This window comes from Rhineura floridana, chromosome 1 (genome assembly GCF_030035675.1).
Source record: "Rhineura floridana isolate rRhiFlo1 chromosome 1, rRhiFlo1.hap2, whole genome shotgun sequence".
NCBI classification, from domain to species: domain Eukaryota; kingdom Metazoa; phylum Chordata; class Lepidosauria; order Squamata; family Rhineuridae; genus Rhineura; species Rhineura floridana.
This window is the reverse complement of record NC_084480.1, coordinates 64,114,531-64,258,709: the sequence shown is the minus strand read 5'-3', so window position 1 is coordinate 64,258,709 and position 144,179 is coordinate 64,114,531. Positions and strand designations below refer to the sequence as shown.

At 41.1% G+C, this 144,179-nt stretch overlaps 1 pseudogene; it reads right to left on the bottom strand.

Moving 5' to 3' along the window:
* Positions 1-85,765: 85,765 nt before the first annotated feature.
* Positions 85,766-87,453, bottom strand: LOC133376533 (keratinocyte-associated protein 3-like; annotated as a pseudogene).
* Between the last annotated feature and the right edge of the window lie 56,726 nt (positions 87,454-144,179).

Genomic DNA, 144,179 nt, shown 5'->3' with positions numbered 1-144,179 from the left:
AATGCCCTGGCTAGCAAAGCATGAACCCAAAATAAGTTGGAAGGAGGCGGTGGTGTGGTTCACCTCACAGTATTGCCAGGAGAACTGTCAACCTGAAGGAATCAAGAACACCTTAGCGGGGGCAGTGCAAGAGATCGAGCAAGTGACCCTGCCGCCAAAGTATGAAGAATTCAAAGATGTGTTTGATGAAAAAGAGGCAGAGACTTTACCACCCCACCGCCCTTACGACTGTGCGATTGACCTAGTGCCAGGAGCCAGCATCCCATCAGGGAGAATCTACTCTCTCACAGAGAATGAGAGGGAGGCCCTGAAGGAATTCCTGGATAAAAACCTGAGGCGAGTATTCATACGCCCCTCACAATCCCCTGCTGGAGCGCCACTATTGTTTGTGAAAAAGAAGGGGGGGGACTCAGACCCTGTAACGACTATCGCGCATTGAACCAGATCACCATCCCCAACAGCTACCCACTGCCCCTGATCTCAGAGTTGCTGGACCGACTGCGCTCTGCAAAAATCTTCACGAAGTTGGATTTGAGAGGAGCGTACAATCTGATCAGAATGAAGGAGGGAGATGAATGGAAAACAGGATTCTTGACCGCTTACGGACAGTATGAATACCTGGTCATGCCGTTTGGGCTTTGTGGAAGGCCAGGAATTTTTCAAAAATTCATGAACGACGTGTTTAGAGACTTGTTGGACACGTATGTAATCTGTTACTTAGATGATATCCTGGTGTTCTCAAAGAACCAGGAAGACCATGACCAGCATGTGAAGACGGTGTTGAAGAGACTGAGAGAAAATCACCTGTATGCTAAATTAGAGAAATGTGGATTTGACCTCAAGTCTCTAGACTTCCTTGGATATTGAATCTCAGCGGAAGGCGTGGAGATGGACCCAGGGAAAGTAAGCTGCATATTGGACTGGGGCCAACCTGTCACCAAAAAGGATGTACAACGGTTTTTGGGGTTTGCCAATTATTACAGAAAGTTCATTCCAGGGTTTTCCAAATTAACAGCTCCTCTGACTGACTGTTTAAGGGGGAAGAAGAAGTTTCAATGGACAGAGAACGCCACCGAGGCCTTTGAGGAGCTGAAGAGAAGGTTTGCTACTGAGCCCATTCTGCGCTTTGCTGATCCGAACCGCCCTTTCGTAGTGGAAGCAGATGCTTCAGATTTTGCCATTGGGGGGGTCCTGCTACAATTAGACCAAGAAGGGAAGGAGCTGCACCCCTGTGCGTACTTCTCTCGGAAGTTAAAGCCTGCAGAGAAGAACTACACAGTTTGGGAGAAGGAGCTGCTGGCCATCAAGGACTCTTTTGAAAACTGGAGACAATACCTAGAGGGGACCTCTCATCGAATTGAAGTGCGCTCCGACCACAAGAATCTTGAAAGCCTCCAAACCGCCAGAAAGCTGAACCAGAGACAGATAAGATGGTCCCAGTTCTTCACTAGGTTTAACTTCCAGATTACTTACCATGCCCAAGCCAAAAACCAGAGAGCGGATGCCTTATCCAGACAGCCACAATACAAAGAAAGTGAATCCGAGGACCAGCCTCAGTACGTAATCCCACCAGAGAAATTAACGTTGGGAGTATGCCAGCCTTCATGGGAAGAGGAACTCAAAAAGGCACAACAAGAAGATGCAGACATGCTAAAATATCAGCAGGAGACGGGACAAGGTCAAGACTCAGAAGTAACCTTTCACTGGAGAAATGGACTGTTATGGTTCAAAACTGCCAGATATGTGCCAGAAGGGGAATTAAGGCTCAGAATCCTACGCCAGTGTCATGATTCCATCACAGCGGGACACTTTGGGATTTACAAGACCATTCAGAACGTGGCCAAGGACTTCTGGTGGCCTAAAATGCGTCGGGATATTGAGAGTTATGTAAAGTCCTGCTCTGTCTGTCTGCGGACAAAAACACAAACAGGGACACCAGCAGGACTGTTACAACCGTTGCCTGTCCCACACGAACCCTGGAAGGACCTCTCCATGGATTTTATAACTGATCTACACAAGTCCCAAGGAATGACAGCCATCTTAGTAGTGGTGGATCTACTTACCAAAATGGCACACTTTCTTCCTTCTGCAGGGGCCTTAGAGGCTAAAGAAACGGCCAAGTTATTCATAAAAGAAGTCTACCGGCTGCATGGATTGCCAAACAGCGTAGTCTCAGACCGAGGAACTCAGTTCACAGCCAAATTTTGGAGAGCAATGTGGAAACAGTTGCAGACGGAATTAAAACTCTCCTCCGCCCATCACCCCCAGACAGATGGGCAGACGGAACGCTTGAACGCCGTTTTGGAAAGATATTTACGAAGTTATGTGTCCTATCAACAGACTGACTGGGTATCATATTTGCATTTTGCAGAGTTCGCCTACAACAATTCTCTGCACTCCAGCACTCAATAAACCCCGTTCTTTGCTAATTATGGATTCCATCCTAAAGTCTTTCCAAGCAGCTCAGAAGGAATGCTGGTACCGGCAGCTGAGAACTTCCTTAAGGAATTGCAAGCGGCGCAACAGACACTGAAACAGCAGTTAAACGAAGCCAAAACGGAGTACAAGCGAGTTGCTGACCTGCACAGGAAGGAGCCCCCCCCCCTTCAACTGGGAGACCAGGTATGGCTGTCCACCCGCTCCCTCCAGATGCCGGGCAAATGTAGAAAATTACAAGACAAGAGGGTGGGTCCTTTCAAAATAGAAACTCAAATCAATCCCGTGGCGTACCGACTGAAGCTGCCTGACACATTTAAAATACATCCTGTGTTCCATCGATCCCTCTTAACGAAAGCCGCCCCTCCCAGTGAGTTACGACCGGAGGAACCTCCCGGAGCACCACTCCTGGTAAATGAGCAGCTTGAGTTTGAAGTTGAGGAGATCTTAGATTCCAGGATCAGATGCCACAAGCTGCAGTACTTGATTCACTGGAAAGGCTATGGGGTGGCTGACAGATCATGGGAAGATGAAGCTGATGTGCATGCTCCAGAATTGGTAAAACTTTTCCATCAACGTTTTCCCCACCGTCCCAAGCCAGACAAGGGGAGGGGGGCACAGCCTGGGAGGGGGGATGGTGTCGGAAGGCAGAGCTGGGGTCCCAATCTCGGGGAGCTGGATCCCGGAGAGTTAGGAGAAGAGTATTCAGATGGATGGCAGGGGGAAGGGGGAGGAACTTCCCCCCTTTGGAGCGAAGACGAAACAGAGGAACTGCCAGTGATAAGGTCGCTTAGCAACGGGGAGCCTGAGCCTTCCCTGGACATTCTCACGCCTCCCCCTCTTTCAGGCTCAGAGCAAGAGGGGAAAGAGGGAGGGCTGCTCACAGCCGAAAAGTGGGGAGGCAGTTTACCATCAGCCCCTCCCCTATGCCCCATCCTGGAATCGGAAACTTCAGAAGAGGAGGGGGTGATGCTTCCCCTCTCACCGCGCACACGCAGACAGCTGAAAAGACAGGAGAGAAGGGGGGGAAGGCGGGCAGTACCTGAGGGGCAGTTAAGGAGGAGCGAAAGATTGCGTGCCCGTTTGGCCCCTTCTTAAAGAACAGGCGGGAAGAAGTCCCTTGCTCTGTCAACTTTCTCCCAATGCCGCAGGACCTGTATCCCTGTATTGCTTCATGAGAAAACGCAGTCTTTGTTTGGACATTACCCTAATAAAACACGAATTAACTACAGCCGTTGGTCTGGTTCCTGAGTCACATCCTGGGCCTGACACAGCGTTTTCCCAAGTTAGTCGGAACCACTCTTTCTGTCTCCTAAGAGAAGGTAGTGGTCCGAATCGATGAGTAGGAACGCTGAATACTTGTGTTAACATTCTGAATGTGACAGGAGATCAATCAGGCAATTATTCTCGTCTGAAGGTGGCTCGGGCAGACTTATTTTGGTACTGTGGAGAAGGAACGTTGAGAACTGTCCTATCTAAAAATTGGACGGGAATATGTACTGTTGTGCAATTGGCAATACCATTCACCCTTGCATTTAAAAAGGAAGGAAACCCTAGTAAAAGGTTTAAGAGAGAAGTTATAAGTACCTCCTTTGACCAAAACATATATATGGATTCTATTGGAGTCCCACGAGGAGTTCCTAATGAATTTAAGGCTAGGAACCAAATTGCAGCAGGATTTGAGTCAGTTCTGTTTTGGTGGGCAACTATAAATAAGAATGTGGACTGGATCAATTATATATATTATAACCAACAGCGGTTCATTAATTACACTAGAGATGCTGTGAAAGGAATCGCAGAGCAACTCGATGCCACAAGTAGGATGACTTGGGAAAACAGGATGATACTGGATATGATCCTGGCAGAAAAAGGAGGGGTCTGCATAATGTTAGGGGGTAGTTGTTGTACATTCATCCCAAATAATACTGCCCCAGATGGGACCATCACTAAGGCATTACAGGGCCTTACCACACTAGCTGAAGAACTAGCAGAAAACTCAGGAATAGACGATCCACTCACTGGATGGTTGGAATCCACGTTTGGAAAATGGAAGGGATGGATTGTATCGATATTTACCTCGCTAATAGCAGTAGCAGGGATATTGACGGCTGTGGGGTGTTGCATTATACCATGTGTACGAGGGTTAGCACAGAAATTAATAGAGACAGCTGTAACTAAAAAAATGCCTTTGGAAGCTCCTCCCTATAATGAAAATATGTTACTTTTAGCAGAACCAGAAGGAGATTCTCAATCCTCCCAGGAAGCCCGATGTGAAACCATGTTAGAAGAATTCAACAGAAGCATGAGAACTTAATGAAAAAGACAACAACAACAAAAAATTATAAAATAAAAAGAGGAGGGATTGAGAGAAATGTATATAAAATGTTGCTTTTTCAGAATATTCTAAGGATAAATAAAATATGTGATTTTATTGTTCAAAATAAATAATTACTCAATTGATAGGTTGCAGTAGATATTTTATAGAAGCTGAAGCTAAGACAAGTAAACAAAAAGGGGATTTTTCTCTGAACAGGATATGATTAACCACAAGCTATGAGGCTGCAGCTGCTTTGTTTGCTTTGTAGACAAACTTAATTTTAAAATAGATGAAGGATTCATGCTTGGCTAATTTAGAGGTTTTATTTCTTTGCTTGATGTAGAGGGGAGTAGTTAAATAATAGATTGTTTTAAATGACTGTTTCATAGATTGACCTTAGGCAAGACGTTGCTAGGTAGAAGGGGGTTTTTCACCCATAAAGATAGAAGAAGATAAGATGGCCATCTGGAACACAGACAGATGAAACCTGTTTGCGGTCAAAGTCTGTTTTAATAATAAAATGGGGATTTTTCGCTTGACAGAATTATAGGGAAATTTTACTTTGCTTGACGTAATGGGAGTGTTTTGAAGATATTCTGCTTAATTAATATTTACATAATAAATATTGGTATGGGGCAATGTAGAATTAAGTAATAAGAAATCTAAATAGGGATGGGACTTCATTAAGGCGTTCTTCGGATAAGATTGTAAACCCTGTCGATGGGCAATCAGGAGGCAGGGGAGGGAATCATAGTGTCGGGTTAGGGGATAAAAGTTTGTATCAATGTCATGTTGGGTGTGTCTGCCTTCTGGTAGGACACCCGTCCTTGCAAGTACGAAATAAAAGCTTTTAAAATTGATTTACACTTGTCTCTGTCGTGGGTCTTCCACAGGAGACCATTTTTGGGGTCTCATAGGGGGTTTTTCCCTTAAGGAAAACCACGTTAAAACTACGTTTCTTACGCTGGGGCCTTGACGCTTCGTCAGCTGGGGCCTTGACGCTTCGTCAGCTGGGACCTTGACGCTTCATCAGCTGGGGCTCCCTCTAGCTCGTGGAGCAGGCTCCCTCGCTAGGTGCTCTGACGTTATATGTGTGGCTGGTTCCTCCCAGCTACTGCTGCCAGCCAATGATGTGTTACTTGAGGCTGATGGCTCAACTATCAGCTGGGGCTTAACTCTTTAGTATTATCTCAGGCTTCCTTCCTTTGAAGGCAGGAAGGCAGGCTTCCTTCCTGAGCGAGGGGCAGGGCTGTTTAAGCTTTTGGCTGCTTTTAATCTCAGCAAGGGGATGCGACTTCCAGGCAAGTCTTTTGTGTTTGTTGTTTTCCCACCTAGAACAGCCTGACCTTTCTTTAACCTAGGGAAACAGAGCTTGTGGTTGTGTTTCAGGAAGGCTGAAGCTGCCCTTTTTAGCAAGGACTGAGCTGACTCTCTCCCTGTATGTATCGGTGGAGTTTCCTTTTTTCCCTTCTCTCCGACTGGAATTTAGCCTTATTTACAGTGTCCCCTGAAGCTTTCCTGCTAGGGTGGTGTTGAACACTAGCTTTCTATAGGCTTCCTTCTCCTAGGATCTGTCTCCTAAGATATAGGTTCTTTCACAATTTGGTTCCTAGCTCAGGGTGACCTTAGGCTGCCCTTATTGCTTATTTCTCTGAGCTGTTTTAATTCAATTAAATAATGGAATAAATGGGAGCTACTTACCCTCTTTTCGCTCTGCTGCTTAACTCACCTTGACGCTTTGTCAGCTGGGGCCTTGATGCTTCGTCAGCTGGGGCTCCCTCTAGCTCGTGGATAAAAGATGTGGAAGGAGAGAAATGACCTGCCTATTTTGTCCTCTGCACTGCATAACAATCACCCTCTCTAATCATGCTACCTACTTGTACAGTAGAGTCCCGCTTTTCGGCAGCCCACTTTTTGGCATTCCGCTAATATGGCAGCTTTCAGTTAGAGTAATTAGAGTAAGGCCCCACTCATACGGCGCTTGTTCCACTTTTATGGCATTTTTTGGGCATCAGGCGCCATTTTATTGACGGAGTTCCACTTTTCGGTGGGTTTCACTTTTAGGCGGGGGTCTAGAATGTAACCCGCCATATGAGTGGGGCCCTACTGTACTAGGAAGCCTCTCAGTTAAGTGGAAATGTATTAATATTACTGTGGGTGTCAGTGAAAGACTGGCCTATGGCTTTGCAGGTTTGGGGAGGTACAGAATCTTGGGAGGGTTATGCCCTACTTTGTCCTTCAGAGCAGTCTCCTCTGGTACATATCCCACCTTTATATACAAAGCCCAAAACCCCAGGTTGAATCCCTGGTTCCCTGAATAAGGCTGGGAAAGACTTCTGTCTAAAACCCTGGAGAGCCACTGCCAGGCAACGTAGGTAACACTGAGCTAGATGAATCAATAGTTTGACTCAGTATCAGGCAGCTTCCTATGAGTTAAACATGGAGACCTTCCATGCACTGGGTACAATATCTGAAAAACCCTAACTTTCATTGGGTCTGAGGTGAAATGTGATCCTGAATAGATAGGCAATGCCTTATACACAGCTTTAGAGTGCTCATAGATTTAGATTTGTCATTGAGGATCAAATCATCTTGGTGGCTAAGATCACCTTTCATGGGCTTTGGCTGGCTGCCATCTTTCTGGCCTGGGACAGCTTGACCAAAGTAGTACAGGCACTGATAACTTCAAGGCTGTACTACTGGAATGCATTCTACATGGGGCTTTCCTTGTGCTTGGTCCAGGAACTACAGTTAACGCAAAATGCTGCAACATGGTTGCTGACAGGAGTGAGTCTATCAGCATATTACAGCTATGCTCAAAGATCTGCACTGGCTGCCAGTTCATTAGTGAACTGAGTTCAAAATGTTAGTAGTAGTATATAAAAAAGTCCTTAACAGCTTGGGACCAGTTAAGGGATCATCTTACCCCTATATGTGCCAACTTGATCATGCTGGTCTGCAGAACTGACACTTCTATAAGTACCCCACGATGCCAGTTCTGTGTTTGTAAGGGATCATAGTGTGGCAACACCCATACTTTGGAACTTCCTGTCCATTGACATTAAGCAGCTGCCATCACTGCACTCCTTTAGATGCCTGCTGAAAACCTTTCTGTTTCAACAGGCCTATCCAGACACATGAACTAGTCACATCTGTTCTTAAATTTGCTTCAGCTGTTGTATTGTTTTTAGATGTTTTTAACAGATTTTAAATGTTTTAAGTATGTTATTTTATTTTAAAATGTATTTTTATTAGTGAAGTGTTTGCTGCCATTTTGGAGGAAGGAAAGGATATAAATGAAATAAATAAATAAATGAAGTATGGTATGGTATGTAAAGTGGAACTAGAATTAGGACTAAAGTACAAGTTTGGTCTGCATTAGTGAGGTTGTTAGGACTGTTGTATAGTCGCTTTTAGACAATAAAAGCGTTACTTTTATTCTACTGCAATATCTGGCATTCATTAAACAGGCAATGCATGTGCAGAATCTGCAGATTAATGCCACACATCTCAGCTGGCACAGGAACAAGCATGGAAGAGTTGCAATTACATGCAGTAAAGGATTTTCAAGCATTATACCAACCAGTGCAAATGCCACCATTACTAAGCACTGCAGCATAGTACATATTTGTGTATATGACATTTTAATTATATAAATTAAAACTAGTAAAATTACTAAAAACTACTAAAGCAAAGCCACAAATTGCCATAATATATTATCTTGCCATATAAAATCATACATCGGAAGCTATATCTGAAAAACCACAATATATTAAAGATTGCAGGACAGTCTACAGTATGTGCCACTTGGCTTCCCGGAAGTGAGTGCTCAGCTGGTGACTGTCTCTGAGAGATCTCTGCCTCAGAGGAAGCTTTTTTCAGGTTAAAAGCCAGCCAGAGGAAACTTTGACTGGCTTAAATGTTCTCCAAGGTATAGGAGAACCGATCAGATTTTCCACAAGACTTCGTTGAGCTGTCGGCGGCTGGAATTGATCAGGAAATCCCTGAGATAAGAAGGCATGCCGATCAGCTGAAGACGGAATCAGGATTTCCATGCAAGCTGTACTGAAAAAAAGCGAAGCGTTTTTTTTTCTTCTTAAAAAAACATCCTTAACCTGCGAGCCTACTTCTGTCTAAATCTTATCATTTGGCTTAAATTACTACAATAAAAGGGATTTGTTTACGAATCAGCAACTGAGAAACCTGGGTGAGTCATACTTTTTCTCTTTTAAATATGATTAAGGAAGAAAGAAAATGTAAACAACTTATATACTTTTTTTACGACAAAAGGCTGGCCTGAATTTGGAGTTTTAAAGCTTAAAAACGGATGAGAGGTAATTATTATTTGATGGAAATATATTTTGGACTATTTTTCTCCTTGGACTATTTCTTTTTGGACGAATCTGCTGCTCGTACATGTTACTAATCGTTTGGTGTTGGGAACCAGAATTGTTTTGCATTCTTGGACGTAGATAAGAACTGTGTTGTGCTGACTGGATTACAATAACAGGCCTGGAATATTAACTTTTTTGTTGGTGGAGGAAAAAAAAAAGAAATAGACTGCCTCTAGGTTTTGGAACAGTGATTAATATCAGAAATTAAAGGCTTCTCTTGAAAATGACAACTAAAAGAGCAACTAAGGCCCAGGAGCGAAGAGGTTCTACTGATCCACAGGAAGGGGCTATACCCCCAGATATGTTTCAAAAAATAATGGAAGGGATTAATGATATAAAACAGGAAATGAAAACTGAACTGACAGATATAAAAGACTATATTAAAACACAAGTGGATGAGATTAAAGGGACAATTGGGCAAATAAAGGAGGATGCAAAAAATACTAAAGAAAAGGTACAAATCTTGGAGAATAGAACAGATATATTAAATCTGGAATTAGAAAAAAACTTGGACTATATGGCTGTGACTGAAATGAAAAACAAAGAACATTGTTTGAGATTCCGTGCAATCCCTGAGGAAACAGGTGAAGACATCAGAGATAAAATTGTTAATGCTTTAGTAAAATTTCTGGATTTGAATGAAGATCGGATGGAATTTGAAATAGACAAAGTGTATAGAATTAATTCCAGATATGCAACAATGAATAAAATTCCAAGAGATGTGCTTGTTCATTTTATAAAGAAGACGACCAGAGATATGGTATTACAGCAACACTTTAAAAATACCTTTAAAATTGATGGTAAGGAAATACTGGTGATGAAAGAAATTCCTATTAGACTTTTACGTAAGAGAAAAGAATATGCTTTCCTTACAGAGAAACTCAAGCAACGCAAAATTCAATTTAGATGGGATGTTCCAGAAGGAGTGATTTTTACATTCAGACAACAGAAATATAGATTGAATACTGTTCAAAAAGCAAGGGACTTCTTGAGAAAAGCTTCAAAAGACATGGATGAAGATAAACTCAAAGGGAAGGAAGATGATGGATTAAAAGGAGCATCAGGCACATTTTAAAATACACGCTTAAAGATGGATTACAAATATCTAACTTGGAATATAAATGGAGCCAACACGGCGCAGAAGAGAAAGAAAGTGTTTCATTATTTGAAAAAACTAAAATTGGATACAATTTGTTTACAAGAAACTCATATTAAGAAGAAAGATTCCAAATATTTGATTTGTAAAAATTTGGGTGAAGAATTTATTTCGGCTGGACCAAAAAAAAAAATGGAGTTGTTCTCTACATTAACCCACAATTGCTTCCTAAATTGGTATTACTGGATGATAGTGGTAGATTTGTGGGGGTTGAAATTACTCTACAGGGTACAAACATTTTGATAGTGGGTATCTATGCCCCCAATGAAGATAAAACAAGGTTTTACACAGGACTTATGGAAAAATTGTCAGAGTTTTCATATGATCATTGGTGTGTCATGGGTGATTGGAATGGGGTAATCTCACCAAAAATTGATAGGCTTTCTGAAAAAAATATCAAAGAGACACAGGGTAAATTACCGAAGATTTGCTTTGAACTGATGGAACATTTAGAATTGGAGGATACCTGGAGATATATAAATGATAATGCAAAGGAATTTACTTATTTTTCAGAAAGACACAAAACATTCTCGAGGATTGATATGATTTGGATGTCTAAAATTTTAGCGAAGGATACTTTTAAAATGGATATATTACCAAAAACTTTTTTGGATCATAATCCTGTGATATTGATTTAAAAAAAAAAATCTTGGATTTAGATGGAGACTAAATGAATCTTTATTACAGAATGACAAAGTAGTACAAAAATGTAAGAAGAAATTAAAAGAGTTTTTTGAACATAATTTACATAAAGGAACAAGTGAAAATATCGTTTGGGATACAAGTAAGGCATTTATGAGGGGATATTTTATTAAATGTAACTCTGAATTAAAAAAAAAGAAACAACAGAAAATGCAATTAATTTTGGAAGAAATAAAACAAAAAGTGGAAGAATTGAAAAAGAATCCAACTAAAGTTTCTATTGTAAATCAAATTAAAATGTTACAGAAGCAAGTATCAATGCTGACAGAGAAATTGAAAGAAAACTAAATTTTGCTAAACAAAGGACTTTTGAATTTGCAAATAAACCTGGGAAATGGTTAGCATATAAATTAAGAAAAGAACGTCAAAAAAATATTATTTTAAAGATACAAGAAGGAGAAGAGACGTTGATAGATAATGTAAAAATCAAAAAGATTTTTCATCAATATTACTCAACATTGTACAAATGTCAGGAAATTCCATCTGAAAAAATAGAAGAGTATATATCTAAACAGAATTTGCCTAAAATTACAGATTTTCAGAGACAAGCTATTAATGGCCCTATTACGTCAAGAGAGATATCTGAAGCTATAAACAAAATTAAATTACGAAAGGCACCAGGACCAGATGGGTTATCTGCAATGTATTATAAATGTTTGGAGGAAGAACTCTTACTACCTTTACAGTCTACAATGAATCTTATTCTGCAAGAGGGAAAGATACCGGATAGTTGGAAAAATGCTAATATAACATTAATACCTAAAGAGGAGCAAGATTTAACTAAAACAAAAAATTATCGACCGATATCTCTATTGAATAATGACTATAAAATTTTTACAACGATCTTGGTAGAAAGATTGAAAATAATATTGCAACAATTTATTCAGGAAGATCAATCAGGGTTTTTACCTAAAAGACAATTACGTGACAACATCAGGAATGTCTTGAATGTCTTGGAATATTTAGAACAACGAAATGATAAACAAGCAGCTTTGATTTTTTTAGATGCTGAAAAAGCATTTGATAATTTGAATTGGAAATTTATGTTTCAGGTTTTGGAGCAAATGGATTTTGGAGATAATTTTATAAAATGGATTAGATCGATTTATACATCTCAGAAGGCTCAGATAATTGTTAATGGAGATTTAACGGATTCATGTGAAATACAAAAGGGTACAAGACAGGGATGTCCTTTATCTCCCCTTTTATTTATTCTGGTCTTAGAAGTGCTGCTTAGAGATATAAGGCAAGATAAAAGAATTTCGGGATTAAAGATAAAAAAAGAAGAATATAAATTGAGAGCATTTGCTGATGATTTGATAATTGTACTAGAAAACCCTTTGGAAGGAATTAATGTATTGATGGACAAATTAAAAGAATTTGGATCGTTAGCAGGATTTAAGATCAACAATCAAAAAACAAAGATGTTGGTGAAAAATTTAACTTTAAGGGAACAGAAAGAGTTAATGGACAAGACAGATTTTACAATAGAGAAAAAGTTGAAATATTTAGGTATCATTATGACAAATAAAAATTCAAAGTTGTTTCATAATAATTATGAAAAATTATGGACAGAGATTAAGAAAGACTTGCTAAAATGGGATAAACTACAACTGTCATTAATGGGTAGAATATCTGTGATAAAAATGAATGTATTACCGAGAATGATGTTTCTGTTTCAAACAATACCTGTAATATCCTCTGATTTACCTTTTAAACAATGGCAAAAAGATATCTCTAAATTTGTATGGCAAGGAAAAAAACCAAGAGTTAAATTTAAACTACTACAAGATGCCAAAGAAAGAGGAGGACTGGGATTACCAAATCTGAGACTTTATTTTGCTGCCTGCTGTCTAGTCTGGATAAAGGAATGGATCTTATTGAGGAATAAAAGACTATTGGATTTGGAGGGCCATAATTTGAAGTGGGGATGGCATGGATACCTATGGTATGACAAAGCAAAAGTAAATGTAGACTTTAACAATCATTTTATAAGACGTCCTCTGTTGAAAATATGGAATAGATATAAACCAAGGTTTTATTCGAAAATACCATTATGTGTCTCAAGTCAAGAAGCGTTTTACAGACGAGAAATGGCTGGAAAAGAGAAATGGTTAACTTATCAAGAACTATTAGAAAATGTACATGGAGAATATATAATGAAAGAGAGAGAACAACTGACAAAGGAAGGATATAGTTTTCAATGGTTTGCCTATTTACAATTGTTAGAAAGATATAAAATAGATAAGAAAATGTATGGGTTTGAAATAAGTAAATCTGATTTTGAAATAGGATTGTGTACAAATGATGAAAATATAATTGCGAAAATGTATAAACTCTTATTGAAAATGGATATGGAGGAAGAACAAGTAAAAGAGTGTATGGTAAAGTGGGCAAAAAATTTTGGTTATAACATACAAATGGATCAATGGGAAAATATGTGGAAAAAAGGCTTGAAATTTACACTATGCTATAATCTTAAAGAAAATTTTTATAAAATGATGTACCGTTGGTATATGACTCCAGAAAAGTTGTCAAAAATGTATAGTAATGTTTCTAATGTTTGTTGGAAATGTAAACAACAAGAAGGATCATTTTATCATATGTGGTGGCTGTGTAAAAAGGCAAAATCATTTTGGGCACAGATAGGTAGGAAGATGCAAAAAATTCTAAAGATAAATATTCAATCAAAACCAGAATTTTTTTTATTGGGTTTTATGGATAAACAAATAGAAAAGAAATATGGAAGAATAATATTATATATGATTACGGCAGCAAGATTATTATATGCACAAAAGTGGAAAATGGAATCAACACCAACAATGGAAGAATGGCTATTGAAATTAATGGACTTAGTAGAAATGGATAAATTGACATGTTTACTTAGAGAAAAATCGACAGATACATTTCTTAAGGAATGGAAGCCTCTCTTAGACTTTTTGTTGAAAGATCAAAATAAAATGATGATATTGGGATTTGACGATTAATTAAGACAGCCTATGGAGAAAAGGGATTCTGTATGTATATATTAAGGGACAGGTTTGATGTATATTGTATACTTATAGCTGATCTGCGACAAATCGGAAGTCAACTATTTTATTTTTTATTTTTTGTTGTGGTATTGTTATGTTTTTTTGACTTTGTTTTGTTTGTTTTTTGAAAAATTTGAATAAAAATTATTAATAATACAGTATGTGCCACTTGAGTTGATGAATGTGGCTTGCTTTTCTAAAGCTCAACAAGTATTGACCAATTTTGTTCCAAGCTGTTATATTTTGGTCTTCCTTCATTTATGCTGATGTACATTTCAACATTACAACAGACTCATAAATCTTCCTTTTTCATTCAGACAACTGAAGGATGGTGCAGGCAGCCTCTAGTCTCTTGAATAACATATCTGTGCTGCTATAATCATTTCAAAATATTTATGTGCCTGTATGGAAAGCTTTGGATCTAATGGATCTACTGTGCCCACCTATTAAATATCTGTCATCTTACTTAGCTTATCATCGAACTAGAGAATGGGTGAGGTTGAGTATGCACATACACACGCCTTCCCTACCCCTAGCTATTTTTGATTGATTGTACCCAATTTTGGCTGTATAGAAGATCCTCACACTCCTGAAAAGTGCTATATATAATTGTAGCAAAATTATTTACTATTACTTTTATTAGTATTATTATGCCGCCCTGGGCTTTTGCTGGGAGGAAGGGTGGGATATAAATCAAATAATAAATAAATAAGATATTATCTGCTGTTCAGTTTTATTTTTTCTATATGCATGTTTTGTCATCTAATGCTGTTACAAAATGCTAAGAAAAAATACCGTATTTAAGAATAAAAGTAAGTCTCTTTTTGACTCAAAATCCAAAGCAGCTAACAATTAAATGATACATTTTAAAAGTACAGTTTTTCCATCCGGCTGGTGGGGAGGGAATTGATTCAGGATGATTTAGGAATCTCTAGGTCCTTGGCATGGGTTTTCCTAGTAGGCTCTTGAGGAGGACATGCTTATTTAAAATTCTTGATGGTAAGATACTGATTTATTAAAACTGAGATGAAATTTAGCAAACATTTGAGTTTACACACATTTAAAATATGAATAAATCAGAACTTGGATCCAAATTCAAATTTCTTACATCTTGAAGTCATAGTCAATTCAATCTGCATACTGCATTTTCCACAAAGACATTGTGCTTAAAGTGGTTAACAGGATGGATTATTTCAGTACAGTCAACATCATTATAATACATCACAATGTTATAATGTGCCATTTCAGCAAATATAGTTCATTTAAATATATATCAAAAAGTTAACTTAGCACAAAACATACCAATAGATCAGTGAATAATATCAAATGCCGGTAAGCAGTTTTACGCCCATATTAAATAATTCATTCAACAGGTCATAATTAATAATGTGATCCTAAACTCCCAAATGCGGATGGCACTGGACCACTGTGTGTGGCAGGCAGGTCCAGCTGCACTCAGGCATGGGGCAGGGGGAGCTAATGGTGGTGGTTCTCCCATGGATGATAGCAGGCAGAAATGGAACATTTCAGGAGAAGGGGAGGGGTAGGGCAGACACTGGTGACTTTGGACCCACTATGTTCATGGATCCTCTAAGAGGGCCAATCCTTGAGCCCCATAGCAATGCCAGTCTGGAGCTAATTGTATCTCTTTTGAGTACATCAAGGAGATTGTTTTTTATATATGACATAATGATATTAACGCTTATTGATTTATTCTATATAAATAAAAATGATCTAAACCAATACATTCCTGCCCCAATAAAGAGTTATACAAACAAAAACTGGCAGACAGGGGAAGAAAGTGCCTTGTCTATCTTTGGTAGACCATCCTCTCAGTTTCAGGATCCAGATACTGAAATAATACATAAACTAAATTTCTCACTGCATCTTGGCAGAAAAAGTAGTCCTAGCTTGCAACACTGTTTCCCAACAAGCACGTTGGCTCAGCTCTTTGTTTTTGTTCTGCTCATCTGTCTGTACGTGGGGCAAGTAATATATCCAATATCTTTCCATCTGAGGCAGCACAATTGTAAATACTCACTAGACTGCTTACTGATGGTGGTACTACATGCAAACTTGATACCAGATTTAAAACCCTGGCTCCATTCAACATATGGAAGTAATTCCAAATGTCATTTTAGGAGATAGATTACACTGCTTTTCCAAATCCTATTAAACAATATCATGTTGATGATGTGTGGGATGTTTGATAGACCTTAAGGACAGACAGTGTTGTTTTAGCACCCCTTCCCATAACTTGGGCCATTTTCCTACTCTTCAGGAATCTGATTTAGTAAGCAGAGTATTTCATGGCAACTTAACTGTAAAATTTACAGTAAATGCAAATGATCTGGAATTTGTATTCAAGATTGTTCTGATGGTTGCATTTTTATCTATACATGTAAAATACTTTACATGCACACCTTAAAAATGTAAATTGTGGAGCACAATACCGGTCAGCATTAGTTGAATCCTGGTCCCTCAGATTTAAGTTTTCCTCTGTCCTGTCCCTACTCCCATAATCACTTCAGGACATGATGGCCATGGCGGGGGGCAGCTTGTGCTGACTACCATCATAATCTGACCAGGTTTTGTGCATAGCTGTGCATAGCTGTGGTGTGTGTGGTACCCTGAGTAGTGTCTTCTGTTTGCAAATGTACCCATAGGCCCCAAAATGTTGACAATCTCTAGTTCTGAAGATTGAGAATGAGTCTTATGTTTGTGCTCCCTTTGCAACCATCCACAATTATATACTCAGTGTAGTTAACATCTGAGCAGGCAAACTATCATTTCTGCAACTATGGTTTATCCTGGCCCTCAAAACAAGGATTGGAAAACTTCTCCGTGGTTTCTAATCCTCATTTAGAGACCAAACCTGAGTTTGCCATTTGTGATGTAACAGCATACATATATTATTTATTTATTGCACTTGTATACCGCCCCATAGCCGAAGCTCTCTGGGCGGTATGTTTGGAGAATAAGTGAGTCCCCCCCAACATTGTATGTACTGATAGCCCCATACTACATACATGTTCAATGTGACATTGGCATAGACATTTTCATGTGATTGAACTTTTCATTGTAACAATTTTCAGAGAGGGAGCCATGTTAATCTGTTGCAGCAAAACAATAGTCTTGTGGCATCTTAAAGGCTAACAAACCTATAATGGTATAAGCTTTCATGGACTACATCCACTTCATTAGATACACAATATGTTATTCTGCATACACTTGGTAAACAAAGTGTAAACAGTAAGGTCAGAGGGAAATGAAATACAGACCGTACAAAGATAGTGATTATTGTGCATGTAATTAACAGTGGTCATTCAAAAAACAGCTGTTGTTAAATAGAGACATCCTGAACTAGTAAGCCAATTAACCCATGTAGGGTAATTAAAAACAACAACACCTTTGCCCTGATTCAATCCACAAATGATTGTAGGCATATTCAGGCATTTGAATATGCAAATGCTCAAGGTGTAAATGGGCACAGGGACACACAAGCCCCACCCCCAATATCCTTGAGTGCATTTTTACCAGGATCTCCAAATGCATGTAGAAGTTCTGGGCAGATCTTTCTCACACAACGCAGGGAAGGTTGGGAACTAACCAGGTGGAGAGGATGCACATGAGGATGTAGAGTACAAACCACCACTCCTATCCACAGTTGGAGCATTTACACATTTAGCCAATTGCTTGAACATGCCTAGCATTGCAGCTCCATTGTAGATGTGCTGAACATGACGCCATTCCTAAAACATCTGCACTGGCCACCCATCTACTACCGAGCCAGGTTCAAGGTCCTTGTATTAATTTACAGAACCTTGAACAACTTAGGTTGAGGGTACCTTAGGGAACACATTGAACTCTTTTACCCCAGCTCAGTCACTGAGATAATCTGCAAGAGCATCGCGGGTCATCCCCCAAGTTGGCGAGGTTCATTTCACAACAAGAAGAAACTGAGCCTCTAGTGTCATCATCCCAGTGCTGCGGAATGCTCTGCTAATAGAGATTAAGCAGGCATCTTCAGTTCTGACTTGTGAACACCTGCTGAAAACATTTCTATGCTGCCAGGCTTATGCAGACAATTGAGATCTCTTTCTACAATAGTTAGCCAATGATTTCTGATTTTAAATTTTTTCATGGTTTTATTTTGTGTGTGTGCACAAATATTTTTATAAATAAGTAAATGTGCATAAGGGGGAAGGTGCGAATGGCATTGGAGTAGGACTACCAGGCAGCCCTACTCCCTGCTAATCTAAACAGAAATATCTAAAGAGGGCTTATGTTGTGTCTGAACTAGGAAGTAATCAACTGTGAGGGGAAGACAAGAAAGTGCATAAGCACAAGCTGCTTCTAGCACTTTTCACCTCTGCAGCCCTTTGCTCTCATGAGCAGATGACCGTTCTTACTGCCATCTCATCTAGTTTGGCACTTGGTATTTGTAACCTCTGTTTTCAGAGTTGGGGAAGGGGATACGTCTCTATGCAAACAAGGAAGCTCTCATAGCAAAAGTGATTCAGGGGCTGCCAGGAAAGTCCAAAAAGAGGGAACGATGAACAAATGTTGTAATCATAACTTCTTGGGAGGTTACAGCAACTTGTGCTGTAAAATATTAGTGAACCGAAGTTGCGGTTTTCTAACCGTCTGTCCCGTCTGTCTGACTTCATTTAATCTTAATTTCTGTCTCTTACAGTGTGATTGAAGCCAGCAGCAATTGTGAACGGCATGTACACATGCACTTTAATATTTGTGGTGAATCTTGCCTCTGCCAAGTTAAAATAAGACAAACATGAATAAGGGAGGCCTGGCAAGGGAATAGCAAACAAAAAATTAACAAGAATAATTACAAATTGCAAGCCACATGCTATGGAGGCTACACAGGAGGGAATCTGGAGAGCACCGAGACACATCACCGAACTCAAAATCTCTTTTCGGTATTTTGCAGTATGTGTGACAGAAAAATAGGAAACAGTCTGTCTCTCATCGTAATTCTATAGCAAGCCTGAAGTATTCAAGAAGAATACTTTAGGAAAAGCCCCCACCCCCAAAAAAAGTCTTATCGTCTAGTTCAAACTCACTCACTTATTTCATTCATGAATCACTTCCTACAAAATATCTCAAAGCAATGTAACAATAAAAACACCAAAAATAAAAACGTATCTAAAACAATTTCAAGTCCAATGCAGATTCGGAGTGGGATAAAAATCTGCACCTAAAAGGCTTGTCGGAAAGTAAGGTCTTCAGCAGGTGTTGAAAAGACAACAGAAACAATGCCTTCTGATAGATAATTGCAGGGTGCAGTGATCAGTTGGATGTATAAGACGAGAGACAATATTTATCATACATTACCAATGGGGCATGGGCACCAGCAAAAAGCCTTTACCTCCACAATCAGGCTCCACATCACGTTGAAAATGTACTCATACACAGATTACAAACCCTCTTCACACATCCATACCATGCTATTTCCCACCCCCAACCCACCAGTGTAACCCCATGCTGCTGTGAAGGAGAGTGAATGTGATGTAGTGGTTAGAATGTCAGACTAATGCTAGAGACTCAAGTTCAAATCCCAACTCAGCTATAAAGTTCACTCACTATGTGCTCTTGATTCAGTCACTATCTCTCAGCCTAGCCTACCTCACAAGTTTGTTGTGAGGATAAAATGTGGGACGGGGGAAGAACCATGAATGTTGCCTTGGGCCCCTTGGAGGAAAAATGAGAAATAAATGTTGTTTGTTTATTTATTACATTTCTTACCTCGCCCTTCACCATGAGGTTCCGGGGTGGGTTACAACAATTTAAAAATACAAAACATCAGTTAAAACAAGGTACAGTCAAAAGAATAAAAAATAATCTGCATGATCTTTTCCACACAATCATCAACTTCTCTTCCCATATAGTGTTAAGCAGGTTGCAAACGTTATGTGCAACCGGCTCCATCCATGGCATTGCAGTACTCATGTACCTTGCCAGTGGTAGCAGCACCATGAGATCATCACATGGGAAGTGACTCCCACATCATGCTGAGGGGTATGTGTGAAGGGACAATTACTTGGATCATTACCCCCTACACCAGTGCCAATGGGATCCTGAAGGAGACATGTGGGTGGTGTGGGAATCTGTGCATGCATATTTTACCAAAAGGGTAGTAAATAATGGGGAAGAGGCTGGGTCTCAGGCCTGCCTGGAAGCTATTTCTTTTGAGCTAGAAATCCTGTTTCCTGAGGTGCATAATTCCAAGATTTCTGAAATCTAACTATGAGGAAAAGGCACGAGGAATATGGCCAGAGGAATCTTTTGCTTTTGGACTGATCTCAGAAAATATGTTCTAGAACTGCACCATGGTAAACCTCTACCCACATTAAATTCCACTAATAATACCCATTTGAAGCGGGGGAGGAAAGAACAGGTATATCAGCAACTTCAGCAGCAACTACTACTGGGGTCTCAGAATAGCAGCCACAGAACTTTTAAACAGCAGCAGAACAGCATTTCTAGATGAGTCTTTCATGGTAAACAGATTTCTTCTGCCTGTTCTTTCTGGTATCCTGGCAACAAAGTATAGGCCTTTATTGTTTTTCTGTACAGGTGACTATTTCTGTGAGGTCTGGAGAACAACTGCCTTTCCTGAGACAGTACAGCTTAATAAATGCCTCAAAACTACTTCTGTGTTTTGTCTCTCACTCACAGATTCTGTGTTATGTTTTTGATGCAACCTACCTCTCTGAGTCATGAATGCCCTTAGGCCAAGGTACCTGCTGTTGACAGTACAGCTTTTGTTTGAAAAGGAGGAAGAAAGGCAGCAGTGTTTCCTGAGGTGCATAATTCCTTTCCAAACAGGCAATCAACGCATTGGTTTTGTGGTCATGATTCTTATTTGCTGTTTGCTGATTAGCTTGCTCTTCCCGCCCTGGAGATTCAGATTATGGTAGGGACAGGAATGGTGGTAAGGAATCTCCCTTAAGGCACTTCAGAGTCCTGATCTACACATGTAAAAGAATGAGGAGAGAATGAGATGGGTGAGCAAATCCTGAGGCATAAGAACGGGCTGTACCACTACAGACGGATACGTGTGTATGTGTGTGACATTTTTAATGATGTCCTATGTGAAAGATCTTCCTACATGTGAAAACTAGCACAGAAGGGAGCAGGCTAGGCAGGGCAGGCTCCAGGCATGCCGGGGCCCTTGGGCATCAGCCTGCCTCGGGCCCCTCCACTCCCCTTCTGTGCAGGACAGGAGCTTCTGAGCTGCCCACCATCCCCCAGTTTCACCTACCTTTCTCTGCTGCTTTTTGCAGCTGCGCACACTGCGCACACAGGGTTGCCATCAATCAAGATGGCGGCTGAGGTTTCCATAAGGGGCTGAAGCCTCTGCCACCATCTTGGTTGATGGCACGCACACACGCGCATTGCTGCCATCAACCAAGATGGTGGCAGAGGCTTCAACCCCTTACGGAAATCTTGGCCACCATCTTGATTGATGGCAACCCTAATCGCACTGCAAAAAAACAGCAGAGAGAAAGGTAGGTGAAGCGGGGGGATGGCGGGCAGCTCAGAAGCTCCTCCTGCTGCATATCGTGGAAGAGGGGCCCCTCAGGGGCCTCTGTAGCTCCAGGGGCCCTTGGGCCAGTGCCCCACCTGGCTGCCCTATAAAACCGACCCTGAGGCTAGGTTAGAACCTTTTCCATGATGTGCTATTTATATTTGTTTTTACTTGTAAAGAGGTTTTTTTTAAAAAAAAAAATGAGAGGATTAAAATGTATCCTGAAATGGTTTAGTCCATGTTTCCATCTCAGAATTCTCCTACCTGCATTCTGTTGCAAACATCAGGTCTGAGACTTAAGTAAAGAATATGGTACTGTGGGTATAAGAACTTAAGAGCCGTTTGATCAGGCTAATGACCCATCTAGTCCAGCATCCAGTTCTCACAGTGGCCAAAGAGATGCCCATGGGAAGCCCACAAGCAGAACCTGAGTGTGACAGTGGTCTCCCCCTGTGATTCTCAGCAACTGGAATTCAGAGGCATACTGCCCCCAAGAGGGTTTAGAGGCCCAGGGAAAAAAATGACTGTGAAAATTCAATATAAATTTTTCTTTCTCTGGGTGCTTCCAGATGGGTGTTTATTGTGGAATGGATGTTTCTTGTGTATGCAGAGTTGTTTTTGTTTTTGCAGCATCAACACAACACTTCTGACCACAAAATGGCAGCTTCTATTACACACACACACACATACACGCACACTGCCGTCTTTAATCTGGATTTACCCTTTCCAGAAAAAAACCAATAATAGTTTTAAAAAATCCTGTTGTCAATTACCTGTTCGCAATATCTCAATGACCCATTTGCAAATTAAGCTGGAATGGAAAAATTAGGGTTTGGGGAGAAGACGGAAGCAACAACAACAAAGTATTTTAAGAATTTTTTTCTGTTTCAGAATGAGTGAAATATTTTTTAAAAATATTGTCATGTTAAAATAATATGATTGCATTAGGTATATGCACAAAAAACCTCATCTCATTGGCTCAGATTAGGAAACTATGTTCCTTTGAAGCCTCAGAATGTCATTGTACTTTGACTCAGATCCAAGGCAGAGAATTGCCTCATTTTTCAAAATGATGATTTGGATGACTACCCCATTGTCTATAATAGAAAAAATTAACAAACATGTGTACCTTTAAAAAAATTATCTCTTAGAAGAATTGGATGAAACTTATATGTGTGCTTTCTGAGAGAATGGAGGCTACTTAAGTTCAGACAAATAGGTGCAGGATTATTTATATTAGGTGCTTGAACATCTGGGGCTTTTTAAAAGGAGAAATGTTGCTTTTGTGGGAGAGGAACAGGTGGTGCCACTGGAGAGAATGGTCTGTGAGTAAGAGCTGGAGCACAGTAGTGCACGTTGGATCAACACAAAATGAAAAGAGAGGTTGCAATGAAGAAGGTTCTCATTTGCTGCCTACTAGACTCAATGTTCCCCAGCCTAGCCTCCCATATTTCACTTACTACGGGCAAGCCCTGCTTTTCACTTACTACGTAGGGAGTAAACCCCAATCAATGTATTATTATTGTTGTTGTTGTTGTTGTTGTTGTTGTTGTTATTATTATTATTTACATTTGTATACCGCCCCATAGCTGAAGCTCTCTGGGTGGTTTACAACAATTAAAAATATTAAAAACAAATATACAAATATACAAATTTAAAAACACTTAAAAAAAACCAAACAATTTAAAAACACATGCTAAAATGCCTGGGAGAAGAGGAAAGTCTGGACCTGGTGCCGAAAGGATAACAGTGTTGGCTCCAGGCGCACCTCGTCAGTTTGACTTATTTCAGAGAAGACTGACTATGAAAAAAGGTTGTGTGCATTGCAATTTTATTTTCAGTAAGAGTCAAAAGGAAAGAGTTAACACATTCAGTGCTAGGCTGTAACACAAACCCCTCCGAAGTACCACCCCAAAAAACCACAAAGATACACTCCAAACCTTTTCTTGCAGTGCATTTATCCTGTGCTAAAATGAGATATTACATTGGAGCTATGTTGCTGCAAAATTAATAGTAAAAACCTAGAGATGTTTACTCAGAAGTATGTTCTATTTTTGTACTTCATGGTTTTACTTTTTGGCAGGGAACCATCCAGAGAATGTTTTGTTAATAGGTGGCACAGAATTGTTAATACAGTCAACTATCATGTAAGTAGTGAAGGCTGCAATGCAATACATGTCTACTCAGAAGCAGATATGTTTTCCTGGGGAGATGCTCCGGGATGCAGCCTGTTGCTTATTTTGCAGCCAGCCACTTGCCAGCCCCCTCCTGGAATCCCTGTATCTGTTTCTACAGCCAATCAAGCCACCACAGTTCCCTAATGCCAGCCCAGTGTATGTGTTCTCTTGCCTTAAAATGAAATGGACTGCCTTCAAGTCGATCCCAACTTATGGCAACCCTTTGAGTAGGGCTTTCACGGTAAGCGGTATTCAGAGGGGGTTTACCATTGCCTTCCTCTGAGGATGAGAGGCAGTGACTGGCCGAAGGTCACCCAGTGAGCTTCATGGCTGTGTGGGGATTCAAACCCTGGTCTCCCAGGTTGTAGTCCAACACTCTAACCACTTAGGAGAGCCAAAGAACCCAGCAAGGTCAGGATTCACTACAGCTAATCAGTAGTCAGTATTTTTAATTTCTTTCAGTCAGTCAATTGCTTTATTGCTTGACCATAGGCCATTGCATAACGAACATCCACAGATATTGAGCAAATAAATTTAAAACAGTAAGGTATTAAAATTGCAATACATGCATATACAGTGAATTTACAATAAAATCTAGCAACTGGTAGAGATGTTCCTCTATTCGCGGTAACTTACATGGCCGACATTCCCCATAAGTAAGTTACCAAAGGTTGTCTCCTCGACAATCAATCCCCTGGTCTGAAACAATTCTGGCACGAATTTTTTGAGCTGCCAATGCGAAAAGGGAAACCCTGTATATTATTGAAAAATCTAGATCAGACATGAGGTAAAAAAAATTTTGGTTGACAGTGATTAAGGACGTATTTGCCAGTAAGTTCTTCAAGAACTTATCCCGGGGGTGGGAGTACAAAGAGCAAACCAGAAGATAATGGGGCAGATAAGTGGGTTGGATAATAATATCATGTGATTGACAGGTGTGTGCCCCCAATCACCTGTTAGATTTGGGCTGTGAGGGTGATCCTGATGACTCATGAAGGAACCCTGGACCTCTAAATTTGCCACTACAACAACTCTCAGAAGTAAACTCCATTGGATTCAATGGGACTCACTACCAGTTAAGTGTGTATTAGATTGCAGCCTTAGTAAATCACACTGTGTTCATTGGGGCTTGCTCCCTAGTAAGTATGTTTAAGATTACAGCCTTAAAAGTCCTCTTTCTCTTTTGAACCATACCTTCCCCTGAAAAAGATGTGGATTTCCAATTCTACTTCTATTATCGGGATTTTAAGACAAGTGAAGAGTCCATACCCCAATCCCAATGACAGGGTTGGCTCAAGGTCTAAGGGGGCCCTGGCCAAAGTGCACAAAGGTATGCCCTCTCTTACACCGATATGTTCCCTCAGGCTTACTTGGCAGTGGTGGCAACAGCAATGCTCCAGTGGTGACTGGGAGCTGGCATATTATTTACTCACACTTAGAATACCCAACATAGCGTCATTCCAGAGCATTCTGGGAAGTTAAATAGTGACTCATAGGTTGGTCATGTGTCCTATTTACAGAGGATAGTCCTCTGAGGGCTGTTCTGTCCAAATCTGGTTTAAAGATAAGGAACCATAAAATGGTGAACAACAGACTTGAAGGTGCTCATCAACAGGAGAGTCTCATCAGTCAGCAGACGGAGCAGACACAGAAGTCACCTGATGTCTTCCCCACTATGATGAGATGTGTTTTATTTCTATTTAAATTATGGCAATTATTTGTGCCTATACATCTAAATCGCTGTATGCAAATTGTTGTCCTCTTTGGCTCTTGTTTTTGGCACTGCATAACTGGCTACCCTGCTGATGTGGGGAGCAGGTATTGATGCTGGTGGACCTTAGAGTTTTGGGCATCTGCCTTCAGATGCCAGGTGGTGACACCGGTGCTGCCCAATTTAAACCAAACTGACCAAATTAATAGGCTTCTTTATCTGTCCCATCAGTTTTGAAAATACAGTGCCTGAAGGTTATTAGGAGACTGAAGAGCTGTGGATGCAATGAAAGCAAAGTACTGATTGCATTTTTACCATTCTTCATTATGTATTTATTTTCTGCATATATATAAAACCACCCCATAATAAGAGTTCTCTGGGTAGCAAAGAAATACGTACTTTGTGGAAATGCTAATGAAATAAGTTATTGATCCAACAGTGCCTGGAGCAAGTTGAAAGGTATATCCATTTGTGCATAATGCCCCCTGATTTCCCCCCTGCACATACACATACTCTCATACTGTTTTTTGTGGTCCCCAACCCTGAAGAGGAGCTTTTCAGGGAGAAGTGGTTGAGAAAGTAAGTTGTGAAGATTGTATGTCTTAGGATCCCAAAAAATTGAAAAGTGATTCCAGTAACTGTGTCAACAGCTGTGTATCACAGACACCAGAAATCTGTATTTGAACCATCACCAAGCAAAAGCGTATGCTGAAATTAAGCTCCATGTCAATCAATAAATGAACCAAAACACAGCCATCCTTCAAACTTCTCTGAATTTTGCAATGCAGTTCTCCAGCCAAGAAATCTGTACAAAAATACTGTACTAGGGTAAAAGTATGCATAACAACACATACATTAGTGAAAATAACATACAAATGTGCATTTTATTAGGGGAAAGTGCTGTGCACCAATGTGTATCTTAGGCAAAATTGCATGCAAGCGTGTGCATAGTAGGAGAAATTCACACTACAATACTGATGAATTTTCATGAGAACCTTATTTTTAAAAATTCAGAAACTAATATAGAAATGTGGAAACCTAAACTTAAGAATGGAAAAATGAGAAAGTAACAGAAACTGAAATTGGCCAATCCCTATCTACAGCCTAGCCCACCCTTTCTAAGATTAAACAATGGATGATTTCTCCCCTGAAGCACTTAAGCTGTTTATCATATGGATAGGTAAGATTGTTTCCCTTATTTAGCGCATTAGTTACAACCTTCTATAAACTACATATGCGTTAATGTGACACTCTATTGCCAGTCTTTAGTGAGCCCGTGTTGCCATTTCTGCATTGGACTTAGACCTTGATTAATGCCCTTTCTCTTCCATGGGCTCACTTTATGGACTTGAGCGAGTCACTATAATTCATCCTCAGCTCGCCATCTAATGAGACTAATTTGAGTCCACCTGGCAGGGCTATAATGGGGGCAAAAACAATAGAGATTGTAAACTGCAAATTAAAAGTGCCAAAGACATGATTAGTTGTAGTAATTATTTAAATGCAAGACATCTGCCATGTTTTAAATATGAGCTCCATAACTATTATGGTTGAATTAATGGCCAGTGTAAGAACACTATGCTTGTACTTTGTGGCATGTTCAGTTTATAGATAACACTATAGTGGTGATAAATACAGTCCAATCATCAACGTCAGTAGTAAAGGTAATATTGTCTCCCCTTAGCTCAAGTGTGATGGATTGAATCAGAAACGAAAAACCCTATAATGGTTCTGTAATAGGATTCATAGGAAGCCTCTGTCCAATATTGTTTTCTGATTACAGTGCTGATTTTCTCATGCATCATTGTACTGGAGGCTGAGATGATCTTTTATTGCCTAGAAGGATATGAGCCCTCCCACCCCAAAACCACTCTTATACACTTGAACCTCAATTTTATAACAATCTACACATGGAAACAGGTTTCTGCTAACAGGTGTGCTTTTTACATATCTGCAGACTAAGCCCTAGTGCACCTATTGCAGAAGTCTCAAAGCCTTTACAGTTTCTCTCCATGCTCGATGTTTTGGCTTTCACCATTAACCACTCCTCTTCTTTCTAGTTAGAACAGGGGTGGCAATATTTTCCTATCAAGGGCTTCATTCCCTCAGGTGTAATGGAGGGGGGGTTGTATACTGCTAGTGGGAAGAGTAGAAGATGAAATTGGGCAGGATCAGAGCCAAAAAGGTATAGAAATACAGCCAAATGGAAGTGAAGTCTCTCTTTCTGCCAGCCCTCCCCCCATCCCCCTTTCTTTCAACCCACATGAAATTAGGCCAAGGACAGCATGGAACTGGGTTGACAGCTACATGCAACCCTAGAGCCACAGGTTACTCACCTGTGAGTTAGAAGAACAATCCTTTATGCAGAAGAGTGTACTGCAAATCAAAGCTTTGTATGAGTATTTAGATTGTAAGCTCTTGTGTGCAGGGAACTTGCTTTTATTTTATTTTATTTCTTTGCTTCTGTTACCTTTGAAGTACCATGTACAATGGTGGGGCTATACAAGTAAATATTAATAATAAAAACTAACCAATCTCTGGTATTTCATAGGTCACAATATCCTGGCAAATTAGTACCTTCACCCCCCCATCATGTTTCTTTGAAGGGTCAATGATCCATTGATTGAACCATAAATAACTAATCACTTTCATGTTATGCATATTCTGTGTACCCAATGAAACACAATTATCCTGTGGTTCTTTCTACACTTTTAATGGAAATATTTCCTACTGCTATAAATACAGTCTATTTTGTTTTCTAAATACATTAAATCTCAAATAGAAAGTGTCTCTCTACTTGTCAGTTGTTTGTCTGGATCTTGTGCCCACGTTTTCTATCCATCTGATTGCCCTCCACAATGCTTCTCAATTCATCATGGGCTACAATGGTCTTCTGGAGTTCTGGGTGGCTGTGTGCATAAGATGGAGTTTAGAATAGTAATTTGTTACAGCAACCACTTGTGTGGCAGCTGCTATAAACTTTGTTTAAACAAGTGTTTCAGAATATTTCAATTTCCTGAAGTTTCAAAAAGCTAACATATTGGGTTTCAGACTCTTCTACCACACAAGTGAACATCTGTTGGCCCTGCAAGAAAAGTCTAGGCTTCTTGAAATAGCTTGGACTGGGATGGTCAAGAGCTGGGAATCCCTTGGTACCAGCTCAGAGAATATGTGCCCTAGATGGCTCTAGAGCCCAGAAGGCTCATGGGAATGCCAAGAGGAGTTATCCATAAAAATCCATACTGTGAGGTAGCCTATGGTGAGATGACAAAGAGACTTGCTCCTCTCATCCTTGCAGCCAATTAGTGTTGCTTCTGCCTGTCAGTACCCACAGTAGGGGTTGTTCCATTAGGGAAAGTGGGGCACTGCCCATCAAACTCAGATTGTCCTCAACCAGCATCACTGGCCTGCCTTCCTACTTGCATCCAGTCCAGGGGGTAGGACTGCTTCAGTCTCCTTCTTATTCTCAGGTAGAATATTCCCTCGTAGAACTCAGCAGACAGGAAGATTGAGACAAAACTAAAATTAGTTGACTCTGCCTGTCGTTGGTTCTGGCTCCACCTACTATTGGGCTCCCTGCCTTCTGCCCCACCGGTTCCAATGGGTCAATGTACCTACATGTATCAAACAGAATCAGGGTTTATCTAGGGAATGACTCACTCTAAATTGTATACCATATGCATGTTGAGAACAAAACAGGAGAAAAAAAATAACTTCCTGGGTGTTTGCTTCTGCATCTCCACAATAGCTACTTAAACATATTTAACAATTTGTTTCTATTTATGCAAACACACCCCTTACATCCCCCTGGTTCATCCAATGAAATTTATGACAGTAAGCTCAGGAATACCCCCCAAAAGGTAGCAATGTATAATAAACCTAGAGAATTGAAAAGGGATAAGACATGAGTCTTCTTCATGCATTCAATAGAACCTTAGTTGTGCCTGTATATCAAAGTAATGTCGGAGAGACTAAAAACATAAGAACAGCCTGCTGGATCAGGCCAGAGGTCCATCTTCTTCAGCATCCTGTTCACCCAGTGGCCAACCAGATTCTCTCAGCTTCAGTCTTGTTTCTGTCTTTACTTTGTTCTGTTCTTTACTCTCCATTGCTCCCTGTTCTCTGTCCCTCTGTTTATAGTCCACTTGTTCCATTTGTCTCTCATTTTGCCCCATTGGCTGGCAGGTGAGAGAGCAGAACTCTGAGGTGACATCACCGCTGGGCACCACTTCTCACTGATATCCTAGATTGACATCAGAGCCTGGGAGTAGGAAAGTTGGGCGAGTCCCAGTGGCATTTCACAGAGGACAATAGCCCTCTCCTGTTTGACACAACATTTTGCAATTGCAAATTCCATTATTGTACTCTGTGTTATGGGAAGAGAGAGATTCCTAGTAATATCAGTGCAGTCTCTTTTTAAAGAAGAAAGAAATTTTAAGCAGAAAAATGTCACCCAATTCTTTTGGCAAATATAACTGCCAGAGCAGTCAAAGTTGTTTTCCAGCCCTCACTCTTGACTAGGGACAAGGGAGAAATGCAATTCAATTCACATTTAAAGGTGAACCTACCTAATTCCCACTTTCTGAGACATATGTGAAGCCATTCTTCAAAATTCACACATCTGAATTTTGCAGTGCAGTTCTCCAGCCAAGTAATGTGTGCAAAAATGCATACACTAGAGTAAAATGTGCATGAGAATACACATATTAATGAGAATAACATACAAAAAATATACCATAGTAGGGAAATTGCTTTGCAAAAATGTGTACTGTATATTTGGTAAAATTGCATACAAAAATGTGCATATTAGGAGAAATTCAAACTAAAATGCTGACTAATTTTCATGAGGATTTTTTTAAAAAAAATAATTGCAAACTGATATTGAAATGTGGAGAATTAAGACTGGAAAAATAAGAAGCTAAGAGAAACTGAAATTGACAGATTTGTCTATTCCTTCTCTTGACAGATAGGTGTGGTTCACCTTTCAAATACTTGCAATAGCCGACAGACCACTGTCATCCTTAGGTGTCCTGTATGAATTGCTTCCTGTCCTATATACTAATAGAGAACTCATTCTCCAAATGCCAATTCTTATGTAGCCAAAATGACATCATTCACATACAAGGGGAAAGTATCAGGAGGCTTGTTTGTAGAACTACCAAAAAAGAAACACACTTAAGAAAAAACCCTAAGGGGGAGGGAGCCTTAAAGAGACTCTTCAGACAGTTTACTTTTTGAACAGTAAGAAGAAAATATGCTACACACAGATGTTGGCGTACTTTCATCTCTTTTTAGTGTACTGCTACTTTACAGAGCAATCCCACTCAAGGAAAGCTGGCAGAAGGGCTGCTGGCGGGAAGCTCTGGGGCTTCTATGTGCTGTTTGGGAGCCGCTGGGCCTGCAGAATGTTGGCTCAGATGGGAGCTGCATGCATGAACGGGGGGGAAAAGACAGCTCTCACGAATACCCCTACCAGCGAGTAAGTATGACCCACTGACTTCCATTATGTTTTCTTAAGATCAACCTTTTTCTCAGCATAAGTTTGGCCCAGATTGGAACTCATAGGAGTGCTCCGAATGAGAATCGGATGTTGTGTAAGTCCCCCACCCCTCAGCCCCTCCTCTGACATGCCACTGCAACACCCCTTTTGGGGGGGCCTTCCATCAGCACCCCTTCCATCAGACTGGGCTTTCCTGGAGGATCCTTGGCTGAGCCAGCAAGGGCAAGAGGCTTCTGCCAGCAGAGCCCAGCAGAGCTGGGACCCTATCAGCTCAGCCAGGGGTCTGCCACATCCAACTCCCCTCAGCCTGGCATAAATATGAGTTGGACTGCACCCTTAATCATTTTAAAAAATATTTAAATTACTTCTTTTTAACTGTGTTTATCAATCATCTTAATGTTTCTTGTAAAGTACTTAGAGGTTTTTAAAAAAAACAATCAAATGGTCTATAAATTTAAATAAATAAATAGATTTCAATAAATAAATAGGGATAAGTTACACAGAAGGATCCATGTTTGCTTTAGTAGCTCAGTGGATCAAACAAGAATGTATTGAACAATATAGGGTTTAACGTGGAAGGGATCATCTGTGTTAAAATGTAGCTCTCGGCTTGATTGTTTGTAGTTTTGTGAGGACCAAGGGTTTTAGCAAACAAATTTGATTGAGATGAGAGTAGGGGGAAAAATGACAGGTGGAAGGGAAAGTTGGGTTAGTAAAGAGACGAGAGAGAAAGGGTAGAGGGAAGGCAGGAAGGCCTGTCCACAGGCCATTCCACAAAATCTTGCAGATTAAAGTACTATTATGGATGGAAGGATCTGTCAGTTTTGGCTCTCTCAGTTTCTCATTTTTCTAATCTTAAATTCTTAAATCTCCACATTTTGCAGCAATTTGCATTATTTTTAAAAAAAATTCTCCTGAGAAATAATCAGCATTTTAGTGTGATAATAAATAAACACATTTTTATAAGCACTTTTGACAAATATACACATTTTTGCAAGCAATTTTCCCTAACAGAATGCTTTTTGTGTGTGTTATTTTCACTACTATATTCAATTTTATGCATTCTTTGATCTTATATAAGAATTTTTATAAACATTATTGGGTTGGATGCATAGCAAAATTCAGGGAAGCCTGAATTTTGAAGCATAGCTGTTTTGATAGATTTGGCTTTAAATGCAACCTGAATCAAATTTCTCTTCCATCCCTAAGTACAATGCAACTAAATCCTATGCAACCCTAAGCAAGCAAGTGAAGGCAAAAGAAAGCAGAGGTTGTGTTTCACTCACTCCGACTCCCTTCCCATTTTCAGCTCATCTTTCATTCATTCGGTGTGGTTCTCGTAGATATTGTCATGCAGTAGCAGTAATTCTGGGAAGCATTAATAAGAGAGTATTATGTTTACTCCAGTTAAATATTGTAAAATTCCATGTTTGGGCAAAAAAGAAGAATACAAGATGGCTTAGCTATTTTAGGAAGGTCACATTATCCACCTGTTTATTTTGTTTTTATCTGTCACTGGATTTCCAAGAAAGACTTTGTTTCTTGAGCTATCGAGACACAGCAGGCAATCCTTCCTCTCTTTCAGGAGTAATATTTAGATTATCTTCCTCTATAGGATACACTATAAAAAACAATTTCCCAAGAGTAAAATTTTTCCGTATGAAGGAATGAAAGATAATGTTTTTATGAGCCCATGTGAAATAATATTTGGGGTTTTTTTTATCTTAGGGAGACCCTGTGGGAACATTTTCAACAGGTGAAGAAGACAACTTCAGTCCTGGGCTTTACATTAATCTATTTCATCTATTGAGATTTAGATTGCTGAGCTGTGTCCCATATATAATGGCTTGAATATAATTTAGAGGTATATTAGAAGCAAATTGTTACAACCACAACATGAATTCTTCCCTCTCAAAAGATAATAAAAGTTAATTGGTAGTGTTGAAAAATAGCAAGACATCTGAATGCATTTGAGCTGTAGAACAGTTTTAAGAACTGTCCCATCTGCATTCTTCTCATTCATTCCATAAAAAGGGAAAGCACATTTGATTTAAAACCATACTACAATATGCCTTTGCCCAATTCACATGTAATACTACAGCAGAGGTGGGGAACCTCAAGTCTGAGGGCCAGTTGATGCTCTCTGCTTAATTTCTTCCTGCCCCGGGCATTTCCAGGGGCTGTACACCTCTGGACTGGATGGTAGAGCAGAAGCTGAGGTCCAAGGCCAGTGTAAAGGGGAAGATTCCTGCTCTGGTGGTATTAAGTAGGTGAGTTGGTGCCTGGCTGAAGAAGGGGACTCTGAACTAGGTCTGTTCCACCAACAGAGGAGCAAAATGGGGAAATGGGCAGATATGGAACAGCAGATAGTCAAGCAGCAACAGCTTCTGTGGGGTTGAAAGAGCAGGGCCTAGGATGCTCCTCTCCGAGTCTGCAGAGCTGGCAAGATTACATGTTGCTGCATCAGACAGCAACTTAAGGATCCTGTTCCCTCCCTCTTGGTGCTGGTGATGACAACTGTCACAGGCTGAAGTTCAGCTGTTTTTCCCATCATGAGGTGCAGTTACATCAGGCCAGAGGCCCATTTAGTCCAACATTCTACTCTCACAGTGGCCAACCAGATGCCTATAGGAAGCCCACAAACAGGACCTGAGTACAATCAACCATGATGAATTGTTGCTTCTCTTTCTCAATTCAGAATCCTGCATTCTCAGTGTTGATTTCATCACTACAGAAGAAAAACACATAAGAGAATGGGGGGTTGGGAAGACTCACTTTGTATTAGTAACAAAGGTTTCCATCCCTATCTTAAAAGAGACTACCTTTCCCATTCCTTGCATCTGTAATAAGAACATAGGAACCAAACTTTTGCCATCTTATGCACATTTATTTGGGAGCAAGTACCATTCAAATGCAATATAATGCACAGGCTTATACCACTGAACAGTAATCCTAAACCCTACAGAAAAAGGCAACAACTTGCTTGCTTAGAACCCAGTGACTAACACAACCTACCAGAAAGTTGAAAAACTTAAATATTATTTTAAAATCCCAGATGGAAGGAGCAGGTATGTGTTTATGCCTTCCTCTTTCTCCAATGATAGTTATAGCATTGCTCTTGTTAGTCAATGGATCCTAACCTGAATAGCCAGAGGTTCAGAAATGGTAATAGCCCAGTGCTGTCTTCCTAGGGATTACAATTTTAATAGTATTCAATGCAATTAATGAATATGTCTGATTTTCCCCTGAATGATTTGTGTGTGTGGCCCCTGATATAAAAAGTGTTTCTCATCCCTACCATAAACTATGGCTTAGCATATCAAGCATGAGCCAAGATCACCCCTGGGTTTATATAAACTGGAAGCTTCTGTGATGTTCCTGTAAATTAGCATCTGTAAATATGGTAAGTGCGGATCTATTAGGTGATGTATGGTAAATGACTGAGAGAGAAAGGGGGAATACATGGGTTAGAAGCTGAAGTATGCTGGATGATGATTGGCTGAGTGGCCGGCTGGCTGAAGGTATAAATGTGAGGATGAGAGTTGTGTGGTGAGGGAGAAGTTGAGTTGGTTGGAGTGAGGTTGTTTGGTGAGGGTTGGTTGGCAGAGTTCTGAGGGAGGTTTGGATTATATTTGGTTGATATTTAGAAAGTATATAAATGAACAGAAACATAAAGAGTGACACTAAATGAAACCATATGCTTGTTAAACAATCCTAAGAAATCTTGTTATTTCCTGGTATTATTGAATAAATACTTACTTGGTTTACTAAAGGCCTGATCCTTGTCTGGGGAATATACGTACCAGAAGGGAGGGCAAGGTAATTACCAAGGCTGAACAGAAACAGTATCTAATGGTGGCAGCGGTTAAGGGAGATTTTGTAACAAAGACAAGTATCCAGAGCAACCCAGAGTTGTATGCTTTATAGAGACAAATACAAGGGGGTTGGGAACAGCATGAGCACTCAGTCACAAAGTAACCAGCTATAGAGAGACTCAGGCAAAGTCTCTGGGAGTATCGGTAACAGGATGTGACTGGTGGTGTTGCCTAGCAGTGGGATCTAGTGAGATATGTGCTAGAGCAGAGTGGAGAAAACATAAAAACGATGATCCTGACTGGCGGTGTCCCTGGTGGTGCCTAGGGAAAGGCAGTAGCCACAAGCAGGTGGGAACCTGACAGGGAGAGCCAGGGAAGGACGCCACAGCTTCCACTTTCATTTTAGATTAAACACAGGTTAGTCTTGAACCCTAAAAGAAATGCCAAATAAACCAATCACCCAAATTCAGCTCTATCCCACTATAAGCCAATCAAAGTCAGAGTAGTGTGAAGTAGGAGCACTCCAAAATTAGGTGCTCTCAAAAAATTCCTACTCAGTCCTAATGTTGGCAACTAGCAAAACCCACACTGTTTAAGGGTGGGACAGTGCAAGAAAAGAAGGGAGACTTATGTGAGGGACAATGTGGTGAGGAGCAAGTGCCCCCTCCCTCAGAGGAAGCTACACAAGACTTCATTCCTTATTGGGGTGGAGCAAAGCCAATCCCTGACTAATGGCTTGGAGTGACTTTGCACCATCCCTAGAATGAAGATTCGAGATAGGGATTGTTTAAAGGTTATATTTATTAAAATGTAACACAAGGAAGACTTGCACCAAACCAAACAGAAGTGCAGGCAGGCAGGCATAACCTGTGCTATCAGGCAGAAATTCTCCTGTCTGCTGTTAAGGCCAAACCATCCCAGAGCAACTCCTCCACCCAAGCTGTTGTGGAAGGAGACCAAACCATTTTTCATAAAGGAAGTCATAGGTGTGTGGCCTGACAGGTGCCAGCCACCCCCACTGCTCAGCATTCAGCAACGTGCTGCAGTGTGGAGATTATATGTGTTCCAAGGATCTATCCCAACTTTTTCTTCACTAGTGAAAAGAAAAATCCTAAAACCTAATTATTTCAACATGAAACAGTAGTACTCTGAAGAAAGGTGGCCAGCGATATTTACAAAGAACCCGTATCATTCTAGTTTACAGAGAAGCCATATAGTAAGAGTGCTCTGGACGGGTGTTGTGACCATTCCACATATGAAAAGGTCTTCACTTAACTTGAGTGGAGCATATGCAACCGTATGCATATTACTAATCTAAAACCACATAAGAGAATACTGATGTGTACAGCTGTAGACTATACATGGATTTTCTCTTAATGAGATCTGCATGTGTTCTGATCTCCAAGATGTGATTGATTTTACACAGGGGACCTTGCCAAAAGAAAGGCCAATCACTGCTAGCAGCTGGGGTTTGCCAGCAAACTGACATCATATGTTTCCAGCTAGAATATACAACCATATACAAAAGATTCCCCACAGTAACATTTGAGAAACAAACCTTATTGGGACATGTTGCACTTCTTCAGATTCAGCCCATATTGCCAAATGTTCATTTACTGCCTTTCCTTAAAGTTCCAGGAGATAGTATTTGCAATGTCATATCTGAAAAACTGGCTCTGGAAATTCAAGTGTAGGCATATCCAGGGAATGAACAAGTTTTGTCTAGAACTAAAATTGGAAACAGAATAGCATGGGAGACCTCAAGCTAACATCCTAAATAAGCATCTCAACTATATCTTGCCTAGTATTAAGCAGGGGTTTAATTGTTCAGGCTTAAAGAAAGGATGCTGACAGGAAAGAACTTTTGAGAATGGACTAGAGTCTAGAGAAAAGCTTTCTCACCTCAGTGTGTGAAAATCTAAAGTTGCAATCCTCTACACACTTAGGAGAAACTTACTTCTGAGTATGCACACTTAGAATCAGAAGCAAATTGGTTCGTTAACCAGGCTTGGGGAAAGTGATGGTGTGGAACTGAGTTGGGTGTTAAAATTGTATGTCCATAGGGTGGTCTGGGTATACTCTCATAGCGCATAACTCAGAGGCTGGAGGCCATGTACACTGTCTTGAAGGTTGCTGTACCCACAAGGAGAGAGCCCAAATGGTGGCAGCAGTTCTTGAGGGGTTTGGAAATAAGCAACCACTCAACCCTGCCAACTGCTAACGCTAGCCAGGAGGACCAGCTTGCAACTCCTCCCATTTCATCCATGGAGGCAATGAGGCAATTATCTTCCTCCTCCAACAACTAAGGCTGCAATCCAATACACACTTACCTGGGAGTAAGTACCATTGAACCCAGTGGAGCTTACTTCTGAGTAGACATGTATTGGATTGCAGCCTAAGCCTACAAAGCAGGTGACCCAGAATTCATAGATTTAGTGCTAATATAGGTGGCAATCCTAAATTAGGTAGGTTCCCTTCACTAGCAGCTATTAAAGGCAAAGATGCTATTGGGCATGTAGATTGCAAACCTCAGTTTTCAACCCATGAAGGCAATGAAGTTAATGGTCTGATAGTTGCTATGACAGTGGGGAAACAAATCACCATTTAGAGGAATAGATGTCTTAAGAATGGATAGTCTGGGTCTTTGTTCTCCAGATGACTCATTGAGAGACTTGGCATGGATGTATACACATATCTGTGCATATCTGTCTACCGACAAATGGTTGTCACTGTCTGATCTGATTCAAGTTTGGAGAAAATGGAGTCTTCTTTTCTCCCTTCTCTGTTAGCTAACTGATATGCCTGGGTTTCCAATACAATATGTCCGCATGACAGCTTTTTTCGGGCCATATATCACCACTGCTCAACAGGCAAAATGAAACAAAGTATAAGCAGAAGCCCTCGTTCTCAGTTGACTCCCTTGTCCCTGCTTTATGTTATTCACCAAACACCAAGCAAAACCCGTATTTATTTTTATTATTTATTTATTTATTAAATTTATTAGTCACTCATCTGGCTGGTTCTCCAGCCACTCTGGGTGACACACATCATAAAACATACAATTCACATTAAAACCTTAAAATTCCAACAGTAACACTAAAACCTAACCCACCCCAAAGGCCTGCCTGAAGAGCCAGGTTTTCAAGGTCCGGCAGAAACTCATTATTTCCCTATTTCCCTTCCCTATTTGCAATGCATTCTTGAAACAATTTAATCACACACACACACACACAAAACACTTTTTAATTAAGTGGTTGGGTTGTTCCAGGATCTTTCTGCCTAATTTCCAAGAATTATGAACAAAAATATTTCCACTGAGGATTATTAGGGAACCTCAGTGGTGTAGAGGAAATGAATAGAAATATAGCAAAGGCCCTGCAAAAGGGGGGGGGAAGCTAAGGAAACAATGTCAACTGATATTATTTTGAATCAAGGATAATTTTGCAAGGGCTTTGCATTTTTAATAATAATAAAAAATCAACTGCACTGCTGAAAGTGTTTTTGTTCCATGTCATAGCCCTTCTTCATTCCTGTGTTTCAATACAGCCTCACAAGGCCTGCAATTCAGTCATGTGAAAGGTGGATGGCTCGCAGTCAGGGAGGCTTTTGCCAGCCATCTATACTGAGGAAACACATTGCAATGGGATGATTTGCAAGTGATTACACACTGAGGAGAGGCTTTCATTTGCAATGTGCCTCTTCAGATACTTTTCTTAAGATGTATGGTGTTAGTCACCTTCACCTGTCCTTCCCCTAATTGCATATAACATCAACTCTCTTGACTTACGAGAACCACAGATGAGACACAAATTTTAAAACCTGGCTCATTTTGTTATTAAACAGAGAAACACTGACAGGAAAACAATCAGGAATATATCTCTCTATATAGCATATTTTTAAAAAGTCATTCAGCATTCATATTGTAAAGTATTATGGGACATAAGAATGAAAGTCATACATGCAGTTTATGTTGACTGTGTGCTGAGAGTGATCCCCATTATGAGTTTTTAATACAATTCAATAGCACCCTGAGGAGTATTGAAAAAGCTGCAAAGATAGGATACTTCCCCTACACCAAACCTATGTTCATTGATTAGAGAAAGAAAAGGCATTTCCCCCCTTAATTAATTTAATTAAAAAGCAAATCTCTTTCTGCAGGCAAGTCAGATAGACAAAGGAAGAACATCACCAAGCCTTCATCTTCCAAGGACAGTTCTAATTTCACCTACACTTAGGCCCCATATGCACTATGCTTCTAAAGCAGTATCATACCACTTTAAACAGGTATGGCTTCTTCCAAAGAATCCTGGAAACTGTACTTAGTTAAGGGTGAAAGTTGAAAGTTGTTAGGAGACCCTTTTCCCCCTCACAGAGCTACAATTCTCAATTCTAATGATACAAAGATCATCTACATTAAATCATTGATTATGACACCAAAAGCTAAGAAAACATTTTAGTCAATAGATTAACCTTGGTTGGGATAAAAAGCTGTTCCACCTCTATTATGTGTAATAATAACAAAGATGCCAAACATGTTTTTTTCAGATTGTCATGAAAAAATATTGCTGTTCCAATAATAACTCATATTAGTGTTATTAAATCACTGAAAGCATATGCTTGTAATTCCCTAATGGCTAACACTTCATTTCCAAACACCACATAAATTTGACCACCAAACAAATTTGACTACACCAAACTGTAAAACCGCTGGTACTACATCAAATTGCTTAGTGTTTCAGGAATCTGTCCCTGGAGAAGGATGTTCTTCAAGACCCTTAGAAATGGAATCCTATAGGGAGATTAATATCCCTACTATCTAGACATTCTAAGCAGTGAATTCATAAGGTGTCCTTGTTTTTTCCCCTCCTTGCTAATGGAGACATCCCATTTTTTGTGTGATCTAGCAAAATCTGTTTCCTCACCCTCCATTTAGACCAATGTGTTTATGGCAGGAAGTAGATAAAGCTTTTACATAAAGAATCACCTGGATATTCATCATAAAGGCAACTGGGATGTCATAGATGAGCTTTCCCCAACCTGGTGCTCTTGAGACCTTTTGGATCACAACTCCCATCATCTCTACCCAACATGGCCAATGGTCAGGGATGATGGCAGCTGGACACCAAAGGGTTGTATCCAACAGTCATCCCTTTAGCACAAGGGCATCCACCTGCACAACAGGACTTCCCCTTATCTCCCCACACAGGCCATATGCCCCCACCAAATCTGAGAAACCCTCAGTACAGATTTCAGGAGAAGCAGGAGACACATGGGGAGAGGAGAGGAAGTCCCATTGTGCAGTTGGAAGTTGCTGTGCTAATAGGATGAATTCATTGGATACAACCCAAAATATCTGGACAATGCCTTTGAACAACAGCATTCCCTTGAAAACTCTGATACTGTCATGGGCTCAATTTACACTTGAATGGATCTCACCATGCCCAGGTGAGACTTTTAATCTAGAAAGAATGACATCTGCTTGTTGTAAGGGATAAGGGCTCCTGCTGGGAGGAAGGGTAGGATATAAATTTAATAAATAACTAATAATAAATAATAAGGGAACTAGCAGTGCGGGCATAAAGTCTACCTATGAGTGCATCTTCATCCTTAGTTGCAGTTGACACCTTTATTCCTGATAGAGACACATGGAAGACCAGAATTTGATGTGTGCCGCTTTCCTCATCATGATAGGAAAGTCTGCAGCTGCTGAATTTGTGTCTGTCAAAGGCACAGATTGCTTCTTAAGAAAAAAGGTAGCAATCCTAATCACAGCAAAACTGGGATAAGAGAACATTGAAGTCCACTCACTTTAATAATTGGTTCTGTCTCTAGTGTACCATCTACAACTAATCTCTACCTTTGCTAGTATATGAATGACTATGTTTCTCCTCACTTCTGCTCCCAAGGGGCGTGTGTTCTGCAAAAAGATCCAGGAAATTCCAAGTATTTGATGGAATTTATATCCCCCCCTCCAAAAAATGGGGGAAATAGCCGCTGCTGATTCACCGAGCTACTGGGGAAGAACAAAGCACGAGTAGTGCTGTGACTAATGATGCAGCTGGGTCAAAGCCGAAAGGAAGCCCAGAAGCTGATGCGCACAGATGTGAAAGGAGAGTCCGGAGTTGTACGATGCACACAATAGGAACATGGAATGTGAGAAGCATGAACCAGGGAAAGTTAGAAATTGTCAAGCAAGAAATGGAACGCATCAACATTACAATACTTGGTGTGAGCGAACTAAAATGGACAGGAATGGGACATTTTCAATCAGGCAACTACAAAATATTTGATGCAGGAAATGAGAAATTAAGAAGAAATGGGGTTGCTTTAATAGTGAGAAGCGATGTAGCCAGAGCAATTAGGATCTACAACGCAAGGTCTGAGCGAGTGATATCAATGAGATTAAATGGGAAACCTATCAACATAACCATCATCCAAATCTATGCTCCGACGGTAAACACAGAAGAAGAGGAATTTGAGAGATTTTATACAGAAGTACAGGAAGAAATTGATCACACACCAAAACAAGATGTGCCGATAATCATGGGGGATTGGAATGCAAAAGCAGGGAACAGAGAAGAATTAGGAATTGTGGGGAAATGGGACTTAGAGACATAAACAAAGCAGGAGAAAGACTTATTGAATTCTGTGAAGCCAATAATTTGTTTCTTGCGAACACATTTTTTGAACAACCAAAAAGACGACTATACACGTGGACATCACCAAATGGTCAATATAGGAATCAAATTGATTATATAATTCGTAGCAGAAGGTGGAGAAGTTCCATACTTTCTGCAAAAATAAGACCAGGAGCAGACTGCGGTACAGATCATGAACTGGTCGTATCGAAAATCAGAGTAAAGCTAAAGAAGACCAACAAAGCAATCATAACGCCAAAATACAATTTAAATAACATCCCAGAAGCATATAAAGATCAAATAAGGAACAGGTTTGAGGCTTTAAACTTAGTTGACAGACAACCAGAAGGACTATGGAATGAAGTCAGAGACGTTATCAGGGAAGAATGCAAAAAGACAATACCTCTAGTTAAAAAGAGAGAAAGACCCCAATGGATGACTGAAGAAACTCTTCAAATGGTTAAAGAGAGAAGGAAAGCAAAAGCAAAAGGAGATAGAAACACAGTTAGAACCCTAAATGCAACAATGCAGCTACTAGTACGTAGGGACAAAGAGAACTATTACAATAGTTACTGTATAGAAATAGAAGAGGACAACAAAAAGGGTAGAACAAGAGCCCTGTTCCAAAAGATTAGAGAAATGAAAGGGAAATTTAATCCAAGAGTAGGGTTGTTGAATAATCAACAGGGGAACACACTGAATGACCGAGATGAGATAAAAGGAAGATGGAAGCAATACACTGAAGAACTTTATAAAAAAGATGCCAGGATGACAGATTCATTCACGGAGGAACCATATGATGAAGAACCAGAAATTTTAGAACGCGAGGTGAAAGCTGCTCTTAAAATAATTGGAAGAAACAAATCACCAGGAATAGATGGCATACCAATAGAGTTGCTACAAGCTACTGAGACTGAATCAGTCCAAATTTTGACTAAAATCTGTCAAGAAATATGGAAAACTAAACAATGGCCCACAGACTGGAAGCATTCCATATACATCCCAATTTCAAAGAAAGGGGATCCCAGGGAATGCAGTAATTATCGAACTATTGCCTTAATATCCCATGCAAGTAAAGTAATGCTCAAGATTCTACAACAAAGGCTCTTGCCATATATGGAGCGAGAAATGCCAGACGTCCAAGCTGGATTTAGAAAGGGAAGAGGCACCAGAGATCATATCGCAAACATACATTGGATAATGGAACGGACCAAGGAATTTTAGAAGAAAATCACCCTGTGCTTTATAGATTACAGCAAAGCCTTTGACTGCATAGATCATGAAAAACTATGGAATGCTTTAAAAGAAATGGGAGTGCCACAGCATCTGATTGTCCTGATGCGCAGCCTATACTCTGGACAAGAGGCTACTGTAAGAACAGAATATGGAGAAACCGATTGGTTCCCCATCGGAAAGGGTGTGAGACAGGGGTGTATTTTATCACCCTATTTCTTTAATCTGTACGCAGAACATATCATATGGAAAGCAGGATTGGACCAAGAAGAAGGAGGTGTGAAAATTGGAGGGAGAAATATCAATAATTTCAGATATGCAGACGATACCATACTACTAGCAGAAACCAGTCATGATTTGAAACGAATGCTGATGAAAGTTAAAGAGGAAAGCACAAAAGCAGGACTACAGTTGAACGTCAAAAAGACTATAGTAATGACAACAGAAGATTTATGCAACTTTAAAGTTGACAATGAGGACATTGAACTTGTCAAGGATTATCAATATCTTGCCACTATCATTAACCAAAATGGAGACAATAGTCAAGAACTCAGAAGAAGGCTAGGACTGGGGAGGGCAGCTGTGAGAGTTCTAGAAAAGGTCCTCAAATGTAAAGATGTATCACTGAACACTAAAGTCAGGATCATTCAGACCATGGTATTTCCTATCTCTATGTATGGATGTGAAAGTTGGACAGTGAAAAAAGCTGATAAGAGAAAAATCAACGCATTTGAAATGTGGTGTTGGAGAAGAGCTTTGCGGATACCATGGACTGCAAAAAAGACAAATACTTGGGTGTTAGAACAAATTAAACCAGAACTATCACTAGAAGCTAAAATGATGAAACTGAGGTTATCATACTTTGGACACATCATGAGAAGACATGATTCATTAGAAAAGATAACAATGCTTGGAAAAACAGAAGGGATTAGAAAAAGAGGAAGGCCAAACAAGAGATGGATTGATTCCATAAAGAAAGCCACAGCCCTGAACTTATAAGACATGACAGATGCTTTTGGAGGTCACTGATTCATAGGGTCGCCATAAGTCGTAGTCAACCTGGAGGAACATAACAACAACAACAATCCAATTAAGGCACCATTTGTCCTATACATTTAAAGCAACATCATACCACTTTAAATAGTAACGGCTTTTCCCAAAGAATCCTGGGAACTGTAGTTTGTTATGAGTGTTCCAGGGAACTCTGGGAATTGTAGCTCGGTGAGGGGAATAAGGGTTTCCCAACAACTCTCAGCTAGGGTTGTCAGGTTCAATCCCTGAGACTGATCCTGTATCTTTAGGAGAAGAGAAAGTCAGCCAAGTGCAGGTTTTGTTGCAACCCTGTAATGAGAAAAACGACAAGATGGAATTCTCCCTTCCCCCTGCACAATGTCTAATGATACAAAAGACCTCTTGGAGGCTGGGCCTGGCAACCAAGAGATCTTTTGTATCTTTAAAAGTTGTGCAGGGGGAAGGAAGAATTCCACCTTGTGGTTTTTCCTATTACAGGGTTGCAAGAACACCTGCAGTTGGCTGACTTTCTCTTCTCCTAAAGATACAGGATCAGTCTCAGGGATTGAACCTGGCAACCCTACTCTTAGCACCCTTAACTAACTACATTTCCCAAGATTCTTTGCGGGAAGCCATGACAGTTTAAAGTGGCATGATGCTGCTTTAAATGTATAGCACAGTTGGGGCCCCAGCCTGTATGCACTTTCTGCACTCCATCTAAATACTCTTGTAAACTGCAGAGTTTGGGGCTTTTCTGTCATGTCCACACACACATGCACCAATTATTGCATTGCTTAATATCCAATCTGAAGAAGTGTTCTAAAGAACATAAAAACTTGCTCATTGTTTTGTGAAATTGTAGGTCCTAAAGGGTGTGCACCAACTACAAAATTTGCTTTGAAAAACAGCCTGCCTTGATTCAAAGCAGGAGCTGCCCAACTGAGCTTGGAGTCAAAGTCCATTTTAGCAAAAAGGTGGCTTCATCCTCCCCCTCCCCCCAATAAACAACTGGGAAATTTAAAAATAGCCATTACTCCCCCATTTTTACCTAAGTGGATGAAATTTGCAGACATAGTAGCCCCTGCAGACATAGTAGCCCCTGCAGGTTTTGCACTGGGCACCTTTAAAGTTTGATCTTTTAAAAAAAGAAAAAGGAAACATCTATCACTTTTGCAGAAAACTAATGGACCCACACAACTGTGAACATTTTTTTCACTTTAATGGGCAGCTTTGACCTCTTTCCTGCTTCCTCAGTCAACTCGATGTAATAAACCTATGCATGTTATGAATCTGAAACCTCTGCACATATATGAATCTGACACTCATGCATTAATGTCTTTTTGCTCTGTTCAAATACATTTGAAGTAAAGAACTTACGTAGTTGCTGAGCTGCATGTTATTTTACTTGTCTAACAAACTTCTAGGATCAACCTAAAAATTATATCACACTCTGGGGAGTCTTTGGTTTTCTGCAAAAATTAAGCAGAGAAACATTGTTAAAACCAGTGAATCATCTTTATAATTGCACATCTGCTAGGAAAGAACCATTCATCTCAGATTGGAACTTCTAAAACTATTCTTATGGCACATAAAACCATCCAGTGGTTGTTATGCTGCAGACTCCCTCGGACCATTCTGATGTTGGGAGTGTATCTTTTTTTCATAGCTTGAACGTTTTAGTGACCTCTCTTTAGGAAGAAAAGCAATCTCATCTACCAGAGAAAAATCTTCAGGCAATTTACTATAGTGAAGCAGAAATGGAGAAGAAATCTGTCTGGTTTGAATTTTAAAGCAAACCAACATAATTTTCCTGATCCTAATGTTTGGATCAGAACACAACTATCAGTAGGATTATGCACTTCTCCAAATTTTGTGGTGTAGTTTTGGTTCAAAAATGTGCACTATAATGTGTATTTTATATAAAAATGCATTTTTAGGGAAATGCACACACAAATGCATGCAAAAGGTGTTTTAAAGTTATTCACACATTTGAAAATAACATGGACTCTTTTTGTTTATGTTTTACATTCTGAGTGGGAATGTAACAAGATTTTGGTTTCTTTGTTACATGCATTTCCATCTATTTTCTCTCACAGAAGACAGAAAGACCTTTTGGGGGGGGAGAGGATAGTGCCCTATTTGCCAGGAGGGGTGGGGAACTTTCAGCATTTTTCTTGAGGAATTGATTTTTTAGTCTCTGCTTAGAAAATCACCTTAGAGTCTCATCCATAATAGATAATTCTCTACTGCCCTTGATTTTGATAAATGGTTCTAAGTATTTTTTTAACAAATTACTTTGAATTTCAACATGGTCTTTCCACATTTCCAGTGGCAAGTGACAGTAAAAAAACAGTGCAAGTATTCTTTATGTCCCCTTGCCTTCCTCATAATGAAGCAAAGGCAAGAGACCGTGAAACTGGAGATTTCATAATTACAAACTATTTAGAAGATTCTGGTCTAGTTTGGATCCTTGAAATAAGAAATTTCCATGGGATTGTTGCCAATACTTGCACAGAAAAACTTGATGTAGTTCTTGTGTAGAACTGTTCAACCCTCACTGTTCTCTGAAATGCTTGATAATTACAAAAATAGATGAGGATTTGAGAAAGTTGATAAATATGGGCATCAAAGAAATATTAATTTCATATGCCCCCTACAGTACACTACCATTCAGGGCTGTACTGAAAATCCAGCCCATTTTATTCTTTTCATAAGATAGTGCAGAGCTTTCTCTTTCTTACTTACTTTCTTGCTGCTGCTGCTGCTGGTGGTGGTGGTGGTGGTATTTTCACTCACTAATGCAAATTTGTATCATTTAATTATAGTATCTAGCAACCTGGAAAACTATACCATATATTTGCTCTCAACCTGCAAAAATATGCACCAGATCTGCCATAAATTAAGCCAAGTTCTCAGACTGTACAAGATCAAAAACTGATACAGAAAATAATATACAACAATTCATGGATTTCACTGGGAGAAATAAACACATGCTTCAATTCCCCCCAGTAAAACCAATGGGTCTGGAAAGTGTTTAATTTTGGCTGGATTATGCCCCATAAGACTGTACTGAAGAAAAAAAGAGTTAGGATTGCAGCAAACTATTCTGATGCTCCACAGAGTAACATTTGCTTTTTCTCTTCTTTTCTTTTTGGTAATAAGTTACCAAAGCTTTGCATGAGCAACATTTTGGGGATGTTAACATTTACTGAGCAAAGGAAATTAACAAATAAATGAAAAACCAGGAAGACAATGAGCATATCTTCAAATGTGTGCTGTTCTGAGTACAGTTTTCAAGACATAATAGTGAAAAAATATCTGTCTATTACCCAAGGGAAATTTGCTCAGCATATGTACTCAGCTGGGTAGATTTACAGTGTCCGTGGCATCTCTAATAGGGAAAAATATTTATTCAGAGCTCCATACTGCAAAAGGACTATTATGTGTAATGAGGTCTTCTTTGAGTGATTGCACTTGGTGACTAATGTTGCCCCGCGATTTCCATTATCAATTTAGGTGTGGCTGCTCAAACACTTTAGATACTCAGAGTGAATATTACTTAATGTATTGCGACACATTTGCCATTCATGCAGAGCCTACACAATAATTTTCATGATCATTTTCAGCATTCGTCAAATGTTAATAAGTAAAAAGTCAAGTTCTACATAATTTAGCCACAGAATAGGCATGCTTATCTGGTTGCTCTTAAAACACACTGCTTTTTTGCAATTCAATTCTGAAGATAGGCAGATGCAGGCTTTGAAACTTGCTGTGAATCTATGCCTCCACACAATGTTTTGGCTAGGAATGGGGGAGAAATTCAGTTCAGTTCACATGTAAAGCTGAATCTATCAAATCAGCATTTTGTGAAACATAAGAGAACCAAAACACAGCCATCCTCTGAAATTCGCTCTTATCCAAATTTTGTGATCCACTTCTCCAACCAATGTTTACAAAAACGAATTTATTGGGTGAAAGTGTGCATAAAATGAATATATTAGTGAAAATAATATACCAAAATGAACTATATTAAGAGAAATCATTTACAAAAATGTATATTGGGAGAAAATTGCACTAAAATGCTGAAAAATTTTCATGAGGATATTTTTTTTAAAAAAAAAACTTCACAAACTGCTGTGGAAATGTGGAAAACTGTACTTAAAACTGAAAAATGAGGAACTGTGAGAACTAAAATTGACAGATCCTTCTGTTCTTAGTCTTGGCCCATCCACCACCCTCCTTGAAACCAGAAATGGTGCCCCCCAAACTTGACTATACCATAAGAGAGTTATATATGCCTAGTTTCATGTTCCATAAGATAAAATTGATTTGAATAACTTTCCTGAAGTCCTCAGTTTTGTAGAAATTGGGGATTTTGTGAGTCCCCACATGGGACTATGCCAATCCCTATGCCAATAACCTAACACAGTAAGTGCTAGTGGGGCACAACAACTGTGGTGTAAATGCAGTAATGTTACTGCCAAATCTTGAGGAACATTTTCTCCCACTTCCGGTTTAGCACTACCACTGCTGACTGGTAGAAGGAAGGCTCCACTTTAAAGCATCTTAAGAAAAAAAGATTATATTAAAAAGAAAATACAGTTTCAGCTGGACATAGGTCACAACAGGGGATTTAGCTAGTGATGGATGATCTTTTCCCAACCCAACCTCATGTTCATGTCAGATTGATTTGGAAATAAGATGAAGCATTTCCCAAAAAGTTCATTTCTGGGCCAATCCAAATTTTACCTCACTTGACCCCATTTACTTGTTTATTTTTTTAAAAGCCACTTGATGCAATAAAAATCTATAAGCGATTTACAAACATAAAAATACAACAGTCAATAAAATATCCTTAAAAATGAGATAAAAATAAAACAAAGCTATATAGCAGAAATTGTTTTAAACCTTTTTTTAAAAAAAGATGCTTTTAAAGCTTTTTAAAATGTTTTTAAAGAAGTTTTGTTTTTAACATATTTTAAACTTTGTTTTTATGATGTTTTAAAGTGTTTTTAGTGCTTTCGTTTGCCTCCCTGGTCTCGTACTGGGAGGAAGAGCGGGATATAAATCAAATAAATAAATAAATAAAAACTGAGCAGTGAACCCCTGGTTGTTGTTTTTAGGACCCATCCTATTCTTGTTACTATAAACTGATTTTATTCATGTAATTTTAGGAAAAGACAATGCTTATGTTGTTACATGCAGGGCTGCCAAGAGATGGATGCTGAGGGTACAGATCACCAGTCCCCGTTATCCAACAAGGGTCGCAGACTGTCAGCCTTTTTTTTCTTTTCCTTTTTTTAAAGTATGTCTCTAGTCCTCTTAGAAAGGAAGTAATGAAGCACAACCTGCCCCCATGATTTCTGTGAGATGAGCCAGCCTGGCTGGTCCGGCCTTTCAGTGTTTTTAGACAATGAGTGAAGTCACACCTGTGATTTATGAGTGAGTTGTTCAGACACCAGGAATCCCTAAGGTCCTAAAGAGCTGCTGTTTCCCTCTCCCTTGAATGTTTCTTTCTGGCTTGTAATCTCTGTTTGAGCTCAGGGACTCCTTATAAGTTATTTTCTGAAGATTCTCCTACACAGAAAGTGTGGGTGGCTGTTAAATAATCCCATGGTATATAATCTGCTCAGAAGTAAGTCTCTTTCTGTTTAATGGGGCTTAAGTGGGTATAGGACTGTAGCCTAGGGGGTTTTTGAGGAAGGAGCAGGGAAGGGTTCATGGTGAGAGGGTCCGTTTAGCCACCAGGGGTGGCATGTAGGGGACAGGCCATGTAGATGTGGAAAGAATAAAATTTCTCTTGACTACTTTGTCAAGCTAGTTCTTGAGTTGGTTAGTGTTGAGTTCCTGAGGCTGTTAGGAATAAAGTGTTTTTGAATTTTAAAAAGTGGCAAGTTATTGAAGCTCCTGAAGAAGTCATGTCTTAGGGCTTCTTTACATGGGACCCCAGATCCACATTAAAAATGCTGCTTTTCCCATCGCGATTGATTTTGACAGTTCACATACTTCCATCCTCGCTACAAATAAATTGGCTGTTTTTCTTTGTAGCATTCACACGCATTTATTGCTATCAGCATTTCCTTGTTGCCACGCCCTCACATTAGCATGTTAACTGCAGAGGCGGGGAAGAGGCAGTGTTTCCCTAAATGAAGGAATAGGCACTTGAAAGAAAGGGAATCGCTACCACCCATGGCTGTTAGGCTGTCCCTGCGCGAGATTGGTGTGCCTTTGGCACCCCGGGACAAGCCTCAGCATGCATTCTGGGAAACATAAAAAACCCCACAAACAATTATCTTTAGAGAGACATTAAAAGCAGCTACTAAAGGAAGCATTGACCGTTTAATATTATCGCTCTCCGTGAGTGGAGCAGATGCTGTGATGAGACATCAACACAGCTCTCCTTTCCCCTGCGCTTTTGGGCGCTTATAAATTACCCCAGCGGTGCCTTTGCCAACCTCCTCTCACCGTGGCTGTGATAAGGACGCATGCATCAGCCCGAGGGGGGAGAGATCCAGCTTTGGGAGGGAGCGGAGGGATGCGACGAGGCAGAAGAGGTCCTCCACACACACACTTTCTCAGTCTCTCTCTCTCTCACACACACACACGCTAGACGTAAACAACAGCGCCAAAACCACAGCTCCAAGGAAGGAATTTTACGAGTTCCAGCCCTGCTACCCTCGATGAAGGGGTTGGGAATGTGATTTTGTTTAAAGGAGCGGGGGAGGAAATGTATTGGGGGGGAAGCGGGAGTAAACGGGAGAAAGGAAGGCGAGAGCAACTGGAAGTTGCTTCGTCAACCGCAGGAAACAAAATGACGCCCAGAGACAGTTAAAGGGGTGGAGAAAAGGGAGGATCTAGTGGCGAAGAAACTGCACAGCCAGAAAAGGTGCTGAAAAGGTGCTTAAAAGGTAATACACGGTAGAAACAGGTGTGGATTTTAAAAGCAAATGCTAGTTTTTGTCACATCCATTTAATCCAGAGTTAAAGGTAAAAGCAGTAGAATGCACACACATTGGGTAAAACGTCAAGTAAATGGTCCAAATTAAAAGTATCTGCAAAAAGGATCAGATGCAAATTTTTTGGCCATGCAAACAGGCTCTTACTCCTAAACATGTTGAGCTACAGTAAAGAGTTTTGTATCACTAAGCACCAGAGTCTGTTCTCCTTCTTTTTTCTTCATTTGAGGTGCTTTCTCCCCCTTTTTTTCTTTTAAAGCCATCCAAGTTGGTGGCTTTCACTACATGTAGTTGGAGTAAATTTCATAGTTTAATGATGCACAAGTGAATACAATGCAGAAGTGGACCGTTTTATGGCCAAACTACACGTTACACTGGGACAATTGTAGCCTAATACCCTTGCAGGTTCCTTTGAAGTGAACAACTGAGAACAGAGAGAAATCAGGGGAAGGAAGTGCTTAACATTTCCCACAGCCCAACCCTTGTTACTCCTAAACAGCTTTTCCCTCTTTCAGATGTGTGTTTCCTCTTGTATTTACATGAAACGTGTGGTTTTACCTAATATATCGGTCTATTTTTATCCTTGTAATTGACAGTGAATAGTTGAATAACTTTACCCTTTCCTCCTCCTGTTTGCTTTTCTAGGTCTTTTGTCCTCCATGAGACCTGCCTTATCTTGTTGAGTTTTGCTTGGATGGGTAAGTGGAAGGTTTATAAGGTCCTTTTGTACTAGCGCAGTTGTCTTTCAGATTTTCAGACCAAGGACCCACTTTCAACCCTAACATGCAATATTGTACCCAGTTTTTCATCCTATATGGCCTGTTGCTTGTGTAACCAAATGCAGAAAGGGCTGAACTCCTAGATAAGGGGAACCTATTTATTTATTAAATTTAATTTAATTGATTTTTTTGTCTCATCCCTTCCTCTCAAAGGAGCCCAGAGTGGCAAACATCAAAAAGCTAAAACAATACCATTTAAAAGAAAAGAAAAAACTATTTAAAACCTTTCAAAACAATTTAAAAAACAACTAAAACATGTAAAAACATTTACAGCATCTAAAAATATTTCAAAGTTTCCAGGAACAGTATCTTTCAGTCATCACATGCCAGGGTGAACAGGAACGTTTTATATTGTTCCTGAAAGTTAGTAATGAGGGAGACAGACATGCTTCACCAAGGAGGACATTCTAAAGCTAGGGCACTGCTACTGAGAATGCCCTGTCACAGGTCAATGCCAACCCAGAACAGCAGCCAGGGGTCCTCACCAATAGCATCTCTCCTCCCAATTGTAGAGTTTGAGATGGATAATTAGGGCAAATGTAACTTTTCTTATCCTTCTGTAACAAGTTGCAGTTGCCACAATCCCCTCTTCTATAATAACTATGAAGGATAGACGAATCCATCCTCTTGCATGTATGGTCTCTACTTGTCTTACTGTTGCTCTTTTTAAAAAAGAGATCCAACACACACACACACACACAAATGGCAGTGATGGCTCTGGCATCCTCTTCCTTAAGTTCAGGGTGGGTACCCCGACCCTCCCCCCCCTCCGGATGGATTAATGTTCTAGCAGGCTTTTATTAAAGTCTAGCCTGATCAGATCCAAGAAGAATTTGTTTTGCAAAAACAGCAAAAACTTCACCTGGCCCAGGAAGGGTAAGTGCTTACCTTTTTGAAATGAGATGTGCTGGAGAGTCAAAGCCTCACACCCTCTGACTTTGATTGTTGAGGCTGAATGTTCATCAAGCAGGTTATCTGGAAGCAACATTTATTCCCCTAATCCCAAATGTTGCGGACTGGTTAAACTTACTCAAAGGAAGGGAAGGAGCACTCTGAACATGCCCAAAGTGTTATGGATATGCAAAGTAACACAGTGGTCTGAGCTGTGTGTGTGTGTTTACCTAAGAAGCAGGATTTTACCCTGCATTTAAATCGTTGAGACTTAAGACAGTAAAATAAGAAAAAACTACTTTATTTATAGAAATACATAGTAGATAGGAAAAGGCATATCTAGTTCTATCTAAGTTGGAGGCACAATGCCCAGACTTGGGTATTGCCCTCATGGCTCAGGAGAGAGAGCAAAGACAGAGATGTCTCCTCTCTCCTGGGACAGTCAAAGAAGAAGACAGAGGGAGGAGGGGCAGGTCAGCTTCCCTGAGCATATCAGTTTACAACAGAAGGAAGTTAGTTAGAGAACAGCACAGGTAAAGGTAGGCAAGCCTAGCTAGCTGGAGGACCCTCTCTCTATCTTCCTTTTGGAATACAAACAAAAGAACCCAAATGGGAGCTGTTCTTGCCCCACTTCCAACACAAAGGCACTCTTTCAGTTATTTTATCACATCTCAAAAGGCCCCTGCATTGAAAAAGGGGGATTCTACTAAGCCCCAGTGACCCGTTTCAGATTAAGCCGCTCTAAACAGAAAATGACAAATAAGATGAGAACTGTGAGAAAACAACAAAGCATTTTGTACAATTAGTGCTTTAGAAATTATCATGAATCTGAATAAGAACAAAAGACTGGAGTACTCCTCTCTGCAGATTAGAATTGCATACCTTGGCATAGCGTCTCGTCAGTTCAGCATCAACAATTACAAAAGCCATATTCTGCCTATGTTGTCAGAGGAATATAACGTTTACCAGCAGAGCTGTAGGGACATTGCACTTTTAATTGATTGTAATAAAATTCAGACGTTTAGTGTTTGCAAGTGAGAAAGGCAGATTACCACAGGACTGTGAGACTTCCAGAGGCAACAATGAAATACCCAGGACAGAAATGCTGGAATGAGTTATTGCAGTCATCTGCCCTAAGAAATGATATCATACAGGGTGGCAAAGATACACAGCTGTCTGACAGCAGATGGTGTTTTGGGGTTCTTTTCTGTTTTTTTGTTTTTTTGTGTGAATACATGCTGAAGTGCACAACAAGCAAATGACTGTGTTGAAGACTTTGCCACATGCCCGCTCTTAAGACATCATCAGGATTTCAGAAGTTCAGTTCAAGAGGATGTTCATTAGCATAATTTCCTTAGCAAGAAGTCAATGGGAGCAAGGAAAGCCTGAAAGAGGATGACAATATTAGATAGTTTTAAGTATGTATGTGCTGAATTAGAAGAGAGCGATAAATGAAAGACACATGGACACATCTTTCCAGCAATTATACTTTTTGTGTTGAAATCTGTTTTTCTAGAACTGTAGTACATTTTTTATTTCTTTCTCTTTTAGCAGTCTTGCTCCTTTTTTAAAGAAAAAACCTCTATAAACATTCAGGCAAAGATTTTCTGCGTGTTAGTGTGCAGCATTTCTCAGTTACAAATTGTTCTTCATGACCAACCTCAGTCAGATAGTTTTTCCAGCCAAAGTTCAACAAGCCAACTTTCAAGCTCCATCTGCCCAACAGATGATTTCCTGCCTGTTTCCTGCCCTACAGCAGGATTTCTACTGGATTCCATTCTTGTGAAGAACTCATTTCCTCCCTAAAGGACAGGTGGCTTTTTTAGACTCCAGAACTACACGAGCAGATGTAAAAAACCTTCTCTAGCTTGGATTTTTCATGGTAATTTTTCTAATCACATTTGCAAGTCTGGAATTTTCATTTGCATCAGGTGTCCTTGATGCAAGAGAAATAAAGGGAAAAAGATTAAACTTTTGTAAAAAAAATGCAAATTGACACAATTCATAATTACTTCTTCTTATGAGATTTTGCTTCATTTTGAACAGCATCCTTACTACATTCTTTTTCTGTTTCAGGAATAGTTGCTACTGGTAATGCAGTGTTTAGCATATCAGTTGCGTCGCTCCTGAGAATATGAGATTGAAGTAGCTACCTTTTAATGAAGCATTAGCTTTGTTTGCACATCACATTAAGTCATTGTTAAGCTAAACTTAGAGCTTGGAAAAGTTACTTTTTTGAACTACAACTCCCATCAGCCCAATCCAGTGGCCATGCTGGCTGGGGCTGATGGTAGTTCAAAAAAGTAACTTTTCCAAGCTCTGGCTAAACTATGGCTTACATGTGAATATGCAGCTCCTTCCTCCACTCCTGCTGCACTGCTGGGAACTAGGCCATATTTTGGCCTAGTGTTATCTCTGAACCTAGGCTCGTGGTTTGTCTCCCCTAAATAAACTATAAGAAGAAACATCAGTTATAGCTCAAGCTTTGTTTGGAGAGAGACACCTTATGAGCAAGGGTTTGGAAGTAACACTAAACCAAACCATGGGCCATTTCCTGGCAGTGCAGCAGCAGCAGCAGGAGGGAGGGATGGAGAGAAGAACAAATAAAGCAACCATGATTTTCTCCCCATGTACCAGCACGCTGTATGTTCACCATAGTTACCATTGTTAAGTGATATGCAAACCTGGCCACTCTATTTGCAAATGTGTGAGTACTTTCTGAGTGTGTTTCTTTGCCTTAACTATTCTTAGATGGAAGCATGTTGTGACTTTCATCCAGAGCTTGGAAAAGTTATTTTTTTGCACTATAACTCCCATCAGCCCAATCCAGTGACCTTGCTGGCTGGGGCTGATGGAAGTTGTAGTTCAAAAAAGTAACATTTCCAAGCTTTGCTTTCATCACAACAGTGTCTTACAAGACGACTCTCCTGATAACAGTGTAATGTTTAGCAGTGACCTTAATGGAGACTGGACAGGATCCAGTTTGAGAATCTGTGTATTCAAAGAACAGGGCTTAATAATAGAATTAGATGAAGTGGTGACTGGTTACCACTGTGAAATTCCTTCATCAAGCAACCAAGGATTTGTTATAGCATTTGAGTTTTCAATGTTGAGAAGAAAAGCCTCTTCAGAAACAGCTTTTTTAAAGTATCAATCTGTGTGAAGCATTTTCCCTAATACTTCAGCAGTTTTTAAATAGCAAATTAGTTTACTTACCTCTACAATTAGCTCATTAAGAAAACAGATCAAAGGCAAAATTCTTTATTTGAATGTCTTATTCTGTTTTTTTAAACCTACATTTTCTCCTTCACAGCAAATATATAACTTGATCCATTTCATTGGCTATGGCACTGCCGGTGGCATGGCGGAGGTGAGGGGCAAGTGGATTCCTTCAAAGCATGCCTTTAAAAAAGAGGTACAGCAAACTTGTTTAATTTTATTTTCATACAAGCTCCAGACAAGGATTTTATGATTGAAAGAACATGGAGGCCATGCTGCCAAGGGCACTTAAGAGAAATGGGTTTGTTTTTTTTCAAAAGGACTAATATTTTTGTTCTGGGAGTTGCTGGTTCTCTGTTATTGCACTGGTCTCAGATGCAAAAGGCCACAGGGAAGTAAGGAGGGAGTGACTCATCAGGAATGGTTCATCTGAATCATCCATTAAATTCCTGCAGAAATATGTTTCAAAAATATTTATTTTTTCCTCCACCAGATGATTTCCATCCGAAAAGAACAATTCAAAGGGCAGTGAAGTGACCAAAGACTATTCAAAGATCTAAATGTAAGCAGAGGCATTCTAAGACATTATGGTGTCTTTATGGCTGCCTTCCATTAAGGCAGAAAATCCAAAATAGTGTCTGTCTCCATGGTGCAAAAAATATCATAGTTGTTACCTAGAGGCAAAACAGACTACACATTACACCAAATGGATTTTTTTTAATTTAAAAAGCCTGCATGTAAATGTTTTAAATTAATATTTATTTATTATTATTTATTATTTGATTTAATTCCCGCCCTTCCTCCCAGCAGGAGCCCAGGGCGGCAAACAAAAGCATTAAAAACACTTTAAAACATCAAAAACAGACCTTAAAATACATTAAAACAAAAAAACTTTAAAAACATTTTTTAAAAAAGCTTTAAAAACATTTTTTAAAAAAGCTTTAAAGACATCTTTTAAAAAGTTTTAAAAAACCACTGTTTTTAAAAAACATATTAAAAAGCAATTCCAACACAGACACAGACTGTGAATATGTAGTATGAGCTACTTCTCCCTTTTAAAATTACAGGAACATGGGTTGTGGAGGGGAATCTTGCTAGCAGTGCCGGCGCCAGGCGTGACTGGGCCCTTGGGTGCCAGCCTATCCTGGGCCCTGGGACCCCTGCTCCCAGCACCCCCTACAGACCAAGCGGGACCACTCCACTTACCTCCTGTCTCTTTCTGTGAATGCCCTGTGTACTGGGTGTGCAGGTTGCCACCATCAAAAAAGATGGTGGCAGAGGCTTCTCTAAGGGGATGATACCTCAGCTGCCATCTTCGTTGATGGCACACATGCATGCTACACTGTGTGCACGCACATACCTGCCATCGATCAAGATGGTGGTAGAGGCATTAGCCCCTTAGAGAAGCCTCTGCTACCATCTTGGTTGATGGCAGCTGTGCACACAGCATGCAGGGCATTCACAGAAAGGGAGAGGTAGGTGGAGCAGGCAGGCACCATGGGCCTGCACGGTCTGTGGGGGGGCTGGGAGCTCCATTTCTGCAATCTGTGGCAGGGTTGGGAGTCAACCCTCACACCCTAAGAGTGCTACCCTCACACCCTACGGAGGGGCCCTTCGGGGGCCCCTCTGGGCCACAGGGGTCCTTGGCCAGGACCAAACCTGGCCACCCTTTGGCACCAGCCCTCCTTGCCAAGAATGCATTATGTGGGGAGGGGAGTTTACCTCTTGCATAGGGTTGCCATATTGCCCGGTTAGCCGGGTTTTACCCGGATTCTTTGCATGCCACCCAGTGCCCGGCTAGCCCCTTAGGTGGCCCGGATTCTCACCTTTAATTTTTAAAAAAATTAAGTTTCTAGGTGGTCCGGTTCTGGAGATATACAGAAAAACATCAGCCGTCCCCCCGACTGTTAAATCTTTCTTTAAACAGTACTGTATACAGTACTATAGCACTTCGTAGCTTTAACCCCGCCCGTTCAGCATTGCAGCCAATCAGAGAAGCCAGGATTGTTTCAGTTTCATTGACCTGAGGCAGTGTCTAGAAAACAAAATGGTGGTTCCCCCCCCCCTGTTTATCTGAAAATCTCATAAATTGGGTAAGTATATACATTTCAGTTTCTTTTCCTCTTGTGTGCAGGAGTCAGATCTTGGGCAGTGTTTTGAAAACCTTCCCAATACTTGCTTTTTGTAAAAGCAATGCTAATCCCATATGTTGCTTATCACTTGAGGTTGCATTTCTGTCCCTGTTTGAGTAGGCCCCACTGAATACACTGGGACTTGCTTCTGAATAAATAAACCTAGGATTGCACTATAAATATCTTTACAGTTTGTGTAAATAATAAATATATTTGATAGTCATGCTTATATAAATATTTCTTCATTTATCATATTTTTGGTTTTTGGTTAGGAATCCTGACTGGTTGTGAGATGCTTAGTTTTCTGCCTTACTCATAGGAATCTTGTGGTTGGTATGGTATTACATTTAGGAAAGTGATACTGCCTTTTGCGTTGTTTTTTTCCTATTTGCATTTCACTTATCTTTAACCTCACTCCGTTACAGCCATAGAAGCAACAGCACCATATGCCAGATAATTAACTCCCATTAGTGATAAGAGCAAGAATTTATAATTATTATTTCAATTTAAACAAGAGGCTTATCAATACTTTGAAGAGGACCAGATATTTATTTTCTTTCTGAACCCAGGACTGGGTCTTTCATGATGCCTGGTGGGGGGGCGGAGCAGGAGAGTAGTCGAAAAGACAGACATCCTGGCATTGGCAATCTAATTAGCAAGGTATGTGTGGGGTTGTTGCACACTTCCAGGCCCAGTTTCATTTTGAGTATGGAGGTGGAACCTGTGTAGATGTGGTTGATCAAAGGGAGAAGAAATTTTGAGTTAAGCAAAGCTCTGCTTTTATAAAACCTAAGAAACATACAGATACTTTGAATGTCTGAGTGCCTGCACCAGTGGAATACTGGAGGAACTTGTAAAACTTGCTGCAACAGTATTTAGAACTGAGCATGTGGTGTGAAAGACTCCTTTTCCTAACATTTTGGCTTCTTGTTTTTCTCCACCCACCACATCTTTGAAATATATCGTATATGGTTAACCGTACTGCTGCCCTGACTTACTTTATGTTTGTGTTTTTATTATGTTTTTATATTGATTGTGTATGTTTATTGTTTTTATTATATTTGTAAGCTGTGCTGAGCTCTGTTTTTAACAGCAGAAGGGCAGGATATAAATCCTCTTAATCAATCAATAAATACTCCATAGTGTTAGAAACTAGAGTCTAGGCATTTAAGGCTGAAAATGTTGCTTTTAAAAAAAAGATTTCTCACATCTTTCCCCAGTTTTTGGTGGTAATTCCTAGGCACAAAAACAAAACAACTGGACAATCCAAATATTAATATGCAAATAATATGCACAATATGCAAATAATATGCAAATAATTTGCCTAATATGCAAATAATTTACATAATATGCAAATTAGCCTGCCCGGATTTGTGGAACTGGAATATGGCAACCCTACTCTTGCATTCTCAGTTTGATCAGAACTAAAATTACCCTCCACACACTAGAATACTTAGAAGGGGAAAAAACCCTTTATATTGGCACCACTGAGGGTTCTAGCTGTTCAGGAAGTGGGGGGGAAGAGGTTTTAATTCTGATCACACAGTAGAGGAAAGAGATAGACCACCTTTCCATGCATCCTACATTCTAAATAAGGATGCCCCCATGCAGCTGCAATTAAAGTAAAAAATGGAGATGTAGCTACATGTTACACTTTAGACATGGGGTGGGGGAAGGGCTGTAGCAGTGGAAGAGCAACTGCTTTGCATGCAGAACATCTGTGTTGGGTTCTTTTTATGCTCCAGTGTCTATATTGTGGCAAGCAAGTGAGCAGTCGCAGCACATGATGAATTCAGCAAGGGGCGTGTCAGCAGTGCACAAGCAAAACATGTCTGCACAGAGAATAGTTGGAGAACTGGATGAGTTTGCCCAGTGCATCTTAACCCTTCTGTGTAGTATGTATGGCTTTTGATGGACTATGATACTGTTGTTGTTCACTGTGCTGCCAAAGCTTTCTGTTGCTCTGATTGGGGGTTGCTTTGTGGATTTGTTTTTTATGAATTGCATGTGTTTTTGTGTAAATGTGTTTTTATTTAATGTATTTTTACTTGCATTTATGCTCTTAAAAATGCTAACCCCATGGAGACATTTTTTGTTTAACAAGTAACTAACTAGCTATCATCATCATCATCATTATCATCATCATCATCCTAAATTCAATCCCTGACATCTCCAGCCAGGGCTGGGAGAGACCCCTGTCTGAAATCCTGGAGAACTGCTACCAGTCACTGTAAACAATATTGTGCTAGATGGACCAATGGTCTGAGAATAAGGTATATTCCTAGCAGGGATGGAATGATCTGTCAATTCCAGTTCTTTCAGTGTCTCATTTTTCTAATCTTAAATTTGGTTCTCCACATTTCTGCAGCAATTTGCATTTTTTTAAAAAAAAATCCTCATGAAATTATTCAGCATTTTAGTGCATGTTTCTCCTAATAAATACATTTTTGTATGCAGTTTTTGACTAATGTACATATTTTTGCAAATAATTTATATTATTATAATGCATTTTTGATGTTATTTTCACCAATATATTCATTTTGTGGACACTTTCCCCTAATATATGCATTTTTGTAAACATTGCTTGGTTGGAAAACTGCATCACAAAACTTTTAAACTTTTAATTATTTTTAATCATATTCTTTTATTTTGTTATTTCAATATTACAATTCGTAATAAATTAAATTTTAAAAAAAGGAAAAGAAAACATTTTTAAAAGAAAAAGAAAAGAACAAACAGAACTAAATTAAATTAATCTGCAATTTATAAGTTACAATCAGGAGCGGGTAAAAACATAATTTCATGTACATAATCAAAATGTTTGTCTTATTCATTTAGAATATTACAGGTATGCTAAACGACCTTACCAATTTATTCCATGTATTCAGGGAACCAGACTTTACAATTTATTATCTGATCTCATTTCTTTTTTCCCCTTTTCTATTTACCCAGTTACCACAAAGTTCTATTCATCTGTGCCATATTTCTATGTAGACCGAGGGTAATGGGTACCTGTGTGTATCATCATTTGAATAAGAAATAAAGTCCTGCCATATTGCTAAAAATTGATCTTGTGTACTTTGCCCCTTAGATGCTGTCAACTTGTGTGATATTTTCTCCAGGAGGGCTATTTGCCAGATTTTATGCCAGCAGTCTAAACTATGCAAGTTGAATACCTTCCAGTGCTTCACTATCAATGCCCTTGAAGCTGTCAGTAAATGTGTGACCAGCTCTTTATTTTTTATCTCTCTATTAGCACTGATGAACAGATTCAAAAGAGCTAAATATGGAGAGGGAGAAATGCTTTGTTTAATTATTAATGAAATTTCTGAAAAGATCTTCTCCCAAAAGGCTTTTTCTTTTAAACATTGCCACCACATGTGGTTCCGGGTGCCAATCCTTTGGCATCCTTGCCAACACAAGAGGGAGGATTATGGATGTATAAATGAGAGCTGTAGAGGAGTCAAATGCCAGCCATGTGATAATTTTAGTGAGAGTTCCCTTGCTTGTGACAAAAGAGATTTTTATGGTGGTTTCGTCCAGTTTGATCTAATCTTCATTTTTTATTTCCATTTCCCAATTAGATTCCCACCATTCTTTCTGGTGATCATTTTGACCCTAGTCCTGATATAATGTTTATAAAATCTAAAAATAAATCCTGAATTTTGAAGAATGCCCATGTTTCAGTTCTCATATTTTCAGAAAGTGCAAATTTGATATATTTGGCTTTAAATGAGAACTGAATCAAATTTCTCCCCCATCCCTAATTCCTAGGCATAATGTGTAGTTTGGCCCTAAATAATTAGCAATTTGCTGCTATTTGACTGTACACCAAAGGCTGATTTCATACATGGAGCTCATTGTGCTACTTTGCGGATTAAAATGGTAGCACTTTTGTCCTGATTTGTAACATTCCTTTCACACGGTTGCATTAAGGAACTAGTTTTTCAGCTGATATACCAGCATTTTGCACAAAACATTTTTCACACTGCTGCAATGAACTATGTCTGGTTTTTGTCCCCCACCCATTATACACATGAGCACTGTAGTTCTCCCATAATTCACTGTGCGAGTTAGTGTGGGCTTTTCCCTCCTATTCATTTCTGCTAGTGTATGCTGATATACTGGTAGTTCCTCAGCTACAGTGTGACTGAGCTTCTAAAAAAAAAGGAGTTTATAGTTCATTCAGCTCTATCCTCAGGCTTTATTGTTTTAAAAACAATCTGCAAATCTGGATGGGGAGACCACCTTGAAACAGAGACAAGTTGTGAGATGATTTTTAGAGCTGGAAGAAGAGTCCACACAGCACTCACATGCCTCTCCTGACGAGAGACCTGCGGAGAGTACCCACGACCTTCCTTGGGTTCAAGACCCACTGAGGGAGGAAAAGAAGCTTTTTTTAGAGAAAAGGATCCAAATACCGAACATGGGGAGGCCACACATAAACAATAACAACAGCAACATCCAGCCTACTTGGCTTTTATACTGTGTTTATGTATATGGATATTGTTCATGTATTTTGCTTTGTAAATTAATTTGATGTGTTTTTTAATTGTACCTTGTGTATTCTATTGTAAACCACTTTGAGATAGTAAGCGGTCTATAAATGGAAATATAAATAAATAAATAAATAAATATTTTTTTAAAAAAACAGCCCAAAATATATTAATCCACCTGAGGAGGCAGAGGCAGAAATAGAGGAAGAGGAAGCTGCTACCCCTGCCTATGCCAGAATACAAGTATAATTTTCATCAGGCAAAACAAAAATGATGCACACTTAAAGGGCAGGAATGCATTGCATGCTGGGATGCCTGTTCCATGAGCAGCTGCAGTTAGCTCAAACCTCCCATGATTTTCTGGGTTCCCAAGCTTGCAAACAGATTCTTTCTGGAATCATTTATCACAGAAATGAGCTCTAACTTCCACTATATTCCACTAGATTTCTGGAACTAGCTATTATATCATGTGAAAGATCAAATAAAATGTGCAAATTACCAGGTAAGAAATTGTCAGAAAAATGGAAAGCAGCCCAAATATCTACAAGATGCTTCACTAGAAGCTACAGAAGATTCCAAGTCCTCCAAGGCTAACCCTTAGCTGGCAAGGCTTAAACACCATTTGGTGATTTCATATATGGATTCCCTTGCTAACTGCAGATACTGGCAGATGGAATATGTCTTTTCTTTTCTGGAGTTTATGGCTTGATGTTAACCAGTATTGTAACTTTTGGTGTTTCTCAAAAGCTGGGACCTTTTTAAGGACTTACATATGATGAAAGAGACCAACATAGCTGATTGTTCTGAAAGACAAATACAAGCTTATTAACATTATATAATTGTCTGGGGAACCACAAGTAGTCATTAAACCATCAGTGGAGTCTTCATTACCATGGAGCACTTAATATATGGAAAAAATGGCCCAATGCTCTTGTGATATCCAGTTAATCCAAGCACTTTGGGGAGTCTTTTGAAACTGTCATGAAATAAATGAAGAGGAATTTAACCACATATTCCTGGGGGAGGCTCCTTATCTATCCATCCCATTGTATGTCTTTTTTATAATGTATATAAGAATTTGTTTGTGAAAAATAATAGATTAACCCAATTTCAACACAAAGTGATATTTTATGTATATATCTTTCATTGATTTTAGAAGATTTTGAGGTATTAGACTTATTCTGTCAGTTTAATCTTTCTACAATCTCTCTGGTTGTGTATGGGTCATGGTAGAAGAACAGAGGGATATACTATTTGAAAATAGGATGGAATAATACGAGTGGACCTGACTTTCATCCTTAAGGGTATTTTCTATTCCTAGATTTTATTCATTTATTTGTTTATTTAAATATTTAAATATTTATACCTCGCCTTTTGGCCAAAGGCCCCCAAGGCGGCTTACAAGAAAAATAAACACAGGTATAAAAATACAATAAAAATATAATAAAAGCAATACAATTTACAAAAATTAATTTAAATAACAAATAACACTATCGTTATTGGCACTGCCAAGAAAGAGGAGGTGGTGTTAGCGGGGGCGGCAGTTCCCGAGAGGCAGAAGGCGCTTCTACACGGTGCGACCCTAGATGAATTCTGTAGAGAAGCAATGAGTTTTGGATATTTTGGAACTGCTAGATTAAAAAGTTTAAAAGTTGAATTCGTCAAGGTGATGATAACAAAAACAGTACACGTGACATAGGAACATTAAAATAAGTTCTGCAAGGGCAGTATTGACATAAACAACCCCACCTCTAAATTTAAAGGTCTTAGTCCAGCAATTTCATTTGAAGACTGGAATTCTATTGTCAGAATTCCTGAACTGGAAAAGTTTCCCCTTAGGGAAGGCCTGTAGCTCTGTGGCAGAGCACATGCTTTACGTGCAAATTGTCCCAGGCGGGCCCAGTCCCTAGTATCTTCAGAAAGGAAGGTACCCAAGAATGGTTGGGAATGACTCCTTTTTGAAACCCTGGAGAGCTGCTGCCAGTCAGTGTAGGCAATCATAATACTGAGCTCGATGGAACAATTGTCTGACAATTGCTTTGTGGACTCTGTTGGTGCTGTTGGAGGAGGAGATTAAATAGAGTGGCATGGTCTGCAGTATAAACAGAACAGGCTTAGAGCTATTTCTTATAAAACATTTTGTACTTGATTTCTGGAAACTTAGTAAATAAGGCAATGGTTTTTAATGTGTGTGTGTGTGTGTGTGTGTGTGTGTGTGTGTGTGTGACAGAGAGAGAGACAGAGAGAGAGAGAGAGACTTTTCTCTCCAAAATACCCAAGTACTAGTCCCTCACTGGTGTTTTTTTTTTTTAAGGAAAGCAATAATTTTTACCCTTCGTAATTGATGGCATTATAATGCATATTTGAACTTGCTATCAAAATCTATGTGTGTATAACTGCTTAACGTAGGGATGGGGAAGAAATTTAAGTTTGTATCTAAAGCCAAATATCTCAAACTCACACTTTCCAAAACAATATCAGAACTGAAAGACATCCTTTGACATTCACACTTATCTGAATTTTGTGATGCAGTTCCCCAACCAAGCAATGTTGACAAAAGGGCATATCTTAGGGAAAGTGTGCATAAAAATGTATATGATCGGGGGGGGGGAATTAAAAATGCACTGTATGAGGAAACATTGCTTGCAAAAATGTTACATTAATCAAAACTGCTTGCAAAGATGTGTTTATTAGGAGAATAACTGAAGAACACTGAAGAATTTACATGAGTATTTTTTTTAAAAAACTGAAAATTGCTGCAGAAATGTGGAGAACTAAATTTAAGATTAGAAAAATCAGAAACTGAAAGAACCAAACACATCCTTCCATCCCAAGTTTAAAGCAAGAGCAAATTTTACATCCTTCACAGGGATGCTGTCAAACAGAACCTCTTTCCATCTGTATCCTTTCAAAACACCAACTATATAATTTGCCATCATGCATTTCCCTACTTCCCATTCTATGTCTTTGATTAAATCTGGTGGAGATGATGAAATGAATAATAAGATAACATGGTGAGTCCTGAATGTTAACAACGGGGGTGGGGTGGGACAAGAAGAAGTTGAGCCATTTTCTGTGGCATTCCCTTGGCAGGTTCAATATCTCCTCCCGTTCTTAACAGACCATGTAAAGGGCCATTCTATGTTACCATCTTCTTTTGTTTCCTACTTTGGTGAATTTGGAGCGATAAGGCTGGGTGTTTCTGGCACTTCACAACCCCCAGAATTGCTTTCACTCTTTGGCAGTCACTCCTAAAGAGTGGGAGAATGAATCACCCTTCAGCAGCAAAGAGTGGGAGAGTGAAGACAAGGCTATCAAGTGCTTGGAAAAGCTTCTTGGCTGTATTTGCTGTCATCTGATTTTTCCTACTTGGGTGCATAACAGGGAAAATGGATCCCATGGGGTAACTCCCACACTTGTTACCCTACATTTCCTCAGTCTGACTGAGTGTAAGTAATGGAACATCTTTTTAATGGCCCACTATCCCAAATGCCCTTATAACCCTGCAGTAGAGCTGGTTTGTAGCTGACAAATATGACAGGCAAAGCTAGTGAACCCTTAGGCCAGCAATATTCTCATCTCTAATCCATCATAGACATCAAAAAATAATGAGATCTCTTGAAACAGTGCCAGGAGTGAGCTCATGTGACACTGAGATGATGAATTAACTCTACCACTTAAAAGACAGTACCCAGTATCCTGAGAAGTGTCGATACCTTCATGGTTTATGACAGCTTCTTATTGTGGAAAAATACTGGTGTGGCCACCTTATCTGTGCTATCTTGGCCACTAAATCCAATCTGTTTCCTTTTTTAAAGAATCCTAGATGTAAAGATGCAATAGCTGGTTTGCCTACAAGGAGTGTGCAAATATAATTCACACTTCAGCACACTATGAAGGCTGATTATAAAGTGTGTAGCTGACTCAGTGTACATTGGAGAAATGCTGTTGTAATACCATGTGAGTTCATAGACAGAAATGTATCTGACATGACAAGTTGCCGCAAGGCATTATCTCCCCTTCAACACAGTCAGGATAGTGTGTATTAATCTGGGCATCTACGACCACACTGTGCAAGCAAAAAATTTGGCACAAATGTCAGCATCCTGAGAAGCTCGCTCCCTTCCTCCTTTTATCTCTATATGACTATAGAGATAAGCCATAAAAGCTGTAGACACTGCTGGCTAAAATCCCTTAAGCTAGATGGAGTGTGGTGAAATAAAGCTGCATAAGACCTTCAGTGGCTTAATGATACATAGGGCAGGAGTGGGTAGCCTGTGGCTCTCCAGATGTTGCTGAACCACAACTCTCACCAATCCTGATCATTGGCCATGCTGGCTTGGGGTGATGGGAGGTGTAGTTTAGCATATCTGAGGGCCTACAAGTTAGCCACCCCTAACTTAGGGTAAGCCTTCCCTGTTTCCTGTTGCATTCATTCATGCATGGTTGAAAAGCCAATGTGATTGTTCTGGGGTCTACTACAAGTTTCTGGCCCCTGGAGGTTACTTGGTCAGTCACTCAGCTGGTCTAAGTCTAGACTTCCCTTAATATTTCCCAAAATAACCTGTTGCCACCACCTACTGATTTGTAGAGATCCGTAAGACTCCTCTTTCATATGCTTAATTCATATTTCATATATCAAAGTTAGCATGTGGGGTGAGACATGCCATTTATCGAACGCATCCATCAATTTAAGAAACTATATTTACTTATGGGAAGCAACAATGGTGGCACAGGCTCAAAATGGCTAGTATAGGCAGCAAAAAAAGAGGTGCTGATACACCATACTGGTGAATACTATCACAAAAAGAAGGCCTAACTTAACTTAACCTAAAAACACTGACTACTCTCTTCAGCAGCTAAGCACTGGCCTTTCACTTTGGTCTTTCCCCCTCCTCTGATCTCACTCATTTCACCACCAGTTTCAAGTCCTCTTAACTGCCCGCCTAACTCCCTAACTGTCCTTCTCAACACTGTCACTCTCCACCTGCCACTCACTCTGACTCCACCCACCATGCTATCACACACCCCTGCTGTCAGTTATCCTTCCACTCATTCTCCTGTTACAATCCTTGGCTGCATTCAGACATGGGGCTTATTACATTAGTTTAATGGATTAAAATGGTATCGCTTCTGTCCCAATTTCTAAAATTCCTTCACATTGCAATACCTCTTGCGTTAAGGAACCACGGCTTTTTCAGCATTTCGTGCAAATGTCTTTCGCACTGCTACAATGAACAGCATCTTGTTTTCATCCCTCACCTGTTATACACATGTGCACTGTATTTCCCCCATAATTCAGCTTGAGTTAGTGTCTGGACCCAGGGGTGTGTGTAGAAAAGGAGGAAGGGAATGCTGCTACCAGCCCCTACACTAGCATACTGGTACAATTTTTGGTCAGACAAGATAAATTGGTGCTCTCTTAAAGGGCAGAAACACATTTCATGCTGGGATGCCTGTCACTGAGTGGCTGCAGCCAGCACAAAGCTCCTGCAATCTTCTGGGTTCCCAGGCTTGCAAACAGATTATTTCTAGTATTATTTACCACAAAATTAGTGCTAAACTTCCACTATATTCCACTAGATTTCCAGAACCAGCTTTTATGCCATGTGAAAGGACAAATACAATGTGCAAATTACCAGGTAAGAAATCTTCAGAATAACGGAATAAAGTGTCGTGTAAAAGCTGCCCATGTGATCAAGAGCGGAGGGGGGCAATGTACCTTAAATGCTGTTTCTGCTAAGGATAGAGGGCAAAAGAGACTATCCTATCTAGTTGCTCTTCAACAGATATAGTAACATGACTGGTGGCAACCCTGGATAAGAGGAATGAAGGTTAGAACCTATCTGGCTCTCCAACATCTCAATCAGAAGTATTTCCTTGCCCTGCTACCCAAGAACATTTTAAGTAGAAAATCCAGGGACTGAAACCAGATGCTCTTCATGCAAAATGAGCATGCCATCACAGAGACATTAGGAGCATATGAAGCTGCCTTTTGTTGAGTATCTCAGTACTGTCTACACTGACCAGCAACCGGTCTCCAGTGTTTCAAGAGGAGTCTTTTCTACCCCTACCTGGAGAAACTGGGCAATGAACTGGGATCTTTTGCATGTCATCTACCATTTCCAGATTTAAAAAGCCACACTTGACTGTCCAGGGATGGCCATCTCGCATGAAGTCCCCCTTTCATCTGTGATGCTATAGCCATTAACACTTGGTTGAGCCAAGGGGGTAAGCCACCTCTTTCATCAGCTCAGTCTCCCTCACAAAACCCATTTAGTTTTTACTAGTTTATAATAAATAGGGTCATGATTACTGCCATTCATCTTCCAAAGGAATTGAGTTTTGAACTAAGAGTCACTACACAACCCTATTTCTACCTTTAAAAAACACGCAGAATAAATGCAAATTTCACAACTCCAATTTTTAGGATAGTCTTAAATTAAAAATGTACAATATTTGGGAATGTTAGATCCTGGAACTAAACTCAGGGGCTCATGCCAATCTTTAATTTAGGTTGAAGCATCTTGGTTTCTGAAGTGCAAATGCAAAGCTTAGGAGGCTTCAATTCCCAGGAATCAAAACCCAAGTGCAGGTTCTCCTGGGGAAAAAGATAATGCTGAAAGTTGAGACAACTGGGCTTCCCAAAACTCTAATTTAACGCTTGTCAAATACTGGAGATCCTCGAGGCATGCCACATTAAAAGCCGTGTGATACCAGAAATAAAACAGCTGGGGTCTTGCTCTAACAACATGGGCTCAGTCCTGCTCCATTTCTTCAAGTGATTGTTTACTATTGTAATGAAATTGTTCACATAAGTAAGAGGAAGAAGCGACTTAGATCCCTTAACATCCAATTTTGAATTTGAGTTTTAAACACAGTTATGCCATGGAATGTTTGGCAAAGTTTCTTTCGAAGGGTTTTATTATTCTTATTCTTAACTATTTCAGCACTCAGGAATCTCACATTTTCACACACCGGGGAAAGCGTCAATAGCCTGAGCAGGGGATTACCTTGTTCATGCTGGGCTATTTCAAAAATAATGGTGTGGCTTTCAAAGTCCATTTGCTCCGTCCTTTGTCCCAGACAACCTAATTGCAAATGCCTGACTTTACCCTCACCAGCTGTTTCGCACATATTGAACAATGCTTTTTGCTTTCCCTGGTATGAAGGGAACAGTCTGGGACCACCAAACCAATAAATACAGACATGAAATAAGATAAAATTACACTTTAATGGGTAAGGTTTCAGTGCTTTTTTTTTGTTTCATTTGGTTTGTGCGGGGGAAGGTGGAAATGTGAATGATTTACCACCCTCGGGTGGAAATTGCTTTAGCCTTCCAGTTATTATTGCTGTTCAGTAAAGTGCTCCATTTATATATCCCCAACTGGGAACTAAGATATTTTCCTCTGTCTAAACCCAAGAAGATCGCATTAGTTCATGAACAAGCCATATCCTCCATTGCTGAGAAGGGTGGAGAGCTGCACTTTCAGGCAGATAAAATGCCACTGATTGCCTTGCAGTTACCATTACATGGTAGATTATTTTGAATGTAATGTCCATTGTTTGGTTAGGTTCATTGTTTTCTTTGTACTATGTCTTCTAAGAAACACTGAAGATGTTAATGCAGTTAGCTGTATAGCAGGCCCTTTAAGATTATGCTGCATAATGAAATGGCTTGATGTATGTCTGAGGATCAAGAATCTCAATCCTAGATATTGCTTTTGGCTGTACCGTATTTTTCAACAAGAACTTACCCTCCAGCTGTCCTGATTCAACTAGGACAGCTATTACTTTGCGTGTTCCATTCCACAGAGAAAGCCATTTGCCAATCATCCTGATTTAGTAGCAATATTTTTATCACTATAGATGCCACCCTTAGTTAACAGAGAAGCACTGGGAGTAGGCAGTACATTATAACAAGCCTACTTATTCTTGATGTTCTTTACCTTATGGTAATACAAAGAACTATAATTGTTGATCACATAATTGCAATTTCTCACTGAAGCAAACAAAGAAGCTGGCATAGTTCCTTGAAAAAATAAAGGCAAGCACTGATTTATTAAAAATGCAAATGCTGATTTTTTTAAAATCTGACCTTTCCTTCCAAAAGCCTTAGTGCTAAATGCAAATTAGATTTTTTAAAGTTATTATCGGCAGTTCTCTATGCTTCTGCCAATCCACAGAAAAACAGAGCACAGGTGTGGTTTAGTCAATAGAAATGTTTGCTCAGCCATCCATCCACTCTTCTAAGTTATTGATGTATGACATCAGTCAAGCACTGATGTTAAAAAGGAAAAGATACCTTTTTCTCCTGTGCTGGTAATTTTTTTTAAAGGAGGGGAAAGCTTTATTTTGTGTAATGTGCTGGAGGTAAAGAAATCCTCAAATACCTTAATTCAAAGAATTCAACTATCTTGAAGGTTCATAACAGGGACACCATTTGGGAAGAGCAACGGGAGCAATTTCGTCAATCCAAATGTGAATATTCTTCAGGAGCACCTGTGTTTTGGATAGCACAGATGCAAAACAGTTGCTCTATTGAGAATTTAATGATTATTCTATCCAATGGCAGGCTTTTGAACCTTGCTGTAAATATCACCATCAGTTGAGATCCATCCCTTCGTCTGCCGTAAGAAAACTCCTAAGATGGCACATTGCTTAGTGAGTTCCCAGAAATAAAGGCAGGGAAGGGGGTGGGGGGAGAGAAAGGCAGAAAAAAACAAATGTAACACAAACAAATGTACTTTAAATGAATGAATAATAGGAACAAATGGTTTTTTTAAAATTAGCTTCATGAGCAGCATCACACAGAGCACCTTAAAGTAGTCAAGCCTGGAGGTTACAAAAGCACAGATTACTGCTGCAAGATCCTCTCTGGCTAAGAATGGGTGGTGCTCATGGAGACAATTAGTACTCTTCAGCTTGGGTAAAATGCTGCCAAGCATCTCCTTATGGATGTGAGATGTCACAAATGTATTAATTTGGACCAATCAGTTTTGATTTGGACTGATCAAAATGTCACAAAATAGTGAGAAAGCTTCTGAGTTCTCTCGAAGTCTTCACACAAAGGGGAGGTAGCTAGGAAAAAACCTAAGTTAATTAGGCTGGATAATTATTATGAAAATTAGGCTGGATATTGTATCCCAGAGGTTGCCAGCATAGCACTCACAAATAGCAATGTGCTCACCAGTACCTCCTATGGCACTTGCAAAAGGTCCCAGTAAATATCCCCTCCCCTCCAAAAAAAAAAAAAGAATCAGTGCCTGAGACCTTTTAATATGCCCACATTTCACTGAATGCCAAGACTGGACACTCACCCTCTCTTCTGTTCTGAACAGAGAAGAAGTACAAAGAACTTTTCTCTGTGAGTGAGTGTGGTGGTGGATGATGTAGGTGACTTTTCTCCCATTGATGGGAGGGCGGCTGTGGGGATATGCCTAAAAATATGAAAGCCTGAAAAAAAACCAGAAAAAATAGGGAGGAACTGTCCCCTTCCGAGCCTCATTTTGGGGGATAAAAGTATTTTCCCCAAATTTTTATGGGTTTTTTTTCTGGGGCTTTCCTATCTCTAGGTATGCCCACACTATTTTGTGGTCCTGTCTCTTTTTCTGCTCTTTTATATGTGGCAGCCATGTTATGTTATGCCATGTCCCACAGCAGCCATTTTGTGTTATACTACATCCCAACACAGCCATTTGTAAATGGCACCCATAGCACTTTCTCAAAGTTCCTGATGTACCCATTGGCCCCAAAATATTGTAGCCAGCAGGTCTGCATACAGACTCAATCTCATAATTGAAATGTTCAGAGATTGAATTTGTATATACTAGGTCCTGCAGATACTAGAGCCCTTCTGGCCATTCAGTCTCCTTGTGTGCAAGCACTGACCTTTCCTTCCACTTACAACCAGTCCAGGGAGTGGCACTGGCTGTCAACCTCCTTTGCCTCCTTTGCCTCAATGTTGCTCCCTTGTAGAACTCAGGAGGGAGGAGTTGATTGGGACAACCCTAGAATTAGTTGGCTCTGCCTGATATTGGCTCTGGCTCCACATACTGTTTGGGCTCCCTGCCTTCCACCTCACCAGCCCCAATGGGCACCAGCCACCGCTGTGTGTATGCAAACATGTAAGGAGAAGCAGGCTGCACTGTCAAGCACCATCCTCCCTGGTACATCATCTGAACACAGTTTACAGCCCTCCATGAGTTTGAGGATCAAGGTCTGCAGCATGGAGCCTTCTACGTGTGGAGGCTCACCATATGATTCAGAATCCAGATTGTGCAGTGTTCTTAATCATGCAGGAAACCTCCACAAACATGGGTCTTCCCACTGCAGATCTTCATCCATCAACCCATGGAGGGCTGTAAACTGCCATGTTGAAACCTGACCTGCAATTTCTTGACAGATTCCTTCCCTGTGAAAGGGGCTTTTATTCTTTCCCCTCATTCTTCAGGCACTTCAGAATTTCTTTAGAGCTTCTGAATATCTTCAGAATTTTGATAAGTGCAGGGTGGAGTTTCATAATGACATGGTAGATGCCCATGGGTGGTGTGCCTGTTTTCTTTTCATTAAAACATTTCTCCAGCACTCTGCAGCCTCCCTCACTGCCTGAGCTTCCTGATATGAGAAAACCCTATGGGAGGAGATTTATATATATATGAACGTAATTGTGATTAACCAAACAGAGGTTTTTATTATATTAACAAAACGTTTCAGCTTCCGCCTTCATCAGCTGCTAACATACAAATGCTGTTACCAAGGTGGCAGTTATAGAGCTTTGAGGATGGAATGCTCAGAGGGGCTTCATTTGCAGAAGCTAATTAGTGGTGGTACTGTCCTCCAGGTTGAGGCCATGTGGGGCCAATTCTCCCTTTTAGTCAATGCTGCTGGATCTGCTGGCATCTCTATCGCTGTAATGGAAAAGTCCAACAGGCTGTGACCCTCAATGTTAAAATGCTTTGCAACTGGTTACTCCACTTTTTTTGTCAAGATTGCCGACTTGTGGTTCCTGAAGCGCGTGCATAGGTCAGTTGTGGTCTTTCCTACATATTGGATATGACGTCCTGGTCTTTTGCACTCGATGATGTAAACTATATCGCAGGACCTGCAGGTGATGTTCTGTTTAATGTAATATGTCCTGCCTGTCCTAGTGCTTGTAAAAGTGGCTGTCTCCCTGAGGTACACACAGGTGATACAGCGTTTGGAGTGACAAGGATGAGACCCTGGATTGGTGATAGGTGGCTTAAGCACAGCTCTCACCAACAGTCTGTGCAAATTAGGAGGTTGGCGAAATGCTATAACAGGAGGCCTGCTGATGGCTCTAGTAAGATGTTCAGAGTTTGCCAGCAATGGGTAGCTCTCCCTGATTGCTTGGTGATAGGAGATGCTGGATGGAAATCTACCACAAACGGAATCCGTTGCTCTCTGCTCTTTGATACCTCAGTATGATGGAGGAGGTTTTCTCTGGACAGAATGGAGGCTTGGTGGATGTTGCAATCGATAATATGTGGAGAATATCCTCTTAGAAGAAGGTGTTCTTTAAGTTCACTGATCCTTCTCTGGTATTTATCTTCAGTGTTGCAAATAAGTTTGATTCTCAGAGCTAAGCTATACACAATGTTCTTCTTATATGCCTAGGATGGCAGGATTTCCAGTTTAAATGGGTGTGGGCATCAGTGGGTTTGCTGTAGAGATCAGTAGCTATTTTGTTGTTTTCAATGGTGAGAAGGACATCCAGAAAAGGGATGTGTGGATTGTTATTTGTACTATTAAATGTAAACTTAATAGAGGGATGGATAGAGTTGATGTAATTTTTAAATTGTTCCAAACTCTCTTTACCATTCGTCCAGACCATAAAGATGTCGTCAATGTATCGCCACCATATAAGTGGTTTGTTGAATGCCTTTTTGAGGATCTCCTGTTCCAGTTTACCCATAAAGAGATTCACATATGATGGAGCCATGCGAGTCCCCATAGCTGTGCCTTGTAGTTGCAGGTAGTGTTCTCCATTGAATGTAAAGTTGTTACAAGTCAGGACTAGCGTAGCTAAAGTTGTGAGAACCTCTGTTGGAGGATTGTTCATATCTCTGGTGTTAAGGAACTCATCTAAAGCCTGAATCCCATCATTATGTGGTATATTGGTGTAAAGAGATGTGACATCTAAAGTAGCTAGTATAGTATTGTTGTGGAATTGATACTGCTTGTTTAAAGACTCAATTTTAAGCAAGAAGTCCTTGGTGTCGTTGATATATGATGGGAGGTTTTGCACCATGTTTTGTAAATTTAAGTCAATGTACAGAGAAATCCTTTCAGTAGCTGTGTTGTTACCTGAGACAATTGGGCGACCAGGATTGTTGGCCTTGTGGATTTTATATATATATATATATATATATATAAAACACTGTTTTCTTTAAAAGTACATTTGCAAATACCCCTTGGTTCCGTTGAAAGTAAGGTAAATGCAACAAAATTCTACACCCCATCTTTTCCGTGATAAGAATTTGATAATTTTCACATGAATTTATTTTCTCATGAAATGATGGAGAATCGCTGAAAAAAATACATGGGACAATTTTTTGGCACAGCACTAGTGCTACAGTATATGATTTGGTCTTGTGCAATTTAAAGTCTGTGCACTTGTTCAGGATGGTTGCACACTTCTTTGATAGTTTTTACATTTTTTTAAAAAAAAGGTGGGAGTGTGGCAGTCCCAAATGCTAATTGAACAAATATTTTCAGCGATGATCAGTCAATAGTTCAGTGTTAAACTTTTGATCGCATAATCTATGCCAAAAGGTCAGAATGAGTAAGCCTTTCAAAAGAAAGTTTCTCTCCCCTCCAAAGTTTAAAGCCACATATTTTTCTTTAAGCTGCTACACATCAATATCTCATCAGCTACATTAAACAGCTTTCTCAAAGTCAATAGGACCAAGGAATACTGACAGAAGAAACTAACTCTCTTCACTCATTATAGCAGCTTAACCAACACGCTGCTTTAGGGTAATACAGCTGAAAGGAAATCCCCCCCTATTATTCTAAATATTTATTTTGTCCTTGTGAAAATAATAAACTTGAGATTCTGAAATATTTTGTGTCAATATCATTCTTTCCAATGGGCTGAAATCCTTGAAAGGAATGAATAACAGATACTTTGGCACATATGTGTAATTTAATGAAAATTACTTCAGAACATAAGAAGAGCCAGCTGGATCAGGCCCATGGCCCATCCTGTTCTCACAATGGCCCACCAGATGCCTATGGGATGTGAGCAAGCAAGACCTGAGCACAAGAGCACTCTCTCCTCCTGTGATTTCCAGAAGCTGGTATTTGGAAGCATACTGCTTCCACCCATGGAGGCAGAGCATAGCCATCACGGCTAGTATCCACTGATCCTCATATCCTCCCTGAATTTCTCTAATCCACTTTTATTAAGAAAATTGCTAAACAATGTTTCTAGATGAGCTTATTTTGGCCCAAAGTCCCTCCATTACTTTTGTTCTGCCCCATCCTATCAAATCAAGGATTCTGGTTCATGGATTTGTTGGTTTTTCCACAAAGCTTCAATCACATCATCTCTGCCAAATTTTAAGGTGGCATCTTAACACACAGGTGGCCAAGTGACCATTTTAGTGAAGAGTTTTAGAATATGAAATATGCGAACTCATATGTGTATTGTGGGAAGCCAGGAGAAAGCTATTCCTGTGAAATACTAAATTACAGATGTAAAACCTGTGGCCCTCCAGATGTTGTTGGACTCCCATCAGCCCAGCCAGCATGGCCAATAATCAGGAATAATGGGAGCTGGAATCCTGCACAATCTGTAGGCTTCCCTATGTGTGTACTAAACCAATAACTTCCCACTATATTCAAACATGAAAATGATCTGAAGTGATATTGAGGAATGGGGGATTTAGAACAATTTGCAACACATGCATTTATCGGTTACCTATTTATTTGGAAGATTTAGAACCCGCCTTTCAATAAAATGATTCTCAAAGTAGCTTACAGCAGTTTGCCGTAATATAAATCCTTCCAAAAAAGCTCATGCATATACCCCAAATCCCACAGGCTTCAGGCCTCTGACTGATGGGACTAGAGTGTGCTTCCTTTCTCCTTCCCAGTCCCAGGACAGCAGGCAGCTGGAGTTGAATGTTCTTTCTGGCAGAGAGAGGGGAAAACTCCCTGCAGCTGGTCTTCCTCCAGCCATGGGATGGGGCCAGACTGGTCTTCCCCTTGCCATGATGTTCTTCCTGAGAGAACATATACTTTTTTTTGCCTCACAGACTAAAATATACAGCATTATTTTTAGTACCATAATAATTAATATTCACTAACAGGTTAAAAAAAACACTTGCGGTTTAAGAACATATCTATAGCCCACAGATATTTCTATCAAACGTTTAAAAGCAGGGAAATTGGGCAGCTATAGTGAATGCACCAGGGGAGCAGGAGACCTGACCTTCTCTCTGAGATATTGGACTGCCCTACAAACTGGTCAAAATGCAAACATCATTTGGGTTGGTCTTTCACAGTCCAATCCACTTGCTGTGTAGCTTGGAAGAATTTGGTAACATGTGCCTCTGAGCATATGGTGAGTGGTGGCAACACCTGCCATCTCCAAAGATAGAGAATGATATTTGTGTATGTTTGTTGGTGTTCTTCTTACTTTGCTTCTTTCCTGTGTTACTAATGTTTCTACAGAGAATCTAAACTGGAAAAGTTTATTGCATAGAATCATAGAATAGTAGATTTGGAAGGGGCCTAAAAGGCCATCAAGTCCAATCCCCTGCTCAATGCAGGAATCCAAATCAAAGCATTCCTGACAGATGGCTGTCCAGCTGCCTCTTGAATGCCTCCAGTGTTGGAGAGCCCACTACCTCTCTAGGTAATTGGTTCCATTGTCGTATGGCTCTATTTCCCTCATTATTCATCCTAGAAATCTGTGTCAAATTTATTTTTACTAATTTCAAAGCCTTTCTATTGGGCAGTGTCATATGATGGTGAAGACAGCATTTTTTTGTGTATCAAATTGTTGGTTATGTTCTATTTCTATTTTGGGCGCAGTAACAGTTGAATCTGAAACTGCAGTTTGATGTAAAATCAGACTTATTCCAATATGTTGCTACTTCAGCAATGACTCTAGCTGTAGGAAAAAAGAGGATGCATGTTTTCAGCCTGCTATGTTTAAACCACTTTATTTAAGGCAAGGTCGGTGTGGTCAATTAAAAACATAGACACACCTAGCATTTTGCTAGAATATATTTCACCTTCCACTGTTTTATCTTGTGAAAATTGAGACACTCCTGAGGTCCACTAGAGACTATTCTGCAGAAGTCAGTGCCATCATTCCACAATTATGTTTGGAGATTTTTTAGTGTAAATTTTGCAAAATGTTGCTTTACTTCACATATTCACAGAAATAGAAAAAAAGAAAATGGAAACTTCACTAAAATTGCAAAGGAAATCGGACATATTCAAAGTGACCATCTGAACGATATCAACTGTCTTAATAATGTTTCTTCCTCCCTGCTAAAACGAGATCAGCACAGCACACGTCTTCTTTCTATTATTTGGGCTGATTACAGGTGTCGCCACCACTCACCATATGCTCAGAGGCACATGTTACCAAATTCTTCCAAGCTACACAGCAAGTGGATTGGACTGTGAAAGACCAACCCAAATGGTGTTTGCATTTTGACCAATTTGTAGGGCAGTCCAATATCTCAGAGAGGAGGTCAGGTCTCCTGCTCCCCTGGTGCATTCACTACAGCCCAATTTCCCTGCTTTTAATAAGTACATTCTTAAACCACAAGGTTTTTGACTATTAGTGAAATTATCTGCTTTTTAATGTGGGAGGTAGGAATTGGGATCCTGTGCAAGTTTGCTGAGAATGGATTGATCATTTGCATGCTTATTGAGTTCAGTGGGATTTACTCCCCTGCAATCATGCTTTGATTAGGTGAAACTGACCACAGGGGATGGGGAGGGGAGGAGTTGGAGGAGGGAGGGGAGGAAATGCAGAGGGGAAGACTGGGAGGGGAGCAGGCAGGAGGGGGAGGGGTGGAGGACAGGTTTGATCATTTGCATGTTTATTGAGTTCAGTGTGATTTACTCCCGTGCAATCATGCTTAGGATAGGTAAAACTGACCAGGGCTGGAGGGAGGGAGGGCTGGAGTGGACAGGGGAGGAGGAAGAAGGAACAGGGGAGGGGAGGAGGAAGGGAGAGGAGAGGGGAAGGAGGGGGAAAACAGTTCTGATCATTTGCATGCTTTTTGAGTTCAATGGGATTTACTCCTATGCAATCTTGGTTAGGATAGGAAAAACTGATCATGGGGGAGGAGGAGGGAGAATGGGAAGGGGAAGGAGAGTATTGGAATGCGGCAAAGGATGGGAGGGCAGGTTTGATTATTTGCATACTTATAGAGTTGAATGGTATTTACTTCCATGCAATCATGCTTAACATAGGTAAAACTGACCATGGGGAGGAGGAACGGGAGGGGGAAGGGGAAGGAGGGGATTGGAAGGGGATGGAGAGGGAGAGGGAGGGGCAAAGGAAGGGGGAGGGAAGGGGCAAGAGAGAGGGGATAGGAGTGAGAAGGGTGGGTTTGATCATTTGCATACTTTTTGAGTTCAATGGGATTTATTTCTATGCAATCATGTTTGAAAATGGAAATGGACTTTTTTCAAGTCGATCCCCACCTATGGTGACCCTATGAATAGGGTTTTCATGGTAAACGGTATTCAGAGGTGGTTTCACTATTGCCTCCCTCTGAGGCTGAGAGGCATTGACTGACCCAAGGTCACCCAGTCAGCTTCATGGCTTTGTGGGGATTTGAACCCTGGTCTCCCAGGTCATAGTCCAACACTGACCCAGGGAAGGGGCAGGGAGGGGAGGGGAGGAGATTGGGTGGGTGGGCACTTGGCAGAAGGGAAGCCCCTTTCCTTTCCAAAAGGAAAACATTGTGAACAGTATCATTCTTTTTCAGGCTTTCCCCCACCTTTTTATTTGACAGCAGGCACATGTAGCCTCCCACCCAAATATAAACCAAAGCTGTTCCTGGCCACATCCATGCCAGATATTTATTCCACTTGAGACAGTCATGGCTTCTCTCAAAGAATCCTGGGAAGTGTAGCTAGTGAAGGGTGCTGAGAGTTGCTAGGAGACGCCCTGTTCCCCTCACAGAGCTTCGATCAGAGTGGCTGACTGTTAAACCAGTCTGGCCACTGGAGCTCTCTCAGTGGAACAGGAGTCTCCACTCAGCACCCTTCACAAACTACACTTCCCAGGATTCTCTGAGGGAAGCCATAACTGTCTCAAGTGAAATAAAGGTCTGGAGTGGGTGTGGCCCCCTGATTAGGCAAGCCCAGCAGCTGTGAGCCTGACTTTTAGAACACTGACAGTTGGTTCTTACTGAGCATGCCCAGCATTTTCATAGGCTGCCAGCCAAAATTGATTAAATTAATTAAAAATCAGCCAGGCATTTTTTAAACTTTTAAACTGCAGAAGATGAAGGTCAGAGTATGGGGCAAGGTCAGTATTAGGATTGTAGGTACTCTGTGAACATGGCAGATTTTTAATGAATTTCAACAGATTATGAGAGCTCTCAGAGAAAAAAGCCCAAAAGGGCTCTGGAGTTTTTTTCTCTCTTTACACTTTGAACTGTCTATTCTCTCTGACTGTTTTGTGTATCACCATGAAAATTGAGAGTGTTGTTAAGCAAGCATTTCTGAGTTCAGAACTATAAGTTTTGTAAGGTTTAGTTTTCAAATGAGCTTACAGGAAGCATCAGAATGGCATGGGGGTATTTTCAATTTAACATTGCGGAATGTGAAAAACCCATGCTGGCTATAGTATACAGCCACACTTGTGGCTGTATAAAGAATGATAATTGCTAGAAGGTTTTTAAATCCCTTCTATGCTTGTAATTAATCAAGTGCTTCTCTGCATACCTTCAACAGTGCTAGGAAGTGTGAGAGGAAATCATCTGCAGTCGCATCCAAATTCTCCAGTCATTTCATCTAACACTTTCTCTAATAATGAGGAAAGCAAAAAAAAAAAAGAGTGCGCATTTGTAAAACATTAATGACCTAACACCTCAAGCTAAGCATGCTTGCTTGGAAATAAATTCTAAGTTAGGCTTACACCTAGGCAGCCCCTATTTTTTGTTCATATTATCCTTGATTAATATTAATATTCCTCTTGTTCTCCATAACTTTCCAAGAAAGGGTACTGGGCAGCAGTAGTCCTGGAGACTAAAACTGCAAGCCTATGCATGCTTACTTGGAAATAACTCCTATAGTGTTATAGTAGGCTTATTCTTAGGTAAATGTGCACATGATTGCAGCCTATTCATCCTTAATTATTTGTGGACAGCCAAACGACAACAATTTCCAATAATGTATGAATGATCCTGTTTCAGACCTTGGTAGCAAGTTGAGGGACCCAGAATAACTGTTCTTATTTATTGTCTTACATTTATATCCTTTCTTTCTTTCATCATGGAGGCCACAGCTGTATCCACATGGTTCCCATTCTGATAGAGAAGAGACCCAGACCTGCTTAGCTTCAGCAACATTTATTTATTTATTTATTTATTTAATTCATTTATTATTTGATTTATATCCCGCCCTTCCTTCCAGCAGGAGCCCAGGGTGGCAAACAGAAATACTAAAAACACTTTAAAACATCATTACAAGACCTTAAAATACATTAAAATACAACAACGTTAAAAACATTTTAAGAAAGCTTTAAAAATATCTTTAAAAACAAACAAACAAAAGGGTTAAAACATATTGTTAAAGAAAACATATTAAAAGCAATTCTAACACAGAAGCAGACTGGGATAGGTCGCAACTTAAAAGGTTTGTTGAAAGAGGAAAGTCTTCAAAAGGCGCCGAAAAGATAGCAGAGATGGCGCTTGCCTAATGTTTAAGGGGAGGGAATTCCACAGGGTAGGTGCCACCACACTAAAGGTCTATTTCCTATATTGTGCAGAACAAACCTCCTGATATGATATCTTCAGGAGGCCCTCACCTGCAGAGCGCAGTGATAGACTGGGTATATAAGGGGTAAGACGGTCTTTCAGGTATCCTGGTCCCAAGCTGTATAGGGCTTTGTACACCAAAACTAGAACCTTGAACTTGGCCCAGTAGCAAATGGGCAGCCAGTGCAATTCTTGCCTCATGTGGCCTCATGTGCCTTCAGACCATATCCTTGGATGAAGGTCCACCTCGAGACATTTTTCAGCCTGAGACAAAGGACTAGATGATGCCCCTTTCCCATTTTATGTACAGATGCAGACTGGACTGGCACTGGTGATGGGATAGTATCCTCCACTGCAACTGAGGCATCAGGGTAGACCCAAATCACATATTGTGTATCCATTCACAGAAGCTGTTAATGACAGAAAATTCTGTACACGCAGACAATCAACGTCCTTAGGAATTTGCCATGAATGGATGCTCCCTTGTTTCAGTATCTGTTACAAACTGACAATAAATGATGTAGAAGACAATAAGCAGACATCTCCCTCTCTCTTATGGTTCTTTTGACAAAAATATCCTGATCAGCCAAAGGATGCTAAGGGTTTTAAATGTGATAAGGAGATAATGAAGGGCAAACCTTCCAATCCATCTCAATCATGGGAGAAAGACGGTATTTGAATGTGTTTGCGTGTTTTTCCATTCAACTCACTTGCCATTCTTTTTCCGCATCTGTCTTGTGTGTCAATAATGGGAAAGCAGATAATATGGCCTTTTAATGGACTAGTGTATTTTTCTCATTGCACTGAATGAAAATAAATTGCTGCACTGTGACCTCTTAGTACATAATAAAATGACACGTCAGTTGCTGAATCTGATATGACTTGGCAGCTGATGTAAAATGAAATGCCCTTGAAAGCCAACCAGTAGGTACAAAGTAGTGGTGGCTGAACTGAACTGACTTTGAGTTTTGACTCTTAAGAAACTTGAAGTTGCCTTGAAGGCTGCAAAGGAAAAGGCAGATAAATTCAGTAAACCAGATGTAAGCCACATCCCCCTGTTTGCTCATATTCAGCTTGTGATCAACAACAATCCCAAGATCCTTCTTGCATGCAGTATTGCTGAGCCAAGTATCCCCCCCATCATATAACTGTGCATTTGGTTTCTTTTTTCTATGTGTAGAATTTTGCACTTATCCCTGTTACATTTCATTCTGTTGCTTTCAGCCCAATGCTCCAGTCTATCAAGATTCCTTTGAATTTTGTTTCTCTCTTCCAGGATATCAGCTATTCCTCCCAATTTTGTATCATCTGCAGATCTGGTAAACATTCCCTGCACCTTCTCATCCAAGCCATTAATAAAAATGTTGAAGAGCACTGGGCCCAGGACTGAGCTCTGTGGTACCCAGCTTGTTACCTCCCCCCAGTTTGAGAAGGAACCATTGATAAGCACCCTTTGAGTATGATTCTGTAGCCAACTGTGGATCCACCTGATAATTGTTCCATGCAGCCCACATTTAGCTAGCTTGCTAATCAAAATATCATGGGGCACTTTGTCAAAAGTTTTGTTGAAGTCGAGATATATTATGTCCACAGCATTCCCACAGTCTACCAGGGAGGTCACTCACCCGTTAATGGTGGGAGATTCAGGACAGGCAAAAGGAAATGATTTTTCACACAGCCTGTAGTTAAACTATGGAATTTGCTACCACAAAATGTGGTGGCAGTCACCCATTTAGATGCATTTAAAAGGAGATTAGATACATTCATGGAGGATAAAGCTCTCAGTATGGCTCTGAATACCAATTGCTGGAAACAATAGCTGGATAAGGCTTTCATGTCCTATTTGTAGGCTTCCCATAGGCATCTGGTTGGCAACCATAGTAAACAGGGTGCTGCACTAGATAGGCATTTGGTCTGATTCAGAATGGCTCTTCTTATGTGAGAATTAGTAGCCTCTAAAGCAGGGTGGGCCATATTCACTCATGGGCAAGATTCCAAGGGCCACATACTAACAGTGGACGGAGCCAGAGGCAAGAGTGGGTGGAGCCATGGATGTGACTTTTAGCTTTATACCCTGGGCTACCTTTCAGCCATGCAAGGGCCAGAGGTTTCTACACATTCCCCAACATATACACACTTTCCCATCCTCCATCCAGGTGAACAAGAGGCAGTATCACAATTCAAGGACATGTTCCATGAGGCAAACACATTCAAGAAGTGTGTGAAGCAGCCCTGCAGATGGGCATGGTCTGGGGAGGGTCCCAAGGGCAAGAGAAAGATGTCTTGGGGTCACATTTGGCCCCTGAGGCTCCACACTCCCACTTTAAACATAGAATAGCTTAGAAGGGCCCTCAAAGTCATCAGGTTAGTCTATCCACAAGCATTGCCCTCCTTGATCAGCAAGTACTATCTATTTATGCATCCCACATCAGAATCAGAGAAACAGGACCAATCTATCAATTTTGGATAGATCATTACAATAATTATTAATCAAAGTCACAAAAAGGCTAGCATGTATGCCGTACTTTAATGCCAGAAACATGTTTATTCAGCTCTGACTTCTTCCCTCATTGTAAGTCATTGGACATGGTACTTACTAGAAGATGTTACCAGGTTAAAAATCTAGCTTTTTCTATCTCTTTTTGACAGGAAAATGCTTTCAAACATGCATTTTTGGGTTAGTATAGTTGTGCAGAGGGCTGTATCATATAACCCCCACAAGTATGTGAATCATCTCTATTATGTTTCTGAAAATCTGAAAAGCAACCCTTTCAAGAAAAGAGTGATTACTTCTGATTACTATTTTGCAAAGTAAGGGCAGTGCTACACATTACAGCTGCTCTGTGGCAGCCAGCAGGCACCGCAAACATTCACCACAAACATCTCCTGAACCATAACGTTTAACAAAGCAAAACATGTGACATCATAACAAAATAACAACAATAATTTCAGGGGAGATAAGAAGAAGATAGGCTGAGCTACTGCCGATTTTCAAGGTTGCTATATGTAAGCTATGAAGATCTTATCTACAGGAACAGCTCACTGGGGGAGGAGCTGCTATGCTAGCTTCCAATCCAGCACTCCTGCCCATGCATCTGCACTGTACCAACCTCCCAACCACCCCACCCCTTCCTCTCTCCCTCCCAGTAAGCAACAGTGACCCGCTTGCCAGGAAGCTAGTATAGCTGCTCTGCCCTACCCAGCAAACCACTTCTGCTTATCTAACCTTAAACACACCAGTTCTCACATAATACAACCCTATGCACACTTGCCGGGTAATATGGCCCTTTAACTCACTAGGGCTTACTTTTGAATAATCATGCATAGGCTCAGAGTGGGAAGCTTTTTTAAAAAGAATGTGGCACAAGTACCAAAATTTAATTCTTTTCTGTACTTGCATTGTGAAATTGTCTTATGCTGCTTGGAAACATTGAAACTCGATATCTTGAAATAAAAGCTCTCATGTACTGGAGTGCGCCAGGATGTGGTGAGATGTGGAATATTCACAAGGCTATTTCACCAGACCAAAATTGCAATAACACCGCCTAAACATGCAGGATCTTCTCTTTTCAATTAATTCGTAGGAATAGGACTTTGGTGAGTAATTTTATGAGGCAGCCTTATCTGGCTTTCACTTTGTATCAGTTTATGCTGTCTGAGACTGCAACGATTAAAATGCTTTTTTAAAAACCGGAGCACATGTTTCCTTCAGTTTTCCTTATCTGCGCTTCCGCTGCAGTATTGCATTATCTTCAAAGAACTGCAGCAGGTAAATTAAGTCTGTGTTCCCCTGCTAGAATCTATGATGGCTGGTCTTAGCCAAATTGGCTTCCTCTGGGCACCCTGTAACTCATAAGGTAGTTTCCAAGCAATGTTGATATAACTCTATTACAGTTTTCTGGGTTGTCTCTTGACCTTTTTTTTAAAATATCAGAGAAAAGATTTTTTTTCCTTCTCCTTTTCCAGGAATCCATCGCACTCTGAATAAACTTCCTAATGTCAGTTAAAGCTTTGCTTATTTCTTTGTTTATGTCCTTTTCAGCCTCATGGATTCTTGCCACCTGGAAATGTCCACAATGTACAAATCAACTAAGTTGTTCCTACTTATGGCTGTGATGAATTTGGCTCCCTTCTCTTACCTGCAGCAAATGCAGTATCCTATCTATACGCAGCCCTTGGCAAGTGTTTCTCAAACATGTTTTTCCCCATTGAAGAAGACTGTAAAATCTGATGTTTGTTACAGACCTAAAGTAAATTATTGTTATTATTTATTATTATTATTTATTACACTTGTATACTGCCCCATAGCCGAAGCTCTCTGGGCGGTTTACAACAATTAAAAACATTAAAAACAAATATACAAATTTAAAAACACTTTTTTAAAAAAACAATTTGGGGGAGATTCCTGCCTGGCTAGCTCTGCACCTTGAACACAAGCCCATCTGTCCATTCAAGAACATGAAGGACAGTCTAGCAGCAAAAGTGGGTAGCTCTCTTCCCTCAAAGACAGCACTCTTCCTCGTCCATTTCAACCAGAAGCTGGTGGTGAGGCTCCCCTTCAGAGCCTTTCTCTGCAGCCACCTCCTGTGGGGCAGCTGCCTGAAGCAGGGCCACTTTGTAGGAGGCTGAAGAGGGGCCAATTCCACAGAGAGAGAGGGAGGCTATGCAACACCAGGCAGACAAACTGTCTTCCACTGCTGCCATCAACAAGGAAGGAAGCCAGAGGACCAGTGCTGTGTCATAGATGCGGGTAGTGTCAAAAGGGCACTCATTTGTTATCACAGTGCAGGCATCAGCTGGAAGGGCAGAACTGTTGCAACCGGTAAAGAGATGACGGCCACCGTTGACAACAGTGAGGGAGATGGCAAGTGCCAGCCCCACGCAGCTGGCTCCTGAGATCAGGACATTTGCCAGGGAGATAACAACCAAGATCCAAGGCAGGCAATGGTGGGAGAAGCTCTGGGACACCAGGATTGCCAGGACGCCCGCAGCAATGCTCAAAGTCCAGAAGCCACTGCAACGACATTAGCTACGGCATACTCCGAGGTGATGGTGTGCGCGGGCCGGGCCACATGGAGCAGGAGGGAGCCATGGACGATGGCCCCCAGCACCAAGGTCAAGTGGCCCAGGAACACCAGCGAGATGCTGCTGCGAGCTAGCCACTGGGCTCTGCTGCCCGCTTCTGCAGGGAGGGAGGGAGGCTAGTGAGGACTGCCACGCTATGGGAGGCAAATTGTTTGCCTTTAAACAGTTTCAGCAGAGATGGGGAACCTATGGCTCTGCAGATGTTGCTGGACTCCAAGCCGCATTATCCCTGACCATTGGCCATGCTGGCTGGGGCTGAGGGTTGTAGTCCAACAACAGGGCTGGTACCAGGCATGACTGGACACTTGGGCACCAGACTGCCCTGGGTCCAGATCCTCATAGTCAACAACACCCCCTCCTGTTGCAGTTGGTGTGGGTTTAAATAGGCCCTCCTGCCCCCCTCCTACGTTGCTGTGCCAGCACACTTTGCATGCATGACTGCCATCACCCAAGATCCAGAAGTGTTAACTGGGAGGGTGGCGCTCCCACTCTGCAATCTGCAGTAGTGTTGGGTTGCTGGGTGTGATTTGGAGCATGACCTGATGCTGGTACGGATCGCAGAGCAGGACCTCCACCCTCCCAGCCTAAGAAGGGGCACTTCTGGGACTAAGGGGCCCTTGGCCAGTGCCCAACTGGTTGCTCAGTGGTGACAGGCCTGTCCAACAACTTCTGAAAGACCACAGGTCCTCCACTGCTGGATTACACTTTGCTCACTATCAAAAAGTAGACAACACTAATTCAGAAAGAGTACCTAGGCTGCAACATGACCATTTTACTGGCAGAAAAGAGCCCCAAACTGCAGGTTAACTGCTTAGTAGTCCAAAACTGCTAATGCAAACTTCTGACTGGTTTAAACATGCAAAATGTGTCCACATGGGGTTTTATACAGCCAGTGTACTTTTAACCAAGTTGCACACACAGGACATTCAGCATCCTTGAGCAGCTGTCAAGACCAAGTACTACAGTGGATCCCTTTACTAATGCTGGCCCCACAGACTCCATTCTACCTTGTCTGTTTCTTAAATGGTAGGATCAATGGTGGCAAAAGCAATGAGAGACAAAAGGAAAGTCTTTCACCTTTTCCTCTTCCCTCCCCTCCACTGTCATCCACAATCAGAAACACTGAACATGGTAGACTCATTTAAAGGTTCCATTAACTGGAGCCCTTGAACAAACTACACAGTTGAACAACCACACTGTGTCATACCTTTAGCCAAGGTTTCACAGGTTTCAAGGCTCATGTCCCATTTGGATGGGTCCTCTAAATTCTGTGGCTTCACTTCTGAGTCAGGCTCAGGTGAACTCGTGCACCATCCCTAATTGTGTGCATTATAGATTGTAAACCAAACACTTCAAGCTTTGCGGGTTTTCCTCTGATAACTAAATGGCTATTGCCAGCTATGATTAATTAATTAATGGTGGAAGTTATGAAATGTACATTAAATAGATATCAAAATCAGGGATATTCAAACCTGTCAATTTCAGTTGTCTCCGTGTCTCATTTTTCCAGTCTTAAATTTATTTCTCCACATTTTCAGCAGTTTGCATTTTTTTAAAAAGTTATGAAAATTTGTAAGCATTTTAGTGCAAATTTCTTGTAATAAACACATTTTTGTAAGCAGTTTTGACAAATATACACATTTCACAAGCAAACTCTCATAATATACTGCATTTTTGTATATCTTCACTAATATATGCATTTTATGCACACTTTCCCCTAATATGATGTGTTAGAGAACTTCAGCACAAAATTCAGACAAGTATGAATTTTGAAGGATAGCTGTGTTTAGATTTGCATATTGTGGGGTCCCCATTTGGCCTGCAGGTCATTTTCCCCAAACCATGACTGCCAGCACTACATGTGACATCATGTGACATCAGGTGTGGAGCAGGTAGAGACATGGCTAGATCAACTGCTCGCAGAGTCAATCTCTGAAAAAAGCAGGACTGAACTTACAATTGATCAGCTGATGAGGGAGTGCAATCTTGTTTTGTTCAGGTGTGTGTCATCTCCCCATGGGGAACTCACTCATGCACCCAAACCATGCAGAAAACAGGACTGAACTCCCTGCTCATCAAGTGATGGTCAGGGAATCCAGTTCTGCTTGGTCACTATCTCCTCCCAGCCCCATGGGCTACTTTGACAGGTGGGCAGAACCACCCACCTGTCAATCAGCTGATATCATAATAACATCATGTGACTGACAGATGGGTGGCTCTGCCCACCTGTCAATGTTGAGCTACAGGGATGGGGGAAGATAAAGATCTGGCCTGTCAGGAGTATTGATTCAAGATGTGTGAATAACAGTTTCTCATTAAAATGCAAATATGACTGAATTTCTGCTCCATCCCTACAATGGGACACCACTGCAAACACACCCATGGACAGAAAGAGAGGCATTTGGGCCCTTGAGCTTCAGTTCTGAAAGAGCATGCACACCACCGACAAAGCAGGCTGCAGAAGCATTTTATGAAGACAAATGAGAATGCCAGAATCAGCCCTTGCTGTGAGATCATAGAGGTAAGTCATGGAAATCCATGTACTATGTACAGTATATAAAACTATAGTTCATAAAAATTGTAGTAGAGGCGTAAGATCATTAAAAATAATTAATCTTCTTAATTGCATTTGGAGATCTTTGTGTCATTATCCCATATTTTTACTGAATTCTTTTGACACATCACAAAAATATTAACAATTAACACATACACAGCAATAGTGCATTCACCAGACAAGTTAGGTAAATAAAGACACAGCTTTCAAATGTTGTGCAACTAACTCCAACCTCTTTAGATGACAGCTAATTAGGAGGGAGAGAGAGGAAAGAGAAGTGCTATTATTTATTTAATGTAGTTTGGAAGGGAACTCGGTAACCTCCATGCAGTTAGGCTCTTACCCAGAGTCTTATCTGCATCATGCATCATATGAGTAATACATCAAGGTTAATGTTTTTAATATATGGTTTTATGTTTTATTTTTATTAGAATCAGTGGATTTTCAGCTCAGGGCTGTGAAACTCATTCAAAGTAAAAATTGCAGCAAATCACTCATTAATCGCAGCAATCCCTCATTATTCATTCATTATTTAGAAGACTGAGGGTACAATCCTATGCACAGGAAGGACCAAAGTAGATGTTAATTGTGTGAATGCAATGTAGTTAAGCTGCAGAGGTTTTTAAATGCAAAGAACAGTCACCAGGAAGAGGGTTAACCCTTTCCAATCCTACCACATACTAACAAAAAACACTTCTCAAGGCTGCGATTTGTATTAGGAAGAAAGCCTTCACTGGCAGAGAGGAAGGGTTCATTGGGACACCCGCAGGAGGGAAAGGGGTTAAATCCTGTTTCTGGAGGCATGGATGCTGTTTGCAATTTAAAAAAAAGAAAAAATGCACATTGATTACATTCATGCAATTAATATCACATCTAGTTTGGTTCTTATTGGAAGTAAGTCCCATTGAATACTGTGGGATTCAGTTCTGAGTAAACCTGCTTAGGATTACATTGAATATGCAAATATGGAAAATTTACTTGTTTTAGAAAGTCACACCATGCATCTGTTTGAACTATTAAATAAAACAACCCGCTACCATGTCTACAACATTAAGATCTATAAAGAGATCACAAACCTGCTGGACAGGCCCTATTGAAATGATTTATTTATTTAATAAATCACTTGTTCTTAAGGCAAGTTCAAATGCACACAGGCAAAATAAAATCACACAACACTCTAAAGTACGTGAAATAAAATGACAAAAGAACCTAAGCAAATCCAGAACAATTGTGATAAAACATTAATATCAATCAGAAATTGGGACAGCTGGCAAAAAAGTGGGTTCTACCTGTCCACAGAAATAAATCAAGGGTGTCCTTTTCAGATCTCCCTGTGAAGAATATTCTACAAAGCAGATGCCACTGCAGAGAAGGTCTTGCTCTCTACTTTTGTTCAATATTTCAGAGAGGATTGTGCTCAATTCTTAGCAAAGCCTTTTCTGTTCTACCCTGGTATCGTGCTTTTTTGCTGACACCTAATTAAGTCAGCCATTTGGAGAAGGGCCATAGCTCAGTGGTAGACCATCTGCCTTGCATGCAGAACCTCGCAAGTTCAATCCTCAGAATCTCCAGGTAGGGCTGGGAGAACCTCTTGCCTGAAACCCTGGAGAGCCTGTGCCAGTCAGTGTAGATGGCACTGAGCTAGATGGACCAATGGTCTGAGTCAGTATAAGGCAGCTTTCTATGTTCCTATGTTCCATCTCTCTAACCTTCTCTCCCACCTCTTTCTTGGAAGCCAGACTTCAACAGAACATCAGGAAAAACATCCTAACTTGTGCGCGGTACGACAATGAAGCCAATTACGTAGGGAAGTGGTGGGCTCTCCAACACTGAAGGCATTCAAGAGGCAGTTGGACAGCCACCCGTAGGATATGCTTTAAGTTGGATTTCTGCATTGAGCAGGGGGTTGGACTTGATGGCCTTATGGGCCCCTTCCAACTCTACTATTCTGTGATTCTACACTGAGAGCACTTTGAATAGGAACCCTGTCACCTCTGCGTCCTGCACAGCAACTAGCACAATGGTGGTACTATGCAAAATATAGGCAGTGGTGGTTATAGGAGCAGATCAAAGACCAGACAGTTGGATGTCTATATAGGGCTCTGTGCAGCATCAGTCAGAGGGGTGGCACAGGCATGGTGGCATTGTGTGCCTGGCTTCCCAATACCGGGCATCACTGCAGTTTACCAAGGGAGAGGTTGTGGTGCATGGAGCTCAGTGCAGCGCAGGTGCGGCAGCTCTGTTTCAGAGAGATTAAAACTTCCTACACTAGGAATGTAGGAACGCTCCAGATGTTGTTGAACTGCAGTTCCTATCATTTCTGCCCATTGACAATTCTAGCTAGGGATGATGGGAGCTAGAGTCCAACAACATCTGGAGGGCCACAGGTCCCCACTGCCGCTACCTGCGTTATATGTTTGAGAACTGAAGAAAAGTGGTTTACATGCTTACTGGAAAGGGGGAGGCACCGTATGCATTTCAGGACAGTTACAGCAATGTATAAACATGCACAGAAATGGTTCAGCATTGGACTCTGTCCAAATCAGCTTAAACAACATCACCCTGCCCTTTGTAACATATGGGCACTGCCCGTAGTTTCTTTCCCCTTGGCTGTTCCAGGTAGATCTGACAATCCCTGAGAATCAGCCAAAGTGTTCTCTCTACAGAATCTCATTTGGCTAGTGGCCATGGCCAATTCATTTGCAAACAGTCTGTGCAGAAATGGTTATGTGCATATTTGCATGAATGCTGCAGCATAGTAAACCATTACTATACCATTACTTACCTTTGCATTGAAAGAGATGTGGTGTGAACGCTGCAAGGGGGGAGAGGGCTTGATTAGGACTCTTGCTTGGCATTACCTGCTTGAGAAAAATAGCCCTTGCAATCAAGTTTGAAACAGACTCCAGACTGATGAATATCCTGGAATCAAAGACATTGAAGCCAATCATAGTTCATTACATGCTGAGCTTCAAATTCGCATTTTTACATTTATACAAAGGGGAACATTAAAGGATGTATCTAGCAACCATATTTCCCCACTCCTGAATTTTTATCCTTTCCTCCTTTTGTTTGCTGATGGTGAGTGAATTGAGGCGTGCTGAGCTTCCATGATAGATGTCACCATGTTCTGTACAATTGTACATATTGACATTATGTTACCACATTAGGCAAGCTCAGCATAATGTAGTGTGTACCTGGCAGCATTTACAGCTGTAGAAGCCAAGGAGACGGCCACTACAGTAGAGTCAGAAGCCGCTCTGCCACTGCACAAACAGCTGCGACGGTGGTGGTGGTACAGCTGGCTGCAGCAACCTCAGTGGAGGCACGGCATTAAATAGTCTGAGGTCTTCCAGTGCCTTTTTGCGATGGCCAGGAAATGAGAAAGGACAAATACAGATAACAGGAATTGCAGCTTTTAATTGCAGATTTTGCCATAAGCACTCAGGTACAGAAATATGGTAAATTGACAAAATGGCTAGAATTTTGAGAAACTTGATCAAATTATTGCCATCATGTTGTTGCGTGGGGAAAGGGGGAGCAACAGCTCACTCCTAAAGCTTAGCATGGGGAGTAGGATGGATGAATCTGTCAGTTTCAGTTTCTCTCCATTTCTCATTTTTGCAGTCTGAAGTTCAGTTTGTATTTTCTTTATTTAAAAAGCTCACAAAAACTCATTGGCACATTTCTCCTAGTGTATATATTTGTACAAGCAATTGTGCCCAATATGACCATTCTTGCAAGCAATTTCCCCTCATATAATACATTTTGCATGTTGTTTTCACTAATATATGCAGTTTTATGCACCCATTCTCCTAATATGTGTTTTTGTACACAGTTTCTGGTTGGAGAACTCCATCACAATATTCAGAAAAGTGCAAAGCTGCGTTTTGGGTTGTGTATTGTTTTGGGAAGTGTGAATTTGGTACATGAGCATGAAAATCAAACACAAATCAAACTAAATTTGTCTCCTATCTGTAGTGTAGACATATCACTTATGGGGCACAGTGGGCATGAATAAGAAATTGGCCCTTCCAAGTATTAGGAATGTTAGCCATACCCATCTATCAGTTTGAGGGATGAAACTAGTTTTGCCAAGTTTGTCAAAGCTGCTAACAGTTGCCTGTGGGGGATGAGGGGAGGCTTTCAGGATGGTGATATTGCTTTGGAACCACCCATGTCTGCTCATATGCTGGTCTCCTTAGGTTGCTTGTTACATGTATTATAAATAGATATTAGGAAAATGGCAGTAGTTTCCAGTGCTTTTTCCTCCACTTTGAAAATGGTCATGTAAAGGATGCTCTGAACCTCCCACTGCTCAGGGAAGATGGTACACAAACAATATATATTTCTTGAACCCCTTCCCCCCTCTACAATGCAAATCTAAGAAAACAGAATCAGCTCTTCTACTGGGTAACTTACTGTTGTGGCAGTTCTGACAATAATATTGGAACTCCACAAAAAGCAAACAAATCCAATATTGCAAAGCCTGAACAGAGCTTCGGAACTTAGGAAACTAAAACCTGCAGCTCTTGTTTATATAACCAAAGATTCCCTGTCTAAACTGGCTTAGTGTGTTCAGGATCTCCTCACAGTACAGTGGAATCTGCCCAGTATGTAATTCCCCCATCAAAGCAAGTTGCCATTTAGCCCAGGAAAGGGTATTGAACTGGACTATAGACCTGAAAGATAAGGAGTTCAGACTATCTTCCTTCTGTCCTATCAGTGCACCCCACAAGTCTCATTACTGAGCACAGTGATCAATGCAAGCCTTCTCCATTACTCTTATCTTCAGATGCAAAAAAGTATCAGATCTCCCATTTTACAAGTGACTTTCACTTCTGGCAAGGCTGAGAAAGAAGCTCAGTTTTGGCATTGGCTTTGCTTGCCAAAATCAAAAGGCTGTATCTGTGTGCTTGCCTCTGCTGTCTGCTCTGCTCCAAAATTAACACTTTCATCCTAGTGCCAGGAAGTGCAGTCTAGGCAGCCTGCTCCTGTGTATCTTTTGAGAGGTATTGATGGGTGAACTCCCCTTTGTTTGCCTCTATTTCCACTCACTTTTCTCTTGCAAGCATTTGGTGGTGGGGGGGGATTCAAGCTGTTCCCACAAAATGTAGTGATGGCCTCCAACTTGGCTGGCTTTAAAAGAGGATTTGACAAATTTGTGGAAGATAAGGTTATCAGTGGCTGCTAGCCACAATGGCTATGTTCTACCTCCACTGTTGGAGGCAGCATGCCTCTGAATGCCAGTTGCTAAGAATCACAAGTGGGCAGAGTGCTGTTGCACTCAAGTTCTGCTTGCGGACTACCAATGGGCATCTGGATGGCCATTGTGAGAACAGGATGCTGGACTAGATGTGCCACTGACCTGATCCAGCAGGGTTCTTCTTATATTCTTATGTAATTTTTTAGTGCTCAAAAGGGATTGCAAAAATGAGGGATTACCCCTCCTCTCTACAACCTCTTTGAACCCTTAAACCCAAACTAACTATGTATTTATTTATGTTTAAGCATTTATATACCACAGTTATGGTATACAACCACTCAAAGAGGTTTACATAACTGGTGAGAGGAGGATGAAGAGCAGCCTACCTGATAGTGTACCAGGGTGCGCTCCCTTGTTTCTGGTGCCTAGAATGCTGCAACAGCAGTGTACCAGCCACACGTAACCTTGGGGTTTTTAGTTCTCCAGGGTTCTTGGTTCCATGATATGGAATGAGGAGCTCTAAAGAATTATATCCCCCAGGACACCAACTACTGTTTTTTCCAGCATTCAAGGCAGCAGAAAGCAGGAGGGAAAAAAGAGGGGAAAGAGAAGATCTTGCTGCAATTGCTACATTTGTCAGAGGGAAGGATTGAAGGAGGGCTGTCTGGCAGCAGTGGTGATGGTTGGTGAACCCCAGTACAAAGCAGTGCAAGTCCAAGCCCGAGTACTTAGGGACCTGTGCTCACCTGATATTGAGTGAATTGTTACATACTCTAACCCCCACCCCCGTTTGAATTTTGCCTCCATTACTAACCAGAGATGCCAGTAAGGAGTCAGAATGATAGAAAGACAACTAGGGCCAGCTCCCCCATTAGACAGGATGGAAAAATAGAAAATGTGTGGGTGCCATTAGTATTTGATTTAGTTATACTTTTATCACCAGCAGGGCACCATTTGGCTTTTCTGTCTCGGACACCAAAACATCCTCAGCTACCTCTGAGTTCCACTTGACTGCAAGTACATGCATTGTTTTTCCCATGGCTCAATTTCTTTGCAACATTTTGCTCTTTATATTGAAAATATATTTAGCATATGCCTTGTTGGTTACTGTTTTCTTCAAATGTACCTTCCCTGTTACTTTGCAATGAGATTACACTATAATGGGTGGGAATGAAAAATTAACTTAGTTATCTAACACACTGTTATCTATCTGTTCTGACATAAAACAGGGAGCAGGTGTCCTGCTTATGCATCATTTGTCAGGCATTTCAATAATTTTGCATTATGCCTTGGCAGGAATAACTGTAAATTCCTCTAGGTATATTGGCAAAGGCAACAGTGCAATCTCTTCTTTTTTTTCTGAGCTCTGCTCAAACCACCCAGGAGTCCCTCATAATGATAGACACTCAGGAGCTTAATTACATTTTTTTTAAAATACCTTGCTGCTTTTTATCATCAGTGTTGTTGCAGCCCACCTGTTGATACCACTGATCTTCCTTAGCCTGCTGAAACTGGTACAGCCAAATGAAGACAGTGGCATGCCTCTGTTTTAGATGCCATTCTACACAGGAAGAAATTCCTGCCTACTACATTGTCTCCCTTGTGAGCCTCGTGGTCCACTTCAAGCATCTCTTGGCTCCTTCTGGAACATTTTCTACATCAGTTATGTCACGGATGGGGAACCTCTGGTCCGCAAACGAAACTTGGCCTAGGAAGGGTCCCATTTTGGCTCGCGATGCTAGTTTCCCTTAACCACACCCACCTACCCCACACCTGACATCATATGCGGCTTCGGAAGAAGAACTGCTACCTTAAAGTGAGCTCCTGATTGGTCCTTTTCTACAGCAAGTTGTGCTGTGACTGCCTATTTATTTTATTTATTTATTTTTTAAAACTTATATACCGCCTGACTAGCAATAGCTCTCTGGGCGGTGAACATAGATACAATAAAATACAACATAATACAAAAACATCAGTCTAAAATCAAATTTCACAATCTAAAAACAGCAAAGGCTAAAATCAAATTACAAACATTACAATCATTAACAAAAAAATTAAAATGCCTCGGAGTAGAGAAAGGTTTTAACCTGGCGCCGAAAGAATGATAGTGTCGGCGCCAGGCGAACCTCCTCGGGGAGACTATTCCATAGTTCGGGGGCCACCACTGAGAAGGCCCTTGATCTTGTCACTGCCCTCCGGGCCTCCCTATGAGTCGGGACCCGGAGGAGGGCCTTCGTAGCAGACCGTAGTGTACGAGCCGGTTCATAGCGGGAGAGGCATTCCGACAGATATTGAGGTCCCGCGCCTTATAAGGCTTTATAGGTTAATACCAACACTTTGAATTTGGCCCGGAAGCGTATTGGAAGCCAGTGCAAGCGGGCGAAAACAGGTGTTATATGGTCAGACCGCTTCGTTCTTGTTAGCAGTCTGGCCGCCGCATTTTGCACCAGCTGTAGCTTCCGAACCGTCTTCAGAGGTAGCCCTACGTAGAGCGCATTACAGTAATCCAAACGTGAGGTTACCAGAGCATGTACTACTGATGTAAGATCCTCCTTACTCAGGTAGGGATGTAGCTGGGCTACCAATCGAAGTTGGTAGAACGCATTCCGTGCCACCGAGGCTACATGAGCCTCAAGTGACAGGGAAGAGTCTAGAACGACTCCCAGACTACGAACCTGTTCCTTTAGGGGGAGTGTAACCCCATCCAGGACAGGATATGTATCCACCATCTGATTGGAAAAACCATCCACCAACAGCATCTCTGTCTTATCAGGATTGAGTCTCAGTTTGTTAGTTCTCATCCAGTCCATTGTCACGTCCAGGCAACGGTTCAGCACATTGACCGCCTCACCTGAGGAAGATGAAAAGGAGAAGTAGAGCTGCATGTCATCAGCGTACTGATGACAACGCACTCCAAAACTCCTGATGACCGCACCCAACGGCTTCATATAGATGTTAAAAAGCATGGGAGACAAAACCGAACCCTGCGGGACCCCACATTGGAGTACCCACGGTGTCGAGCAATGTTCCCCAAGCACTATCTTCTGGAGACGGCCCGCCAAATAGGAGCGGAACCACTGCCACGCAGTGCCTCCAACTCCCAACTCCGCAAGCCTCTCCAGAAGGATACCATGGTCGATGGTATCAAAAGCCGCTGAGAGATCAAGGAGAATCAACAGAGTTACACTCCCTCTGTCTCTCTCCCGACATAGATCATCAAACAGGGCGACCAAGGCCGTCTCAGTGCCGAAACCGGGCCTGAAACCCGATTGAAATGGATCTAGATAATCGGTTTCATCCAATAGCGCCTGGAGCTGGTCAGCAACCACTCGTTCCAAGATCTTGCCGAGATATGGAACATTTGCCACTGGTCTGTAGCTGCTGAAATCCTCTGGGTCCAGGGAAGGCTTTTTCAGGAGTGGTCTCACTGCTGCCTCCTTCAGACAGCCAGGGACCACTCCCTCTCGCAAGGAGGTATTTATCACTTCCCTGGCCCAGCCAACTGTTCCCTCCTTGCCAGTTTTTATTAGCCAAGAGGGGCAAGGATCTAGTACCGAAGTGGTCGCACGTACCTGTCCAAGCACCTTGTCCACGTCCTCGAACTGAACCGACTGAAACTCATCCAACAAAACATGATAAGACTGTGCACCAGACACCTCACGAGGGTTAACTGCTATAAAATGAGAGTCTAGGTCCCAACGAATGCATAAGATCTTATGCTGGAAGTGCTCAGCAAACTCATTGCAGCGGGCCACCGAAGTATCTACAGTGTCCTGAAGGCCTAGATGGAGTAGCCCTCGGACAACTCTAAAAAGCTCCGCTGGGCGGGAGAGAGATGCCTTAATAGTGGCGGCGAAATATTGTTTTTTCGCCGCCCTCACCACTCCTATATACCACTTGGTGAAAGCACAAACCAGCGTATAGTTGCATTCATCAGGAGTTCGTCTCCATCTCTGCTCAAGCCGCCTCCTATCTTGCTTCATCGCCCTCAACTCTGGAGTATACCAAGGAGCTGAATGAGCTCTGCAAAGGAGAGGGTGCGCAGGAGCGATCGTGTCGACAGCCCGGGCCATCTCCGCATTCCACAGATTAACCAGGGCTTCAACAGGAGCGCCGGTCCTATCAGCCGGAAAATCCCCCAGAGCCCTTTGAAAACCTTCAGGATTCATTAGTCTCCGGGGGCGGACCAATTTAATAGGTCCCCCACCCTTGCGGAGGGAAAAGGTCGCTGAAAGTCTAAACTTCAGCAAGCAGTGATCTGTCCATGACAAAGGGAGAGATGTAAAACTCCCCACATCCAGATCACTATCCCCATGTCCAGTAACAAAAATAAGGTCGAGTGTATGCCCCGATATATGTGTTGGACCACTAACATATTGGGACAGCCCCATGGTTGTCATGGAGTCCATGAAGTCCTGAGCTGCCCCAGACAAAGTAGCCTCGGCATGAATGTTGACATCCCCCAGTACTAATAGTCTAGGGGATCTCAACAATACCTCCGAGACCACTTCCGTCAACTCAGTTAAGGAAGCCACTGGGCAGCAAGCTGGGCGGTACACCAAAAGGATTCCTAGTCTGTCCCTCTGGCCCAACACAAGGTGCAAACATTCCAGACCAGTAGTTGTATGGACATGGTGCTTGGTGAGTGAGATGGAACTCTTATAGACCACAGCAACCCCACCTCCCCGACCCTCAGATCTACCATGATGCTGAACCAAATACCCCGGTGGGCAAATCTGGGAGAGACTAACTCCTCCCTGTTCACTATCAAGTGATGAGCAGTGAGGGTATGCCTTCCTTCAGGAGGGGGAAGCGGTAGATCTTATGCACAAAGTCCCATGCTGATTATTGAACTTCCAGTTCATGGAGATTTAAAGAGCAGCATGGGGCTATGTACAAAAGGGCTTTCAAACAGTCCTGCACTGTTCTTTGAATCTCTGAAAACTGGAGTTTCAAAGAGCAGTGCAGAACTGTCTGCAAAAGGGCTTTCAAACAGCTCTGGGCTGCATCTTAAAGTCCCAGCAACTGGGGCTTGAAAGCGCAGTGTCACCTGATGTCATGATGTCAAGGTGTCTCCCCCTGCCTGTCAAATTTGGGTCAGCAGGAGTCAGGGAGATAAAGATCTGGCCCACCAGCCAGAAAAGGTTCCCCAACCCTGAAATTATGTCATGGCAAAGGCAGTATTCCATTCCCTCTGTATCAAGTCCTTCCCTCTCATGGCAGTGCATGTAGCAAGGCAGCCCTGAGCAGGGATGGAGGAGGACTCTGTCCTACTTGTATTTCAAAGCAGACTCACCTAATCCAGTCCAGGTGGATCATGACCCAGATTGGATCAATGGTTCAGAATCCACAGTCTGGTAGATTCCATTACGAGGTGGTTCCATTATGAGGGTTGCATGCTGCCTCCCCCCCTCCTCCCCCAAATCCTTTAAAGCTTCTAAATAGGGTATTCAGCCACCCATGGCCTGAGAGGGTAGCATGCAGAGCTCCTTGCCCCCTCACACATTGAATGCACATACAGCAAATGCACTTTTTAAAACGTGTTTCTTTGGGCAGATTTTTTTTAAGGATTTTCAGTTAAAAATCCACCCATAAATGGGATGGTACAGACTTAGTCTGGTCCCTTCTGAGAAATGGGACGAATGTTAATGAAAGTTAAAGAGGAAAGCACAAAAGCAGGACTACAGCTGAATGTCAAGAAGACTAAAGTAATAACAGAAGATTTATGTAACTTTAAAGTTGACAACAAGGACATTGAACTTTCTTTCTTTCTTTCTTTCTTTCTTTCTTTCTTTCTTTCTTTCTTTCTTTCTTTCTTTCTTTCTTTCTTTCTTTCTTTCTTTCTTTCTTTCTTTCTTTCTTTCTTTCTTTGATTTATATCCCACCCTTCCTTCCAGCAGGAGCTCAAGGATTATAAGTACACCTTGGCACAGTCATTAAACAAACTGGTGACAATAGTCAAGAATTCAGAAGAAGACTAGGACTGGGAAGGGCAGCTGTGAGAGAACTAGAAAAGGTCCTCAAATGCAAAGATGTATCACTGAACACCAAAGTCAGGATCATTCAAGACCATGGTATTTCTGATTTCTATGTATGGATGCGAAAGTTGGACAGTGAAAAAAGCAGATAAGAGAAAAATCAACTCATTTGAAATGTGGTGTTGGTGGAGAGCTTTGAGGATACCATGGACAGCAAAAAAGACAAATAATTGGGTGTTAGAACAAATTAAACCAGAACTACCATTAGAAACTAAAATGATGAAACTGAGGTTATCATACTTTGGACACATCATGAGAAGACATGATTCACTAGAAAAGACAAAAATGCTGGGAAAAACAGAAGGGAGTAGAAAAAGAGGAAGGCCAAACAAGAGATGGATAGATTCCATAAAGGAAGTCACAGACCTGAACTTACAAAATCTGAACCAGGTGGTTTACAACAGATGCCATCTGAAGTCACTAAGTCATATGGTTGCCATAAGCCGTAATTGACTTGAAGGCACATAACACACAGGATTTCAACAAGTCTTGTGCTGAGATCTGTCTTCCAATGTCTTGTAAGATTTTTCTTCTGTGAAGGAAGTGTGTAGAGATGTCAAGGCCCAGAAAAAAAATGTTTTTATGTCCCCCCGCCCCCCCCCCGGCCTTCTATGGGAAGCTGGGGAGGCTGGCTACCAAGTTCTTGAAACTGGCATGCTCCCTAATTTTATTTTTAAAGGAAGCCCCTCCTTGTACTTTTATAAAAAAAGTTCTGCACTCATTTCTTCAAAAAAGTACATACAGACTCCACTTTAAAAAACGAACAGCTCTCAGCAGCATAGTGGGCAGCCGCTGCAGCTTCCCATACTTCCCATACTTGCAGGAAAGTCCCCTGGGGTTTGTAGGGAACACAGCCACTGAGGAAGGCTGTGGAGTGCAGACCACTGCAGAGATGGCATGAAGAATGTAAGAAAAAATTCTCACAAAGAACAACAGCAACCTATGCACCTCACAAGAATGTTACTGACATTTTCTCTCCCCTTTGATGTTTCACAAATGCAATTTCTTTTCTTATTAATTGATGGCAACCAATTGGGGGGAAATACACAGGAAAGATTTTCAGCACAACACTAATTTCAGCGTTTACATTTGCTGCCTCCAGTACCTGCTTTATGTTCCGCGGGAGATGGGCTGTGGTAATCTGGGGACTTGCCAAGATCACCCTTGCTGAGATACTGTATGTTCAAGGAATATTACTGTGGCAAAAGCCATGCAGAACATTATTTTAAGACCCCTCTTTGAATTGAAATCCATTCTTTACTCTGATGATATACTGTTGATTGGGAGGGAAATGAATCTAAATGTGTCACACAACACATGGAGGCTGAAACCCTATTTATAGTGACAATCTAAAAGCAATAGCATGAAATGATTCATGGCTTCGTAGTGCCCTTGGACAGACGGTGCTGCACTTTAATCTATGTTAGCTCAAGTGGGTTAATACAAATTTCATGTCAATCTCTCAAAGCTGTTACCATTGCTGGGTTCTTAGCCCTGTGTAACCAATAACCATAACATTGATCTTCTTCACCTTGATCAGACTTACTTTTTTCATCAAGGGAGTTACTAAATGTTTTAAAGAAATACTCAGTTGTTACCATGTGTGGGTTTGCTCTGTTGAAGCAATAACACATCACATAAAGCAAGAAAGGGTTTTGTGCTTTTTTGGAGGAGGCGTCCAATATCTGAGCTTCCCTTCCCCTCTCTGCCACACAACTGCTTTTTTTAGGATTAGGAAGCCTATCAGTCATTATCAAAATAGCATGTGTAGACATCTAAAAGGACAAAAAACGAGATTCATTCTAGGGCTGTGAGAACAAGTAAAACTAAAACACAATACAGTGTTCCTGAATTAGATCAAGAATATATGTCAGAGTCAATCGAGTGACAGCAACAGTGGCAGAACTGGTGAGATTCATCATATAAAAAAGAGTGAAAGGTCAATAGATATTCTGTAGCCTCACGATTGCAGACAACAAACTGATCCTTTGATGGTGAGAGGAAAATCAGAAGGGTGAGGAGAAATGCAGGAATGGAAAGAGACAGGAATGTTTTGGGACTAAAAAGCATAGCTGATCTGCAGCTAACTAGAGTTCTCTACATTCATATGTATTTCAATTAAGGAATAAAATTTATTTATCTATTTTATTTATTATTTGATTTATATCCCGCCCTTCCTCCCAACAGGAGCCCAAAATGTGACAGGGATGATGTTTCTGGGTGACAGAAGCAGGGACTGTGGGTGTTGCTTCTTAATGGGAAGTCACATAGAAGTGTAACAGCTTCTCTCCATGTACACATTTTCTATCTGCAAAAGAAGAAGCTGTGCTGAAGGTGCTATTACTAGGCTGCAGTCCTATGCACTCTTACGTGGGAGTAAGCCCCATTGACCACAGCTGGAATGACTTGTATGAAATATGCATCAGATTACACTGTGGAATTCTATCAGGAATTCCCACACTTTTGGAGGGGGGAGGGAAGGGGTGCTCTATCATTCCAGAATAGATCTACTCTGCCCTCCTGACTTGGATCTCTGTGCCCTTTATTTATTTACATAGATTTTTAGCCCCCTCCCTTCCTCCAACTGGTTATAATGATGTTAAAAACGCATCTTAGCCCAACCAGGAAAAAGAAATGAATACTACCTAAGAAGTATTAAAACACCATATCCATGCAAAACCTGAGATAGCAGAAACCAGATTTTTTTTTAAATGGGGAGGGTTTGTACAATCTATGTATGTAGGTAGAAAGGCAAATGCTTCTGATTCAAAAGTTTTAAAGTATAGGAGGCTTTGTGAAACCTCCTTATTTCTCTCTTGCTCTTCACCCTTTCTCATGCCAGGATTGCTCCTCACTAGCCATCATTTTCACACAATTTTTTGTTCTATCTTGACCAAATGCTGATAATATTGGACAGCAACATCTCATAATATCAGTGTTCTCCCTGATATCATACTGCAATAATGTAACATCAAGACATTGTATGACAAGCAAATAAAATTGTCATTGTTGAGTGAAGAGGTTTCTTCCAATGTATCATTTAAAACACTGTAGAAGAAATAATAATGTAGAAGAATAATGTTAAATAGTGTTCTGTGAGTAAAATGACTAGTGAAGAGGTAGCAAAGGTGTCAATGTCCTGATTCATAGCACATTTGAGTATGCTGAAAGATAATATGAAGGGGAAAGGGGTATTTTTATGGAACCAAACATTGAAGGCCAGTAGTAGCCTGTAGGGGGCAGTGGAGCTGCAGAGCTGCCCTCCCAATATGGGTGTAGGATAGGGCTACGGTGAGGCAAAGTGGTGGTGAGGTTCAGGCCATGTGGATGCACCAGTGGTGCCAATCCAGCTCTATGTGCTTGTGGAGCCCTGACTTTACTGCCACCATGCCCCATACCAGCCCTATCCAGATAAGCTGCAGCTATACCAATGTCGGGAGGGTGACTCTGCCCCACCACATGGACTGTACTGCTGAAGTCTAAAAGATAAAAGGGATCACAGCATCACAAACAGATCACCAGCCTCCTATAGGCACAAAATTGTCTGCAAAGAGCTCGCAAAAGGATCACATCACTGCGCTTGTGAAAATTCAAGATTCTATGTGCATGTAAGCATCTTCTTTGTGTACATTTCAGGTTTGCGAGGGGCAATAGGGATGCTTTCTCATGGTTTCATTTAAAAGCACTTTAAATTGGCTGAGTGGTAGAGTGGTATCTCCAAGGAACCATGCAAGGCAGTTTGTTATTGCTCCTGAAATTTTTACCTGACCCTGGCTCTCCATGGTGTGCCATTTAAAATACTAAATGGTTGATTTCACATCATACCTTTAATGATCTGGGTCAAGCTGATCTGGCTTATGACACAATACTGTCAGACAAGAGAAGGGCATTGGCACACAATACTCCTTGATGTCTTGGCATTATTCACTTCAGCTGATGTTAGCTAGTGCATGTTATTTCTCTGTCCCTCAGAAATACATGACTGTAACAGTAATATCATCAAGTAGATTAGGAATAACCATGGATCTCTTCAAATGATTGGGCCTGAACAGCTGGGGAGCTCCATATGTATATGCCCCTTACCACCTAAGACATTCAGGACTTCCGTTTAAGGTGGTGGTTGCCACACCACTTGTCCACATTTCAGTCATAGGTAGTTAAAGGGACTTTTGATTCATGTTTATGATTTTGCTGGAGATTCATATGTAATTTCACTTGAAAATGCAGTAAGGACTGTACATAGTGGCTTTATAATGTTTTTGCATGGTAAGGAATTTTGTGAAATAAAACTCTAAGTGCTGTTCCAAGAGCCCCCCCCCCCCTTTCTCAAACCATTCTCTATCAAGGAGGAAATAAATTGAATTTGAAGGAACTGAAAAGCAGAGCATTTTGGTGAAATTCTCATTGACAAAGATCCATAAACTGTATAATCTGCAATGTTATTGCTTTGTGTCCTCATTAATTCACCATCGTCCATATGACATTGCAAGCTAGTGCAGATTTTCACACTCACAAATCTACATTAGAAATACCACTGAAAAACCAATATGCTTTCTGTATTGATAATTGATCGCATTAATGTCCATATACTCAGAAGCAATGCCACAGACTTTCCTGCAATAGGAGGCCCATGGGCATTCTTCCGTCATATGCCAAGCCCCCTGTCTCCTTCCCCCCACCAATAGTCAGTTGCATTTCCTGGACTGAAGTTGGATCCATCCTCTGTCCACACCTCCTTTTTTTTGCTTACAGTTCATTCCTGCTTCTGGTACTGAACTGGGGTACTTCCTCCTTCTGGCTTCTGTAATTTTATCACATTGTGAGTTTTTTTTAAAAAAACTGCTATTTTGTGATCAAACGTAAAATCAAATGTTTAATGAATAATATTTCCACTTAAAAGCTATTTTGCAACATTATGCAAACAATTAATTGAAAACACAGAGTTTAAAGGAGGAGCTTTTAACTGAGCTTCCTTGGGCTGATAGGAGGAAAGGGTGGGGGGAGAGGAGCAAGCACTAGTACTTTAATGTGGCATTGATCTTGCAGCCAATCCAGCAGAAAGCAAAGCCTCTCTTTTCCTGCCCAACAGTTGATGGGGATGGGAGGGGGAGCCAAACATACCAAAGAGCGCTCTCTCTCGCTCTCTCGCTCTCTCTCTCTCTCTCTCTCTCTCTCTCTCTCTCTGTGTGTGTGTGTGTGTGTGTGTGTGTGTGTGAGAGAGAGAGAGAGAGAGTGCAAGCACTGTAAATTGTGTTATTTTCCTCTGAGCCTGAAACCGACTAATCTGGGTCTTCCCTTTGCTAACTTGAAACTGAATGACAAATGATCTCTTGGAGCTAATGCAATTTGGGAGGAGGAGGCATAAAGAGGAGATTTGGTGGGTGCACTGGGCAGAAGGAAGGTCCTTTCAAAATGGTAATAGCAGGAGATAGTGTGAAACAATCAAACACGGAAAGGGATTTGCCTCCCAGTTTGACAAATTCAATGGAATCTAACCAGTGGCTCCCATCCTTAGTATGCATTATGTTATATGTAACAGCCCATATGTTTATTTTGCTTGCACTTGGGGGGGGGGGGGTTCCATTAACTTTGCCCTTTTGCACATCCACAAGCCAGCTCATGCATGGAAATTTTAAAAGAAAGATATACATTTCTGTGCTCTTCTGAAAAAACACACAAAAAGCAAATTACCATTATGGACCAATCACTGAAAAGGTGTGGACTTAGGGGAGTTGCCAATCCTAAAGCTATTAAGACAAAAAAAAAAAGCCCACACACATGGATGCTTGAAAATTGGGTTTTCACAATAATCTGACCACAAACAGGATATGTATGGATCTCGAGGCCACCAGCCAAATATGAAAAACATGGATTTTGCAGTTAGGTATGGATGGGCACAGAGGGCAGAGTTTTGCTGCACTGCACTGACTTTCAAAGTTTCTGAGAGGGTTCTGCAAATCACCTCTCTATGGAATCTATGTTCCGTAGCCTTCCTAGTGTATATACTCTCTGAGAAAAATATGATGGACATTCCTACAGGAACAGGAAGGTAGGGAATCTACCTATTCTGTGCCTGACAGCTAAGACCAGGTTATCTGAAAGAATGTCTTCTTTCATAAAGAACTTTTGGAGAAATCCCTATTAGTTTTACTGTGGCCTCTAGGGGTCCATCTTTCAGCATCTTGGCAGATAGCCTTTTCCACAGTGGACTATAGCCTGTGGAATGAGTTCCTCACTGAGATAGGGCAAGCACTTTTTCTGGTGAGCTTCCATAAGCTGTTAAAACCATATTTATTTACGCAAGCTTTTCCTTACTTCTGTTACCAGATGTTACCTGTAATTGTAAAAAGATTCTTTTGTGGGATTGTTGTTAATGTTATCTTGAATAGTGGTTTTGTACTGAATTGCTTTATTTTTGTTTTATTAGAAACTTAAATAAAATTTAAAGCAATGCAGTTTGTTCTATTCAACAATTAAAATTGTTGTTTTGTACTGAGTTGTATACCATCTTGGAATTATTTTATAAATGTTTTAAATAAATAAATAAATAAAAATCTTTTTTTTAAAGGTCTCTTTTTTTACTCTTAAAGAAATCAATGTGGAAAGTTCTTTTTAAAGCAAAAGGAAGGACTTCCCTTAAAATAAAATCAGCAAGTACACTGATCTCAGGTGCTTGATAGGCAGCCTCCCTAGCTTGCTACTCTTCAATTAAAGCCCAGAGGACAATGTCATGATGTAACCTCCTACTGAGTTTTTTAGATCAGGAAATGTGGGTAGCTAAGGAGGCTGCAGAGCACAGGAGAATGTTTAATGGAAAGGAAAGCTCACACATCACCCTCATCCACCTGACAACAATAAGGTAAGCTCGACCTTTCCTATGAAGAAATGCTAAAGCACTGCAAATGAGGCAAAAGGGGGGGAAATCTTTTATGAGGAGAGGGGGTTCAGTAAATCAGAGGTCATGTTTCAGTACTGCAGTCATGCTCATTCAGAAAACAAAGCTACTGCACCAGAGAAAGTGCTTTTAGGGTATAATCATATACTTACTTATCTAGGAGTAAGTCTATTAGAAATTAGTGAGTCTTTCTTTTCTGAGTAGAGATATATAGGACTGTGCTGGTATGCTAGCTATTTCACACAAATGCATCATCTACTCAGCCCCAAGATGACTGGTGAAGCCAAGGGCATGCATGGGTGCTGAAAATTGAATGAGGATGGGTGGGGCTTGCCATGGCCTCATATTGTTCCCACCCCACATCAATGTAAGTGTGCACGTGCATGCAGCCTCAGAACATGCTTGAACTCCTCCCTGCCTGGTCATAAATGGCACCTGATCATTGGCACTGGCTGGAGGACCAATATTCTACAACCTAGAAACAGAAAGAATAAGTGACAGAATTTCCACATTTTCTTACTTTAAAATGTAACAATAATGTAGGTGAACTATTTTGAATACTCTAAAGCACTAAAGAACTGTGCATTATTCCCAGAACAACAACTACTACTACTACTACTACTACTACAAGTGGAAATTGCAACCAAATGTTGCAGTCTGGACAGTGCCAGTTCAGTGTTCCTTTCCCAGAATACATCATTCCCCACCCCTACCCAGTTTTCCTCCCCAGTATGACCATTGAACATGCACAGCAATCACTGGGCCGTTTGTTGATGGGGGGGTCCCCTCATAGGGTTTGGTATGGCAAGCCTATACTGAACTCTGTCTCTAGCTGAATGTGACAGTATTTTATGATACCTCTGTAAATTACAAATGACCAAAACCTATGAATGCTGACCCACTCATTTTCCCCTTCCTCTCCCACCTCCATTCTGGGTTTATTCTTTTTTGTTTGTTGTGGTGGTGTTTGTTGTATTGATCCAACAATACAATTTTGGTTCTTGAATGAAATATTACTTAAAACAAACCCTTGGGTTTTCCTTGAGCACACTGATACTTTCATTTGTTTTTCAGTGGGATCATTTGGGCTCCAATCCTGTTGGCACTAACAGCTCAGTTTGTTTTTAGAGGGAGTGAAACTATTTTTATTTTCTAATATCCTCCTTCCCTAAGCTGTACTAAGACATAGCTTGAGTTGAAAATGATCCTTCTGGAGTACCTAAAAACAGCAGCACATGTTAGAGCAGTCTGAACCAGAAATCTTTGACAAACATAATTATTTTAAAGGTAGTTTAGTGTTTTCCTATGCAGTACTGTCTCCTGAAAATTTTATAATTTCCAATATTAGCCATTTCATCCTGCTGTACACAAATGCCACAAGGCATTAATATTAGGCACTGGATAAATCTCATCAAGACATTAGGTCCCAACAGGAGGTAATTATATTTTTATCACAAGACAATCACAATTCTGAGGGAAAGAGGAGCACCCAACTGTGCTTTGTGCCCTAGAGACATCATTATGGCTTGATATCCTCACCTGTGCAACTGTCAGGTTTCATTGCTCAATTAATTTACCTCCATAGATTGTTCAATAAAATGCCCCCTACAGTAATTTCAAGTGATGTAATGACTTTATGCCATTTGGATTAACACGACAAGATGTTGGGGGCCTCAGAAACTCACCTTCTATATAGCTGGCCAATTTTCCTATACCTCAATCTGTTCATTTCCTATTGAGAGTACAGAAGGGAATTTTATAGCCTTCAATTATTAGTAAGTCTCACCTTGGTGAATTTCTTCCTCTTCTTCAGGATGCTCTGTTCAATATTCAAATTAATTGTGCAGAGTTTAAATGTGTATCAAATTTCATTTCCGCTCTGCTCATTTACTCGGGTTAGACTGCTGGGCATGAAAGGGCAGGAAAATTTAGGGCCAAAGCAAATGATACCCAAAATGCATTCATGGATCATCTAATTTGTCCTTGCTGCTCCTAGACACGGAACATGATAGGAGCATGGCAGGAGACTTGGTAAGGGAAGATATGGCAACACAGTACACGCTTTTTAATTATTGGGTGGGTATGCTGTTAGGTAGGTAGGCCACTTGTGGCCCTCAGTCTAATTTCATGTATTATGGCAAGAGACCTATGCACTTGTGAGTTTTTAAAAAAGCGTCTTTGTAAAAATTCATCACAATGTTAGCTCACATTTCTTCTAATAGGCACACTTTCATATGTAATTTTGCCTAATATACACATTGTTGCAAGCAATTTCCCTGATATAATGCAGTTTTATAAGGGATTTTCACTAATATATGCAAAGTTATGTTCACTTTCCCCCAGTATGCATTTTGTATGCTTTTTTGGGGGGGGGGGGTAGGGAATTGTGTTGCAAAATTCAAAGTATGAATTTGAAAGGACTGATCTGTTTTGGTTTGCATGTTGTTTTGGGAACAATGAATTAGATATGCTTGCACCAAACTAAATTTCTCTGTCTCATCCCCCCATCCCTACCCTTGTCTTAATTTCATGCATATAGCAAGGGATGGGAGGGAGAAGGATGTGACAGATGGGGACAGAAAAAGAAGGGATGACAGAGAAAAAAGGGGTGCCACACCTCCTTAGGACTTGAACCAACACATCACTCATTTCAGCTTCACCCACCCCTAGTGGGAATGTGTTCCTCTGCAGAAAAAAAAAAGTTTCCCATCCCCGATGTTAAGGATGGTAAAGGACAGAGAGGTTTGAGGTAGTGATTAATAGATTTCCTCCATTCCACTTCTTTATAGGTTCACCCTCCACCCCAGTTATACTCAGTTGTACTCCTCCTAAATTCTGGTTTCACTCGAAGTATTTCATAGTGGCTGCAGGACAACCACCAGGCAAATCATCAGTATCATAGTCGGAGAACTGGACACTGTATCATCTCCAATGAAGGAGATGCATCTGCAAATGGGTCCTCCATCATACATGTTTCTTGGAGTTGAATAATTCAATCCAGGAAGCAGCTAGATTGTCTTGAATAGCATCAAAGAGAGGTGAGAGGACTGAATCAGGTCTTCCACTCTTGTTCCCTCTCTTCAAAAGTTAAATCCTTTTCAAAAGAACTTGACTGGTTCTGAGATCAAACTTTTCAGCTTTCATTTTATTTTTATTTAAAATATTTCTAGGCTGTCTTTCTGGTCAGTGCCCCTCCAAGGCAGCTTGCAACAAAACAACCAACAGTTTACAAAATGCCAACAATGCATAGGCTTGTCAGAAGAAATATGTCTTTAAAGCCATCTGAAAAGCATGAACCATGACAACCCATCACAGATCCATCAGCAGGGAGTTCTAAAGCTATGGGGCCACCATAGAAAAGGCTTGTGACTACCATCTTCACTGATCTAGGAGGCAGATACACAAGGAGGCTTCCATCACAGATCTCAATGTGTGGGCGGGCTGATACAGGTACAGGTTTCATCCAGCTTGAAAAATGCACATTCCATGTGATTTCAAGTACACTCCCTATTTGATGGATAAATGTGGTTCACATATTTGAGTTATAGTCCATATTTCTAACTGTTGCCCTTGAGAGACGGCCACCACCTGAGAGCCTACCACGCAGGAATAGGAAAAGGTTTATTGCAGATGAGGATCTCAGGTACATACAGCAATGTACCAAGCAATGATTTCTGCCTATTATCTGAGCTGTGGATAAGACAGAGCAAGTTAACCAAGAAGTGCAGAATTTTCTGCCCTCTTGGCACAAAAAGAAGCTCCAGATTTCCATGAACAAAGGCACAATTAAATACAGATTTGCTCAATGGAGTCTTTATATCATTACTTTCAATTCAATTCAGAGAACACAAATCTTGTTTACCTTTATGTCTTTGTCAAAATCATTTTTCCCCAGTGGCAACAATTGTGGAACGCTCTCCCTGGAAAGATTCGCCTGGCACCAGCCTTATTTTCGTTTTGGTGCCAGGCAAAGGCCTTTCCATTTTCCCAAGCTCTCTAGTTACAGTTTTAATCTTGCTGACAGTTTTATGCTGCTTTTGTTTAGTTTATGGGGTTGTTTTGTATTTACATTTCAAGTCATTTTATCCCCTGCCCCCTGTAAATGACCTTGATCTCACAACAGAACTATGAGTGAAGGGAAATGTAAAAATGCCTTAAGTCAAATGGTCTTTGAGTGCTGATTGGTCCAAGAGAGTGTGGGAGTTACAGAGCATTTTGAGAAAGCCTTGAATAACAAAGATATTGAGAAACATGCTTAGGGAAGTGCCTAACTTGGTTCAATAAATCAAGAAGGCTTTGATGTTTCCTCCCCAGTCACACTCAGAGCAAACTGTACTTCTGAGTAAATTAGAGACAGTAGGAGTGGGTGAGTCATATCTGCAGTCTTGAAAAGTTGTCTGTATATGCCTCCCAAGATGGAGCTGGAATTCAAAATAGAACCTGAGAAAGGGGTAGCCAACATGGTGCCCTCCAAATATTGTTGAATTCCAAATCCCATTAGTCCCAGCCAACATGGCTTTTTATTTATTTATTTTTATCTATTAAATTTGTATCCCGCCCTTCTTCCCAGAAGGAGCCAGGGTGGCAAACAAAAACACTAAAACTATTTTAAAGCCTCTTAAAAACAAAGCATCTTTAAAAACATGTTAAAATATCTTTAAAATAAACCTTGAACACATCTTTAAAAAATCCAAAAACAATTCCAACACAGATGCAGATTGGGATAAGGCCTCTACTTTAAAGCTGGTTGAAAGAGGAAGTTCTTCAATAGCCTCTGAAAAAACAACACAGATGGTGCCTGCCTAAAATTTAAGGGGAGTGCATTCCAAAGGATAGGCGCTACAACGCTAAAGGTCCATTTCCTCTGTTGTGCAGAATGGACCTCCTGATGAGAGGGTACCTGCAGGAAGTTCTCACCTGCAGAGCCAGTGATCAACTGGGTATATAAGGAGTAAGGTGATCTTTCAGGTATCCTGGTCCCAAGCAGTATAGGGCTTTATAAACCAAAACCAGAACCTTGAACTTAGCCTGATAGCTAATGGACAGCCATTGCAATTCTTTCAGCAGCAGGATAACATGTTGGCAATATACTGCCCCAGTAAGCAATTATGTCACTGCATTTTGCACCAGCTTCAGCTTCCAGACGAACCTCAAGGGCAGCCCCATTAATGGTCAGGGATGATGTGAGTTGCAGTCCAACAACATCTGGAGGCTACTACAGCAGGGAGACTAGTATAGCCACCACAGAGACCAACACTCTCATTTATACAGTGGCAGCAACAACTAAGAAGTAAGAATTGAGCAAAATGTTTATGGGGAATCCCCTTCCAAGGCTCACCTAGCAAGGAGGGAGTCTTAGCCCACATCCTTGCCTGGGGAGCCACAGCTCTCAGCTGTGATACATGCCTAGGGGTCTGGGGGGGATGACATCCCTAACAGAATAGTTCAATTCCTCACCTGCCCATGTTTTATAATTTGGTTGATTGGATATGCTTGAATTCTGATTATTAAAATATAACACTCAAACCAATGATGCATCTCACGAGTCTTCTTTGCGGGTGTGGGACCAAAATACAATTTAGTTAAGAAGATACCATACAGGAAGGAACATAAGGTTGTATCCAGTGCTGACATTCCATTCGTGCAACAGGCTTCTGCTTGTGCAACAGAGCTTTCCCTTCCTCTCCTCCCCCCGGCAGTCCTCTGCACACCCTCAGAAGCAGAGGGTTGGGGGATCCTCTGGCACAGATGGGGGCACACAGGGACAGGAGGCAGAATTCTGCTGTGTGAACAGAATGCCACTCACACAGCATTGGATATAATCCATGGTGAGCTGTCTCACTCCAGGACAATTTGCCCATCCAGCCCAGTATTGTCTATTCTGACTGGCAAGATCTCAACCACGGGTCTTTACCATCACCTGCTACCTGATCTTTTTTTTAATTGGCAATATCAGGGACTGAACCTGCATGCAAACCATGTGATCTACCACTGAACTATGCCCCTCTTGTTTATTTTTGAGCTTTCCTCAGAGGGAATGACTGAATGAACCAAAAAAATATACCTCAGGGAACGTAGATTCTGAACAAAAACATTTATATGTTTCAGGATAAATTCATTCAGTGGATTAGCTCCTGGTCTTTTTTACAGAATGAATCCCCAATTACTTATTCAAGTAGCTCCAGTTAAGGAAGCAAAAGAGAAGATTTTTATGAGATCAGTACTTCCACCCAACCAAGAATGTCTGGAGAGAATTTAGGCATGTAATGCTTTCAGTCATGAGTGATACAGGTCACGCTTGATGTAAGAATGTCATGTGAGCAGAAGAATACTAATGATCCTTTTCCATACTTCCCAGGATGAACTAAGAAAATTAATCCTATATTAATGTTTGGAGAGATACATTGATGACTTCTAATAGGAAATAGAAAATGGGAATTAAAGCACTGGGCTGTTGTGTTAACATTAAAAATACATAGCTTGATTCTTGACGCTGTAAAACTAAGCCACTTGCTTAGAGGGAAATTGAACAGAATTTCAAATTGAACAGGGCCTACTTCCATGCAATGAAAGTAAGATCAGGAGGCAAAATTGTTTAGGATCCGGGTGCAACATGGAATAGGGTGAAATACTTGCCCACCACATAGTTACAAATTCTCGGATATGAAATTTTCCTCATTACTTTCTGTAGACAACCTATAACAATAGTTCTATTCATGCATGCCTGTGCAGTGACTTGGATATGTGAAAAGGCATACTTATTAATGCATTTGTATGCAGTTAGATGCTCCAGGTGAGCAGAAGCTCTCATTGTGCAAAGGTCCCAATTACTTGGAATGCCTAAGTGGATAGGTGCCCTTTTTCAAATGTGCCGCTTAATATGTGGGCATTGGAGGCAGGGGCAATGTGGCACATACACCCATTCCCCCCACCACCACCCATGTGTGGAGAGGGCTATTGGTAAGTGCCATTTCCTAGCCTACTGGAAGATGGAAAGGATATATCATTTGCTTTTTTCCTTGTCTTATAGATACTGTATGTAAAGAAAGATGTATACACATCTTATTTATTAAAATGAGCTGTTATTACTAGAGTACTTCACAGACAATTTCAGCACAATAGAGTTGTCAGGATGCATCCTAGAAGTTGCACCTTTACCTTTAACTACATATACATACATAACACATATGTGTGTGTGACGTTGGAGAGGTTGCTGCGCCTCCCCCCCTTCCACCCCCCTTCCACTCCCCTTCCTCCCTATCTACTGAAGCAAAAAGGAATTGTCCAGCAGCTCATGGGAGGTAAGCCACAGGATCCAGGAAGAAACAGGGCAGAAAGCATAATGGCAGTAGCATCTCAGACTATGCATTGATTGTAAAAGTAATAGGAGCCTAGGAAGCTGCATTATGCTGAGTCAGACCCTTGGTCCCTCTAGCTCAGTATTGTCCACACTGACTGACCACCGCTCTCCAGGGTTTCCGATGGGAGCCTTTCCTAATCCTACTTGGAGAGGCCAGGGATTGAACCTGGGGTCTTTTGCACACTAAGCATGTGCTCTGCCACTAAGTCACAACCCTAGAGGGTGCAATCTGCAGACTGGAATCTAGGGAAACCCTACTGTATATGCATGATAGGATACCAGCATTGCTGGAAAATGTATCTCTGTCTGAATCTTTTCCCGAATGTTACTCTCACCATACACTTGTCACTGTAGTCCTTCCTCAGCAAGATTACTCCTGTACATGCTAATGTACTGTCATTGGAAGCTTGCTTGAGCTAACATTTTCCTATATTTTATAAGGAAATATTTTTTTTAAGGAAAAAATACTGGATTTTCCCTCACTTTCAGTGAGAAGAGAAGAGGGAAGGTTGATTTTGCTGCTTCAGTTATGCTAGCCTTTCTGATGTGATACTGGGTGGATTTGTTGTGTAATATTTTACTACAGTGACAGGTGCTTTTGTGCACTATCTTGCACTATTAAGACATGTGTTAATAGAAATTCAGTCAATAAAGGCCTGCATACTGTTTATCACATGCACATGGATGTCCACAGCAGAATCAACTCCAACCTCTCTACAGATATACATATATTGACAGACAGATGTCAATGATGAAGCAGAATAGTTAACTCCCCTGGAGGTGGTGCTTTGCCCATAATATATCTACCAACACATACCGTGAATTTGTTAGAAAGGTTAGATTTACACAGGGATTTATATGCAAAACCTTTTAGAAACATCTCTGATAAATTCTAATCAGTAGGCTCTTTTAATTTAAAGAGATGTTAAAAGTTAACCTGAAACAAATATGTCTCATAATTTTCATAAAGCAAGCCAATGGGCCCCACCCTGAGTGTCAATACCCACTGAAGAAAGAATGATTGTGGCTCTAATGGATTTGATTGCTCTAACGGTGACTCTTAACAGAGTGTCTGACAAACTGCTTCCTTACCCCTCCCCCAGCCAAAAAAGTCTGCATTAGTGCATGTATACATCTGATGAAGGAAGCACTCTCAGAATACTGCTTTGCAACACGATGCCTCTGTAAATCGCTGTCAATAATGCTGACAACATATCCCAGACTAAAATACTAGATGTTTTTCCCCCTAAACTGAAACATCATCTCTACACCATGGGGAAGGAGCAAATTGCACAGCTATTTTTGAACATGCTGTCTCCCAGATCTCAAAAACAGGAAAATATTCTGCATTGTCTCTGTGATCAAGTAATTGCAAATAAAGCATAGTAATTGCAAATAAAGCATATACAATTAAAATGTACACATTCCAAATGCCGGTGTGATCACTTTCTCTTTGGCAAGCACAGAGGTTTCATTGCCTGATGTTTTCATTATACCTCTAGGGAGGGGAAGAGCTGATTTGGAATTCTGCTCTGCTGTCACATAAAAAGGTTGATCTTATCAGTACAGGTGCAAAGTCTTGCACACATCACAATACCTAACAGCTATGGGGAAGGTCAAGGATCAAAAGATAACCCAATCTAGCTGTGCACTCACCTGATTCTTCATGCAACCTGTCTTCTCTCAGTCCTCTTCTCTTGCTCTTTTGTTTTTTAATGTTTGGCAAAGCAAAATGAAGCCTTGGTTTAACTCATTTGTTTTGCATTTTCTGTTTGCTAGTGTTGTGATATTTCCCTTGAATACTGAGTTATCAGAATGGAATGTGCTCTACATAGGCGGAGCATAATTCTACCTTTTCGGATTGAAAATGGACCTGATCCGCCCACTTGATTTCATGGTGAGACAGAAAAAAACATATAAATTGCCTCATTCACAATGGGCCAAAAAAATCTGTTTCAACTAGCAGGAAAAAGACTGCAATTGCTTGGATCAGTGAAAAAATGATTGCTGACAGGGTATTGGAGAGAGGGGCAGCCAATCACCTGTTCTCATGATCCTTCCCCATCTCAATTAACTCAGCCTTTCCCAACCAGTGTGCCTCCAGATGTTGTTGGACCACAACTCCCATCTTTCCTGACCATTGGCAATGCTGGCTGAGGCTGATGGGAGTTGTGGTCCAACAACATTTGGAAGCACACTGGTTGGGAAAGGCTGCTGTAACTACTCATAGGAGACTGACCCAACTGGTTGCAGAAACAATTAATGCCCCCCTTTTTGAGCACTATATTCTAACTTAGGCCTGGAAGATCTGGTGGTCCCACAGTTATGGAATTCCTCCAGGAACCCTATGTTGTTTGAAGCAGTCACTAATTTTTTTTTTGATCCTGCCAAACTTTTCTTTGTGGGTTTTTCTTTGATGGTCTCTATATATGATGATGTCATATTGTCTTTAGTATATGTCTGTTTAATTGTTTTGTGCCTAAAGTTTTTATTGTTAAGTGCTTTCCCTAAAACTCAGGTGGGAAAACTCAGGACCAGAGGCTAAATTTGGCTCTTCAGGATTCTCTGTTCGGCCCTTGGAACTCTCTGCAGGGCATGGGCCCTTAGGCCCAGAGCTTTGAAAAGTGGCCATGCTGGCTGGGGCTGATGGGAGTTGTAGTTCAAAAAAGTAACTTTTCTAAGCTCTGCTCAGGCCACACCCTCTCTCCTACACCAGACTCCTCACTGGCCCTGCTCCATGTTCTCCCTGAGAGCTTTTTCCTGGCTAGAATGTGCCCTTGAACTATGGTGATGCCTCTTGCTTGCCTGGATGGAGGATGGAGATATGTGCATATAGAAACCTCTGACTTTTTGTGGCTGAAATGTAGCCCAAGAGTCATATCTGCTTAATTTTTTTTGCCTCTGGCTAGCCCCACCATTGGCATGTGGCTCTCAGAGGGTTGCCTATAAGAAAATGTAGCCCTCAAGCTGAAACAATTTCCCCCCTCTGCCCTGAATGGTGGGCTAGAAATAACAACAACAATAACAATATATAAACTAAATGAGTTTTTTAAACAAAGGTAGTATTTATTCAGATTTCATTTTTAGACACTTTAGAGAGGAAAAGTGAGTATTTGCAAGTGTTTTCTCATAAGTACAAGAAGTGTACTTAAAACTTAATGTTGATATGCTATGATTACTGTAATTCTAACTATTTCAGTCTTCCAAGCAGCTTTGAAAAAGTGCCATCCAGGTTTCCTGGATGAAATCTTGCCTCCCCAAAGATGATGACAGCTAGGAATCATAGCTACCATACTCATCAGTGAAACAAGCTCCTGATGGTCTTAATGTGTTGAGGTTTTTTTCCTGTTTCCACCAGCAGTCAGAACAACAGAGTTCTAAGAATAATGGACCTGATGTTGATCACTTAGCAATTTCACTGATTTCACATTTTCAGTGTATTTTTTTAAAGATAAAAACATGGTAAGAAATAATTATTTCCTGTAAAAAACAGTTTCAAAAAACCAGCATGAACCCCGCAACATACTGATTGCTGGGAAACATGTTGGCTTGGAGAATTGGTAATGGAATAGCACAGTGCCTTTCATCTAAGACCGTTCAATATTGTGCTGAAATGGACAAACAAGCATGTGTTAGAAAATAGCCAACAATGTGGAAACACACTTTCTATCACCTTGTCTATAACACTCAAGACTGAAAAAATATTTCAGATTTCAAGGGGCTGAAATTTAATATTTAGCAGCCAGTCCAGTTCCTAACATACATACATCAGACTTTCTTCTATGGATTTTAAAGCAGCAAACATTGAGTCCCCTCATGGTTCTGCTCCCAGGTGTAGTGAAATATGTCTTTAAGTGAGATGCACAGCGAAGAAAGAATTAACTTTCTCTAGAGGGTATTATACACCCTAGGGGGAGCTAGACTGATTTGGTTACTAAGTTTGTCAGTGTTGCGTGTGCTGGGTGAGGTCTAGTATAGAATAAGCTCAGATGTTTTACTGTTTAAGAATTATTAAATAAAGAAGCTCTACTTTATCCTTGGTCTCATCCTGATCAGTATAACATGGTGTCAGAAGTTAAATCCTCATAGTGTCTCCAGAGTAGGAGAGCTCCTGGGACAACTGAAAAAAACAAAACAAAGGAAAGTAATGGCAAAGTTCACCCCCCCCGAGGCCTTTGATTTCACCAGGCCTGCAGCATGGCCAGATTGGAAGCAGAGGTTTTCCAGATACCGCATTGCTACAAAACTGAAGGAAGAGAAGGAATTCAGGTATGCTCCTTGATTTATGCCATGGGCCAGCAAGCAGAGCAGATATTTAAATCATTTGCGTTTGCTGCTGCAGAGGACCAGGATGACTATCTCCTAGTCCTGGGGAATATTTTGTGCCAAAGAAAAATCTCATTCATGAAAGGGCATGCTTTTACCAGAGACATCAGAAGCCAGGGGAATCTGCAGAGGCCTACATAAGATGGCTGTATGAGAGAGCTGTTGAATGTGCTTTTGGGGACACCAGGAGTGAAATGCTCAGAGACCGATTGGTAGTGGGAATTTTGGATAAAGATCTGTCCCAGAAGCTGCACATGGAATCCAATCTCACTTTGGAGAGGGCTGTGGAGATAAGAAACTCAGAGCTTATAAAAGGCCAGGACCAAGACCAGAGTGCTTTAAAAGGGCTGCAAGAAACAGCCAAGAAACCCCTGCAGAAATGGAAACCCCAAATTCCAAAATACCAGAAACAAATATACAGCCAAACATCTAATGCTCAAATAAAAGGCCCTAGATGCACAAGATGTGCGAAAGGGCATACACAAAGAGCAGTCTGTCCTGTGAAGGCTGCAGAATGCCGCAAATGTAAGAAGATAGGTCACTTTGCTGCTGTGTGCCGCACTAGAATGGTGAATGAAACTGTGGAGCAGCAGAAAAGTCAAGAACAATTTTTTATGGGTCCAGTCACGTGGGTGGAAAATTCCACAGATCCTTGGGAAGTATTATTGCATATCAGTTGGCTCTCGATAAGTTTAAAATAGGCAGTGGTGCAGATGTCAGCATAATTTCTGAGTCTGTTTATAAGTCTTTGTCTAAGCCGCCTAGTCTCCAGCAAACAACAGCCGTTGTAACTGTTCCTGGAGGACAGAATCTAAATTGCATGGGATACTTCATAGCAAGAACCTGCTATAGAGACAATGACTATGACTTTAAGGTCTATGTGATCTGTGCAAAGCCTAACAACCTCCTAAGCCGAGATGTTGCAACTATGATGGGGTTGGTGCAACGTTTAGATGAGCTTTCCACAGAAATTCTTGACACAGTTGGAACTTTGAAGACGCCACCAGTACAGATAAGGCTCAAAGAAGGGGCTGTACCTTTTGCTATTCACACTGCCAGAACAATATCAGTTCCACTGCTACCCAAAATAAAGGCAGAACAATAGAATGGTTCACATTTTCATTTCTTGATGCTGCAAGTGGATTCTGGCAGATCTGCCTAGCTGCTAACACTGCTAAATTGACTACATTCATCACTCTGTTTAGGAGATACTTCTTCAAGAGATTTTTATTTAGAATTTCAAGTGCACTTGAGCTGTTTCAGAGAGAAATGTCGAAGCTGTTACAACACTTGGAAGTTACAACTTTGTTCATGGATGATGTGTTGGTTTATGGTGCCACAATGGCAGAGCATGATGAAAGACTGGCCAAAGTCTTAGCAACAGTAAGGGCAGCAGGGTTAAGACTCAACAACAGCAGATGCATCTTACACCAGAAAGACACTGCATAAATGAGCATGGTATGAGTCTAGATCCTAAGAAAGTAGAAGTCATTTCCACAATCAAACCTCCAGACTTCATCAGAGGACTGAAAAGATTTTTGGGCATGGTACATTATTTAAGGCGCTTCTTGCCAAATTTGGCAGAGAAACTACACCCATTAAATACACTTTTGAAAGCAGACAGCACATGGTGCTGGGGTCCAAGCCAAGAAAAGCCCTTCTCAACAGTGAAAAAACTCTTAATAGAGGTTCCAGTACTCAATTACTATGAAGTTAAACTGCAGACCATAGTGAGTGCTGGTGCCAGCAGTTATGGCCTGGGAGGAATACTACTCCAAATTCTTGATGGACAGTTGAAACCAGTGGCCTATTGCTCAAGAATGCTAACAGAAGCTGAGATCCAATATGCTCGGATAGAAAAGGAATGTCTAGGTGCTGTTTGGCTTGTGAAAAATTTTCAAAATATCTCTATGGGCTAGAATCATTTATACTCTATGTTGTTGTTGTTGTTGTTATGTGCCTCCAAGTCGACCATGACTTATGGCGACCTTATTAATCAGTGACCTCCAAGAGCATTTGTCATGAACCACCCTGTTCAGATCTTGTAAGTTCAGGGCTGTGGCTTCCTTTATGGAATCAATCCATCTCTTGTTTGGCCTTCCTCTTTTTCTACTTCATTCTGTTTTTCCAAGCATTATTATCTTTTCTAGTGACTCATGTCTTCTCATTATGTGTCCAAAGTATGATCACCTCAGTTTCATCATTTTAGCTTCTAGTGATAGTTCTGGTTTAATTTGTTCTAACACCCAATTATTTGTCTTTTTTGCAGTCCATGGTATCCTCAAAGCTCTTCTCCAACACCACATTTCAAATGAGTTGATTTTTCTCTTATCAGCTTTTTTCACTGTCCAACTTTCACATCCATACATAGAGATTGGAAATACCACGGTCTGAATGATCCTGACTTTAGTGTTCAGTGATACATCTTTACATTTGAGGACCTTTTCTAGTTCTCTCACAGCTGCCCTCCCCAGTCCTAGCCTTCTTCTGAGTTCTTGACTATTGTCTCCATTTTGGTTAATGATTGTGCCAAGGTATTGATAATCCTTGACAAGTTCAATGTCTTCATTGTCAACTGTAAAGTTGCATAAATCTTCTGTTGTCATTACTTTAGTCTTTTTGCCGTTCAGCTGTAGTCCTGCTTTTGTGCTTTCCGCTTTAACTTTCATCAGCATTCGTTTCAAATCATGACTGGTTTCTGCTAGTAGTATGGTATCATCTGCATATCTTAAATTATTGATATTTCTCCCTCCAATTTTCACACCTCCTTCTTCTTGGTCCAGTCCTGCTTTCGGTATGATATGTTCTGCGTATAGATTAAATAAATAGCGTGATAAAATACACCCCTGTCTCACACCCTCTCCGATGGGGAACCAATTGGTTTCTCCATATTCTGTCCTTACAGTAGCCTCTTGTGCAGAGTATAGGTTGCGCATCAGGACAATCAGACCATAAATCCTTGGTACCACTGATAAATTGCAAAGACCTGGATCAAGTACCAATTCGATGTCAGCTACTTCTTTTATGCATGATGAGGTACAATCCTCAAGCAGAATACAGACAAAGCAAGACTCTTGTTGCAGCAGACACAGTGCATCTGCTACAACAAGATTAAGAAACCCACTGGAAACTCCAGACCTTGAAACAACCCAGTTAGTTGAGGAAATCAAAGTCTATGTAAATCTTCTACAAGCTTCTAAATCAATATCTACCACACTCCTTCAACACATTCAAGCAGCTACCAGCACTGACCGAGAGCTTTCAATAGTGCTGAAATTTGTCAGAACTGGTTGGCCATTGTACATGTCTGAAGTAATAATGAACCTTAAATCTTTCTTTGCAGAAAAGGGAAGCCTTACAGAATTGGAAGGAACAGTTCTATTAGGTGATAGAATTGTCATTCCTGTTACAATGCAACAGGAAATGTTGGGAAAACTTAATGAAGGTCATCAAGGAATCACTAAGTGCAGAGAATGTGCAAGAATGGCTGTTTTGTGGCCATGAATAGGGCAAGACCTCAAGGCAATAATAGCAAACTGAGTTTTGCCATACAAATAAACCTTCACAACAGAAGGAACCACTCATTACCACTCCATTGCCAGATAGACTATGGAAGACAGTGGGAGCAGACATCTTTGAGTTACAAGGGCAAAAGTGCTTAGTCACAATCGACTATTTCTCCAGATACATAGAGAGTGCATACATGCCTGATTCAACAAGCTCCACTGTTATCAGTTGTCTGAAGAATATCTTTGCCAGATGGGGATGCCCAAATGAACTAGTAACAGATAATGGACTGCAATTTGCAGGGAAAGAGTTTACTTTGTTTGCAAAGAAATATGGCTTTTGTCACATTACAGCCAGTCCCCATTACTCACATGCCAATGGAGAAGCAGAGAGAGCAGTACAGATAGCAAAGTGAATCTTATGTCAGGAAGATCCCTTCCTAGCACTGCTAAGCTACAGAGCAACACCTATCAACGCAACAAAGTGCAGTCCTGCACAACTGATAATGGGAAGACAATTCAGAACACCAATTCCAACCTTAGAAGCAAATTTGTATCCTAAGTGGCCTGATTTGGGAAAAGTCCGTGTCACAGACAACATGACTAAAAGAAACTACAAATATTACTATGACAGATGTTATGGAGTGAAGACACTTCCAAAATTACAACCTGGTTCACAAGTAAGACTGAAACCGGACAACCAGAAAGGATGGTCTGAACCAGCAACAGTCCAGAGCCAAAGTCAAATTCCAAGATCTTATGTTGTCACTACCAACAATGGAACATTCTGAAGGAACAGGAGATATCTACAGCTGGTTCCCAAACCACAACCAATTTCACAAGAAGTGAGAATTCAGGGGCAGAAATACCAGAAGAGTAGAATTTATTGCCAGAACAATGTCAAAAGACTGAGAACTGACAAATTCTTGTGAGCAAGCATCACCTGCCAAAGACAGCCTATCTCTTGAGAGTCTGAAGAGAGTGACATCCAAAGGAAGAGAAATTAAAAAACCAGAGCGTTATAGAGACTAAATGTTATTCTACACAATGTTTGCTGATAGAAAAAAAAACACAAAATAAGTTAGCACTCAGAGAAAAGGAAATGTAGAGAAACGTGTTTTTAAATTACATGCACAGCAAAGGAAAAGTTAACATTCTCTAGAGGGTATTACACACCCTAGGGGGAGCTAGACTGAAGTAGTCAGTGTTGTGTATGCTGGGTGAGGCCTAGTACAGAACAAGCTCAGATGTTTTACTGTTTAACAATTATTAAATATAGAAGCTCTGTTTTATCCTTGGTCTCATCCTGATCAATATAACACCAGGCACTAACCAAAGTATGTTCAGCAAAGTTGCTGCAGCATGTGCCTCCAGCTCATATCCTGAAACCACTTAAGTTCCTAGCCCCTTGAGTCAATTTTTCAGGAGTCCAAGGAACATAAGGACATAAAAAGAGCCCTGGTGGAGCAGACCAAAGATCCATCTAGTCCCACCAGTTCCCCACAGGGGCTAACCAGATGCTTCTGAGAAGCCCAGAAGCAGTGTTCACATGGAATAGGCCTGGAATAGTTATATGGGGAATAAACATATGGGAAATGTTTCACAGTTCTGCCAGGTTTGTGTATTTCCTCCTTAGAATGGTGGACCAGATTAGCACTCAGCCTGTGGTGGCCTCATAGTAGAAGTTTCTAATTACCTACTCCTTAGATCAGCCTTTTTCAACCAGTGTGCCTCCAGATGTTGTTGGACCACAACTCCCATCAGCCTCAGCCAGCATTGCCAATGGTCAGGAAAGATGGGAGTTGTGGTCCAACAACATCTGGAGGCACACTGGTTGGGAAAGGCTGCCTTAGAAGGTAGCAGATGCGATCACCACACTTGGTACAAGACCTGAGCATCCTCCTGTGATGAATGAGTTATAGTTTGGGAACTATAGTATGTAGTGTTAATTTGACACAGCAGAAAATGAGTTAATCTGATCCATATACAAGCAGAAAAACTAAATTTCTAGAAGTGCTGTGAAGGCAGAATGTTCTGTTAAGCTTGTTCATCCCATGTAGCAAGATACATTCAAGCTGGAATGTGTTGTGCCTAGAGGGAGGCAAGAACACAACGGAACAGTGCTCAAGGTTAGGAAGCTAGCCCAACGCGAGACAATGAAACTGTTGCTAATAAGCAATAAGAGAGGGGCTGTGTGTAAGAAGGATTTGGAGCCATATATCAATGTAATCTGTGTAGCTATGCTTTCAGACCAGGATTCTGGCGTTAGCCGAATTCTTCGTCTCTCTTTTGCAAAAGATGTTTGGTAATTAATCAATAAAGGTGTTGTTTTATATCCCTGGTTTCTCATCTGGTGATTATTGAAGCTTCCTCCAGATGTAAAGAGCCTTTTGGCGTAACAATTTTGGCGAGCCAGCCAAGAGGTCTGGTTCAACCCGTTGGTTCCCCGTGTCGCCTCTAGCAGGCCAAGGAAGAGTGCTCCAGGTTGTTTTAACCTTGCCTTGGGGCTAAGAGAGCGAAGAGCAGAGGACACAACGGTATATATTGGAACTCTAATAAGTGAAACCAGAGAGCCAACACCTTAGGAAGTAACGGGAAGCTGTAGGTGGTGGTGGTGGTGAGAGTCAAAAGACCTACTGAGAAGCCAGGTAAGGTCCGCTTGCAGAAGCGGGAGTAGGGGTGACTTCACGAAAGACCCGTGGGACGAGAGCCTGTTTAAAAAGCCCAGGGAACTGACCTATAACAGGCAGTTGAAAAACCCATAATGGGAACAGGAGCGTCGCGGGAGGAAGCTACAGAACCCATTGGAATGGTTTTTTTTAGAAATTTTAAAGATTTTAAAAATGCATTGATTAATAAATGGGGTTTGATTAAATTTTGTAATAATGAATACGTGGGGCTTGAAATGGCCTGAGGGGGGAACCTAGATAAAAGTAATGATAAATGCTGTGCATGCAAAAGTCATGAAAGAGGAAGGGAATACTCAAAGAGGGCCCAGACGTAGGTTGGAGAAAGATTAATGTGCAAGATGTCATGAAAAGGGCCACTGGGCCAAGGACTGTCCCCGAAATAGAGAAGGGTGTGATGTTCCTATATTAATGTATATATGGTAAGTGTTGGTTGTTTAGAATATACATGGTAAGTGGAGTGAAAGAGGAGGGGGAGTGAATGGGCAGTAGAATGCGAGATGATTGGCTGAGTGTTTAAAATGGCTGAACGTATAAAAGGAAGAGTGAGAGTGGAATCTGGGGGAAGAAGAAAAAGAGTGGGTTGTTTGGTGGGTTTGAGAGAGTGGTTTGCCAGGAGAGAGTGGAGAAGGAGGGGGGTGGAGTAAAACCATATGCTTATGTGCCTTAAGAAGAAATCTTGTTAATCTTGTTAGCTTTGTTATCTTTAATAAATACTTAATTTGGTTTACCAAAGGCCTGATCCTTGGCTGGGGTTTCACAGACCAGAAGGGAGGGTAAGGTAATGACCAAGGCTGAAGGGAAACTGTAACAAATGGTGGCAGCGGTGAAGAGAATAACAATACCAGTATTCAGAGTCTCTGGGAATACTAGTATTAGGATGTGACTGGTAATTGCCTAGCAGGGGGATCTGTTGAGATCTGTGCTAGAGCGGGGAGAGAAACAATAAAAAAGGACAGTCTGGACTGGTGGAGTCCCTGGTGGTGCCTAGTGACAGGCAGTGGCCACGCGCAGGTAGGAACCTGACAGGGAGAGCCAGGGAAGGGCGTCACAGGTGGTGTCAGTAGCGGTGGGATACGAACAACAGAGAATCCAGATACGAATACTAGAGAATCCAGAACAGTGGTGTGGCAAACAGAAATAACGAAACAAGATTTCTTGTGAGAGTGACTGGCAAAGAGTGTGTGGCAAAGAGTGAGTGAACTCAAACACCATGGCTGAATACATAAAAATGAAAAGAGAGGAGCTGGTGGAGAAGTGCATAACATTCAATTTACCTCACGAGGGTAAAGGGGTAGATGAATTGAGGGTAGCACTTACAGCAACTGCCCAGCAAAAACAACCTCTCAGAGAAGAGACCCCAGAAGGATATTTAAGCAATCCCGCTTATATAGAGTACTTGAGAGAGAAGTTAAGATGGGAGGCTGAGGAAAAAGACAAGCAGAGGGAGTTGGAAGCTGAGAGATTGAGGATGGAAGGTGCAGAGAAGGAAAAACAGAGGGAGTTGGAAATTGAGAGAATGAGATTGGGGTTTGAGGAGAGGGAGAAGCAACGAGCAGTGGATGCCGAATTACAAGTAGAAAAGTTAAAATCTGAAAGAGAGAAGTTTCATTCTGATGAAACAAGAAAGGACAGAGATGGAGCAAAAATAAAAATTACTCCAAAGGACTTTGCTGTCTATGAGCCTGGTCAAGATCCTCAAATTTACCTCAGCACCTTTGAAAAAGCAGCTCAGTTGTGGGGGCTACCTGAAGATAAATACATGCAGTATTTATCAAACCTGATTAAAGGGGAATTGGCTGAGTTATACCAATATTTCCCCTCAGACAGGCCCGTCACCTATGCTGAATTCAAAGAAGCAGTGTTTAAAAGATTCAGACTGGGGCCTGATTATTTTAGAAAGCTTTTCAGAAACTGCCAGATACAGACAGGGAGGTCTTTCGTGGAGCTGGGGGCAAAACTGATGGACATATTTGGGAAATGGCTGACAAGTGCAAAAGCTCAGTCTGTGGAGGAGGTGAAAAACCTCATGATATTGGATCAATTATACCATCAGTTACCACCAGAAATAAGGCTCCTGGTCAAAGACCGTTCTCCTACATCGGTGCAGGAGGCCGCAGAGATGGCGGATCACTTCGCCTCCAACAGAACTGGCTGGGTGGGGAAAACATCAAGAGATTTTAAATCCAGACCATATAATGCTGGCAGGAGGGATGTGGTACCACAGCCAGTGAATCCTCCAGTAAAATCTGAAGGGCACAGGACACCCCAGAGTGGATCTGTGTACCCTAAAAGTGAGGAGAAATTATGCTACAAATGTGGTAGACCGGGGCACCTACGTTTTCAATGTGAGGTTGCCAACCCCATTAGTAATCCTGCTCAGACAAGGGCAGTGAAAACAGAGCCCAAGGCTTTAGAAACAGCGAAAAAGGTTCAGTTCTGCCAGATAAACTGGACAGAAGTAACAGACCTTGATTCAAGTCTGAGAGAGGAAGTGAGTGTACAAGGGGCAAATTATTGGGCATTGCTTGATACTGGTGCCGCTCAGACATTACTGAGGCCAGATTTAATAAAATCTGAGGTAATATTACCTCAGGAAACTGTGACTATCCAAGGAGTGAGGGGTCAACCAGAAAGTTTGCCTGTGGCCCTGGTGGAAATGACTTGGAGAGGCTGAGAGGGCAGATATAAAGTAGGCATTAATGCCCAGCAACAAGAACCAGTAATACTGGGAAAAGATGTAATGGGAGCCCAAGGAAAGATATATGTAGTGACCAGACAGCAAATTGGCAGAGAAAAAGAAGCCATATTAAGGGGGGCTGAAACAAACAGGGTGGAATCTGTTAACCAGCCTCAGGTCACCATAGCAACCACTAGCAGGCCTTCTGAAGGAGACAAACTGTATCAAGTGGTCTCTGGGGAAGAAGCAGATCAATTCAGGGAAGAGCTGCATAAAGATATAAGTTTGAATCAAATAAAGGAACAAGCCCTGACCCAACAGATTCCTTTCACTGACAAACTGAGGAATCAAATTGTGTGTGAAAATGGGATTTTATATAGACTGTGGATGCTTGCTGAGAGAAAGGATGAATGTGAACCAGTGAAGCAATTGATAGTACCTAGCAAATACAGAACCAGATTGCTAGAGGTAGCCCACGATGTCCCATGTGCAGGACATCTGGGAATAAAAAAGACCAAGAGGAGATTGGCAGCACACTATTATTGGCCAAACATCTCCAAAGATGTAAAACAACATTGTCTATCTTGTGAAATATGCCAAAAGGTGGAGAAAAGTGGAGTAAAGACCAAGGCACCCTTAAAGCCCCTTCCTATAATTGGACAACCCTTTTATAGAGTGGGAATAGATTTGGTGGGCCCTTTTTCCAAACCCACAAGGCATGGCAAGAAATATCTAGTGGTGGTGGTGCATTTTGCCACCAGGTACCCAGACGCAGAAGCACTAAGATCTGTAGAAGCCCCTGTAGTGGCAGAGGCTTTATTAAAAATCTTTATGAGGCTGGGTTTCCCTCATGAAGTGCTGACGGATCAAGGCAGTGTATTCATGGGAGAAGTGATGCAATGTATGTGGAAATGTTGTGGTCTAAAACATCTAAAGACCACTACTTACCATCCCGCCACTAATGGGTTAACAGAGAGATTCAATGGCGTTTTGAAGGGCATGATAAGAAGCTATGTTCAAGATCACCCACAAGACTGGGATGAACGTTTGGGATGCTTCTTATTTGCATACAGAGAAGTCCCTCAAGAGTCAACAGGCTTCTCACCCTTTGAACTCATGTTCACTAGAAAAGTGAGGGGACCTTTGGAACTATTAAAAAATTCATGGGAAGGAACCCTGGGAGAGTATAAAACATCTGTAGTAGATTTTGTATTGGAATTCCGCAATAAATTAACATCAATGATGGAGGTGGTGAAAAAGAATTTGAGTCAAGCACAGGAGAAGCAACATTACTGGTATGACAGAACAGCCAGGGAACGTGTGTATGATGTGGGAGATATGGTTATGGCGTTCATACCCAGGAAACATGACAAATTACAGGCTAACTGGGAAGGACCATATACCATCAGAGAAAGGCTTGACACAGTGACGTATGTAATCACCACAGACCAATTAAACAAAAGCAAAGTGGTTCATGTAAATATGTTGAAGCCTTACCATACCAGGGATGTACAGGTGTTGCAAGTTACCTTATTCCCTGAGGGAAGTGGGCCTGAACTTCCAGATTTGGTACAGGAAAGCAAAGACAAAGGAGGGGTAGATCAAGTGGAATGGTCAGAGGAGGTCAAGGAGGAAGTAAAAGAAGAGATTCTGAGAGTTTTGAAAACCTATAGGAATCTCTTTAGCAACAAACCTGGCCGAACCAGTATAGCCAGACATTCCATTGATACTGGAGAGCATGCCCCAGTCAGATCTGTACCGTGCTGTGTGAATGGGAAAGTTGTGAGTGAAGTAATCTGTGTAGGACATGGGGTGGGGAGTGGGAAAATCACCCCCTTATGGAGCAAGGTAGAGGCAGTGCAATTGTGGCCTATCCCCTTGCATGAATTAACAGAGAAGAAGTGTTCTGAGCGTGTGGTATGGACGGATGAATGTCAGAAGGCTTTTGATCTACTGAAGCAAGCCTTGTGCCAAGGACCCATATTAATAGCACCAGACTATGAGAAACCATTCATCGTGGCTACAGATGCGTCGGACCTGGCGCTGGGAGTCGTCTTGCTACAGGAGAGAGAAGGCACCAGACATCCAGTGGCGTACCTGAGTCACAAGCTGACGCCGAGGGAGAAAAACTATTCGTCGGTCCAGAAAGAGTGCCTAGCGGTCGTGTGGGGACTGAACAAGTTGCGCACATACGTGTGGGGACGAAGATTCACAATGACTACGGATCATCGGGCCTTGTTATGGTTGCAGACTATGAAAAACCATAACACTATGCTGCAGAGGTGGTCCTGGGCCCTACAGGACTATCAAGTGGACTTCCAGTTCATCAAAGGCAAGGACAATGTACTGGCCGATGGACTTTCCAGGCAAGTGGCTGGGACTGCAGTGACGTGACCAGACGGAGAGACAAAGAAAGACATTTTCCCCATAGAGACTTGTTTATATTGTTAACGCGACGTATAAATCCTGGAACAGGAATAATACTCTGCCGTTGTTTAAGGGGGGGGGAATGTGATGTTCCTATATTAACGTATATATGGTAAGTGTTGGTTGTTTAGAAGATACATGGTAAGTGGAGTGAAAGAGGAGGGGGAGTGAATGGGCAGTAGAATGCTAGATGATTGACTGAGTGTTTAAAATGGCTGAATGTATAAAAGGAAGAGTGAGAGTGGAATCTGGGGGAAGAAGAGAAAGAGTGGGTTGTTTGGTGGGTTTGAGAGAGTGATTTGCCAGGAGAGAGTGGAGAAGGAGGGGGTGGAGTTCGGATTAGTATTGAGTAAAACCATATGCTTATGTGCCTTAAGAAGAAATCTTGTTAATCTTATTAGCTTTGTTATCTTTAATAAATACTTAATTTGGTTTACCAAAGGCCTGATCCTTGGCTGGGGTTTCACAGACCAGAAGGGAGGGTAAGGTAATGACCAAGGCTGAAGGGAAACTGTAACAAATGGTGGCAGCGGTGAAGAGAATAACAATACCAGTATTCAGAGTCTCTGGGAATACTAGTATTAGGACGTGACTGGTGGTTGCCTAGCAGGGGGATCTGTTGAGATCTGTGCTAGAGCAGGGAGAGAAACAATAAAAAAGGACAGTCTGGACTGGTGGAGTCCCTGGTGGTGCCTAGTGACAGGCAGTAGCCACGCGCAGGTAGGAACCTGACAGGGAGAGCCAGGGAAGGGCATCACAAAGGGCACCAAGAGCGAAAACCAGGCCCCCATCAGCCTAAAAAGCCGGAGCCTGGAGCCCACCAATGTGAAAGGGAAATTCTCCAACGTGAAAGGGAAATTCTCCAACGTGAAAGGGAAATTCTCCAACTTGAAAGGGAAATTCTCCAACTTGAAAGGGAAATTTTCCAACTTGAAAGGGAAATTCTGGGGCACGAGGAAGATTCAGAATGAAGGTGGTTGAGCACAAGATGGGGAATGGAACAGAATCTTAAGGAATGGAGTCAGTTGTCAGGGGGTATGTGTGTAAGGTATGTAGTATTTTCCCGGGAAACAAGAGTAATATTAGGAATGATTTTGTTTAAATGGATGTTTGTGAATTGAGTACTCAAGTGTGAGTTGGCCATATGTGTGAACGTGTGAAGGTTTCTTTGAGTGTCTGTGGGAATGTTAGAAGGGAATTTTCTTCCCTTTATTGTCACTTCCTAAAATATGTTGTTGTTGTTTTTCCTTGCTGCGTGGATCGGCTGTCCATGCTACTATTTCTGTTTGATGTCCTTGCTTGGCACAGGTTTCAAAGAATTTAATTTATTCCTTAAGTAGCGTTTAGCAATCTTTTAAGTTGGTATGAAGAGATTTGCTTTGTTTGTTTAAAGCAAGGCTTGAAGAGAGGAAAAGGAACAAGAGATTTTTGCCAGACTTTCATACCCTCCTTAGCAGGAGGGGGAGAGAGGAAAAAGTATTTTAAAACCGAGGCTTGAAGGTAGAAAAGGAGGAGAGGAAGAAAGAGGAAGGGGGGCTGAGGAACATCAGAGCTCCCAAACACGTGTACTACGCTCTCAAGGAAAGCATCAAGGACTGCAGGGACAGAACCGGGGAGACTCTGGGTCTCGGTGCAAAACCTTGAGACCAAGAGATTCCTTCCTGGTTTTGGATCAGAGCTCTTCCACGTAGCTTCAGCTGTATTCAGCTGCCCACTCCGGGCATAGGATAGGTAATCTCTCCTACCTTTCACCTCTTATAGTAATAGGGTCCTTTGATTTCTTAACTTTAAAGTTATGAATGAGTTAGGATGTTAATGATAAATGTTGCCACACGCACTCAGGTAATTTTGTGGTGCTTTCTTGTTTTTTCTCTCAATAAAATCAGGCTTTGCTTCGTTTCGGTTTGGACCTGCATTTCTTGGGTTGAATATATGCACCATTTGAGCACATTCCAGGGCAAAGCGTTTGTTTTGTCTCTAGCAGTGGATCCCCTCCTCTCAAGGAGGTGTGCTTCATGGGATAGGAGGGTGGCAAATGCACACACTCAGGTTCCCAAGAGCACATGTAGCCAAGTTCTGAATGTAACTGGAATGAGTGTAATTTCCTTTCTTACTATGTTTTGATGTCTTTTGTTTTAAAGTGAGTGGGGAAATGTCCTTTAAATGCTGTGGTAAATCCAGAGATTAAGGTATAGAAATTCCCTGGCATAATAATTGTGTCTGCCCCCCTGTCTCCCTCCCCTTTGCAAGGTCCTGGGGAACGATGCCTTGCAAGTATTTTGAGCCAGTGGGGCTAGGTACTTGGAAAAGGTGGAAACAGGATTTGCACTGGGAATGTTCAGTGCTCTGGCTGGCAGAGACTTCTAACTGGTTCCTGACCCTTGAGATACCCCCCCCTCTGTTTCTTCCTTTTGAGAGTCAATCTGGAAGAAAAAGCTGGTGACAACAGCTTTACTCATGAGTGACTTGATTTGGGAATGTGGCATTTGAAGGTGGCTCATCCCTGAACTTATTTTGAAACTAGGGTTGGTTGTGTTGTGTGTGCACTGCTTCATTCTTTGTATTTGGCTTTTGATGTTGGAGAATTCTAAGCTATGGCAAAAGTGGCAGCCATAGAGGGAATAAAACGCTTTATGAGTTCAATAGAGTGCCTATTGAAAATAGAGAAATGGTTGATTAAGAAAGGAAGGTGTGTGTGGGATGATGATTGTTTTAAGATAGATGACCCTATGAAAATCATGACTGAGGCCTATGAGGGATATTGCAAAGAGTGCAGACCTTCCAAATCAAAGAAAAGTGTTGCAGCTGCTTGGGGACTTTATAATGCATGTCAAGATTTGTCAGATTTGTTAGAGGAAGAACGCAAGAAAAGTCAGGAGTCAAGGAGTAAGTTGGCTCAGGCAGAGGAAAAGAGTGATTGGAGTTAGTAGAGAAGGGTGATATGTGGAAGGAACCCCAGTTTCTATGGAGGAACAAGGGTAGTTTGTTAAGATTGAGGCATACAGGATGTAGATAGAAGGTTTTGAGATACATAGAAAAACAGTGAACAGGTTCAAGAGTCAGTGACTATTTGTGATGGATAAGGAATGTCTTGAGTAAATTAGTGGGTTGTTTTTAGGGAGAAGAAAAAAGAGTAATGTTAGAGGTTTTTTCCTTTGATCCACTACGGGGTTTAGTTCTAACACTGCAGCTCGTTCTCTGGGTATGTGTGTGTCTACACCCCCTCCTTCACCCACTTGGTGGGCAAATAGCCAAGAGAGCAAAGCAGCTCCTTGCAGCCCTATTCATTGTGTGATTGTGGTTGTTTCCCTGTATGTAAATCATGATTTAATTACAGGAATTAATTCTTGACTGAACTGCACGGACAGAGGGTTTTCTTTATGCATTTGTACATGATTAAGAAGTCTAATCTTTTTATCTCATTTGCCTTTTTTATTATAGGATGGAGCACAAGCATGTGTTATAATGTTTGTTTTGATTTTATATAGGTATAGAGGAGAATCGTCTGGATCTCTCTTTATGTCACTCTGGTATAGTGTTAAGAAATTAAGAAGTTTTTTTACTGTCTGATTTAAAGCATAAGTAAGAATGCAGCTGCAAATTGTTTTTTTTCTTTTTCTCTCCTTGTATTAAGTTTCTTAAAGCTGTTTTCTTCAGTCTGTGCAGAAGCTGTAAAGTAACCCCCCCTTTTTCTTCCTAAAGGTTGCTGTTAGTGGCTACTTTCATGGGCAACCTCTGTATCAGAGGCTAGAGAAACTTGAAGGCCTTTAGAATGTGTAGTTCTGTTGTGTGTTTGTCTGTATGTTGCAACACAATATTTTGATTTTTGTTCACTTTTGAGCAGAAGTCTCATCTGTGGCAATGGATGTGTTTTATTTTTATATTTTCTTTCCTGCGCTGAAGCATTTTCTCCCAAAGGAACGTTTTCCTTTTGTGTGAGACACAGGAGATTTATTGCAGGCATTTTGATTGGAGCCTCATATGAAGCTGGTACCAACGCCTTGGGCCTTTACATAGCTATGCAACTGGCGTGCTATTCTCCAGCATGTACTAACAGCATAGAGGCCTGCTTAATTCTTCCACAGCCATGGAAACTGGCAAGTCTATTTAGGCCATCAACCTGATTTCTTCAGACGAGATGTCCCGTGTTGTGCAAGTTTGCAATCTTTGTAACGGTCACTCGGGGGGAGGGGAAAGACTATTCTTTATGATTCCAGTCTTTTTGGCCTAGAATTGGCAAATCATACACAATCCAGTTGAAGTTTCTACTGAACATGACAAGCTGGTTTTCCAGAGGATGAACTTTGTGCAAGCCATCCCACATCATGATACTTGTTTTATTTCCATGGTAATATTGAATGTAATGTTTTATGAATTGTCCTTTAAGGATGTGTTGATCATTGCTATTTTTCCTTTCATAATTTATATGTTATGGCTGTTTTAGCTTTTCAAATTCCTCTAAGTGATTTTGTAACAAGGGGTTTACAGAATATGGCTATTTCATAAGAACATAAGAACATAAGAAGAGCCTGCTGGATCAGGCCAGTGGCCCATCTAGTCCAGCATCCTGTTCTCACAGTGGCCAACCAGGTGCCTGGGGGAAGCCCGCAAGCAGGACCCGAGTGCAAGAACGCTCTCCCCTCCTGAGGCTTCCAGCAACTGGTTTTCAGAAGCATGCTGCCTCTGACTAGGGTGGCAGAGCACAGCCATCACAGCTAGTAGCCATTGATAGCCCTGTCCTCCATGAATTTGTCTAATCTTCTTTTAAAGCCATCCAAGCTGGTGGCCATTACTGCATCTTGTGGGAGCAAATTCCATAGTTTAACTATGCGCTGAGTAAAGAAGTACTTCCTTTTGTCTGTCCTGAATCTTCCAACCTTCAGCTTCTTTGAATGTCCACGAGTTCTAGTATTATGAGAGAGGGAGAAGAACTTTTCTCTATCCACTTTCTCAATGCCATGCATAATTTTATACACTTCTATCATGTCTCCTCTGACCCGCCTTTTCTCTAAACTAAAAAGCCCCAAATGCTGCAACCCTTCCTCGTAAGGGAGTCGCTCCATCCCCTTGATCATTCTGGTTGCCCTCTTCTGAACCTTTTCCAACTCTATAATATCCTTTTTGAGATGAGGCTACCAGAACTGTACACAATATTCCAAATGCGGCCGCACCATAGATTTATACAACGGCATTATGATATCGGCTGTTTTATTTTCAATACCTTTCCTAATTATCGCTAGCATGGAATTTGCCTTTTTCACAGCTGCCGCACACTGGGTCGACATTTTCATCGCGCTGTCCACTACAACCCCGAGGTCTCTCTCCTGGTCGGTCACCGCCAGTTCAGACCCCATGAGCGTATATGTGAAATTAAGATTTTTAATGAACAAGTTGAAAAGTACAGGTCCCAATACCGATCCTTGAGGGACTCCACTTTCTACAGCCCTCCATTGGGAGAACTGTCCGTTGATTCCTACTCTCTGCTTCTTAACCAATTCCTTATCCACAAGAGGACCTCTCCTCTTATCCATGACTGCTAAGCTTCCTCAGAAGCCTTTGGTGAGGTACCTTGTCAAACGCTTTTTGAAAGTCTAAGTACACTATGTCCACTGGATCACCTCTATCTATATGCTTGTTGACACTCTCAAAGAATTCTAATAGGTTACTGAGACAGGACTTTCCCTTGCAGAAGCCATGCTGGCTCTGCTTCAGCAAGGCTTGTTCTTCTATGTGCTTAGTTAATCTAGCTTTAATAATATTTCAAATGTGGGGTTCCTTAGTGTAGAGTTTTGGGCCCATTTGTTTACATTCCCATTCTGTCGTAACAATGGTTAGGAATAGTGCAATGATTCAGGAGTACAAGATACACGTCAGATAACACATGATCATCATGCAGTCACTCAGATCATAGATAAGCTCTTTCCCTGTTTGGCTGGGATGTGGACACCAAGGAAGTTTCAACCTTATAATGCACCCCATTGTGGTGGTTTTGGTTTTCCAGAAAATTCGGATCTTTGTCTAATTGGCCCTTGAATGTGTTTTTATCCCAAATAGCACAGTTATACCAATTGGAAGTCAGCATTGGAGCCTGGGGGTAGAACTGTGAAAAGACATATACGTCTACATTTCAAAGAGGGGGGAGTGATATGGCTTGGCTAACCCCATGTTAGTTCAAGTGGACTCTAGGAGGTGCAAGGCCAAGAGCTATAACTCCCACCCCATCTCTCACACACCCCCACCTGATGGTATGGCTGGTGATGCGTTCCAGAGGTTTTGTGCAAAGGAAAACAAGGGCAAAGCTAAAAGCTGTTGCATAAATGTTATTTTATTCCTTGGTGTATACACCCCCACCCACAGTGAATCCCATTGTTCGTTAGAAAGAGTCTTAGTTTTTTTTAGTGTCAATTAGAAGTACACATGCAGATATATACACACATGTATCATAAGCTTGTGGATTGGGGACGTACAATCTCAAAGATATTGGACTGCCCAGATCCTTTTTGGTATGATGTAACGCAAATACCAGAAGGACTGGTAAAGGTAAAAACTGCAAGCTTCCATTTCCTTTGAAGGGAACCTGATGAGAGTCACTATTCCTAAATGTAGCTCTTCATATCAAATGGCCCTGAGGGGGGTGATGCAATAGAAGCCTACCTCAGGAGTGAGGTTTGAGAAGGTCTCCAACCCCTTATCCAACAGTTCCTGAAGGATGGATAATACTCTGGTCTATGGGAAAAGCCTTAAAAGAAGGGAAGCAATATGTGATATGCCAAGCCCCAGAACTCCAGAAGAACTGAGAGCTTTTTGGGACTAGTAGGGTTTTGCAGGCAATGGATCCCTGAGTTTGGAATAAAAGCGACTGTTTTGTATGAGTCCCTGACAAAGGAGGGGCTAAAAGGATTGAAAATGGACTAAATTAATGGAAAAAGCATTTAGGAAGTTGAAACAAGCCATAAGCAATCAAGTTCCAACCCCTAAATTGCTTTTTGAAGGGGGATTGTGATGAATGAGTTATAGTTTGGGAACTATAGTATGTAGTGTTAATTTGACACAGCAGAAAATGAGTTAATCTGATCCATATACAAGCAGAAAAACTAAATTTCTAAAAGTGCTGTGAAGGCAGGATGTTCTGTTAAGCTTGTTCATCCCATGTAGCAAGATACATTCAAGCTGGAATGTGTTGTGCCTAGAGGGAGGCAAGAACACAACGGAACAGTGCTCAAGGTTAGGAAGCTAGCCCAACGCGAGACAATGAAACTGTTGCTAATAAGCAATAAGAGAGGGGCTGTGTGTAAGAAGGATTTGGAGCCATATATCAATGTAATCTGTGTAGCTATGCTTTCAGACCAGGATTCTGGCGTTAGCCAAATTCTTCGTCTCTCTTTTGCAAAAGATGTTTGGTAATTAATCAATAAATGTGTTGTTTTATATCCCTGGTTTCTCATCTGGTGATTATTGAAGCTTCCTCCAGATGTAAAGAGCCTTTTGGCATAACACTCCTGCTTCTGACCAGTTATATGTAGCGCTCCAAACATCCATCACTGCAATTTAAACAATGAGAGTGGAATAGGACATATCATTTGCTGTATCTGCAAACCTGGTTTCAGCAAAACTGGAGGCCTGATTCTCTGTAAGGTTGATCACGTTGACAACAGCAGCCCATTTCTGCTCCTTGCTGCTGCATTGGAGTTTCAAATGGAGGAGTCGGACTATCTCCAGCAATATGAATGTTGGTCTGTGCCGCATCTGTCATTTACAATGCAACAGCTGTACCATTAGGCAGGAAAAAGCAGATTTTTAGGTACACTGTGTAACAACAACACCACTAATAAAGTTATGTCCTTCTGCTGACAGAAGATTATTTAATCAGTTTCCACGAACCAAAGCGGGGGGGGGGGAGGTGATTCTTGCAAATTCCCTCTTTCTCTTGCAGTCACCTACCACACTGGAGCAGACTAAAGCGGTAGGGCAAGGGGCTGCAGGAGAAGGGGGAATAAGTGAAAATCACCTCTCTCCGTTTCCACTCATGGAAGCCTCTGTTAGATCAAAAAACCTTCCATCAGTGGAGGGACAGCATTAGTACATGATGGCGATTATAGTATACAAACTGACATTTGGATTTTCCACCTTAATTACTAAAATGCCTTGGACCACCCGTCTCCAGTAGCAGCAGAGTTCATGGCCGGCAGCTGTTCAACAGAGATCTCTTATAGTTCATTCACACCAAAGGCACATTTTCAACTGGTTAGCACACAGTATGTGTACTGGAGATACCGCAGATATACCGGAGATATTAGGGTCACTAGTATGAGGCTTCCCCCCAAGGGAGAACGCATACTTCAACCATTCTTCTTTACAACTGGTTGTGAGGAGGGAGCAGACTGGCCCAAGGAATGGGCATGTGAGACACTTAGAGAGGTGTCATTGTGAGATACCAGACCTTAATAATGCATTCTTATTTCCATTAGATATCTTTTTATCTATTTCTGTAAAACTAACTCAAGTGGAAAAGGACACTGTGGGAGGGATATTTAAACAAAGAGGTGTTAATGTTTATTTCACAAGTGAGATATTATTCTATTGGCATGAACCATCAAAATTGTATGGTACAGGCAAGTAGAACTCTGAGTCTTAAAGTGACTTGATAATGAAGTTGTTTAATAATGAATGATGTGACCAGGAGGGGACACACTTGAAATATACAAAAACATTTATTCATGTAGCTTGCAAAAAACAAAAGCTTGAAATGCTTATAGGGAAAGCAGTTTTAGAAAATTTTGGGGATGAGTATGATGATCAAGGAAAATTTTTAAGCTTGCTATTATATGTAGAACATAAAATATACATTTATGGGAATCACTTAAAAATCCATAAACATAATAGAGTTTGATGAAATTAAAATAAATGTGAGTATAATCCATCTAAGGTTTAATGCTTTCAGTTCCATTGATTTTAATGGGAGATTTAAGCATGAGTCTAACTCTGCTATTAAAATCAATGGAATGTAAAAGTGTTTAACTTTGGCTGGATTGTGCCCACTTATATTCATAGTACTGAAGAAAGAAATTACAAGCTGCCATTTTCAAGCTACTTATCCATGCTAGTCAATGGGGTATAGACAAAAATGATGGTAGAATGTCACCTGAGGTTGTTTGTCTCAGAGAATGGCAAATAATGAGATCTAGATTATGGATTATGATAATGGAAATCACATGTTTATGTTCTGTGGTTTAAACATTAAGCATAATTGATGGATACATTTAATGTGAATCTAAAATTATGGAAACAAGTCATTTAATCATATTATTTTGTAGATAATTTAATAATTTCAAGTGTCTCATAATTATGGCTTGTAATATCTTCCCTTCACAAGCCATTATGTTTTGCTTTTATAGGTACACATTGGAAGTCAACATAGAGTCGATTGCATTCCTTTTTATTTCATCTTTATGTGAAATACAGATTGCAAATGACATTTTCAGTCGTGCAGCTATTGCTGAGCTGAAGGTTCACTAGGGAACTTTTCCAGTTTTAAGTGGGGATTTTTACAAGAAAAGCTACATTAAAGGCCCTGTTCCATTCACCTTTTATTCATTTTTATTTATTTGTTATATTCGTTAGTAGCTCAATAACCTGGGCTCATTGCCTGTTCATAGTTCCAGTTGTGGCAATTGAACTTTCTGCTGCTATGGAATGTTATTTTTCTTTCCATTGTTTCCCCACCATAAAATCCTAGCACAAGGACAAAAAAATTCCCTTCACACTGATTTGGCTTCAAACTCCATCATGTAGACAGTTCTCATTGGCTACTTTGCATCTTCATGAATTAAAATATGTTGCATAATCATGAAGCCAAATCAGACTAAGGAATGTTCCCTTCTTGCCATCACTATAGGATATATTACAAACGCAGCACTTAAACAGTTAAGTTTGTTCCCTGCAAAACAAATCTCTCACTCTACTAAGGTGAACTTTTACATGAATGTTTATCACTTTATGCCTGCAAGATCAAGCAGTGTCTTGTATATTATGAAATAGGCATCACAGAAAAGTGGCTGTATACTATAGTTAAGATGGATTTTTCGCATTCCTCAATGTTAAATTGAAAATACCCCCATACCATTTTGATGCTTCCCATAAGCTCATTTCAAAACAAAACCTTACCAAACACTTGCTTAACTACCCTCTAAATTTTCATGGCGATACACAAAACAGAGAGAATTGAGAGCTCAAAGTGTAAAAATAGAAAGATAAAAAACAGACACTGTTGGACTTTTTTCTGTTGGTGTTTTCATAATTTGTTGAAATCAATTAAAAATCAGCCACGTTCACAGAGTACCTGTAATCCTATTACTGACATTGCCCCATACTCTGACCTTCATCTTCTGCAGTTTAAAGTTTAAGAAATGCCTGGATAATTTTTAATTAATTTAAGAAATTTAGCATTGAAGCCAATGATACACCCGGGCATGCTCAATAAGAACCAACTGTCAGTGTATTATTATTATTATTATTATATACCGCATTTTCCACAAATACACATGTGCTCAAAGCAGTTCACACAAATAGTCCAAATGCAATAGCACAACACATAATAAAAAGTATAATCACTACATTAAGAAATATATATATATACATCAAAGCATAAAATGAGCATAAAGCTCAACAACAAAGCCAAAGCAAAAAATATTTAAAAACTAACCCCCAAGCTGATATAAAAATCTCTTCCATTCCCCAAACCCCCATAGCTCAACCCAAAGGCCAGAAAGTCTTCTCAAAGAAGCTACATTTGAAGGCTTCCCGGGCTGAAGGGTGGGGCAAGGCAGGTGGAAATAGCCCTCCCCTGATGACTAACTGAGTCTCTCTCCCCTCATCTGAGGAGAGAGTATTCTAAAAGCCAGACTCACAGCTGCTGGGCTTGGCTAATCAGGGGGCCACACCCACACCAGACCTTTATTTCACTTGAGACAGTCATGGCTTCCCCCAAAGAATCCTGGGAAATGTAGCTTGTGAAGGGTGTTGAGGGGAGACTCCTATTCCCCTGAAAGAGCTCTAGTGGTCAGAGTGGTTTAACAGCCAGCCGCTGTGATTGAAGCTTTGTGAGGGGAACAGGCCATCTTCCAGCAACTCTCAGCACCCTTCATTTATTATAATTCCCAGGATTCTTTGGGAGAAGCCATGACTGTCTAAAGAGAAATAAAGGTCTGGTGTGGCTGTGGCCATGGACAGCTTTGGTTTAAATTTGGGTGGGAGGCTACATGTGCCTGCTGTAGAATAAAAAGTTGGGGGAAACCCTGAAGAAGAATGATACTGTTGACAATATTTTCCTTTTGGCAAGGAAAGGGGCTTCCCCTCTGCCCAGTGCCTGCCCATCCAATCTCCTCTGCCCCCCTCCCCACCCCTCCCCCAGGTCAGTTTCACCTATCCTAGCATGATTGCACAAGAGTAAATCCCACTGAACTCAATAAGCATGCAAATGATCAAACCTGCCCTCCCTTCCTCCTACCCCATCACCTCCCTTTTGCCTCTTTCCTCCCTCTTCCTTCAACCCTCCCCTCCCCTTCCCTCCCCCTCCCCTCCTTCTGCTCCCCTCCTCCCTTCCTCCTCTCTACTCTCCCCTCCCCCTTGGTCAATTTTACCTATCCTAGCCATGATTGCATGGGAGTAAATCCCACTGAACTCAATAAGCATGGAAATGATCAGACCTGCCTTTCCCCTCCCTCCCCCCCTCTCCCCTCTCCCCTCTTCCTTTTTCTTCCTCCCTGCCCACATCAGGCCTCCCTCCACATGGTCAGTTTTACCTGTCCTAAGCATGATTGCATGGGAGTAAATCCCACTGAACTCTATAAACATGCAAATGATCATACCTGCCCTCCCCCTCCTCTCCTCCCCTCCCCCTCCCCCTCCTCTCCTCCCCATCCCCTGTGGTCAGTTTCACTTATCCTAAGCATGATTGCAGGGGAGTAAATCCCACTGAATTCAATAAGCGTACAAATGATCAATCCATTCTCAGCAAACTTGCACAGGATCCCATTTCTTACCTCCCAGATTAAAAAGCAGAGAAATTCACTAATAGGCAAAAAAAACCTTGCAGTTTAAGAACATACGTATAGCCAACAGATATTTCTATCACACTTTAAAAAGCAGGGAAATTGGGCAGCTATAGTGAATGCACCAGGGGAGCAGGAGATCTGACCTCCTCTCTAAGATGTTGTACTTACACATTTGTCAAAATGCAAACACCATTTGGGTTGGTCTTTCACAGTCCAATCCACTTGCTCTAGTGCTTGGAAGAATTTGGTAACGTGTCTCTGAGCATATGGTGAGTGGTGGCAACACCTGGCATCTTCAAAGATGCATTCACTAAGTTTGATAGAAATATCTGTTAGTTATACGTACATTCTTAAACTGCAAGGTTTTTTTGCTTATTAGTGAGTAATTCTTTAGAATGAGAAGAATTCACATAGATGGATGAACATCGTTGAAGCACCTGATTTTCCCATTAACAAAACATCTCTAAACTTCCAGCAGCCTGCCTGTTTTGCTCAACAGAAAGTGGATTCTGCCAGAGAAAATGGGAAGTTACAGCATGAACGAGCAACAGCTGCGAAGGGCTTCTTGTCAAGAATATAATGAAAGTTGGGGGGGTGAGTGTTTTGAAAGCACTCTCTGGTCATTGATTGTGGTGTTGCCAACAAGGAAGGGCACCCACTTCCTTTTTCAGGAGGCTAATACAGGCAGACTGGTGCCTGATTACATGTGTGTCTGAATTAAGAAGATACTCTGTGAACCAGTCCTAAATCCAGGTGATGGATGAGACATCAAGGGTTGCAACTCCATATGTGAATCAGCACCACCTTTTTAGATTGCTACAACTAACTTCTAAACGCAAACACTCCTGACAATTTACTCCCCACTTAGGAATGTTTGCTTCTCAAGCAGTTACAGTCCTGTGTTCTGTCCCCCAAACTGGACGATCTGCTTCAGAGAACTAATCTCATGTTTGCTGGTTTGTAGTTTGGGCTACTTCCCCAGTGCCACAGCTTGGTTCAAAGTCCTTCCATACTAGGTGGTAATTTACCCACAAAGAGTAGCCTCACTATTAGGGTTGCCAGGTTCAGGGCCTGAGACTGATCCTGTATCATTAGGAGAAAGGAAAGTCAGCCAAGTGCAGGTGTTCTTACAACACTGTAATGGGAAAAACCACAAGGTGGAATTCTCACTTCCTCCTGCACAACTTTTAAAGACACAGAAGACCTCTTGGAGGCAACTAAACCTGAACCTGGCAACCCTACTCACTATATATATTTGTGACATTGTTTCTGTTCCTGGATTTCCAGTTCATTTAAAGTTTTATCCCCCACTGAGCTAAATATATTCCATTCCTATTCACTTCCTCTGCACATTAATGGGGAGCAGGTCCATATCCTCCTTTCTGGGTAGCAATAGTCAGAAAAAGAGTTTTGCAGCATCTTAAAGAAAAGCAAATTTATTATTGCAAGGAGCTGTCCTCCACATGCTAAACTGCACTTTCATACTACATCCATTGAATTTACTCACCAAGTGGGAATTTAGCCAGTAGCTGCCCACTTCCAGGTTGAAATTAACCTGAACCTCTTGGAGTTCTTCTAACTCAGGAGGTAGGTGAATTGAGATCTGGTGGCAAATATAAGTTGGGAAGTCCCAAGGCCAGCTGTGAATATCCCTCTGAAAATTATAAGCAATAATTTGCTCCACAGATTTATCTGCTCCACAGGACTGCTAAGAGTTATAGGACTTGATTCATTAGCAAAATTAACAATACTTGCTGATGGCAGAAGATGCTATGCAGTTGATAAACTATGTTAGGAGAATGTAAAGCAGAATAATGGTATTCTGCTGATTCTATGTATAATCCACACCCCCAACAGGTTCAACAGCTAAACTTCTCATGATTTTTATTGGGTTTGCATTTCACTTAGCTTCTTCTCTCTCTCTGAAATATATTCCTGAAACCCCACTGCACAGAGAAAGATTGATCTGTTATTCTCAGTCAGATCACTATCTCATATTGGGGAAAAATAAGAGAAAGAGGAATGTTTTAAAATGTTCAGAGAAACTATTTGGCAGCATTTCTGTTCAAGTAATACAATAATATATAAAAACATCTGGATGAGACAAAGAGAAATAGAAACCCAAGACAGAGGTTCTAAAACAGCTGGATGAGTAAAAAAAAAAAAAACCTGCTTGGATCAACTAAATGAAACTGATTTATGGTTCAGTTTTGTTCTGATGTGTGGCGGGGAAGG